Raw genomic sequence first — 128,837 nt, 5'->3', positions numbered from 1 at the left:
CGTCGTCTCTGGCATCACCGATTTGATCGCCCATTTACAATAGGAGATGATGTAAGCTTAGATATCCAACTATCTTTTTGTTGTTCTTCTAGAAAACAACAAGACGTGGCCTCGTTGGCGCTTACAATCCCCCGAAGTTTCGTAGGGAAGTGGCCGGTTGGGCGTTGATAGTCTTCTTTCGGGAGCTGCGAGGGTCGTCCTTGAGGTTCCTCCTTAGGTGTAGAAACGCCGGAGTTTGTCGCCGTTCCAGGCATGGACGAGGTTTTTCCCTTCCATGTTCTCGAGGTGGTATGCGCCATGGCCCAACACCGCGGCGATGCGGTATGGTCCTTCCCATTTAGGGTCGAGTTTGCGCTGGAGTTTTGGGTCGACGTTCTTTTTCAGCACGAGGTCTCCTTGGGAGAAAGCTCGTTCCCGCACCCTCATGTTGTAGAAGCGTGCGGCGCTCTGCTCGTAGATGGCATGCCTCATGAGGGCTTTGTCACGAGCTTCTTCCACAAGATCGACGGCCGTCTTGTGATGCTCTTCATTTTCGATGAAGGCGAGTGGAGTAGCTTCTTGGAGTCTTTCGACCTGAGGTGAGCGGAACTCTACCTCGGCGGGAATAACTACTTCGGTGCCATACACCAAAGAGAATGGTGTTCGGCCCTTGGAACGGCTTACGGAGGTGCGTATGCCCCAAACCATGCTGGCGAGTTCGTCCCCCCATGCTCCTCTTGCCTTGCTGGCCGTGTGTTCTACCCTTCGGCGGAGTCCTTGGGGGACTAGTCCATTGGCTCTCTCGCATGCGCCGTTGCTCTTGGGGTAGGCCACAGATGCGAAGTGCAGCTTGATCTCGAGGCATTCGCAGAATTTAATGAATTCCGCACAGTCGAACTGTTTGCCGTTGTCCACGGTTAGCTCTCGTGGGACACCATATCGACATATGATGTTTTCCTAGAAAAAATTCTGGATGGCCTATGACGTGATCTTGCCGAGTGGCGCAGTTTCTATCCATTTGGAGAAGTCATCAATCGTCACCACGAGGTATTTGCAGCCCCCGATGTGCGGGGAAAGGCCCGAGAAAGTCCATTCCTCAGCGTGCAAATGGCCAAGTTATTGGGATATTCTTCAGGGTCGTCACTGGCGCGTGGATTGACTTAGCCATTTTTTGGCAAGCTTCGCATCTTCGCAGTATTGCGATTGCGTCTTGCACCATGGTGGCCAATAGAATCCCTGTCGTAAAGCCTTCTCCGCGGTGGCTCTTGGCGCGAGATGATGGCCGCATACTCCGGAGTGGATCTCCTGGATGAGCTCAGCCCCCCTGTCGGGGGTTATGCACTTGAGTAGCACGACCGCACCCTTCTTGTAAAGGATGCCGTTGAGGAGTACGTACATCTTTGCTCTTGCAAGCAAAGTTTTAGCGCTTGGGCCTTCTGCCTCCTCATCCACCTCTCCTTTCAAGGCGCGGATGATTGGCGTCATCCAAGAGTGTGGATTGTCGATGACCATGCTTGTCTTTGAAATTTCGTCGGAGTCATCGGCTTCTTCTCCTATGGATGGGACACGGATCACCTCGAAGAATGCGCCGGGTGGTAGAGACTCCTTGGAACCGGCCGTTCGGGCCAATCTGTCGGCGAGGTGATTTTCTCCTCGTGGGATGCGTCGCGCCTCCATGCCCAGGAAGTACCGTTCCATCTTGCGAACTTCTTCAATATACTTCTTCATCCTTTCATCAAGGCATTGATATGACTTGTCCCTTTGGTTTATCACCAGCTGGGAGTCACCTTGGATGAGAAGGCGTCGAACACCCATGGCCTTAGTCAACCAGAGTCCGAGAAGGAGTGCTTCGTACTCCGCCATGTTGTTGGTTGCATTGAAGTCGAGGTGGGTGGCGTACTCCAAGATCCTCCCTTCGGGACTGACGAGTACGACTCCAGCCCCGGCACCGTTGAGGCACTTGGAGCCGTCAAACCTCATTATCCAATGCGGTTGGGGGGGGGGGGGGGGCTTGGGTGACGTCTCTTCGGGCGGGGCTTGTGGCGCCTGCCACTCGGCCACGAAGTCGGCGAGGACCTGGGATTTTATAGCCATTCTCGCGGTAAGCTCTAGCGAGAAGGGAGCCTGTTCCGTTGCCCATTTGGCGACCCTTCCGGTGGCTTCCTTGTTGCCGAAGACTTCTTTCAGGGGGAGCGTCGTCGGCACCATGATGGTGTGGCCCATGAAGTAATGACGGAGCTTTCGAGAGGCCATGAGGAGGGCGTACGCGATCTTTTCGATCTGGGTGTATCGATCCTTTGCTCCTCCCAAAGCTTCGCTTGCGTAATACACCGGGCGTTGTGACCCATCTTCCTTCACGAGGGCTGCACTCACGGCGACCGGAGTCGCGGTGAGGTACAGGAGCAAAGGTTCTCCCTACTTCGGGCTCGTGAGGAGTGGAGGAGTCGACAAATAAGTCTTGAGTTCCTTGAAAGCCTTTTGAGCTTCGTCGGTCCACTCAAAATTGTTGAGGCCCTTCAGGAGTTTGAAAAAAGGAAGACCCTTCTCGGCTGATCGGGCGACGAATCGTCCTAATGCCGCCATCCTCCCTGCTAGGCGTTGCACATCTTTGACGGAGCGAGGAGGCTCCATCTCTAGGATGGCCCGGATTTTTTCCGGGTTGGCCTCGATCCCTCGTTGGGAGACGAGGAAACCCAAGAGTTTTCCTCCTCGAACTCCGAACACGCACTTCTCGGGATTGAGCTTCACACCATATTTGCGGAGGTTGTTGAAGGTTTCTTGCAGGTCTTCGGGATGGGTACTCGCCGCTTGACTCTTGATGACGGCGTCATCAACATAGACTTCGGCGTTTCTCCCCAATTGCCCTTTGAGGATAAGGCTGACGAGGCGTTGGAAGGTCGCACCGGCGTTCCTCAAACCAAAGGCAGTCTGCGATAGCAGAAGGTGCCAATGGGAGTGATGAAGCTGGTCTTCTCCTTGTCTTCCTTGGCCATGTGGACTTGGTGATGCCCTGAATAGGCGTCCAAGAAGCTTAACCTCTCGCATCCCGCCGTGGAGTCGACTAGCTGGTCGATCCGCGGGAGAGGGTAGTCGTCCTTGGGGCATTCCTTGTTCAGGTCGGTGAAGTCGACACACATCCGCCACTTGCCGTTGGCTTTCTTCACCAAGACCGGATTGGCCAACCACTCGGGGTGCCAAACTTCTCGGATGAGTCCGGCCTCGGAGAGCTTTGCAATTTCTTGCTTGATGACCTCGCTTCGCTCCGTGGAGAGTTTCCAGAGTTTTTGCTTCACGGGCGCCTTGTCAGGTCTTACGGCGAGTCGATGCTCCATGAAGTCGCGTGAGACTCCTCCCATGTCGGAGGGAGACCAAGCGAAAAGGTCAGAGTTCTCCCGGAGTAGGTTGATGAGCTTCTTCTCGAGTTCGATCGAGAGGTCGGCTCCGATCTTCACGATGCGCGTGGCGTTGTTGTTGGTGACGCGTATCTCCTTAAGCTCTCCCTCAGGAAGGGGCTGAGGGATGTAGCGTTCCGGGTGATTGGTCTTGGACTCCCCTGTGCCAGAGAGCATGTGGATGCTTTTGGACGCTTCTCTCTTCTCGGCTCACTTAGTCTCGTGGCGGTATAGCGTCTTCCTATCGGAGGATTGCTCACCACGGACCGTGATCACGCCTTTTGGGCCCGGGATCTTCATGCATAGGAAGTTGTGGTGGACGGCAGCGCAGAGGCGGTTCAGGATCGTCCTGCCAAGGATGGCGTTGAAGGAGGCCTCCATGTCCACCACGTCGAAGCGCACGAGTTCGGTCCGATGATTAGTGGCATCTCCAAAGGTCGCGAGGAGCTCAATTTGGCCGAGCGGCTGGATGGACTTGCCTGGGACGAAGCTGGTTAGGGGGTAAAGCGACGGTTGCAAGGAACCGTTCTTGTATCCTCCTTGCGGTTCCATCAGCTTCTTTAGCGTGCTCAGGTACAAGATGTCGGCGGAGCTTCCACCATCCACAAGTATTTTCTTGAGCTCACAATTTGAGACGATGGCCGTTACGAAGAGGGCGTCGTCGTGTGGGAAGCGAATCCCCTTAGCGTCTTCTTCGGTGAAGGAAATGGGTACACTCACCCACTTGGGTGGTGGTGTTGGAGTGAAGGTTCCAACGACGTTGACTTCGTGCGCATACTCCTTGCGTTGCCTCTTTGACCCCTGGCCCGTGGTGGAGCCCCCGAGTATCACCCCGACATGGTGAGCGGGTTCTTGAAACGGGAGGTTCTCTTCTTTGGGTGTTGGGTCGGCAAGGATGACGTTGGCGGGGCGCGGGGCCTCGGGCGCCTTCTCGTCCTGCGTCGGGCCTGCATTCATGCTTGGAACTCTTCACGAGCTGCGATGAGGGTATTGCACTCTTCGGTGCTGTGGCTTGCCGAGTTGTGTATGAGGCATCTCCCGGCGCCTCCCTCGGCGGGTCGAGGAGGCTTCTTGGGCTGCCAAGTCTTTTGGGACGAGTTTTGCCCTTCGACGGCGAAGATCTTTTGACCTTGATCGCCGGGCACCTTCTTCCCTTGCCTCCTCTTCCTCTTGGAAGATGGTGCGGATGCCTGGGGCTGATCCGATGCAGGAGTCCCTTCGGGCATGCCGTGTGGCGTGTCCTTCTTGGCGATGTCTCCATCTTTGCCCCGAGCGTATTCTTGCAAGATCCGGTAGAGCTCTTCGGTCGTCTTTGGCGGGTTTCGACTTAAGAGCACGATTCACTTCTCCTTGGAGAAGCCTTGCATGCAAGCGTCGATCACGGTCGTTGACGGTGGGTTGGCGATTTGGCTTTGGACCTTTGCAAAGCGATGGAAGAAGCTTCAGAGAGACTCTCCCGGCCTTTGTTTCACGGCGTAAAGCTCGTGAGCTTGCACGGGTTCTTTGAAATTTCCCTCGAAGTTGGCGATGAAGACCTCCTGGAGGCGCTCCCACGAATGCAAGGAATTTTTTCGCAGGTTATAAAACGAAGTTTGCGCCATCCCGGTGAGCGCAAGCGGGAAAAGGTTGCACATCTCGGTGGGGCCTCCACCCGCCGTTCGTATGGCGGTGGAGTAAACGTCCAGGAATTGAAGAGGGTTGGACTCTCCGTCGTATGGCCGTATCATCGGTAGTTCGAACCTTGGCGGGAAAGCCGCGTCTTGGATCTCCCGCGTGAGCGGGTTACAAGACGGTCGGCCCTTCCAGTTTTTTCGGCGACGCGATCCTCCTTCGTCGGGGTCGCTCTCGTCGCTAGAAGGGTCACTCGGAGAGGGATCTCGGCGTCTTTTTGGAGGATCGAAGCGTCGGTGAGGGTTTCTTTCACCGGCGGCGAGGGCTCCGGACTCCGCTACTTGCTCGTTTCCGTGCATGCTGGGATCTCGATCTCCGCGGGGCACACCTTGAGGCGGAGCTTGGTTGCCACCTTGTTCGGCCCCGGCGGGGGGAACAAGGGGCGCTTGTTGGGCGCTCGCAAAGCGAGGTTGGTTCGGAGCGTGTGCGACTTGGAGAGCGCCATGTGGCGGAAGTCCCCAATATGGGTGGTACCAAGGAGCTCCATGGGTGATCGCGGCGAGCACTAATGGAGGTAGTCCTGGGTTGGAGGGGTCGTAAGCCGAGACTCCTTGGTTTTCCGGCGTGGATCCTCCTGATGCCACATTGTTTCCCCTTGTAGGTTCCGAAGGCAAGGTTACCACCGGTTGCAGGGGATGTGGCGCGAAGCCCATCGAACGAGGCATACCAAGTTCCGCGTCCCTTGCGGCGGCAGTAACCGCAGGTAGCTCGCCGATCCTTGCCACCACGTCGGTGAGGACCGAAGGACCGCCTATGACGGTTCGAGTGCTTCGGCTCCTTCGGGGACGGCCGGGAGCGGGGGTGCGGCCACGACTTCCGTCGTAGCACCCATGCTTATGGCAACGTCCGGATTGGTGAGAATTTCTCCTTCCTTGGGAGCCCCCGAGGCGCTTGCTTTCTTCGTTTGTAACCGTGTAGATATCGCGTCAAGTTGGACACCCGATGAAGTAGGCTTCGTCGGTGCCATCAAATCTTCAATCGCGGCGAGGGTTCCCCACGGTCGGCGCCACGGTTGTTGTTTTAGAAAACAACAGGAGTACGGGGTGCCAATGCACGATGGCACAAATGCGAGAATAATATGTACGGGGTGTACGCCGGCCTTATAGCGAAGGTCGCCGTACACTTGGGACAAGTTGACACGTCGATATTTTTTGAATAGGTTCGGTTGACCCTACGGGTACGACTTAGTCCTATGTTAGGAGAGGCTTCGAGGGGGTCGTTAGCCAAGTGCTTGGGCCGAACTCGTCTTCCCAAGTCACCTATTGCGAGAGATCTTTCGGGGCTGCCTCGAACTTGGGCCGAACTCGTCTTCCCAAGTAGCGAGGTTAGGATACCCTTGAGACTCTAACCCGATCCCTCTACTTCGAGTCGAGGCCGTACTAGACAATCCGGAACCTCGAAACTAGGCTTCCTAAGGTGCGTCCCCGAGGTCGAGTCGAGACTAGGCTCGACCCAGGCACTCGAGAGCGGGCTCCTTAGGTTGCTCTAGCCCTCTCCCCTTTGATCTTATTCCAATGGAGAGTGAATGATACATGCCCCATGGGGGGTATTTATAGCTTAAGGGTTCATGACAAAAGACCATGTCTACCCTTGAGGGAGAGGGAAAGTGAGGGTAAGATGGTAAATTCATCCCTAGAGCTTTCTTGGCCCCTACTCTAGCTCCTTTGACCATGCATGAGGGGCTTGACCCTTTGACTCCTTTGATCGGCGCTTAGTTGGCATGGCTATGCTTTGTTGGCGATTTGACCGGTCTTTAGGCTTTGTTGACTTGGTCGTCGTCACGTAGAATTATGGCCCGGCCCATGTAAGGAATGTATTATATTACAACACTTTTCTTTGTCTGTTGATTTCTTAAAATCTTTTTTGAGGTATTCGTATTTTTTTAATAGATTGCATGAGCAATTCTTTTGACTGCAGCCAATGCGGCATGTGCCTCATCTGGCACATTTAGTATTGAGATCAAGCCGTGCGAGACACGTAGTTGCGCTAGTTACGCGAGGTCTGTTGTATTCGTGTTCTTTAGCGTTGTAGCATTTTTCTTCGCATTCTTTCTAAACCTTAGTTCTTCGGCCTCGGTTGGACCTAAAGCAGCGGGAGCCGGAGCAGCATAATGTAATTAGATTTCCGTAATTGTTGATCAATTGGTGGTGAGCATTTATGATGGTTACCGAATCAAATTTTCTGGTTTAGAATTTTCATTTTCAAGGTTGGTCAAGACCCGACTACTGATATGTGTGCTTTCCTCATATGATATTAATAAGGTTAGTCATACATGATGCATTTTCTAACAAAAATGCTTTGAAGAGGAGGGGGCCCATGCCCCTACCTATAAGAGGAGGGGGCTCATGCCCTCTTACCTTCCTCGCCAATAAGAAATGAGAAATGATAAGACTCGCTGTAAGACCTGAGTGCCAAGGAAGGGAAATGGGATGATGGAGTGTGGTGCAAGCTAACGTCCAAAGGAATTAGTCCTAGATAGAAGACTAGGAAAAAAAAGAGCACGATATAAGGAAGAGGCTACACTTTACATAACAAATGTGACACACATGCCCTACTTAGAACTAACAACACTTCCATTTCCATAGTAACATGGAAGATGAAAATAACGATTGTACCTCATTAAAGCGATATATGCTCCTAATGCTTCTGTATATGGAGCAAATGCAAGTTTGAAGAATTGTGCGTATTGAAAATTAACCCCTAAAAATATATTTCCAATAGTAAAGAGAAAGTCAAAAGTAAAAGCATAAAGTTGGGTAAGCTTCCAAAGTTGTAATGAAACCATTTTGTTAGTCACATTGCTCAAGTTAATTCCAGTAACTTGCAAAGTTTTCTCCAAATATCATTTGGACGAGGTAACAAAAAGAAATTTGGAAACTTCTTGGGTAGAGCAGACATCACTATAAACAAAAATAAAAGAAGGAAACAATTTGTCACACATCGACGCTCCATCAGGAGGTGCATGAAAATGCACATAATTTAGAACTGAAAAACACGAATGGAATATCATGTTTTTTTATTCTTGACTAGTACAGCTTCCTATCATAAGGTTTGGTGCTTGATGCTGCATTTACTTTAGCTAATCATAAAAGAAGTATAATTAACATAATTTCAGAGTAAAACCATTAAAAATGGAATAAATGTAAAACCATATGGTCTAAAACATACCACAAAACAATCAATAAGCAGTCTAGTCTTGCTTCCTCTGCTGCAGTAAATTAGATCCAATCATTTCTGACCTTTTTTTTACTACATTTCTGAGCGTTTGATGTGGTTATAAATCTCGTGTTGGCTGACTTTTCTTGCAGGCCACTGTTACAGAAGAAAAATCCGAGCCCTGTGGTTGGTTGGGCCCGGTTCAACGGCCCATGCCGTCTGTGTGTGCATCCTGCCAGCCCATATAGATCTGCGCGTCACAAGCGAGCTAGGTGCGTTTAGCCAGCCGAAGGCTCTTCAATGATTCTAAAAAAAACATATACTTTATGTGTGATGGGAACTTCAGAGACTTCATCAATAACTATAAGTTCCTTAAACCTGTGAGTGTAATTATTATCCAACTTCACCACGGGAAAAAATATCCATTGGTAAGATATGCAATGAGTTCAGCAATGTCTAATGTAGTAACAACAGAAGACAAGTCAAGTTGTGATCTACAGCTCGTGCAATATCTTGGATCTATCTTCAAACCAGCATCAACATTTCTGAAAAACAATTTCCCAACCTTCTCCATATCCTCGTCAACCTTGGAAACATCCTGAACAGAAAGAATATCAGGTTGATGCCACCAAACAAACTACTTCCTCCGGCCGGAATTACTTGTCGAAATATTACATGTATCTAGACGTTTTTTAAACATATATACAGTCATATTTTGGCAAATTTGAGACAAATAATATGGGTCAGAGGGAGTAGTTAGAAAATTCGGTTGAAACCATTATGAGGGGAAATCGTCGTACAGGATGTCAAGTCATTTTCTCCTTAATTTGTTCTGATGCTACTGTTTAAATTTCAGCACATTTTGACAAAGGGTTAAGGAGAAAATGACTTGACAGTCAAAATACCAGCCCAAAAACCATCCAGAGCTGAACCGAGGAAGAGGGTTATGACAAGGAGACCCTATCTTCCTGTGACTCTTTCTGATTTGTGTCGAGGCCTTTTCAAGCTTATAAACAGTGTTGAACTGAGGGGAGAACTCTAAGAACAAGCACAACGCTGGTCAACACCGGTGCTAAGAAGCTTTAGAACCTGTTCTAAACATTAGAGCAGTGAGGTGCTAAGAATTTTTTCTTAGAATCGGTTCAAGAACATGCGCCCGCTCTAGCTATAGGTGGCCATCGGGCAGGGCTTTCTTGAAATCGGGCCCGGCATAGAGTTAATCAGGCCGGCCCGGCCCAGGTCTCAACCTCAGGCCTTGGTCTGGCCTGGCACGGCCCGACTATCTTCTTTATCTTTTAGATTTTCTTCATTTGGGCCATCAACTCTAAAAAAATATGGCCCAACCCCAACGTATTTTTACATTTGACCCATCATCTCAACTAGTTTTGGCCGATCAACTCAACCAATTTTGGCCCAAATCCAAATTTTTATTTTACTTTTTGGCACCTTCGGCTTTAGGGGCATTGCTGGCCCCATCGGCCTTAAAGGGCCCGAGCTGGCCATCCCGGGCTCGGTGCCACGCCTGGGCCTGTAGTAGGAGTTTTTTTTTGGGCCAACCCAAACCCTATATAGACGGGCTTGCGGGGGCCGGACGAGGCCCGTTTAGAAGGGGCCGGACTATACCTTGCTATCGGGAGAAAAGCCCGGTAGCCCGACAGGCTTGGCCCGGCTGTGCCTGGCCCGGCACCAAGTTACCCGAAGCACGGCCTGTGCCGCGCCGGATTACATGTATGGCGCATTTACCTTCTCAATTCTGACCCAGCCCACCGTGTTTTTTATTTTAGCCCACCATTTGTTCTGGTTTTGGCCCAGCCCACCTTATTTTTCCTTTAATTTGGCCCAGCCCAACATATTGTTTTTCAGGGATCTGGTCGGCCAGGCCCGTTTATCCTGAGCCGGGCCGGCCCGACAGCCACCTATAGGGCGGACCGGGCCGTTTGCCACCTGTAGCTCTAGCGATTGGCTGACCTCGTGGGTCCCGCCCGAGCGCACCTCCTCGCCCCGCTTATTCTCAAAAAAAAAAAAATCCTCCTCGCCCCACCGCTGCGCGTCGTCTGCTCACACTGGGTCGCTGGCCTTGCTCGAGCGAAGGAGTGAAGATCTGCCGGGGGCTCCGAGTTTTCCCCGATCTTGCTGAAGGTTTCCCCTGAACTCCTCGCGTTTCATTTTTCCGCGAACTCCTCGCGATTCCTCCCTACTCTCCTCATCTCCAGTGGCTTGCGATTAGGGTTCATCCCCCCGACGCCGCCGTGCGACCACCGTCGTCCCTGCTGGTTCGAGCCGCGCCCCCGTCCAAGCTGGTTCGTACCTCCGCCGTCCGACCTGCTTCGAGCCGCCGCCGTCCAAGCTGCTCCGACTGTCACCTCCTGCGACATAACAACAGCCGGATCCAGTACTCCGACCACTGAACCAAGGTCTGTACTGCAGATTTTCCACCATCCCCCGTTGCATCCTCTACTGCAGTTTGTTTATTTTGCATGGCAAATGTGTGTATTTTACAGTGGCTTGATCTGTGTGAATGCGTGGAAAATTTGTGCAATGACTGAAAATTATATGCCATGTTATAGGGTGAATACCTGAAATCTATGTATAGCATGACGCCAAAAATATGCAATGTTATAGTAAAAATATGATGCGCATGCTATGGCAGTGAGTAATTTCGTTTGAGTTTTAACATTTATTTTGTCACGGCTCGCGATGACGCCCCTAGCCACCTCTCCCGCCGCCTACTGCTACCTACCACTACCTATGACCTCTCTCTTTCATATGAATAACATCACAATAACTACTGCTACTAATTAACAGGCACTACAGCGGACCATGGCAACCTACATGTTCTGTTTGGCCAACTTCTTCCAAATGAAGCACTGATGTGATTCTAGAGTGGTTAATAAGTTGATTGATGTAACAAAATCCAAGTGCTTTTTTTGCTCACTTGTACGATTGAAGGCCATGAGCCTATTTTGGTTTCTTTTCCTCAAAGCATGATGTAAACTATGCAATCCAAGCATGATATAGTCGTCATGGGACTTAGTTTACTGTGATTTAGTTTCCTCAAAGCATTTCTATGTGATATTTGTTTATGTGACTACTATAAATAAAGTTTTCTGATATTCATAATACGAATTAGCTGAGGCCTATATCATGTTATTTGATATTGAAGTGTTTCTTTTGACTCTTATAAATAAAGCAAACCCAGGAAATGAGTCACGCGGCTATCTACGCGATGGAGGTGGAGGTGGAGGGGCCGGTGGCGGTTGCTGCTGCACCGCCGCAGGGGGTTAGGATGGACGACGTTCCAGGGAAGTCTGGAACGCCGTTTGGACTGGCCTTTCGAGCTGGCCAGTTTGTCTGCGCCATCATAGCAGTCGCTGTGATGTCCAGCAGCGACTTCGCTGATATCCCTGCGTTCAGGTAACCTCTTTTTATTTTGTAACCACAAAACTATTTAATTCTTTTCACCATAACTAATGATTACTTGTTTGGATAGCTTTCTTGTTGCAGCGTCTGCTCTGCTATGTCTCTGGAGCCTCTCGATGATGATTCTGGACGCTTATGCGTTGTTGGTGAAGCGTCTTCTACGACATTACCGGCTCTTTCGCGTAATTACCGTAGGAGATGCTGTAAGTTAACATATCAGCTCTTTTCTCCTTGTTTGCTGAATTCCTAGTATTTGTTTGAGTTACTCATGTTGTTTGTTTACAGATCATAGGAGCACTTCTTTTTACCGCAGCTAGTGCGTCAGGTGGCTCGTCTGGCACATATAGCCTGCAGATCGAGATGTGTGGGACAAATCCCTGCACTAGTTACGCGACTTCGACAGTATTCGCGTACTTTAGTCTCCTCGCCCTTTTTTTTACTTTCTTTCTCAACTGTAGCTCGGCGGCAGCCAGAGGAGCAGGAGCAGCAGGAGCAGCAGGAGGAGGAGCTGGAGCAGCAACGGGAGCAGGAGGAGCTGGTGCAGCGTAGTATTTAGGTTATTAGTTTAAGTCCTAGTCATATTGTATCGGTGAATTGAGTGATCACTATTCCTGTATGGTTGACTTTTGTTGGATGTTTTCATTCCATCACGTGGAAGGGTGGGCTCAGAAAAAAATGCTTTAGTGTCTGTTTTTCTTGTTGGTCGGTTAATTACAGCATATGATATACATATCTGCTTCTTATGAAGTGCTGCTGGTTCCTAAAGCCATGATCAGGTCGAGAGCGTAAGAATCAACCAACCATTAATTTCACGGTGATATAACTTTGGTTCTGGATCGACTGGTTCCTTGGGATCACGGATATGAGGATCTAGCTCCTCGCCCTCAATTGCAAGAAACTCAGGATCCTGCATCTCTCCTAAACCATGGTGAGCCCACCCATGTTTGATGTGCATTATATAATCACGGGAAACTAACAATGCTTATGTCTAGGGTGAAAGCTAACATAGTAGCTTGTTTCCTTTTCTGCAGGAATTACCAGAAGGGGAGTGGTTCTGTTGCAGACTTGTAGTAGCTGCTCTGAGATATGCTCCTCCTTCGAGAAGATAATTTTATGGAGTCCAGCCTTTGTCGGAGTCAGATATTGATATCATAAGAAAGAAACATGAGTCGAGAGGTTTAAGCATGGCCACTAGTACAGATTTCAGAAATGCCATTGAAGATGGCAGTCTATGGCTTTACTCTGCTGTCCCAATTATTCATGTACGTGTTGCATTATTTTGTATTGGATATAGTCTCTTTTATATGTACTGTAAAGTGTTTTCTTCTGTTCTGTTTTGCATCTGATATTCTTGCCAGTGGCTGATGACATTTTGTACTGGCTGTGGCAGTTCGCCTCCTAGCACACTTTTTGTCAATGTGTAATACTAATTGTCGCACTTGTGTGATTGTTCTATCTTTGCAGCAATCTTTTGAGCCAATCAGAACTTCATATTGGTGGGGATCTAATTCCTGATAATAGCTATTTCTTTCTCCTTTTGCATTAGCTGCTAGAATTCCCCAAGTGATGTGGATAAGTAATAAAAATCATATGATGATTCTTTTTCTCTGTAGAGAATACTTTGAAGATATCCATCATGGGAAACATTTTAGACTTCCAAAAGAGAGGTACTGATGTTTTGACTTTTGACTCTGCTGCATATGGAACCTTTGCAGAAAAATATGCTAACGTCATAATATTTAGCACATTTGTTCTTGTAATGCAAACACAGTTCTGGTTTGCAATGAAGTACAGAATGATATTTGACCTAAGGTCCTATGTTAAAAAAATGAGTGCAAATTCGCCTTGTCAAATGGATTTCATGTTGCAATAATTGCTGGTACCCCTTGGCGATGTTGTTTTGCTTGATGATTTATATGCATTACAAACGTATTACAAACTCTAATAATTAACTCTGCATCTAAAACAGAATTGAACCCAAAAGGACTTTATACTATACGAGGTATATTTAGCTACCAAAGAAAGTATACTGTGTTTTTATGCCTTTCAGACAATTCTAATATAATTTATGGTCTTTGGGTGTTTAATCTGTATGAAGGACATACCTCTTATTTTTCTGCTATTGCCTGTAAAACCTACTGGCCTCTTTCTATAGCTTAGTTGTGGCAAGCTGTTGACAAGGGTTTGCCTGTGGTCTCATTTGCTCCAGAAGCTTAGGAATTGTACTGAAATTCATAGTTGTGGGTTGTATGTGAGTGGCATGGCTAATGTCTTAGCATTTCATTTAGATCATTGCTTATGATGTATATTTGGCATGGAGATTTCAGCTTCTCTTCATAAATAGTGGCAGCTATTATGGATAAGATTTCACCATACTATGTTGAAATCATCAAACAAAATAGGACCCGGTTAATATGCATCTGTTTATAGGTTGTGTGGCATAATGTTGTGATCAACCGTTTTGTTACTGTAGGAAGCTATGAGTAAGAAGCAGCAAAAGAGCAAGAACAATCAGTAGAAAGTGCATTCATTCTGGAGCTGCTCAAGACAGGTATTGTTATTTAGCTGTCCGTTTTTAGCATATTTTATTTTGTACAGGAGGTTTATTGGGGAAGCAGCATGGCCATGTGATTTGTGTGTGTGAGAGAGAGACTACAAAACTAGGTTACATTACTTATCATTGGGTATCCTTCATTAAGTGGATGTTTGTTTCATGATTCCATTTGCCAGGCCAATAAAATGGACTGGAAATGGTTTGACAAAATCCGCAATGACTAATCTAGTAATCTTAGCTTTGTGGGATTTAATCATGTTGTGCATGGATGCCTATATAGTAAACCTCTATAGCGAATCTGATATAATAAATAATCTGCCTTTAGGAGCTTTGATGCTTATATAGAACACCTCTAGAGTGAAACAATAAACGATGGATCTACATGAGATAAAAAAGGTTCAGGAGCTTTATTGTCTTATATAATTGTACGTCGTTTGGTTGTTTCAGTAATAAAATTTATTTTCCTTCCTTTACTGTTGAATTTCCAAGTTTCCTTTATTTCCTTTCTTATGTGATATCTAACTGTTTGGCCACCTTTTCTACTCTTACAGTTACTCCTGTTTTCTAACCGATTGAGTAGTCAGAGAAATGTTCACATATGTATCAATAGAAGCACGGTGGTTGATTGTCTTATGACCTCTATATTTAATGCATGCGATACTTCAGCTCTGCTGAAGATTTCCCTTTCATCAGTTGTTTCAGATGGATACTTTCCTTTGATGGTATTGTCCACCTCATGTTGTTTCTCTGTTCATTATCAGCATTTTCCGTTTAATGGTGGCCTTTTCAGATCACAATACACTTTGGAGTGTTTCAAACCCTTCAATTTGTTTATTCGTTTTCAGTTTAAGAAAAAGGGAATTTGGGTTTAAAAATATGTGTTTAGAGTCTACCACAATTAGGTATCAATTTGGTGTCGTAAATCATTTTTCTACTGTCCACTCCAAATCATGTTTATTTTTGTTCCTTAATCTACTTGAACAGATGAGATTTTCTATCTGGGGCAATAATCGTATTCGATATTTTTTACTTCTGTGGTTGCTATGAAGCCTTTGTGAGAGGATGCTTTTGTCAAAGCGTTTCAAGTTCTACATGTGTGCTCGCCATATTTGAAGAGGTTGTGCTAGATCAGCTTTTGATGCTTATATCTGCCCATGCTAGCTCCAGATTCGGTAGCAAGCAAGTCATCTAGACAAAATACTGGATAGCCAATATTACATATTTTTCATATTTTCCAATTCCATCTTTTATTCTGGTGTGAAACATAGAATAACCAAGGACATTTATTTCACTGCTGCAGAGTGTTGATGGGTTGAGTTGTGATCAGTGAGCAAATTGGAACAGTTTGAGGAGAACACTAGGACTTGATTTTTCTCTCTCAACAAGTATGAGGTAGCAGTCATTTTGCCAAAGATTGATTGTCATTTCTATGTTTCCTAATGATTAAAAGGTTGTTGAGGATCCGTTTGTTTCAACTGTACTTGAATGCCATGTTTATAGTGTATTGGATAACTTGGTAGTGTAAGAATCATATCATAAAGCAACTCTTCTATGGGGCTGCTCCACCTGCTAATGCCCCCTCAGGTACTGTTGTGAGCTGTATTTTAACTTTCATTCTGAACTTAATGTTACCTTCAAGTTTTCCTGACGTTACTGTAAAAATGGAGAATCAATATGTTTCCATTTGTAAATAAAGTAGGACTAGCTCATGCAGTCTAAGTTGAAGTTTTATTATTTTTCATGGGCAATGGCAATTAATGGAAAACATTCCATGAGTTGTCTTAGGTTTGTTTGGATTGGGATTTGAAGGTGGTAAAGAAGAAGCACGATATATAGTTTTTTGTGCTTGTTTCTGCAGAAAAAATGGGAGAGATGGTACACTTTGAGGAATTACAGTTGATCAAAGCTAAAGGTGCTTCACAAGGTAAAATATGTCCCTGGTATCTTCTCTTCTCAGAGCTTCATGTGCTCATATCAGTTGGCTTTTTTCTTTTTTCAGCTACTAAATATGGCTACATGGATAAATAAAAGGGTTGTATAAAAAATTCTGAATTTTAAACAGACAACCTTCACTTGAGTTTTTGCTAGCTTGCAATTACCTCTATCTTTTTCTGCCATTCAACCTAGCAGGAAACTCGAGTGAAATCATGCCGGGTTTATCTTTTTTCTGTTTAAAATGGTGATGTAAGAATTTAGGAGAATCAGGTTGAAACATAGCCTGATTTCACATCTTTAGAATAACTAAATCATGTAGGATTGGAAAAAAGTCACCTAAATCCATTTTTACCCGGAGAATTGGGTACACATTTTTGTTTAAAATATTTGCTCATCTTAGTGTTAGTTGGGTTTAAAACAATTTAGGATAATTGGATTGAAGGTTAAACTCCATCAAGGATTGAGGGTTGGAAAAGTTAGTTTTGGTCTGAACACACTGAAAGAAATCTAGAGTTGCATCTTTTAGATGGTTCATATGGAAACTATTAGTATATCAACACAAATATTCTAGAATCTGATCAAATACAGGACCTTTTTTTTACTTGAAACTATTAATACCTTCGCATTTAATACTGAAACTTTGAATTTAATACTGAAGCTCTTAATACTGAAGCTCCATGGTCAGTGCTAGTACTCGGGCAGACCACTTGACTTAGCTCAAGGATATCGATCACTGGCAGAGGGTATCGATGATACTTTGCAATGGCAGCTGCACGATCTGCCTTTATTAGTTGCCAATCTGACAGCAGATGTGATTGCTTGTATTGATCCCTTGTCCCTCTTCAATCTGCCTTTCTCTGAGCAAGCTTTCAGTGAATGGGAGGATGTTTTCCTGATCATCAATTCTACACAAGTGGCCAACATGGAATCCGACATTTGGAGCTGTCTGGGCGGCTCTTCCCTTCATTCCTCCAGAAGTACTACTTGAATCGTTTTGGAGATCTTCAATCCGACTTGGTTCTTGGCTGGGTTTGGAAATGTAAATGTGTTCCAAAACTCAAGGTCTTCGACTGGCTCCTCAGAAGAAGCTCAACACTTTTGAGATGATGGACAAGAGACATTGTAGAAAATCCGGTTCTTCTTGTCGTCTACTGCTCTGGAAGACACTGATCATCCTTTTTTCGGTTGCCCTTTCAGCATGGCTTGCTGGCGTAAAATTGGGATCCACTGGGATTTATGTCTTGGCATCAAAGACAGAGTGCAGGCTGCCAAACATCCTTTTAATGGCCCCAGCTTTATTATGGTGTTTATATGTGTGGCCTGGCATATTTGGAAGCAAAGAAATGACATGGTCTTTGATAGGAAACCCCCCTCATGTACTAGGTGGTTTATTAGTTTTAGAGATGAGCTGGTCCTTTATTGTATTAGGATCAAGGAGTGTCAAAAGTAAGCTATTTTGGACTGGTTGGATACTATTGGCTAATTAGCTGTTGAGTGCTTCTTTGTCTTTGTGCCTTCCCCCTTATTTTGCAAATAACGTTCTCTTGTAATTAGTATCCTTTTACTTTAATATGAATCACTGTCGGAGCCTCTCGTACGGTTTCTTTTAAAAAGAAAACTGACGGCAGATAACTATGATTACACGTATATCTTGATTCTGATCTTCCATATTGTTTCCAGAACTAATCATTTTAGAGCTTCAATCTGTTTTACTATAAAATGCGCCTTGCTCTCGGATCTTGGACAGGATATTGAAAACTATTTTAATGTAACATTGCATCGACTTAAACTGATAGGAAGATGGTCACTCCCACGGTTACTCAGAGGTTGATGGCTGAGGCCTTCCGACGTTTACTCAGAGGTTGATGTTGTGAGCGGCTGGAAAATTGGCAATGCTGATATGGATGTTGTGGCGGTGATGAAACTACAAGTGTTGGGTCTATTTTTTTGGTTTTCTGTTGTATTGAAACCATGTGTAAAACAGTGTGTTCAGGCATTTGAATGTGGTGGCTTGTAGGGCTGGTGCTTTGAAGCCTATGAGTGTTCTTAAATTATGTAAAAGCCATTATGGTTTTCTTTATTGAAACCGGAAACCGGGGGCAGCTCCTTTTGATCCAAAAAAAAAATCCAGGTTGAAATAAACAACAAGATGACACTGAAAAGATCTAGCGCAATTTACTTGTTCACAACACAACTGTTCAACATAGAAAGCGAGTCTGTTACCGAGCTGCTCACAACCCTAGTTTTGAAAACCGGAGCGGACCGGCGGCCCGACCGGAAAAAATAGGAACCGGAGCCATGTGCGGTCTGTTAAGCGCATGGGACCGGACGGGCAAGCGGACCGGGGGAAACCCGGGTGAACCGGGCGGTTTTCTCAAAAACCGGTGAACCGGACGGTTTGGCCCGAACCGCCTGGTTCAGTTGCCGTTCCAAAATCGCAGGCTTCTGGCTGCATGCAGTCGGGCCGCCGATCGATTCCGCGGCCGCCTGCCGCCGGTGCCGCTCCCTTCCCGTCTCGCCAGCTTCCTGGCCGCGCTCCACCAGACCGCCGCTCGATTCCGCGGCCGCTCGCCGTCGGCGCTGCTCCCTTCCTGCCTCGCCCGAGCTCCGTCGGTCCTCGCTCGATTCCGCGGCCGCCGGTGCCGGCACTGCGCCCCGCTTGCTTCCCGCCTTCCCCGCCTCCTGTTCCCTTCCCGTGAAGAAAGAGGGAGGAGATTCCCCTGACCGCTCGAGCAAGAGGAGTGTCGTGGTGGTGTCACGGCAGATGCCATAAGATGACTTAACTTGGGGCCGATGGGCGAAGGAGGATCTGGAGGAGGGAGGACGTGAAGGAAAACACGCTCAGGTTACACAAACACGCACAGGTTTACCCAGGTTTGGAGCCCTTTTGTCGAGGTAAGACTCCTACTCCTATTTTGTTGTATTAGCCGAGATAGACAAACTCTACAATGGCGCTCCTTGAGCTGTATTCTTGAGGAAGAAGAAAAAGAAGGGGAAAACCCTAGATGCCTAAGTGCTCCGTCCCTTTCTGCAGAGGGGTAAGGTTTTATTTATAGGCCGTCCATGTCACACTGACATGTGGGCCGAGTCCTAACGTAACCTTCCTTGGGCCCTGCCGGGCACGCGGCTTGGTTCCCTCCTGGTGGCACCGTAGGGGACAAGACAACTTTACTTTTTCCTGGCACCCTGCAGAAAGTACCGCTATCCTCTGCCGGCTTCCGTCAGAGATTCTCTTTCGGTGCTTCTCTTGTGCAGTCGCCTGGCACCGGTACGTAAGCGGCGACCACCTTTTCCACGATAATGATGACGCTGCTTTATCCTCTGCCGCGTGGTGAGGATAAAACCGTTGAGAGATCTCTGCGTGGGCCGAGATCAAGATTGCTCGTCCTTATCCTGCAAGCTCATAAGACAATCATAGTAATGTCGGCATACGTCCACGATGCCGGCTTGATGTTAGTTTGACTTTACAATGCCGATATACATAACCATGTCGGCTTTGCCACCATCATCTCGGCTAGTGTTGTGTCGTCATGACCCTACTCGGGGTCATCCCCCCGACACTAGTCCCCGAATCTGTTGCGGTCCGGCAGGGAACAATGTTGGGCCACGACAGTTTCCCATAGACAAACCACCAAAATCCGCTAGGGCTTAGCCGAGAACGATGCCGAGACAGCCCCGAGTTCTCCTAGCCGAGATCAACTCATTCCGACATTCCGGGTCGGCGTGCTTAACCAGTCGCTAGCCGAGATTCTTTTTTTCTCCATGGCCGACTGTTGAAAACTTACTTCTGCCGATATAGAGGCCACCTGTGACTTGGACTCTGCACTCCTCTAAACTAACGGGAGGATAAGATCCGATTTACTGCCGGTGCGCTTTTTTAGGCGAGCATAGCGTTCCATCGGCCATCAAAGCCAACAGAGCCATGAAGAGGGGAATTTCGGTTCCCACGCGAACACTTATCCTCCCGGATCCGACAGGATTCTCTGTCCCTCGCCTTGCGGTAACCAAGCGTATGCGCTTTGATGGGAATAACTGCCCCCAAGTCGTGCGCATTCTTCCCGTTGGCCATGGAGATAGTGGGCGCGGGGGATCCGCGCCCCATTACTGCGCCGTGAGTATAAATAGAAGGGAGGGGCGAGGGTAAAAAACCCTTTGCACTCTTCGTCTTCCTCGTTCTCCTCTGCCCCTTTGCTTTCTGCGCACTCCGCCGTCGCTGCTAGCTTCAAGCTCCTCTGCCGCCACGGTTCCTAGTTCTCAGCCACCAAGCTTGCCGCCGCCAGCTCGCGCGCGCTCGCTTGGCTCTCCGCCGCTCTTCCTTGCTCATTCAAGCCTCGCACTAGGACCTTCTCCCCAAAAAGGCAAACCCTAGATCTACTCCTAAATCCATGGCTTCTTCTTCCCGCAACCCTGCCGTCGACCCTGCTGCTCAGCAGGCTGAGGAGAGGACTGGTTCGGAGCGAGCCGGCTGGGAGGGCTCCGATGTCACTCCGGCAGACATCGAGTGGCTCCGTCGCTCCCGGCGGATTCCGGAGGACGTCGAATGCCGGGTTCCCGGCGATGAGACCGTGCCGACTCCGGAGCTTGGTGAGCATGTCGTTTTCCTTGCTCACTTCAAACGCGGTTTCGCTCTTCCTGCTAGCGATTTTCTTAGAAATTTCCTAAAAATTTTCGGCCTCCAGCTGCACCACCTTTCGGCAAATGCCATCCTTACTCTTTCGGCATTCGTCACCTGTTGCGAGGGCTATCTCGGCCTCTGGCCCTCTATTGACCTGTGGGCTAGGTACTTTATGTTCCGGCCCCAAGTTCTTCCCGACAAGGAGAATCCCGATGCCGCTAAGCCGATGACCCAATGCGGCGCCGCCACCGTTATACCTCGCCGAGGTTCGGCCTTCCCTAAGATCGAGGGTCTTGAGTCCTGTAAAAATTGGCTCAAGACCTTCTTTTATGTCAAGAACACCTCCGACACCGACAGAATCAACCTACCGGGATTCGAAGTCGGCCCGCCGGAGGAGAAGAGGAACTGGACGTACGATCCGAAGGAAACCCTCCCGGAGGTCAATGAGATCCACGCCGGCATCCTTGAACTCAAGGACAACGGGATGACGGCTGACGACTTGTTGGCCACCTTCATATACCGGTGTCTATATCCACTCCAGCGCCGAGTACACAAGATGTGCTTCTATGGCAGCCAGTTTGATCCGGACAGAGTGTCAACCTTCAAGCTCACTCATGCTGAAGCCCGGCACCGGGTCAAGGCGATCGCCAAGACGAGCATGTCGGAGCGATGGACATGGGGCATGCCGGCATTCAGCCGGGATCGCCGCGCTCCTCCGGTAAGTTTTTGTTCTCATTTAATTCCTGTTCGCATCCGACATATGGTTATGCCGGCATTTACCTGACGAAGGCTTATCTCGGTTCAATCTGATCTTTTTATGCAGAGGTTCTCTCTTCAGCGCAACGAGGACGGGAATTCCCGGACAAACGCTTCGCGGCCCCGCGCAGGTCCATTGACGCCGAGGACCCGGACTCCGAGGATTTCATGCCGATTGCCCATGCCGGCCCTCGTCGCGTCGAATGTAAGGATCTCCAACACTTTCTCGCAGTCCTTATAGTATTCGTCGCCAAAATACTTATTCTTGCTCTATCCCGGAAATAGCCGACTCGGGTGAGCATGCTGCTGAGGCATCGGACCCGGTTGTCGCTGCAGCACTGGTCCGAGAGAAACGCGCAGTCGTGAAGCGCCCCGCCGAAAAAGATCTTCCGCAGAACATGAAGCAGAAGAAAACTGCAGCACGTGGACCCAAACCTAAGCCCCTGGTTGCTTGGTAAGGCCGATATTACCTCAACCATCGATGTCGGTTTCCTTCTTTATTATTATGATAGCGACTAACTTTTATTTCTGCAGGGCGGCTCTGACGGCCACGCAATCTCAGACGTGTATCGCGTCTGAGATTCTGGCGGCTCCATCTCCCCGTGCCGAGGCTGTGACCCAAGCCACGGGTGAGACCGAGACCGCCGTGGATCCGACATCGTCCGTCCAGGATGTCGGCCCGAGCATCGATGCGCCGAACGTCGCCTCAGCCGGGACCTCGGCTGCCGGGACTGCTCCTTCAGCGGCAACCGAGACGTTGACGGAGCCGCAGGCTATCGAGACTGCGCAGCAGCCGGCAACGGGGCCCCAAGAACCCCAACAGCCCCATCGCCGCCACCGCAGCTGCAAGCCACTCAGCTTACTACTGCAAAGGCCAAGAAAGCCAAGAGCTCCGCAACTCCGACGGGATCGGCGCCTCCGGGTTCGTCTGGCCCGCAGCCTTCCGGAAGGCACCAGGGTGTTCCCCTCCGAACAACCAGCGGGCACAGCTGGGGGTCGCTGGGCCAGTTCGTAACGGACTGGAACAGCGCCGACAATTACGAGGTGACCTCCGGCACCCTTCAGTCGGCTCGGCAAAGCCCCCTGGTGGGACCTCCAGCTGCAGCAACTCCAGAGTCGGTGGCTACTCGGATGTACCAAGCAAGGGTGGCCTTGTTTCAGGCCAACCGTTCTGCAGAGGTACGAATAATTCCTTAAAATATTTTACTTTTAATGCCAGTATAGTATCCATACTCCTAGTCCCCGAGGTTTAGGGCGAGTAAGAATTAGTCGGCCTGAAGCTTATCCCCTTAAAATTTCAAACACTCTGCAACACTTAGAAACGTCAAACACTTATTCCCCGAGACTCAGGCTGGGTTTAGAATAGTCGGCCTGAAGCTTTAGAAACTTCAAACACTTATTCCCCGAGATTCAGGCCGGGTTTAGAATAGTCGGCCTGAAGCTTTAGAAACCTCAAACACTTACTTCCCGAGATTCAGGCCGGGTTTAGAATAGTCGGCCTGAAGCTTTAGAAACCTCAAACATTTACTCCCCAAGATTCAGGCCGGGTTTAGAATAGTCGGCCTGAAGCTTTAGGAACTTCAAACACTTATTCCCCGAGATTCAGGCCGGGTTTAGAATAGTCGGCCTGAAGCTTTAGAAACCCCAAACACTTATTCCCCGAGATTCAGGCCGGGTTTAGAATAGTCGGCCTGAAGCTTTTAATTGTTGACTTCGTACTGCACTAAACTTACCGGTGAATCATCGTTTTGCAGTCCTGTATGAATAAATGCACCGCTACCTTCAAGACTTTGCTAGCAAAGTACAAGAAGTTAGAGGCGGAGCACGAGGTTTTGAAAGCCGATTGCGAGAGCCGGAGTAAGTATATCTTACTGTCATAAGATCTTTGCCCGAGTATCAATTTGCTGCGAAAGCTAATATGTGCTCTTGTTCATAGCCGGGAACAATGCCCAAGTGGCAGAGCTCCTGAAGCGCGTCACCGAAGTCCAAGGTATCATTTCCTCCCTGTTTCGGGTTTCGCCCAACTTAAACTCCAGCCTCTATAATGTATGTCTGCCAAAGAGATGAGAAGACTCGGCTAGCAGAACAGCACCGGGAGGACGTGGCTCGGCTGCAGGCGCAAATCGCGGCGCAAGCGGAGGCGCACAAGACCGAGGTGGGTGAACTCACCTCGACCCTCTCTACCCAGGCTGATGAGAGGATCCGTTTGGAAAACCAGGTTAGCTGTCCCTGCCTCTTCGCTCAAAAAAAAACTGTCCCCGCCTCTTTCGCTAAAAAAAAAACTGTCCCGATCGATTAGGCCGACCCTGAGTCCGTGCGGCCGCCTGCTGCTCGCCAACGACCCGCCATGGACAAGCAGCTCGCGCCGCCACCGCCGCTGCTCCCCTCGGTAGTATGCATGTTGTTACTCCAAGTGAACGATCGACCCTTAATTGGGAATTTCAGTCAAAAGTTGAGGTTGAATGATATCATTATTAAACAGTACTCCCTCCATTCCATAATTCTTGTCGAAATATTACATGTATCTAGACATTGTTTAGGAATAGATACATTTATTTTTGGGCAAATTTGAGACAAAAATTATGGAACGGAGGTAGTAGCATATCTCGACAATTTCCCCTAGGAAGATTTCTATTGTCCGGAGAACGAATGGAATTAAAATCCACCATCATCATCCACAGGCTATTCCGAGGAATATCCAAACTGTACAACCTGAACCAGGCAACGAAATTCTCACGCTCAGCTCCATAAATATTTTGCCAGAAAGAAAGAAAGAACCCCACACACACACCCCCGAGGCACCCGTAGAAGGAATCACGGCAGATTTATCTACTCTTTGGACTCTTGCGAATAAGCGGATGATCAAAAGATTGGTGCTTAGTTTCTTGCAAACAAACGATAGCACAATTTGAAGTTCGAGGAGCCATCTGCTTAGCATCCGAGTTGATACCACGATGTTCCAGTTCAGCACACCAATTCTTAGCCATGAAAATAAGCAAAACACGCACGCACCACGACAGCAGAAAGATACAGTAAAAGACTAAACGCTGGACGAAGCACCGCCGTCCATCTGATCCACCGGCTCTGACTGAACCGGCGCAGCTTCAGCTTGTCCACAGACACCTCGTTTTGCAGGCACACCACATGAGTTCACAGCAATGCTTTGGACTTTGGAGCAGCTGCACAGGGATAGGCGCCTGAAAGTTCTATCGAGGCTGAACATGAGACACACGGCCCTTACCAGCCCCGGTAGTATTTTGAGACCATCATATTTAGTGGACCGAGTGCTGCGCCTGAGAGAAGATGGATCCAGAGAAATGGTCGTCTTTGCTTTTCTTTCCCTTTTCTTAGTTGGAGTGGCAAGTAGAAGCAGCAGAAGTCCCATCATAACCGTTTAGCTCCAAACCACACAAGACGATGGCCTGATCATGGAAATAAAAAGAGTTAATAACACCCGTGGTACAACAACTTGTCTTTCACGAGCGGTTTTATACAACAACTTGACCAAGTTTCGGTATACTCATTTGATATTGTAGATATTAGTAGATTTTTCTAAACTTTGTCGAACTTAAATAAAAATTTCGGAATTTATATTGAGCGAACGTTCGCTTTTTAGTCTCTTGGAGCGCACGATCTGCTGGACATCCGATTGAGAAGACTAGTCTGAGATCGCGCCAGGTGTCTTATGTGGTGACAACTTTAGTTCTGTAGTTGTGGCAATTGTGGTCTGTGAGGTTGGCAACTTTACTTCTGTGCAGGTGGCAATTTTGCCCCGCCGCGCCAGTAGACTTGAGAACGAACGTTTAATTCCGTGGGGAGACGAATTTAGTTCTGTGGGGGTGGCGACTATAGTTTGTGGAGGTGGCAACTTTATGCGGATGTCAACTTTACCAGTCGTGCCGGTACACCACGAGCGAACGTTCGCTCTCTATTTCATCGTCCCAATAAAATTGACTTAAGACAAATTTAGTACTTTCTCCGTCCAACAAAAGATGTCTCAAGTGTATCAAAGTTTGGATGTATCTATTCATGACTTAGTGTATTGATGTATTCAAATTTGGTCAAAGTTGAGATATCCTTTGTGGACGGAGGGAGTACTTCTTATATTTATGAACGGGGTAATATAAGAAAATATTCATGACCAAATAACTTTGAAAAGAGATATTTATGACCAAATAACTTTAGAAAGAAATATTTATGACAATATAAGAAAATATTGACCAAATAACTTTGGAAAGAAATATTTATGACCCAATAACTTTGTCAAAAATACAATCAAGACCAATTCAAAGCGGTAATTAATTCCTGCAGCCTATAGCCTTCAATCTTCCCCCCCCCCCCCCCCCTCTCTCTCTCTGTGTGTCCTAACTTTGGAAGAAATAATAATCATATTCAAGGCGGTAATCAATTCCTGCAGCCTATAGCCTTCAGGCTTCCTCATATACACCTACCAATCTCAACACAAAACATCGATTGGGCCAAGCATATGCAAAACTAAGATATTCTCAAAGAGTGATACTGTAGTCATCATCGACCGCCTACATGGGGAAGTGCACGAACAGCGTCCAGCCACTACTGCTTATTCTTCTCTTCCTAAGCTTTGCTGCTATTCATGGGCAATGTAAGTGACATAGAACACAGTATATTTTCTTCTTTTATTCCCTCTTTCTTCCCTTGTTTTTCCCCACAATTCATTGCTTACCCCTACTAGCCAGATATGATATAATTTTATCGTGATGTGATCATGTGTACAAACAGTAACGACATTTTTTTTTTTATAATCCTGTAGGCAGAGACATAGAAGCGGGCACCGGCGAAAACAAGAATCATAAAGGTCAAGTTGGGTGTTTTTTTACTAGCAATATCCCAATCTGCGACCCAACGAAAACTAAGTGCTACTGTTGTTCAAAAGGTTGGGATTGCTATAAGACGTGGGATGAGTGCAAAGCCAATTGCATCCCTGGATCCTCCTCCTTTGCACTTCCATGAGACTGGCTTATTAGCATGAGCTAGAAAAACAGGGGCAAATAAGATAATAAATTATTCTTAAATATACAAATTTTAAGAAATCTTTCTTTGTTGTTTCGCTATTGAGGACCTGTATGTGTCACGGTCGTTGGGCCACATATCTAACATGACATGTATGCATCTCTTACTTGTCAAATCATTATTTTTCTTAAGAAATATGGTACAGAAATAAAATTTCACAAACACGCACGTACACTCACCCCTATAAACGCGCGCACGCAAACCCTACCCCTATGAGCATCTCTGAGAGACTGAACCGACCGTCAGCTCTTGTGATTGACGAAGTCTTCACGGATGCCTCGCAGTGGACAGCCATACATCACTACCGCTGAAACAACCAGGACGGTTAAAGACAGAGGCGAGGCACTGGGCTGAGTACTGGGTCGAATTCTTGGGGATTCACTGGGCGCCGTCTGCGCATGGACCGCAAATTTCATTCAGAGCTGCTGCCACGGAGCCTAGCCCGGTCCGAAGGCCGAACGAACCTCTTTAGGAGGCTCCGCTCGGGCAGTCGGGCTGGAGGATACGCGAACTTGGCCTGGCTCGCCAAAAGCTCGGTCCAGCTCGTTTGCCCAGCCTGCTACCCGTCTGCTTGAACACTTGGACCAGATTTTATTCGCTCAAAAAAAACATGACTGGACTTTTACTTCGGTGGATTGGGTCTCTGTTTTTCCAAACACTAGTTCTCAAAAATAAATAAATAAAATACTGCTTCCCCTAGCCAAACCAGTTTCAGATCATACGCCTGTCGTTACTCAGAAAGCAATAAAAAGAAGTCTGAATACCATGTCAAAACAATTGAATCCCGACGAATATTCCAATTTGCTCACGTGTGCTACTGGTAAAGCTATCTCCTCTGGACGCTGATTTTATGGACCTGTGATCTAGGGCTCACGGTATCCTTCAGCGTTCGATGGAAGCATCTGGGTTGGTGCTGGGGGCAAGCGGTGCCTTTTAATGCAAGATTAATAACTTAGTCTGCTGCTACCTATAAGTCTATGCCATGTCATTTTAAAGCCTTCATAAATAAGTGTCAGTATAATAGGTTGGCTATACGCTGGCTATTAGGTTGGCTAATAAGTATTGAGGTAATAATGTTGGCGGTGCATGAACTTGGCATGCATGTGCAAACTGATGCATCAAGTGAAAAATTGGTTCGTTTGGGTGCTTAAACTTGACAAGCGGGTGCATTTTGGTTCAAAAGGGTCAAATTGGGCCAGACCAAGGCCACGCCGAAGAGCACACGCCCCAAGCGCACGGGATTTTTCGTTTAACCCTTCAGTTATATGGAATTGGTACATCTACTCCGTACCGGTTTGATTGAATTAGGGAGGAGAAATGAATCGAAATACCTATAACAGAATCCCCATCCGTCCCATTGCACCCTCAATATCGCCGGCCGCCGTCCATCGCCATGGCAGCTTTGAGCACGTGTAGCTCCATACGCCACCCGAAGTACGGACCTCTCCCACTGATCAAGTGCACCAGCTGTGCGGTTCCGCGTGGTGGAGAGGTATACGTCTGGAACGCCGGTGAAGAAAATGCGTGATTTCATCAAGTGCGGCAATCACGATGTAAGATCTTTTTTTTTTCTCAGCAATTTCTGCTACTTCTCCTTCGGTTTTGTGGTCCGGTAGCCGCAGTGACGAAGGCGTCTACCTCCCTCCCTCGCCGTCCCCGTACATGATGTCGCCTCACCTCGAACACGAAGGAGAAAGGACTTTGTTATGTGTAGATAAAAAAATAGCAGGAACTAAATGCAAAGTTACCCTCCCGAGCGAACATCTTGTGCGCCTCGCGTGTGCTATTTGCCTACGTGGCACGTCACATGGCCTTGTGCTGACCCGGTTTGATCTTTTTGAACCAAAATGCACCTCCGTGTCAAGTTTGAATGGAAGGAACCATTTTTCCACCTGATGCACCAGTTTACCTCTTAAGTATTTAATACGTTTCTCCGACGTGGCTACGCCGGCTCTCTGGTGGACGAGCTCCCGCGGCTTGTCGACGCGATGCTTCGGCCGCTGAGGCGGGCCTCGCCTCCGCTCCCTTCAAGCTTGACTTGCCCTTAACCTTTTCCCGCTGAGACGCAGAAATCATTTGTGGTGTTCAGTATTGATATCTAGGTGTCTCGTGTTATTAACGAGTACTGCAACGGGCGTATTCCAGAACCTGATGTTCTCGCAACACAAGAACAAAGTTTGGTATGCATGTTCATAATCCTGTTATAGAAAATTTGAATGTACATTGAGCCATCTCAGTGTGCATTTCTCAGTTCTGGACAGGAATTTATGAAAGAACCTGATATTTGTTGTTTTCTCCTACCAATGGGCATGCAATGGTTATACGAGTAAGCATGTTTAGAGGACTATCAAGACTAAGTAGTTAAGTATTTAAAATCCTGAAGACTATATTTCATTGCCTGTTGTATCATGTATGGATCATTTTGGTTGTACCAAAAAACTAAGAAAAATTTGTTATTTCCTCTTGCTGATGGTTATATTTACAGGCCATTACAATAGGTTAACAAGGCTTTGTTAGAGTGATCTCCACCCGTGTGGGCCCAACGGCCCACCGGGCCCTTAGATCTATAGCGCCCTGATCGGGGGTGCCCAACCCATTATGGTTGGCGGCCCCCGTTACACTGCGCGATATAAAGAGGTGGGGGCCGGCGGCACACAACACAAGGTTCGTCGCTGTGCCGCACACCCCACCGAACAAACCCTCTACCGATCTAGGGTTCCGCGCAGGAGTAACGGGAAGCTCCGCCTCCCGCCGCCGCCGTCGATCCCCGACGTCGTCGCTCCCTCGCCGTCGCTCCCTCGCCGTTGTCGGGGGGATGACCCCGGGTAGGGTCATGGCGACACAACTCTAGCCGAGATGATGGTCTTATCCTGACCACGCGGTGCAAAGTAAAGTAAAGCCATCATTATCTCAGAAAAGCGGTCAGCGCCGGCGTACCGGTGTCAGGTAACCACGCTAGAGAAGCACCGAAAGACAATCTATGACGGAAGCCGGCAGAGGATAGCTGTACCCGTTGCAGACTGGCAGGGAAAAGTAAAGTCGTCTTGTCCCCTACGGTACTGCCTGGAGGGAACCAAGCCGCGTGCCCAGTAGGGCCCAAGGAAGATGACGTTAGACTCGGCCCGCATGTCAGTGTGACATGGACGGCCTATAAATAAACTCTTACCCCTCTGTAGAGAAGGGGGGCGCTTAGGAGGAGATCAATTAGGCATCTAGGGTTTTCCCTTCTTCTTTCTCAAGAATACAGCTCAAGGAGCGCCATTGTAGAGCTTGCCTATCTCGGCTAATACAACAAAGCAGGAGTAGGAGTCTTACCTCGACAAGAGGGCTCTGAACCTGGGTAAATTTGTGTGTGTTTGTGTATTTTGTGCGTGTTTCCCTTCACGTCCTCCCTCATCCGGATCCTCCTGTGTCCATCGGCCCCAAGTTAAGCTATCCTATGGCATCTGCCGTGACACCACCATGACAGTTGGCGCCCACCATGGGGCCAGCAGCGGCGCTGGCTGGAGTTTTCATCCGGACGAGAAGTTTCCTCGTCACCGGAGAGCGTGTGGTCTCCCGTTTGGTCTAGAGATTCGGCTCTCTGGGCTTCATCGACAACAACGCGGGCTGTTTCAATGGCACACCGCTTCCCTGTGCAGGCCGCTTCATCAATTTCGGCATGCACGAGGTCTATGTTGCTACTGACAGCTCTTGCAGGTACCCAGAGCAGGTGGTGATGGCTGAAGAACCCCCGCCATCTGCACGGCTCACGGCCGGCACGTCGACTGCCCCGCTGACCGTGTGGAGGTTATGGTGACTGCTCATGGCGCTGATGCGGGAAGGGACGCTACAGGAAGTGGCGTGGTCCCAACCAAGTCCGGCAGAACGGCGAAGCTCCCTTTGGAGAAGTAGGAGAACATCGCCGCTCAAGCCGGCACATCGGCTCTGCCGCGGAAGCCAACTCAGATCCAGGCCTCCATCGAGCGGCTGACCGCGCTGGTGGCGTCGAATGCTAACCCGGCTCAGCTGCAGGCAGAACTGGAGTTGGAGAGACAGAAGCTGTTGAAGGAAGCCGTCGACGTCGCCAACGCCCGACAACAGTTTGACATCTCACTACGTGAGTATAACAAAGCTCATGGTCTCAGTTCTACTGCGTTTACTAACCCTAACAGAGTTGGGGAGGTGCGTAACAGTGGCAAGAACTTGAATGCTGAGATGACAAGAGATGGCAGGGGCATGCCAGCTATGTCGGCAAGTTTTGCCTCGTCACTGAAGCCGAAATACAATACCCCTGTCAAAAATCTCAGGGCTGCCGAGGCTGCGGCTGAGGAGTTGCCGAATCTTACGGGAGAGGCACTTCGGCAGCAGCAGCTGCGCGTGAAAGAACTGCTCCAAATAGCTAATGAACAGAATGAAGCGTACATCAGAATGCACGGCAAACCCGGTGCATCTCAGGTCATACACTCAGCTGCAGATGCTGGTGGCCGGGTTGACAAGCAAGCATCCTCACCTGGTGGCAAACGGGACAAAAGCGTTAACTCTGGCCGGGATAAGCAGTTGGAACGCTATGACCCGGCCCTGGCCGAGAAACAAATAGGCAGAAGGGTTGATGACAGCCAAAGTGGTCTACGTCCCCTCGGTAACTGCCGAGATCAGCATGAGCAGTACTCGTTTGATCATGGGCACCGACCTCGGGGTCCGGCACCCAATACTGCTGCGGGACAGCAAGGTGTCGGGCGCAACCCCCTGTATCGAGGTGAAGATCGTCGTTATGACCGTTACGATGACGGATACTCGGCCATGGCTGACGAGGGTTGTATCAGGCGAGAGCGCGACAATCTCAGCCCACTCGGAGGCCGAATTGGGAACAGGCAGGTATTGCCCCTGGATGCTCGACATCGGCTTGACAGAATTTATCTGTCCGAGCTTCTGGAGGAGCAAGGTTCTCCGGGACCGCGCTGCTTCGCGCATCGGATCATGACGGAGAGACCAGCTCCGGGTTTCCAGCTGCCCAGGGGTACAAGAACGTATGACGGCAGTACTAAGACGGAAGATTAGCTGGAAGACTATGTCACAGCAGTAAGCGTGGCAGGCGGCAATCGCAGATGGGAAGTACGTTATGTACCCCAGATGCTCGTGGGACCGGCAAGGATATGGTTGCACAATTTGCCGGAAAGCAGCATCAATTGCTGGATAGACTTTGAGGAAGCATTTGTCAGCAATTTCACTAGCACTTACAACAGGCCGAATCGTCCTCACGTTGTCCATGTGCAAGCAAAGAGACAACGAGACTGACTGGGATTACCTGACTAGATGGAACAATCTCCGTAATTCCTGTGAAGGGATAGTGGAATCGCAAGCCATAGCATGGTTTGCCCAGGGATGTCGGCACGACAGCATGCTGTGGCACAAGTTGCAAAGAGAAATGCCGACCACTCTATCTGAAATGATCAGGATCGCCGACATGTACGCGCTTGGTGATCCGACGCAGCCATCGCTAATACCGGCAGAACCACAAAGAGAGCAGCCGACATACAATCCTGCTAGGGCATTCCGGAGGAATGATCATCAAGATCATCGCAACAAGAGAAGGGATGACAGGCCAGATTACCGGTATGGGCCAGCCCATGTCGCTGCAGTTCAGGACCAGCCTAACGCCGGCTCTAGCCAGCATCAGAAAAGAGGAAATCAGCAGTGGGTCAAGAAGGTAGAACAAAGAAGCCCTGGCAAGATAAGCCGAAGTATACTTTCGAGGTGATGTTGGATCAGCCTTGTCGTTTTCACACGACTAACCCCAACAAGCCGGCGAACCACACAACGCGGCAATACAGCTGGATGCAACGGGCTGAGAATGGCGAGGCAAGCCGGTTACCCCCACCTCCACCCCTCACATGCGCGAACGCACAGATCCAAGGACCCCCTCAGGCAAACAATGCAGTCAACCAGGTGGAGGGACAAGAAATCCCAGGGTATGCCGGGAGAAACAAGTACAAGGAGCATCACCGGAGCTACATGATTTTCATCACTGAGCCCACTGACAAGCAAAGTCAGCGCAGGCGAGAGATGGAGGTCAATGCTGTTATGCCGGCAGTTCCAAAGTTCATGTATTGGTCGGAGCAGGAGACCAACTGTAACCGGGCAGACCATCCCAAGGTTATGCCCAACCCTGGTGGATATGCCCTGGTGGTTGACCCGACGCTCATTGGGCCCGGCATTAATGTCAAGTGCACTCGGATTCTTATCGATAGTGGGAGCGGCATCAATATCCTGTACCGGGACACGATGCTTAAGCTCGGCATTACAGATAACATGCTTGAGCCCAGCCGGACTACATTTCACAGTATTGTGCCGGGAGTGTCTTGTGCCCTGGTAGGCAAGATCCGAGTGGACGTCTTATTCGGCACCAGGGAGAACTGTCGGACCGAAAATCTAGTGTTCGAAGTGGTGGACCTTAGCAGTCCGTACCATGCACTGCTTGGTAGTCCGACACTCGCCAAGTTCATGGCTACTACTCACATTGGTTATCTAAAGATGAAGATGCCGGGACCAAATGGTATCATAACTATCACTGGCAAATACAAACGCTCAATGGAATGTGCGGCGGCCGGGTCTGCTTTGGCCGAGTCACTGGTCATCGCTGGCGAGAAGAAGAAATTACAAGAAGCTGTTGCGATGGCTCAGTCGGCACAAATTGGTCTGTCGGCTATGACCAATCCCCATGGAAGTGTGGCTTTTCAGGCAGCCAAGGAGACAAAGAAGATACAGGTTGACAACGAGTTCCCGGACCGCACCGTCATCATTGGTGCCGGCCTGAGGGAGAAATAGGAAGGCGAGCTCAGCAGCTTACTCCGTGAGAATCGGGATATCTTCGCATGGTCAACTCAAGACCTGCCAGGTGTGCCGAGGGAGTTAGATGAGCACTCATTGCATGTCAGACCAGACGCAAGACCGGTGAAGCAGCCCCTTCGACGCTTCGCTGATGGCAGAAGGAAAGTCATATCGAAAGAGGTATCTCGGCTTCTAGCTGCCGGCTTTATCATGGAAGTGTTGCATCCCGACTGGCTGGCAAACCCGGTCATGGTCGAAAAGAAGAAAGACGACCCAACTGCTGACAGGGTGTGGCGCATGTGTATCGACTACACCAGCCTAAACAAGGCATGTCCCGAAGACCCATTTCCGTTACCTCGGATCGATCAAGTGATCGACTCCACTGCCGGGCGTGAGTTGTTGTCTTTTGAGGATGCGTACTCTGGTTTTCATCAGATATCACTGAACCCTAATGATCAAATAAAGACATCATTTATCACCCCGTTCGGGGCTTATTGCTATCGCACTATGCCATTTGGTTTGAGAAATGCAAGAGCTACCTATCAAAGGTGCATGCAGAAGTGCTTGCACGATCAACTTGGCAAAAATGTGCAGGTATATGTCGACGATGTCGTCATAAAAACCAAAAAAAGCGCCATGCTCCTGGATGATATCCAGGAAACATTCGCAAATTTGCGGAGATTCCGAATGAAACTGAACCCGGCCAAGTGCACATTCGATGTGCCGGCAGGAAATTTGCTCGGTTTCCTGGTATCAACCAAGGTATAGAAACGAACCATGTAAAAATTGCTGCTATAGAAAGAATGAAACTGCCAAAGTGCCTCAAAGATGTGCAGAAATTCACGGGATGCATAGCGTCGCTGAGTCGTTTCGTTAGTCGGCTAGGTGAAAAGGCTATGCCCTTATACCAGCTGATGAAGAAAACCGACAAATTTGTGTGGACGCCAGAGGCGGACCTAGCTTTTCAAGAGCTGAAAAAGATGATTGCTACGGCACCAATATTAGCTTCGCCGATGGAGAAGGAGCCGATGTTGTTATAGATTGCAGCAACAAATCGAGTTGTCAGTTCTATCATCGTAGTGGAAAGGGATGAAAACGGCAAATCGGTGCAGAGGCCGGTATATTACTTGAGCGAGGTGTTATCGTCGTCCAAACAAAACTATCCCCACTACCAAAAGATGGCGTATGGCGTATATATGGCGGCAAAGAAGCTAAAGCATTACTTTGAGACACATCAGATCCGAGTTATATGTGAGGCGCCCGTCTAGAAAATCATGAGTAACAAAGACGCGAGCGGCCGAGTCGCAAAATGGGCTGTCGAGTTGGCACCCTATGCGCTGCAGTACGACAGACGGGAGGCCGTGAAATCTCAGCCTTTGGCGGATTTCTTGGTGGATTGGGCCGAGATGGAGTATGAACCACCACCCCCGGAAACTAACTACTGGAAATTACATTTTGACGGCTCTAAGATGAAAAGTGGGGTTGGTGCCGGCATAGTTCTGACCTCGCCAAAGCGCGACCAACTTAAGTACGTATTGCAAATTCATTTCGCAGTATCCAACAACGTTGCCGAATATGAGGCACTTGTGCACGGATTGAAAATGGCGAAAGAAATTGGGGTCCGCCGGGTTCAGTGCTTTGGTGATTCCGACCTGGTCGTCCAACAAGATTCTGGTAATTGGGAAGCATTGGATGCCAACATGGTGCTATACCGGTTCCATGTTCAGAAGATCAATGGCCACTTCGAAGGGTGTGAATTTCACCACATACCTCGGGCGGAAAATGAGGCAGCCGACACATTGTCGAAACTCGGCTCAACACGACAGGCTATTCCAGCTGGGGTGGCATTAGAGCATTTACGCAAACCGTCCATCAAACCCTCGCCAGAATCGGAGTCGATATGTATCTCGGCAAGCTCACAAGCCGGCGTCATTCCCATGGACATTGACAGTGGCAACAGTTCCGGTAACTCGGGGACTGAGCGCCTTAACTCGACAGAAACAATGGCAGTTGAGCCAATGGAGATAGACGAGCCGGATGAGCCAATCTTCACCACTCGTCTTGTGCCGGTTTGGGCGCAACCGATAATGTCTTATCTCAAAGATGGGAATCTCCCGAAAGAGGAAGTGTCGGCAAGGCAAATCCAGACAAGAGCGAAGGCGTACACCATCATGAATGGTGAGCTCTACAAGAGGAGCGTCACTAACATCCTACAGCGGTGTGTCGAGCCAGAAGAAGGGCAAGAAATACTTCGGGATATTCATCAAGGAGAGTGTGGCCATCACGCGTCTTCAAGAACGCTAGTGGGCAAAGCTTTCTGGCATGGTTTCTATTGGCCGAGTGCACTGCAGGAAGCGGAAGACATAATCAGGAAGTGCAACGGCTGCCAGAGATATGCCAGCAAGATTCATATGCCGGCGTCTGAACTCAAAACTGTTCCAATTACTTGGCCGTTTGCTGTTTGCTGTTTGGATATGGTGGGACCATTCAAGCGGGCGCGAGAAGGCATGACGCATATACTAGTCATGGTCGACAAGTTCACCAAATGGATTGAGGTCAAGCCGATAAAAAAATGTGACGGCAAAACCGCGGTGTCATTTCGGAAGGATATCATCTTGAGATATGGGTACCCGCACAGTATCATCACGGATAATGGAACGAACTTCGCGGAGGGACCTTTCGCACGATTCTGTGCTAAAAAGAAAATCCGGCTGGATGTCGCTTCCGTAGCACATCCTCAATCTAATGGGCAAGTGGAAAGAGCAAACGGCATGGTTTTAGCCGGCATAAAACCTCGGCTAATCGAACCATTGGAGCGTACTCCGGGAAGCTGGCTGGATGAACTCCCGGCTGTGCTGTGGAGCCTCAGAACGACTCCCAATCGCTCTACGGGCTACACGCCATTCTTCCTTGTGTACGGGGCGGAAGCTGTCCTACCAGCCGACATTGAACATGACTCTCCACGAGTAACCATGTATACGGAGGCCGAGGTAAAAGAGGCCCGAGAAAATGATGTCGACCTGCTCGAAGAAGCACGGGAATTAGCTCTATCTCGGTCGGCCATCTATCAACAGCACCTAAGGCGTTATCATAGCCGAAAGGTCAGCCTGCGCGTGTTCCGGGAAGGAGATCTTATCCTCCGACTTGTGCAGCGCACAGCCGGCATGCACAAACTATCACCTCCGTGGGAAGGACCCTTCATTGTGAGCAAAGCGCTCCACAATGATTTCTACTATCTTATAGATGCACAAGACCCTAAGACGAACAGGATGGACCGGTCAGGCGAGAAGACCAAGAGGCCATGGAACGTAGCTTTGCTTTGTCCGTTCTATACTTGAGAGCTGAGTATTTGTATCGTTTTCTCCTTATGATTGAATGTTTTAAGACAATGAAATTATCCGCCGGGTTCTCAAAAGGAACTCAAGGACCTCCATATCGTTTAAGTGTTGTATTACAATTATCTTTTGTATATCGGCATGGCTTAGTTGCGTACTCTTATATCGGTTTAGTAATGTGCCAGTTTTGAACATCCCCTCTACGACTTTTCTGCTGTCCGCAACCCGGCTTCATGGCAAGCTAGAGACGAGTATAAAATAACCGAACACATGAAAAGCGATGGCGGAAATAGGCAATGAAGCGATCCGAGATACACGTTCTTTTAACTCGGCATTTCTTTCTTAACTCGGTTATTGCCAAGCGAGTTTATTGAGTTACTTTTTTCAAAAAGTGGTTTTATCACTTTGCGATTCATACGTCGAACGCCGACAAGGCAAACAAAAGAACCGAAGTCATAAAATTTCAATAAGAGAAAAAACGAACTCGGGGACTCGATCGGGAATTCAATAAGCAAAAGACTTAATTAAATTAAAAACATGGTGTCTTGCAAACAAAGTATGGTATTCCTAATAATTCTAAAGTTTTTTCCTAAGAAGAGACAGAAGGGTTGTTGGTGCCGAAACTAGGAGCATCCGTCGCGGTGGAGGCCGACTCGACGACAATCTCCTCATCCACTGCCTCTTCCTCGCCTCCGTCGGTCATCTCGGCCTCGGCTTCGGATGTCAGGCCTGCAACAAATGTATGCACGTCAGCATACTGGATGAAGGAATAGGCCTGCTCCTTGCGCTTGGTGAGCAGCTCCAGGTCCGAGAGGTAGGGGGAACCGGCACGCATCGACTGCAGCACGTCGAGGTTGATGGCGTCATACCAAGACAGTACGAACAACAAGGCCTCGTCGGGACCGACACGCGCGGCCTATTCCCGCCACTCGTTGAGGCGATCCTCCACCTCCAGCAGGCGCGTTGCCAATTCTGGGATGCCGGTCGGAGCCTCCTCTCCCGGCCACAGAGCCTGGAAGGCCCAGATGCCGGCGTTCAACATGTTGACCCCAAACAGTTTTAGAGGCTTTACCCGGCTAGCAATGCTAACCAGGTAATCCTCTATGTCGTATTCGAAGGGGGTTGTCCCAGCCGGATCCCTCCTCCTGCGCGCCTTGATCACGGCAGCTTGGGCGGTCTCGACCGACTGCGGAAAGAATTCTGACAAAAGCACAGAAGATAGTAATGAGTCTGTGGCATCCTCTTACTACTATTCGGACAGGTGATCAGATGGAGAAATTTGTGTCAGGGCAACTTACTGGTCAGCATGGTGTCAATCTTGACAAGCTCATGCTGGACAACCTTGAATAGGCGGGTCTTCTCGGCATCCTCTTTCTCGGCGGCAATGGCGCGGGTCTCAATCTTGGCGACCAGACCCTTGGACTTTTGCACCTCGTTTTCCAGACGGTCCCTTTCATCGGCCTGGGTAGAGAGGGCCGAGGTGAGTTCACCACCTCGGTCTTATGTGCCTCCGCTGGCGCCGCAATTTGCGCCTGCAGCCGAGCCACGTCCTCCCGGTGCTGATCTGCTAGCCGAGTCTTTTCATCTGTTTGGCAGAATACATTACAAAAGCTAGAGTCTAAGATAGACGAAACCCGAGAGAGGGAGGAAGTGATACCTTCGACCTCGGCGACGCGCTTCAGGAGCTCCGCCACTTGGGCATTGTCCCCGGCTGTGAACAAGAGCACATATTAGCTTTTGCAGCACATTGGTACTTGAACAGAGATTTTATCACAGTAAAATATACTTACTTCGACTCTCGCGGTCAGCCTTCAAAGCCTCGTGCTCCGCCTCCAGCTTCTTGAACTTTGCTAGCAAAGTCTTGAAGGTAGCGGTACGTTTGTTCATGCAGGACTGCAAAGCAATAATTCGCAGGTGAGTTTTCTACAGTAAAGAGGTCGGCAATCACAAGCTTCAGGCTGACTATTCTAAACCCGGCCTGAATCTCAGGGAATAAGTGTTTGAAGTTTCTAAAGCTTCAGGCCGACTATTCTAAACCCGGCCTAAATCTCGGGGAATAAGTGTTTGAAGTTTCTAAAGCTTCGGGCCGACTATTCTGAACCCGGCCTGAATCTCGGGGAATAAGTGTTTGAAGTTTCTAAAGCTTCAGGCTGACTATTCTAAACCCGGCCTGAATCTCAGGGAATAAGTGTTTGAAGTTTCTAAAGATTTAGGCTGACTATTCTAAACCCAGCCTGAATCTTGGGAATAAGTGTTTGAAGTTTCTAAAGCTTCAGGCCGACTATTCTAAACCCGGCCTGAATCTCGGGGAATAAGTGTTTAATGTTTCTAAGTGTTGCAGGGTGTTTGAAATTTTAAGGGGATAAGCTTCAGGCCGACTAATTCTTACTCGCCCTGAACCTCGGGGACTAGGAGTATGGATGCTATACTGAAGTTAAAATTAAAATCTTTTAAGGAATTCTTCGTACCTCGGCAGATCGGCTGGCCACAAACAAGGCCACCCTTGCTTGGTACATCCGAGTAGCCACTGACTCGGGAGTCGTTGCAGGTGGAGGTCCCACCAGCGGACTTCGCCGAGCTGACTGAAGGGTGCTGGAGGTCACCTCGTAATTGTCGGCGCTGTTCTAGTCCGTTACGAACTGGCCCAGCGACCCCCAGCTGTGCCCGCTCGCCATCGCTCCCTCGCCGTTGTGGGGGGGATGACCCCGGGTAGGGTCATGGCGACACAACTCCAGCCGAGATGACGGAGGCAAAGCCGGCATAGTTACGTATGCCGGCATCGTAAAGTTAAACTAACACTAAGCCGGTATCCCGAGCGTATGTCGGCATGGCTATCTTGTTTTATAAGTTTGCAGGATAAGGACGAGCGCCGAGATCTCTCAACGGTCTTATCCTGACCACGCGGTGCAAAGTAAAGTCAAGCCATCATTATCTCAGAAAAGCGGTCAGCGCCTGCGTACCGGTGTGAGGTAACCACACTAGAGAAGCACCGAAAGAGAATCTATGACGGAAGCCGGCAGAGGATAGCTGTGCCCGTTGCAGACTGGCAGGGAAAAGTAAAGTCGTCTTGTCCCCTACGGTACTGCCTGGAGGGAACCAAGCCGCGTGCCCAGTAGGACCCAAGGAAGATGACGTTAGACTCGGCCCGCATGTCAATGTGACATGGGCGGCCTATAAATAGAACCTTATCCCTCTGTAGAGAAGGGAGGCGCTTAGGACGAGAGCACTTAGGCATCTAGGGTTTTCCCTTCTTCTTGTTCCTCAAGAATACAACTCAAGGAGCGCCATTGTAGAGTTTGTCTATCTCGGCTAATACAACAAAGCAGGAGTAGAAGTCTTACCTCGACAAGAGGGCTCCGAACCTCGGTAAATTTGTGTGTGCTCGTGTGTTTTGTGCGTGTTTCCCTTCATGTCCTCCCTCATCCGGATCCTCCTGCGTCCATCGGCCCCAAGTTAAGCCATCCTATGGCATCTGCCGTGACACCACCACGACAGCCGCCGACCATGACGTCCACGCCGGCATCCTCGTCATCGTCCCGAGGAGAAGGTACCCCTCCTCCCCTTCCTCTCTTTCTCCCATACCTGAATCTCAAGTCAAACCACAGAAAGAACCTTCTACCGGCTAGATCTACACCTAGACGATTCTAGGTTTCTATCAATGGTATCAGAGCGATTTAGACGAGTAAATCGGCTTCGGTAGAAAGAGAAAGGAGAAAAGAAAAGAGAAATAAAAAGAAAAAGACAAAGAAACTTACCCGTGGGCGCCGCCGCCGGTCGTCGGATTTCGGTCGTCGGCCGCCGGTCACTTGACAGCGACGCGCGCACCGTTGGGTGCACGCGCACGCCGGCAAGGGGCCAGGGATGACGCCACGCCAGTCCGGCCGGTGAAGAGCCGGCCGCATCGCCTTCGCCGGGAAAGAATGGACAAAGAGGTGGGGGGAAGGAGGAAAAGCCGCCGGCACGGCTCGGCGGCTCGCTCCGGCCGAGACTTCCTCCCGCTGCCGCCGCCAGAGGAGAAAGAGAGAGCACGGGAGGGAGAACGTCAAGGGTTTCGGGAGCCGTCGGCCGGGGTGTCTTGACCCAGGCGAAAGACGCGCTCAGCTGTCCGAGCTGATCGGATGGCTGAGGACGAGCCTGGCGTGGCTGCCCCGACTGGCGGGCCGCGTGCGCGCTAGCTGGGCCGTGGGGCCGCGCCGCAAGAGCCTGCAGCCTGCGGGCTTTGGCTGCAAAGGAGAAAGAGGCCATGGACCACCAGCTGCTGGGCCGCGCGCGCTGCTCTCGGCTGCGCAAAGAAATTTCGGCCGTGGGCCGCGTGAGTGCGGTAGCAGTTTCTGGGCCTCGCGAGTGAGGCGGGCCGAAAGATGAAAGTTTTTTTTAACAGAAGCATTTCATTAACATTTTTGTCCAGTTTTTGCACATTATGGTATTTTTTTGTCCTATTCAGGCCGAATCAACGAGATGTTTGTTTTAGGAAATAGAAAAGTGCAAAATTTTGCTTCTGAAAAGTGTAAAGTTATAATTTTAGTTAATAGTTTCCGCTGCAAATAGTTTAAAAGTTTTTTATGTTAATTGTGATCCTGTTATTTTTTTTCTTGACCAACGTCATTAATAGCATGATCATGATTAATGTTTAAAATGTGCATTTAATTATATTTTCTGCCCAACGGTGATATAGATTAAATTGCACAAACAGTTGTATGAATTAATTTTGACCAACGTTGGATTAATGCATGCAATTGTTGTTATCTTCTCACGTCATTGTGGTTTCAGGAGGGTACTACTTGATGAGATGCCTCAAGGACGTAACAACCCTCAGGGGTGACAACTACACTGAGTGGAGAAAGAAAGTTGATCTGGTTTTTGTTTGTGCCGAGGTGGACTGGGTGGTTGACACTCCATAACCACCGATGCCTACAGAGCCAGTCAGGGATGTAAAAGATGATGATGCTGCTTGGGAGAAAAAGAAGAGGGAGTATGCTCCATTGGAGATGTCATACACACTCGAGAACAAAAAGTGGCTCACCGCCAACAAAACGTGCATGGCTTTTATAAAGAACACAATTGAGCACGCTATTGTGGGCTCAATTGCAGAGTGTGCTTTCGTAGGGGAGTATCTTGAAAAGATAAAGAGCTAGTTCACTGGTTTTTCAAAGATATATGCTACCCGGCTGCTGAAGCAGTTGGTGACAGAAAAGTACACAGGAGGAGGACATGGTGTAACAGCCTGAGAGCAACATCTTACATTTAAACCCTTGTTGGACCTGCTTGTAATTTAATTCTTGTTGCATGACATTTTACATTTGCATCCATGCCATGTCATCTCTTCTTTGTTTCACATAAATTTGAAAATTACATTTTAACTTGTGGTTTGAATCTTGTCGTTTGAATTTGCTAGAAGATTCAAATATGAATCATCCTTCTTTCTTTGAGTTTAAATTCATTTTCCTATATTTTACAAATGATATTCAAATGGGTTTTGTTTTTAAACCTTTAGTCCATTTGAATATTTCCCAAATAGTAGTACCATATTTGAATTCTCCTACTTCTCAGCTTTTCAAAATGGTATTTGAAATTTGAATCAAAAACTATTTGCAAAAGAGAAAACAGAAAAAGGAAAAAGGAAAAAGAAAAGAAAACGCTTACCTTTCTTACCTCAGGCCCGAGCCGGCCCAGCAGCCGCCTCGGCCCAGCTTCTTCCGCGCAGCCCAGCAGCGCCGCAGCCCATCTTCTCCCGGCACACCCCGCGCGGCCAAGCTACGCCCGCGCGCGCCCCGCGTTACGCCTCCCAGTAGTGAAGGCGTATTTCCCCGAAATACGCCATCTCTAACAGCATCGTCTTCCTCCTCTGTTTTCTTCTTCCTGCCCGGTGGAGCCCCGCGCCACGTCGACGTCGACAGCGACAGGGAGAGCTCCGCGCCCCTATTTAAGCAAGCCCCGCGCCTCCTCTCAACCCTAGAGCCAGGAAAACCTAGACGGGTCCTCCTCCCCCTTTTTCTGTGCGCCGTCGTCGCCTTCCTTTCCGAGCCGTGGGCGCCGCTGCGTCGAGCCGCCGTCTCCGTCGTCCTCAAGCCCAGTCGATCGCGTCAAAAGAACCGCGAGCTCGTCTACCAGGGAGGAATCGACCGGAGATCGCCTACGTCGTCACCTAGCTCCTCTTCTTCAACTCCAGCCGCCGACGACCCTTCTTCAAATTCCGGCGACGGCGAGCCTCCCCTTGGACCATCTCGTGCACGGTGAGCTCCGCCTCGCCATTGTGCATCTGTTGCTTCCTTCCGCTCCCTCTAGAACTCTCTGTAGCGCTAGGACGACGAGACCACGCCCTGGACGCCGCTGACAAGCTTCGGCTCCGTGACGTGCGCGCGTGCCACAGGGGTTTGTGTGGTGGCCGTCGAGCCACCTTGCCCTTTGTGGAATTCTCCGAAGAAAAGGCCACACCTTTACCTGTTGCACCGCTTGTTTGTGGTTGCCGGCGTCGTGCAATTCCATGGCTGCCGCGGGCAAGCGCAAGGTGAGCTTTTCGTTAGTTCTTAAGGAGTGGAGCGCATGGATCTACAAGATCCGTGCCTTATCCCGATCTGTTCAGATCCGTGCGTCCTGGGTTCGAGTCCTCTCCGTGCGGAATAAAACCCCAATTTTTGGGATTAACCGGTCACTGACAGGTGGGCCCTCGGACCCACATGTCAGCGGCATGGTTCACCGCCGCATCGGTAGACTCACTCCACATGCCATCCCTGTTTGGATCTGCGTCACCGCCACGTCATCGAGCCGGTCCTGCATGTCAATGACCGTGGCTAGGACCTGGTGCGTTTTGGTTTTGTTTTGTTTTACGTTTTGAAATTCCAAAAAATGGTTAGATCTTGTTTAATTCCTAATAAATGCATGCTAAGTCCAATTTGGGCAAACCATATATGTTTTGGAATCAGAAAAATGTAAGGAATTTAACTGTGCTATTAGTTTTCCATTTTGACATTTCGAATTTCAAATTTGTCCCAGATTTGAAATTCAAATGTATGAAGTTGTTTAGTCTCTAATTTAAGACTGGTAACTCTTCTGTAATTAGTGTAAACATCAAAGTTGATTGCTGTAACTTGTAGAACACAGTAGCATACTTGGTTAGGCCATTTGAGTCTTTTAAAGCTGCTGTTTACTTTAATTAAGTCACCTAATGGTTAACTTTGTTGCTAATGGAATCCATTCGTCTGCATATTGTTGCATCATGATGTCACATGCCATTTCATGTTGAATTGTGCATTGCACCTATTGATTGTTACCTTATTTGTGTATTTGGTGATTTGGTTCTTTACGATAGCGACTCCGACTTACTCTGTCGACGGTCCGAGTTCCCACACTTCTTCGGACCCCATCTCTCGGTGCCCAGCGACCGAGGATCCAGGCAAGCAGTCATTCCTTGACCATGTTGTTTATACTCAATGCCTCTCTCTCATTCTTGCATTAAGTTACGTTCTCAGTTCTTGTCACGATGCCTCTAGGATTGCATAGCTTTAGTCAGCTCTACTCAAATGCATGTTGTCTTGTTCCTTATCCTATTACCATATCACATGTTTGTTATTGCCCTAGTTGGTCATTAGAAGTTTTGCTTAGCTTGCTAGTCTAGTGTCCTTACTTGGGGTTATACAATTGCTACATCCACATGCTACTTTATGTATTTAATTGCAATTATTAAACTGTGACATGTTATATTACCTGCACAAGGCAACGATGGGAGGCCGTGCTAACGCATTGGTGTTTTGTTCCATTGGCGCCGACCTAAGGACCGAGTTCTCGTTTTCGCCGACCCAAGAAACTTCGCGCTAACCGCTCGTGGGACAAGATATGGCTTCCCCCTCGGCTTAGTACTCGTTTCATAGCTCTTCCAGGGGCCACATAGTTCGGGCGTTCCATTTGGCATATCACATATACACTGGTGTTGTGTTGGAGATTTGTTGGTACTTTGCATACATATAAGATTGCGGCACTAGTCTGGAGTGGCCTGCGGGCTCTAAACCGCTACCAGCTGTCCACACAACTCTTGAGTCCGTACGACGCTTCGGCCGGGCTCTCGTCTCGGATTAGACTCAGTTGGGTGGTTTCCTGAATTAGTTGTGGGGCTTAGAAACGTCGTGTCGCCCAATCCTGCCGACACACGCCTTTGTTTGTTCCTACTCGAGTGGCAATAAGGGTTGAACGAACGTGGGTAAATTGGCACACCCTGCAGGGATAAATCTTTCGGAAAGCCGTGTCCGCGGTTATGGACGACTTGGTTGGTCATTACTTGATCATAGAGAACTTAATCATTTTACTCAACTTAATCTCATAAACTGAGTAGTAATTAGCCTTAATCATGGATATGCTTAAAACTGCTTAAGTGTGAGTGTGGATCACTTCCTCACAAGGGGTTAAGGGGGTGATAAGAGGTTGTGTTTGTTTGGTGTTAGTTGTTAGAAGATCACCTCACTTAGTAGACGCTTCTCATCCTCTACTTAGACGATGTCATTAGTGAGTCTCTCCAGATATATTGCTGCTGCATAACCCCACCATGTTACCATCCTTTGAGACTTGTTGCATATCTAGTTTAGATCTCCCATAAGTCTTGCGAGTACCTTGTACTCAGTTGCTTTGCAACTTTGTTTTCTTTAGAGTTCTCAGAGGAGCAGGTGAGTGGTTACTTCGTGGAGTTCGACGACGACAGCTTTGACGTTTAGCCATAAGATTCCAGAGCAGGGTTCTGTGAACTTGTGGCAGGCTCTCCTTTCAGTTTCAGCCTCTTAGGCAACAATTGTAAACTTCCGTACTCGGGCCTAATTTGCTTCCGCTGGTGTAATGAAGATTGTGGACATGTGTCCCTGAGTTGTAATAACTTGGTATTTCGCTCCTTGTATGAGCTTGACTTAATCTTGTGTCTTAAAGTGATGTGACGATATCATTTTTGTTCCAATCTGCGGTGAACACATTGCGTGTATGTTGTGAAGTGTTCATCGTAGGGAGGCACTGTGACTTGATTTATGTGCGAGTTAGCATTTGGTGCTAAATTGCATAACTTCAGTCACGGAGTCTCACACATGGCATAAGAGAGCATATCCTCAAGATGAGCGACATGGCTTCTAAGTTGAAGCCCATGGATGCTGATCAAGAGATTAAGTCTGCAATGCTTGTTCATCTGGTTATGACTTCATTGCCAAAAGAGTTTGACACTTTTGTTGTCAACTACAATATGCAACCAGAGCGGTGGGATATTGAAAAGACTATAGCCATGGGTGTGCAAGAAGAGGACATAATTAAATCCTCATATGGTGGTTCTCTGAACTAAGTGAGGGATAATAAGGAAAAGAACTTCCAACAAGGCAATCAAAGTTCTCCTTCAAAGCCACATGGTAAAGCTCCAATGCAACATCAGCAACAGCAAAAGTCTTTTCCAATGGACAAAGATACATGCCTCCATTGCAAGAAGACCGGGCATTACAAGAAAATTTTCCCGGAATGGCTAAAGTCGATCATGGCAAAGAATGGTATAAACTCCATTTCCTTTGTAAATGAATCCTTGTATACACAGTTTTCGAAATCTAGTTGGTGGATTAACTCTGGTGCAAATGTTCATGTTGCAAATTCTTTACAGGGATTCCTTTCGACGCGGACTACGCATAGAAACGAAAGATGCATTGAAATTGCGAATGGAGTCCAAGCGGACATAGAAGCTGTCGGCGACATCTCCTTGAAGCTTCCCGATGGATTCACGATCTTGCTTAGAGATGTGTTTTATGTTCCTTCATTACACAGAAACTTGATTAGTGTATCACGTTTGGACAAAGTTGATTATGAATGTCATTTTGGACATAGCAAGTGTGCCATATGGTTTAATAATGATTGTGTGGGTGTTGCCTTCCTTCACAATGAGCTTTATTTATTTATCCATACCTGAAAAAGTATATTCTGTGTGCAAAGTGAATGAACATGTTGCCGCGTCGGAGAAAATACAAAAGAAAAGAAAGAGGACTAATGAATCATCGAAATTATGGCACTGTCATTTAGGCCATATTTCGAGGGAGAGAATAGAAAGACTTGTTAAAACAAAAATTCTTCCTCCATTAGATTTCTTAGAAATAGAGCAATGCATAAATTGCATTAAAGGAAAGTATGTAAAACAAATAAAAAAAGGGTGCAATACGTAGCACCAGCACACTAGAAATTATTCACACTGACATTTGTCGACCATTTCCTGTGAAAGTGTGGATGGTTATGATTCTTTCATAACATTCACAGACGATTACTCCCGTTATGGTTACATTTATCCAATAAAAGAAAGGTCAGAAGTTTTGGATAAATTTAAAATATTCAAGGCTGAAGTTGAAAATCAGCATGATAAAAAAGATAAAGATAATAAGATCCGACCATGGGGGGGAGTACTACGGTCGGCACACCCCATATGGCCAAGTCCCTGGACCTTTTGCAAGATTCCTACAGGAGACTGGAATAGTTGCCCAGTATTCAATGCCGAGCGAGCCTCAGCAAAATGGAGTAGCTGAAAAGCGAAACCGTACCCTTATGGATATGGTGCGCAGTATGATGAGTTATTTCACATTACCATTGGGATTGTGGATGGAGACATTAAAAACCGCCATTCACATTCTCAATAGAGTGCCAAGCAAGTCGGTGCCCAAAACACCATACGAGTTGTGGACAGGAAGAGTGCCCTCTCTACAACACCTGCGGGTGAGGGGGAGCCCAGCTGAGGCCAAAGTGTTTAACCCAAATATTGCTAAATTGGATACCAAGACAGTGAGTTGCCATTTGAAGCGACCGCCCCCGTAAAAGGGTTCGATCTCTGTGCTTTAGTGCTAGTCCCTGGATTGACTCACTAGCACACACAGTTTCAAGATGTAATATCATAGAACAAAGGTCTCAATATTACAACGTATCATCCAGAATATAAAAGGGTACTTACAACTCGCATAACCTCACGGGTTAGCTGGAAATAAAACAAGTGTTTAGCAGCGGAAAATGGAAGATACAAGGGCACATCAACACCACGGTGAGAGCGTGTTGGAATGTAAGCCCGTAACCCAAACATGCAGAACATACATCTTACTCGTCGTCGGAGCTTCCTACATCATTAAACGATGCAACCACTAGGGTCAATACAATAAATGTATTGGCAAGATTCACTAGGAGTTATACCAGAGCCTACCAAATATATGCATAATGTGGCAAAGTGGGGTTCAAGGCTATTTGCATCAAAGCTTAGTTATTGAGTCCTATCTTTTAATCAAATATAATTTTATCACTATTGGACACGGGGTAGACACACCCATACTCCTATTATCCTAGAGCACATTGATGTGGATTCATCAAGTGCCCCTACCCTGTTCAACCATCCATTTTATTTAAGAAGTTAGAATGAGTGAGACTTTCCTTACAGCTCCACATCTAGTTGCTCAAATTGTCCGTTGCCGGGGACACGGCTAAGTACTTAGTTTTGACGCTCTCGAGAGTTTGTACACATTCCCCACAAGAAACCGACGTGTTAATCCCTTGCTGTCCTCAGGGTAGAGTAGCAACGGCATCGATTACGAGATTTTCAGAGGTAATTCCCTAAACCACGAGAGAATCACGCTCCCCCTACACGGCTACCTCAGTACAATTCCTCGGGTCTAGGTTCATACAACTTACTCTTGTCTCGCTAGAGCCCATATAGCATTGTGGTTGTACTAGAAGCTTCTAAATAGGAAACTAGTCCAGTCTCGGTTACCCCAGGTGGCATTCCACATTTGCAACGTAGGCGCTCCCGAATCCACGGAAGAGACGTCCATGGACGATCCATTCCTGAATCCACAGGAACTCGACTCAGAGGGACCCATAGAAATGGACCTGACGCCGCTAATCCTCAAAATCTTCAAAGCTGCCCACCCAGGACAGTTCATTTAATTAATTGTTTTGCCTTACTTCTAACAAAACATTTCATATTGCCAAAGTCATAACAATATCATAATGTAGTTATTTCCCCCACGATACTACCATAGCCTAGCATTCAACTACAATCGATGGCAATTTGGTAGCAAGGTAATGGCGAGGGTAAACTAGACTACCTAGGATTTATAGCTAGCATAGAAGTACGAGTAATATTCCTGATGCAACTAATAAAACATCTAGTGCATAGTAAAAAAAATATTTAGGAGAATGATCAAAGTGAACTTGCCTTGTCCAAGGTTGTGGTAGTTCTCGCACTCTTCGCAACAACAATGATTACACTCCACACAATCTAAAATAAAATGAACACACACAATAAACACAACACTCAATACAAAATCATGCCATGATGCATATGCTATGATGATGCACAACGAAGGTTACTTCTAAAATAAAAAGTTTCATTTCCGTTTTGAAAAGTTTTTCAAATGATTTGGACAGATTATACACCAATAAGGAGTTAACAAATAGGCATGAAACATGGATAGGGTTTAAAATAAAAGATTGAGCGGCTTTTGTAACATAGAGCAAGATTTAAACTTGTAAGCCATTTTTATTCACAAAACAATTTCTTTTCTGGTCCTAATGGACAGAAAACAAGTTTAAATAATTTTACAGCAAGATAACATGCTCAAAACTATTTTGAAACAATTCATTTGAAATTTAAACCATAAACCACCATTCTGTAAATAGCTACTGTCTAAGTTGTTCAAAACTGAATTTAAATAGTGCCAAAATATTCTACACGTTGTGACGATTCCAGAAAGGTGCGGAACATAATTTTTGGAAAAACGGTTTGAAAGATATGAGGCTTTAAAGTTACAGGGGCTTTTCTGCAAAATTGCATTATCCAATTCGGCCGAATTAAAATAAAATAAATAAAACAAAATCTCGCCACGTGGCGAAACCTAACTGGCCCGGTTCTAGGGTTCCGGCCGGCGGGCGAGCTCGCCGGCGGCAGCGCAGGCAGGCGGCACGGGGCGGCGCGGCGCGGGTTGGCGGCGCGCGCTGGGCGGCTGCGGGCATCGCGGCGCGGCAGGTGGCAGGTACGCGGGCGGCGCGGGGCGCGGGAGCGCGCGGACGGCACGGGGCGGCGCAGCGCGAGCGGCGGGCCGGCGCCGGGGAAGACGGCGGACGGAACGGAGCGCGGCGGCGGCGGCCAAACACTAAGGCGAGCGCGTCACGGCGTTCGGGGTGGAGAGAGGAAGAAGAGGAGAGGGTCGGCGCGGGCGGAAGCTCACCGGAACGACGGCAAAACGCGAAGAACGGCGACGTCCGCGAAGAATTTCGGCGAGAAATTAAATCCTAACCGAAGAAAAATTGGGCGAGCGGTTTGAGGGAAGTGGAGGAGAAAAGCAAGGGCTTCGGGGTGACACGCAAGGATTTGGAGAAAACGACTCGAGCGCGGACAAATCGGAGGTGGAGTCGTGGGCAGTTCGCGGGCGTGTGTGGCCGGATTTCTCGGACGGAGGTTGAAGATGACGCGTGGGTCCCACCGGTCAGTGAGAGCGGGCGGCTCGGGCTGGGCTGAGCCGGTCCGGTTCGGTCCGGTCCGGTCCGGTTTGGCCGGGTCGGTCCGGTTCGGTCGGTTTTCCTCGGTTTTTCCTTTTCTTTTATCTATTTTCTGTTTTTGAACCTCAAAATTGATTCGAAGCTCCAAATCACTCCAAATAAAGTGCAACAAAATTTGTAAAATCATATTTTCATATGATATAACTTTTGGAACAAGAATTTTCTCAAAATAAAATATTTAAAAATACATTTGCCTATAAAATGGCTTTTAGGGCTCTTAGGCTATCGAAACAAATTATTTTTCAAAATACTTTCAAAAGCCAATTTATGGGATAGCTCTATATATGCATTAAATCCATTTTTACCACAATACCCTCATGAGTTAAAAATGCAAATACTCAAGAGCAAGATCAAAGCCCAAAATCAAATAAAGGCATCTATGCAAAAGGGTTTTCTGGGCAAATTTTAAGGTTTTGAAAGTGATCAAATGCAAGGGTGACATGATGCTCATGATATGCAATGCATATGAAGAATTTTGAAAATTGGGATGTTACACCATTTCATTGGCTACCCTGAAAGATCAAAAGGTCTTCGTTTCTACTATCCAGACAGACACACAAAGTTTGTGAAAACGAGACACGCCGTCTTCTTAGAGGACGAAATGATGAGGGGAGCACGGTAGCTCGGAAAGTTGATCTCGAGGAGAAGAGGATGTATGCACCTAATCCGATGACTCAGGAGCCATTCTTTTCACTACCTATTGTTGACACACCAACAATCCCTGAGATTGCGGTGCCGACACCTGTTGCAACTCCACACATGGCAACAATGAGTGAAGGTCCGGAACCTGTCCGTCAGGAGCCGACTCAACTCACTGTTGCACATGAAAGAGAGGTGCAGCAGCCTGAACATGCGCCACATGTAGAGACACAGAACGTGCCAGAAATTGAGGCCCCTAGAAAGTCTCAAAGAGTTAAAAAGTCAGCGATTCCAAAAGATTATAAAGTTTACAATACAGAAAGAGTTCATATGGAGAATTATCCCACTTCATATGAAGAAGCCATGAGTAGTTCTCACTCATCGAAGTGGCTGGAGGCCATGGAAGATGAGATGAGATCGATAAGTTCCAACAAAGTTTGGGACTTAGAGGAAATTTCTAAAGGAGCCAAAACGGTAGGTTGTAAATGGGTCTACAAAACCAAATATGACTCTAGATGGAATATAGAAAAGTACAAAGCACGACTCGTGGCAAAAGGATTTACACAAAGAGAAGGAATAGATTACAATGAGACATTTTCACCAGTCTCATGCAAAGATTCCTTCAGAATAATAATGGCACTAGTGACGCATTTTGATTTAGAGCTACATCAGATGGATGTAAAGATGGCATTTCTACATGAAGCAACCCAAGGGTTTTATCACAGAAGGCAAGGAAAACATGGGATGCCGCCTAAAGAAATCCATTTATGGATTAAAGCAAGCCTCTAGACAATGGTATCTAAAGTTTAATGAGACTATTAAGAAATTTGGGTTTAAAGAGAATGTTGAGGACAATTGCGTTTATGCAAAGTTTAAAAGTGGGAAATACATTTTCCTAATCCTGTACGTGGATGATATCCCGCTTGCTAGCAGCGATGTCAGTCTACTACTAGAAACAAAGAAGTTTTTTGTTCTCAAATTTTGATATGAAAGATCTTGGTGAAGCATCATATGTCTTGGGCATAGAAATTCACCGAGATAGGAAAAATGGGGTTCTAGGACTATCGCAAAAGGCATATTTAGAAAAGATTCTAAAGAAATACAATATGCATGCGAGCAATGCCACACCTCCTCCTATAGTCAAGGGCGACAGTTTCAAGAAATTTTAATGTCCCAAAAGTCAATATGAAATCGATCAAATGAAAGCGGTTCCATATGCTTCGGCCGTTGGAAGCCTACAGTACACAAGTGTGTACTCGCCCTAACTTAGCTTTTATCACCGGGGTACTCCGTAGATATCAAGAAAATCCAGGCATAGAGCACCGGAAAATGGTAAAGAAAGCATTGCGTTATGCGCAAGGCACAAAAGACCTCATGCTAACATATAGAAGATCTGATTCCCTAGAGATAAAATGGTATTCAGATACAGATTTTGCGGGAGACAGAGATGATAGAAAATCCACGTCAGGATATGTATTCACTCCCGCAGGCAGGGCTATTTCGTGGAGAAGCTCCAAACAGTCAATAGTTGCATCATCCACGATGTATGCATAATTTATAGCATGTTATGACACCACGGGGCAGGCGATATGGTTAAAGAAATTTATGCCCGACTTGAAAGTAGTGGATTGTATCGACAAACCACTAAAGATGTACTGCGATAATCAGCCCGCAGTATTTTATACTCACAACAACAAGTCAAGTAATGCTACCAAACCAATAGAGATGAAGTATTATGTTGTAAAAGATAAAATCCAAGATCACACTATAAGTCTCGAGCATATAAAGACAAAGGATATGCTTGCGGATCCGCTTACAAAAGGCCTACCACCCAGTGTGTTCAAGGAACACTTAGCCGGCATGGGTTTAAGGGAAAACCTATGATTCCTGGATAAAGAATGGTCCGAAAAGAACATAATTTGTTTCAACATGGAAAGGTATGTCGTAGCTGTCTGATTCTATCGGCAATTGAGCTGAGACGATGAAACATGCTCTACGTACTAATCGGTGGTGAAACGAGTAAAGTAAAAGGTATACAATTAAAAGAAAAGTTGAGATAAGGGGGAGAATGTTAGAGTGATCTCCACCCGTGTGGGCCCAACGGCACACCAGGCCCTTAGATCTACAGCGCCCTGATCGGGGGCGCCCAACCCATTATGGTTGGCGGGCCCCTGTTACACTGCGCGATATAAAGAGGTGGGGGCCGGCGGCACGCAACACAAGGTTCGTCGATGTGCCGCACACCCCACCGAACAAACCCCCTACCGATTTAGGGTTCCGCGCAGGAGTAACGGGAAGCTCCGCCTCCCGACGTCGTCGCTCCCTCGTTGTCGACCATGTCGTCCATGCCGGCGTCCTCGTCCTCGTCCCAAGGAGAAGGTACCCCTCCTCCCCTTCCTCTCTCTCTCCCATACCCGAATCTCAAGTCAAACCATAGAAAGAACCTCCTACCGGCTAGATCTACACCTAGAAGATTCTAGGTTTCTATCGCTTCCTAGCAAAATTTGTTATTTCCTCTTGCTGATGTTATTTCCTCTTGCTGAAGAAGACATTGCCTCACGCCTATGAATGGTAGGTTGCAAAATACGAGTATTTATCATGTCAATATATGCATGCCTTGGCTTGCATAGCCACCGAACGAGGAGACCTCATAGCTTCGTCATTCCGGACAGCATTACGAGCCTCCCAAAGATGCCAGATTACAGTCACCAACACCATACGCTGCCTGCGCGTAGACCTATATATTCAACAAGTCCAAGTCCCAAAACTTACAAGTGGTGAAGAGACGACGCTTCAAAAACTGAGCTCAAAATCCAACTTAATGACTCGAGATGTCTCGACGAGATGCTGTTTTGATTCCAATAAAATGAAGCTATAGCCCGGTTCAGTTCGTTGACCGTTGTGCGTAAATTTTTGTTTTCAGAGGTTCTCAAGCCAGGCCGGCGTCGACACCTAGCTGCGAAATCACGTTGATTAGGCACCTGACAGGCCCTTCCCATCTATTCAACGACACAAGTACACGGTCGGTCCAAGCGATGGTAGAATCGGGACCACGCACGGCTGAGCTGAATTCCTGGCTAAGAACTTGGACATCGTCAGTATTACTAGCAAGGAAGAGCCTCATGCTCCCACCATGTATTGGACCAAAGTGTTCTGTGCTTCGCTTCGTGCTCTGCCTCATCAAACCCCGTTGTAGACGTGCAGTGCACCATGTATTTGCCTGACGACGTGAACTCGTGATTTGCCATTCTTCCAAGAGCCTCTCACAGACTTTCAAGGGACTTAGGCAAGGTGACCCTTTGTCCCCTTTGCTTTTCAATCTGGTGGGCGATGCTTTGGGGACGATACTGCAGGCGGCTAAAGGGAAGGGCCACCTACAGGGGCTGGTTCCCCACCTTCTGCCCGGAGGAGTGTCCCATCTACAGTAGGCAGATGAGACAATACTCTTCATTCACAATGATCCTGCTTCTATCAGAAAGGTAAAGCTGCTGCTGTACTGCTACAAAGGAGATGTCAGGGCTGAGGATTAACTATCAAAAAAGTGAAGTTTTTGTGCTTGGTGTGGAGGAGGAGGAGAGGGGCAGTATTGCTAACCAATTTAATTGTGCTGTTGGATCCTTCCCGCTGAAGTATCTTGGAATCCCTGTGTCGCCTACGAAGATCCTTATGGAAGGATTTAATGGAATTGTGGAGAAGGTCGAGAAAAGACTTGAAGGATGGCGGAGTGGGAGTCTTTCCTTCGGGGGAGGAAGGTTCTGATCGATTCCTGCCTGGATAAATGCCCACTTACATGATGGGGTTTTACAAACTGAATGTAGGTATTCATTACAAATTGGATATAGTATTCTAGAAAAAAAATTACAAATTGGATATGGTGAGAGCACACTTCTTCTAGGAGGGAGTTAGTGCTCAAAGAAAATATCATATGGTGAGTTGGGACAAGCTTTGCAGACCTAAGGAATTTGGGGGTGTGGGCTTTGTAGAAATCAGATTGAGGAACATCACCCTACTAACAAAGTGGATTATGAAATTGGAGAGGGGGGATACTCATCTTAGTTGTGTGCTGCTGAGGAATAAGTACTTGGGGGACAAGGGTTTCTTCCAGTCTTCTATCTCCTTAGTTTTTCAGTTTTGGAAAGGGCTACACACTGTTAAAGATTGGTTCTCGGTCGGTAGCTCCTATCAGGTTCAGAATGGGAAAACTACACGCTTCTGGCATGATATCTGGCTGGGCCAGCCATTGAAGGTGATGTTCCATAGATTGTTTATCTGCTCTGAGCAGCAGCACGACACGGTGGCGGAGGTACTGCAGGATGGTCTGAATTTATCCTTCCGACGATCTTTTGGCCCAGGTGAAGAAAGTGAGTGGCACAACTTAAGAAGCAGCCTGCAGGAGCTGCAGCTCACCACCTTGCCAGACACAGGTCGATGGGAGCGTACCTCTCGCAAGGTGTTTTCCACCAAATCGATGTATGATATGATGTGTCATAGTGGTGTGCCGGACCTGGAGATTATGGATCTCTGGAACAACCATTCCTCTGAAACAAAAATCTTCACCTAGATGTGCATCATAGGGAAGATTCAAGTGACTGAGGAATTAAAGAAGGGCTGGCAGGGTGAAGAAGGGTGTCAACTTTGTGGTCGTAAGGAATCTGCTAATCACCTACTTTTCACCTGCCCGGTGGCTTTTTTCTGCTGTGTTTTCTGCGGGACTGCCTGGGCTGGCATAGGGCGCCTCGTTCGGGGGAGGAGTTTTGTGCTCTGGCTCTTAGGCAGGGCGCGCTTGTGGGAGATCATAGAATGTGGTCGCTGTTAGCTGCTGTTGCCTGGGCAATTTGGCTAACACACAATAATATGGTTTTCAATCATCAAGTTTGTCGCTCTCCGCTGCAGGTGATCTACAAAGCCTTGGCGATTCTGGCGCAATGGAAGATCCTGCTTCCAGCAAAGCGTAGGGAGGCGACAATGAAGCTAATTTCCAAGATTCAGGCTCAACTGTGTGAGGGGGAGGCGCGAGGAATAGGATGAGATGCGGATGTTCACAAGCTCTTGTAGCAGGAGGTTGAAGTTGTGCTCGTTTCTTTTTTTGACAGCTATGGTTGGAACTTCCTGTTGGTTGGTTTGCTCTGTAACGTTTTGGTGAGGTGGCGAAGGTGTGCTGGTCTGTTAGGCTACATTGTAAGCTGGTTTCGCCAGCAGACTCGTTGGCTTTCCAATAAAGCTGGGCCGGAAGGCTTATTTTCAAAAAATATCGAGCCCTATGATGCATGTATGTCTGGTGATAGCTTGTAAGCTCGTGAACGCTAGCAGGTATCATTAATATGTAATAGTGGTCTTACAACATAGTTCATGACCAGCAGGATCAGCAATCATCAAATGGCACACATGGTCCAGATCTTAGTTTTGCCATTATTTTACAACATAGTTCAAGATGAGCACTTGCCGGCTACAGCTACACCTACTAGGCTACTGGCCGATGAGCTCAAGTAGACGCTGGCCATGCGTCATCCTGGTCCATACTAGCACGGTGGCGTTAGCAACGCTAACGACACTGAGGAGAGCCGCAATCCCCGACGACACCACGTACCTGCGGCAGAATCTCCCGTGTGAGCCGGTGCAGCTGAAGCGAGGATCTGTGATCACGCCCCAGGCGGCGGACGCCGAGCCCCACTGGGCAACCGCGAGCACCTGCGTATTCGTGATACAGTAGTGTACGTTAGCTTGGCGTAATTTAACAAGCACTCCATCCGTTTTAATTCTTGTCTCAAATTTATCAAAATATGAATATATCTATTTCTAAATAATGTGTCTAGATATATCTAAGATTTCGGCAGGAATTATGGAACGGAGAAAGTAAACGACTTACCCACTCAACGACGACAAAAGGGTAGCCGAAGTAATCGCCCGGCCCCGCATCGTTCCAGTGCCGTAGGCTGGCGACGTGCATCATCAGCTTGAAAGGCCCCCAGAGAATCTCGAGAGACACCGTTGTTTTGACGGCCCTGGGAATTGTTGAAAGTATTTTATTTCTCATATGTTATTTGGAGTAGAAGAGAATAATAAATAAGCAGAACAGATTTTTGTGTGCGTGTACATGGGACAACTTGTTAGTTTCTGTGCGTGTACATGGGACAACTTGTTAGTTTCGGCGCACGATTTTTGAGAAAAGTAAAAAGAATCTGTCCTCAAATGCAACTAAGAGTAAGTTTGGCTCTTCTTCTTCCTTTCTCTGCACCTCTCTGTCTCTGCTCTTCTTTCCTCATCCATGGCGACCCTCCCGCGCCCTTGTATGATTGCATCCCACGACAACACAAACAAGGACGACCACGACGAAGATGGAACCGGTGATACTTGCAGCCGCGTGGAGGCAGGGCTCGACGGCGGACCAGGGCATGGCGCCTAGGCAGGAGATGGCCGGAGAATGCAGCACCGAGGTCGGGCGTGGGGAGGAGAACTAGATGCAAAGGAGGTAGCCCTCTTCGGCGGGAGCACAGGGGCCACCGTCGGGTTGAGGGCGGCGTTGATGTGGGAGCTCGGGAGATCTCGGGGTGGCGGCCATGGAGGTGCTCGGGAGATTGGGGAAGAACATCCGAAGAAGACGAGAGGAGAAGGGGAAAAGAACGAGACTGGAGTCTGCATGAGCTGGGCCAGGCCCAATCTCTGATGCAGGCCACAAAACAGCAACGAAGTTGTACAGTTGATGCGAGCCAGTTTTTCTTTTTTCTTTTTTCTTTTTTGAGAGGCTGATGCGAGCCAGGTCAGCTGCAAGGAACCCTTCCCTCAACAAAAAAAAGCTGCAAGGAACCAATCACAGGCTAAAGGGGTTGGGAACTTGGAATCGGCCCACACATGTTCTACCGGCGAGCTCCACGATGGGTCGCGTGCTGAATACCTGACGGCGCTAGCTTGCGGCAGGCAACAGCTTGCCAGGGGTGATTTGGGAAAGAAAAAAATTTAGATATTTGCCCTATGCAAATTGGCCACTTTAGAGGAATGCCATTATTACATTATCCAAGTGAGTTTTGAAAAACGGCCACTGTAACTTTCTCATACTTCTAAGATGTTATCCAACTGAGTTTTGAAAAACGGTCACCTGACGTCTCATGCTCTGCCGCTGCTCTTCCTACGCGCCACTCCTCTGCATCACCAACCCTCAAGAACTGCATGCCATGCCGCCACCAGGTTGCTAAGTAGATCCGCAAGTCACTCAACAATGTTCAATTAATTGCGTGAGGTTTAAGGGGTTGAGAACTCCATCATGGCAGTTTGGGAGTCTCCATGCCTTCTAGCTAGGGAGCATAATTGAGAAGAAGGCCGGGCGGGATCCATGTCCTCGAGACGGAGTGTTCACGGAAGCTTCTCCATGGCTGCGTACTTCCGCGCGCTACGCTCGGCGTGGAGCTAGCACGGCGGTGGTTCTGGCAGGTCCAGCAATTAAGGGGGTTGCAGTGCGTGGGCAAGGGACGCTGTGGAGTGCAGTTGCGGGGCAGAGAGCACAACCGGGGTAGCAATTAGAACAAACCAAGCTGGGATTTTTTAAACTTGACTCTTTTTGTAATGGGATTTATCGAAAGTAACAGTGACATATATGATATAGTACATATAATTTGTGCTTTAAAAAGAAGGAAGACACGTACACGAAGACTGCCAAAGTGCCGGTGGGTTCCTCCTCGGAACGCGGCGCGATCGCGAGGACCGCGACCGCCAGCGCCATGCAGAGCGTCCTTCCGAATAGGAGCCAGTAGTCGCGGCGCTCCATAGGGATAAAACCGCTGTTATACACAACAAGAAAAAAAAAAGCAGACGATTAGAACCAAAATAAAATGCTCTTAACCTGTACGTTCATGTGGTCCGTTTTGTCAACGTTGAAACTCATGCATGCATTGCTTATCTTACACTGCCGTACGTGAGGTGCATGTGGTTCGTTTGTAAACGTTGATCTGGTGGCAGAGGGAAAAGTCTTGATTTCGTGTTTTGTTAGTTAGAATCTTTCATTCGCTACATTACTGGTTGGTAATTTCTAAACCTGGCCGGGCTTGTAACGATGACACGATGTGGTTTCATTCTTAGTAAATGGAACGACGGGGGCAGTGTGGCGCCTCTCGATCTCACAAGGATAGCAGGTTCGGCACGATGAGGAGGCCGTGTGTGTACAGAGAGGCGGAGATACTTACCCGACTCGCTCTTGGAGTGGACGTGCGGCGGCTGGGCGACGCTCAGCTCCGTCGTTGGAAGGCGATCCGCTCTGCCCTCCGGCCTCCGGCGGCTGCTGACTCTGTGGGTTGTTTGGTTCGACGGTGTTGGTCCGTCTGATCAACAGCTATAGCTTGCCGCTCTCCTCTCATGGAACACCTTGTGCTTATAATCCGGCCATGCATGGGCACACGCAGCACACCGCGCGCACGCACCTTTTCCTTCTTCTGGCCACAGCATCGCAAAAGCCGACGCGAAAACACAGTTTCCGTTTCGGATTGATAGCATGATGCACTAGCCAGTAGCCAGTAGTACTACAGCATGCATGGTGTACTTGTGCATGACTTGTGATGAAAGCGACGTAAAGCTAGCTATAGCTTAATTAATTAGGCATATAAAAATGGCTGTGATGCAGAGACCGGGTATCGTTTTCCTTTTTCGAAAAAAAAACTTAATTAATTAGGGCATATAAATGGCATGATCTAGCAGTGTACGTGCCACAGCTCCTGCTGCTGCTGAAACCTCAACACAAAAACACACAACAACTTTTTTTCTTTGGCCCACATATATACACGCTAGCTTTCCCATGCACCAAACTCTTTGGCGGACCGTGAGATTCCAATCTTGCCCAAGTCAGCTCACCGCGCCCCCCCTAGGCCCTAGCTAGCTTCTCCAAATTTGGAAAAAGTGTGTGTTACCATTTTGCTCTCCTTGCTTCAAACTCTCTGCTTTATTAATCTTAATCGGGTTTCTTCCATGCTGATGTCTTAGTTCAATTACAAGGCGGAATTAATTAATACTTGTGTAACTATTTTATGACTTCAATTAAAAATATCCAAGGATCTAAATATTTTCGATGGTTGGATATATGGTGCTTCCTTTAAGAACCATGTGTTGGGCTTTGAGTATAGTTGCAGGATGAATTAGCGTATGTCCCCCTAGGTTTGACCGTAGCCACGTCAATAAGACAATAATCCACGATTGTAAACATTCTCAAAGACACCGATGATCGATCGGGAATAGTAAACTTAAGATGCTGATGTCTGTAGAAAATGTAAATTCAATTTCGGCCGGCTCTGCAAATTAACTCCAAGTTTGAAAGCAGATTTTACTCTAGTTTTTATTCATCGGAATCTGCGAGTCCTAGCTACGTCTGTCATATACTAACTTTTTTCGAAAGAGAAACAGTGGAGTGACAGGGGAGTGATCACTCGTGTGACGACATCCCGGGGAAAAAGTCAGGGAAAGGAAATTCATTTACCTTTGTCTTGTTTTAGCATGGCCGGACTTTCTACGTGCAGGCAAGTGGCCGTCTCTCCTTCTTTTTCCCCCACGCGGCTTGCCTGCTCCAGTCCTATTACTCCGTCCGAACGGTTCAGTTTTTTTTTTTACCCCGACACCCCGTCTCTTTTACAGTCCGTGCGTTACGTGTGTGCTATACGTACTACTTCGGAGAAGGGCTTATAACCTTCCTCTCTTCCTTATAGCATGTTTTGGAAATGGTCAATGTGGGTCAATATGGTTTAAGTGCTAGTATATGTTGATCTTCGAATTGTCGGAATAATATTGTATAGGGTTAGGGTTTAGCGCAAAAAAAAATTGCTCAGCTAATGTCAAACTCAATGCAAAACTCAGCTTTAGGCTAGGGTTATCAACAATGTCCAATATAGATGTATCAAGTAAGGTTTAGCCTTTTCGGCCTAGTGGTTGTGTGGCCGGTCAGCCAGGTGCTTGTGGCTGTGGCGAACGTGCGACGGTGACCCTATTCACGAGGCCCTATCATTATTGTACCAGATGGGCAAAAGCGCTTCGCTGCACGCGCGTCTAATCCTGGTCGATGGCAATGCACCAAAATAGCTTGTGATCAGAGATTTTAGTCGTGCTCGTTAAAGCACGTCTTGTTTAAGTAGTTTTTGCCCTTCCCACGTATTAAGCCGGTAGAAGGATCAAGTGTGGGACTTACTGGGGTGTATGGATCAGGACCAGGTCCAGGTAGCTGTCCCTCCAACACACCATGGTCGCGATGCCAAATCTCTCTGTTTCTCTGTCTGCACTACTCTCTGAATTGTGTGAGTTGTCGACTACTCGTAGTGCCCCGGTGGGCTGACATTGAAGCCCAGGGAACAAGCCGAGCTGATTAACTTTCTATCGGGCCTGGCACACCTCGGGTCTGGCCTGCCGGCCCCTGGGCTTTTTTTCTGGGCCGGTCTTCAACTACATCCTCCAATTCTCTGCGAAACTTTCACTTTCTAAATGAGCACTAGTTAATTCTCAAAAAAAAAAATGAGCACTAGTTGAGCTGCATATATATATGCTGTAATCGAAGACGACGAAGGCTTACATCTGTTACCAACACAACGAGTTGTACCGCCTCAGTGTCACATGGCCAAATTAGCGGGGTACAGACCTGACATTTATGTGCGAGCAACCATCACATACATTCATTCTTTAGGAGGATATTGCATCGTGCTGATGGCACTTTGTACACTAGCCGAGAATAGCTTATCTATCTTTTTGCCTTTCCTGAGCACTTGCGCCCTCGGGTCAGCAAATGGTCGTCTACTAGACTGACCATCGGCGCCTATAATAATCAACAAGGTTGGATTTATCTATTTTTTAATTAGTAGCAAAAAGATGACTTATATATACGGTACATTCTATAAATGTATATGGACATTTTGGGCTGACCAAGCTCATAATAAAATAGCAATGTGGAGTAATATATAGGTGCACGGTACATTCTATAAATGTAATATGTTAATTAGAGGGGTGTATATAGGAGTATTAGTTTGTGCTAGCTTATACATATAACACATGCCCTTCATGAAAAAAAATGGTTCCGCGCGCACGGCCAGAATATTTAGAAAAAGTCTCACATGCATGCCAATCAACTGATGCTAATTGGCTGGGTATTATACTATTATGTGCACGTTCTAATTAAGTTTGGTGCAAAACTAACTTCACATCTTTGCCAGCTGTGCGGTGAAATAAAGTCATAGAAATTTCAACTCAAGATGCTTTTTTTAGCTCATCACTCTTGTTATTTTTATGCAGATTATAAATAAAATTATTTTCTCTCGAATTGCAGATGCGCAGATCATTCTAATAACCACATGTGAAATATTATTTGGATTTTTTTTGAGCTTCTTAAGCCCATCTTTTGATATATTTTTAAAAAATAAAGAGAACACATATGCTCTCGAAAGCCACTCGATTGTCTGCTTCGGTATAAACTAACTAAACGTGCCGTGTGGAAGAAACGAAACAAAGTAGATTTTGTAATCACATCAGTTTTGCTTTTGCCACACTGTGTAGCCCTTCTCCAAAGGAAGAAACTCAGAAAGAAACAAAAGGAGTACTGGACACCATTTTTTTTAGGACGCAAACGGTCGATCCCCGCGATTCGATTAGAAGAGAGAGTTGGCCCCGTTTATAAGTAAAACCGGGCCTGAAAACCGATACAATGCACGGCTTATTGCAGAAAAGCCGTGCGAAAAACCCTGACAAAGAGCATACACAAGACGAAACCGAAAGAGCAAGCCGCTAACGCAAAGACGAGACCTCTTCCGCTCCAACGACACCGAACAGGAAGCAGTTCCTTGCGCCAGAATAAGGTAGGCAGAACTGGACTTCTTCGACGACCGGAGCAAGAAGAGGTTGCCCCGACGAGAACGACTCGCACAACGGCAAGCCCGCGCAGCACAAGGTCCTCCCTGGCCAGGATCCCAGCCAGTCCCCCTAGCGAAACATGCTCCGCCGCCAAACGAGTGCTCCGAAGGCAACTCCTCCAAGGAGGATACGACGTCCGAGGACGCCGCCGTTACCCGACCTGGACACCGAATTAGAGCTTTCGCTCGGAGGCACCTCGTTTGCGAAGGGGGGGGATGTGGTGGAGCTGCACAACGACGCCTTCAGGAAGGAAACGACGTCCAAGAACACCGCCGTCGCCGGCACCGACAACGTCGATGCAGAGTTTTCACCCGCAGCCGCCGCACCCATCATGGACAGGAGCGGACAGCTCCGCAGCAAGCCCGACGGCCAAGGACCTGGCCAGAGGCCACCACACCACAACGAGCGCTGGCGAAGCCCGCCGAACGCCATGCGCCAAACCACCAAACGGGCACCAGCAAGGGCGCCGCAACCGTCCCATGCACCGGATTTGGCCCACAACGCCACCTACAGCGGCCGAGTGTCCCCACGCCCCCCCCCCCCCCCCGCCGCCGCCACGACGCAGCATCGCACCACGCGCGCCGCCACCACGCCAACAGATTTGCGCCCCCACGCCGCAGCGCACCGTCCTGCACCGGCGGCCTTCACGCGCCACCCCACGGAGTCGTGACGGCCACCACCGCCGGGAAACTCCACAGGAAGCCGCGCCATGCCGGATCCAGCATCAGCAACCACGGATCCGGCACCACCACCGACGGAGCAAGCTGCTCCGGCCAAAGATCCGGCGCAGACACCGCCGAAGCGCACAAATCGGGCACTGTCAGCCCGACGCCCTGCCGCGCCGCCGCAGGAGAGGACTCGCACCGGATCCGGCCTCCCCCTCCATGGATCCGGCGCCGCCGGTCACCCCCGAGCTCGGAGGGGCCGGGCTGTGAAGGAGGACACAGAGGAGACGAGGACGCCTCGAACGAGGCCCCGCCGCCGCCGTCCCCGCGCGGGCTTTGCCCGGCGGCGAGGGGGTGGAGATGGGAGGTGGCGGCCAAGAGTTGGTGCAACGGGGTCGCCTCCCGAGTCACCCGACCCGAGCAACGCGGGGCCTGTTTTTTCCTTGTTCTTTCTGTTTTACAGTTGTGCTGGATACCATTAGTTAGCAGAGCTAATTCGTTTTTAATCAGTACGAGCACAAGATAGCACTACCGAACATCCCGGCGAATATACTACCTACTCAGTCCAGACCTGCTTTTCACATTTCCCACCCAAAAAAAGGCAAGATAAAAAAAATAGCCAGTAGTGTTTCTTTGTTTATAGAGAGAAAAAACAGAGAAAAAGATACGAAGAGCAATTAGCAATCTGCTTTGTCGTCATGCTGCTCGGGTGAGGGTTGGTCATGTCCGGTTTTCCCGACCACTTTTTAGGTCACTGCTTGCTTGCTATATTACCTACATTGTGGCCTTCGAATAGAGTTTCCACCCATATATCATGCACCATCCACACTCACAAAGTTGGAAGCTAATGTGCTTCACACCTATGCTTTTAATTTGGTTTGGTCGTCGTCGTCTCCGGGCGGTCTCCCTATATATACACAAGTAAACATGCAGCACGATCCCCACCAAAGGAACACACAGCAAATCGACTACGAGTCCACAACTCACACAAATAAGAACAACAGGCAGGTTCAGTTCAGAGAGTACAGTGCAGACAGAGACAGAGAAACAGAGAGAGATTGGCATTGGGACTACCATGGTGGCTTGGAGGGACAGCTACCTGGACCTGGTGCTGATCCCGGTCGGCCTCCTCTTCCCGATCCTCTACCACGTGTGGCTCTACCGCGCCGTGCGCCGCTGCCCGCTCCGCTCGACGGCGGGGATCGGCGCGGCGGCGCGCCGGCTGTGGGTGCTGGGCATGATGCGGGACAACGAGAAGAAGGCGGTCCTGGTCGTCCAGTCCCTCCGCAACGTCATTATGGGCTCCACGCTGGTGGCCACGACGTCGGTGCTCTTCTGCACGGGCGTGGCCGCCGTGCTCAGCAGCACCTACGCCGTCAAGAAGCCGCTCAGCGACGCCGTCTTCGGCGCCCACGGGGAGTACATGGTGGCGCTCAAGTATGCCACGCTGCTCCTGGCGTTCTTGCTCTCTTTCCTATGCCACTCGCTCGCCATCTGCAGCCTCAACCAGGCCGCTTTCCTCGTCAACGCCCTCTCGTCACAGTTCTTCGTCTCCGGCGCCGGCGGAGGAGCTGGAGGATTGTCCGTGGTGGATAAGGAGTACGTGGTGGAAGTGTTGGAGAGGGGTTTCGTGCTTAGTTTGGTTGGGAACAGGCTCTTCTTTGGTGGGGTGCCGCTGCTGCTCTGGATCTTTGGGCCCGTGTTGGCGTGCCTGGCGTCCATGCTCATGATCCCTGTGCTCTATAACATCGACATCGTGTATGTAGAGAAGAGGAAAGGAAGCGGGGAAGTGGCGGAGATGGCGACGACTGATGCCGACGACGAAGACAGCGACGACAACGACGACAATATGATGCCACAACAAGTCTGATCGATCGATCGTCTCTTCGGTTCTATCGAATATATTGGTTGGTTTGGTGACATGGAGAGACAGCACGGAGGAGCAAGGTTGCAAGAGAGATCGGTGCGTGCATGTAAGGCGTTCGTTGATTTAATTTGCAAGGACAACTGATTGCGACTCCGGCCTGGTGGTGTTTTCTTCGTGGTTGGATAATGGCATATCTTGACGGCTTGATCATTTAGTCCGGCCGGTCTGCACATTGGCTAATGCCTAATGCATGCATGTCGTCGGTAGCTTAGTGCACAACGACATGATGTATTTATATAGTTACATACTGATATATGAGTAAATTTCACAAAACCACGGTTCTTGAGGCTAGGGTTTTATCGGACCACCGTTATCACCGATAGTCTCAAAGAACCACAGTTTTTGGGGCAGACTGTCTCATAGAACCCAAATCATGTAGATTAGGTCGTTTAATGAATTTTCTGACAGGTGGGACGACCCGTTTCGTTGCCACGTCAGCTCCCGGACCCGACCCGAGATGGCGATACGGGTAGACAAATGACCATTAACGGGTCAGGACGGGTCCGAAAGCTGACGTGGCAACGAAACGGGTCTGACTTGACATATGACAAGTGGATCTCACCTGTCAAAACACGGCTAATCTACCCGATTTGGGTATTGTGAGACAGTTTGTCTCAAAAACTGTGAATCTGTGAAACTATTAGTGATAATTGTGCCCCGATGAAACTCTAACCCCAAGAAATGTGGTTTTGTGAAATTTACTCCTGATTATATATATAGACATATTCGGTGGCTTAGTGCCCAAGAAATGTGGTTTTGTGAAATTTACTCCTGATTATATATATAGACATGATAGGTGGCTTAGTGCCCAAGAAATGTGGTTTTGTGAAATTTACTCTTGATTATATATATAGACATGATCGGTGGCTTAGTACATACCGACATGATGTATTCAAGCTGCATCCATCTTTTTTCAAAAAACATGCAAGAGGGCTGTAAGTAGACGTAGAGTACATGGACGCGCCTTGGAATAAAGCCATAAAGATCAAGATTTTGCTCCTGACGTGGGGTCAAACATTGCAAAGGATGTTATTACTCCCTCCGTCCAACAAAAGATGTCCTAAGTTTTTTCAAAATTTGGATGTATCTAGACATGACTTAGTGTATAGATGCATTTAAATTTGGTCAAAGTTAAGACATCCTTCGTTAGACGGAAGGAATATTATTTTTCATCGGAACGTGCAACTCCTACGTGTTATACAACTTTTTTGAAAGAGAAAGCGAGAAACAATACTCTTTTTTAGAGTGAAAGGGATTCAGGGAAACATTTTAAATGTCAGGCCGCCAGGCAGGGGAGGTAGCCAAAGCGCGATTACATACCGCACACCAGAAAAAATGCATGTGCATGAGGAAATTGTCAAAATTTACGGTAATGCGCGCATGCATGCGTCGCGGCCGGGATCGTGCCGCTGGGTGCTGATCTTGTCACGATCAGTAATTCAGTAGGCGAAGGGAGCGGCGTGTGGGTGCATACGCTGCGTAGTCAATTGCTGGGTTTATATGGTGGATGTGGTAGGTATTTCGTCGTCGATTGGTTTTGGCATGCGTGTCGTTTGGGAGACAGGGGAGTCATCCGCGTCCCCATGATTCACAAGGCACGACTCAAAAGGACCCCTGGGGGAAGAAAAGGCAGGGAAAGGAAGTTGATTTGATTTGTTTTAGTTTGGGCTTGTGTGACCGTCTTTTTTGGTGAACAAAATCAGCGGATCCTAAAGATCAAGTCCACATTTTTTTGAATGACACGAACGCATGAATTTTAGTGCTACAGAAGAATTTAAATTGCACAATATTAGCGCGCGTGTTTTTTTTCCGGTCGAATAATATTCACAATCTTGTTTCCCCTTGTCCATGTGGGGAGTATCAAAACAGAGTTAGGACGTGTTCGGTAACCCTCCGGCTTCCTTCTTCTCGTAAATTCACCCCGGAGCGGCACCGAACACAAAAAATCCAAGAAACTAGATCCAGGAAGTTAGCCCAATTCTCTTCACAAAACGCGGAGCACCTCTTCTGGAGATTCCCGAAACTGAAAAACGCGGAGCAGTCCGAAATTACGGATGATATGCCACCGCCAAAGTCAAAAACGCTTCGCGTGCTTTTATTTCTCTCCCCGTCCTCCTCTTTCCCGATACCTTTCTATTCCCAGCGCCCAAGCCCCAACCTCCCCAACTCGTCACCGATGCTGGAGTGCGGGAGCCCTAGCCGCCGGATGGGCCGCCTCCGCCCCCGCCTCCGGTAGCCTCCCTGCCACCGTCCCTCCTCCTCCTCCTCCTCTTCCTCCCCCTCCCCGTTCTCCTCCGCACGAGAACCCCCACACCAAGGAGGCCAAATCCAGTTCCTGGCGAGCCGGCGGTCCGGCGGCGACCTCCTGCTCATCCCCGTTCTCCTCCGCCCCTGCCTCAACCCTCCCCGACAACGACCGGAGCCGCTCCGTTGCAAGCTGCGTCGACCCGGCCCTCTCCAGTCCTCCGTGAACCATTCCGCCACAAGCTCCGCCGCAAGCTGCAGTAGCAGCTCGCCCCTCGTCCGCCCCTGCACGTCGTCTTGCTTCAGTAGCAACTCAAGGCGAGGTCTGGAAAAACCGATTTTGCTCTGTGTATTTGCTATCTGTGAACCCTATTTGCAGTGTCTAGTTGCTGTTGTGTGTGGCTATCTCAAAATTGTTGTGTGTATTTGGTAACCTGAAATTGCAGTGTGTATTTGCTTAGAACAGTCCTACAATTGCTTTGTCAAATATGCATTTTAATTTTGGTGTGAGATGGGGAGAAATTTTGGTTGAAAATATGGTAGATAAAAGTGACACCGATTTTGTAGAGTTCTGTTCAGAATGGCCGCCGAATGGACTGATGATAACACTAGGATTATCACCGAGTTGTTTGTCGAACAAGTGCGGTTGGGAAATAGGCCAAACACTCACTTGACCCCCGCTGCATATGAGGAGGTTGCTCGTAAATTCAAAATGCTGACCGGTAAGGAGTACAAGCAGTCTCAACTGAAAAACAAATGGGACAAACTGAAAGGTGAGTATGGCATATTCAAGAGACTGAAAATACAGACTGGAGGGGGATGGAACTTAGAGAAAAACACTGTGACACAAGATGCTGAGTGGTGGAAGAAGGCCAAAAAGGTGAGAGAATATGCATTTGTTTTGCAAATTATAATTAATATACGGGCTGATTATTGACGGGTGTTATTTCTAATGTACACCAGGACAATCCTGGTTGCGGCAAGTTCAAGAAGCAGGGGCTTCGCAATGAAGAGAACCTCAAGATCATGTTTGAAGACATCACTAGTGATGGTACAGACCATTGGAATCCTACTTCGGGCGTACCACTGCCTTCCAGCGAAGCATTAGCACATGCTATGAATATTGATGACATCCAAGATCTTGATAATGAAGATACCGAAATGCAACCAAATCCATCTAGTAACTCAGTCAAGAGGCTTGGAAAGTTTGTTCATGAAGGAAGTAAGAAACCCAAGACTGCAATGGTGATGCAGGAGCAGATTACAAGGATCGGTGACGTTGCTGTGCAATCCCAATCCTCTTTTGAGTCTTTCATACGAGCTGATGGCGCTAGCTCTGTGAAGACTGTCATGGATGCAGTCATAGAATGTGGCGCTAATGAAGGTAGTGATGAGCACTACATTGCCACCGAGTTGTTCGCCAAAAGAGACCAAAGGGAGATTTTTATGCACATGAGTGTTGGGTCTCGTTTGGCTTGGCTCCGCACGAAGTATGACCACAAGTATCCGAAGTAGATGGTTCAATTTTATTTATGTGTAATGGTTGCTTATGTAGCATGCTATCGAGACTATTTGTGCACTTTGTTGAACCATTGTTTGGAATCTAGCTTGTAACGGCTACTTGGATAATATTTATCTCTATCTATGGATTGTAATGTCTACTTGAAGATTGTTCACAGCTGATGATGCTAACTATTTGGTTTATCTATGATGTCAACTATTTATAATTATATTTATCTCTATCTGGTTGCTAACTATTTGTGCACTTTTCTATGATGCCAACTATAACCAGATTGTATGTGCAGATATCATCTGACAGTGACAATGAAGCTGCTAATGCTTATGAAATGAAGAAACATGTTGTTTTTCATCATGCAAGGCAAATGTCTATCATGTCATCTAATGCAGCAAGCATAGCTGGGAAATATTGTGCAAGCTGGTTGCTGAAGGCTAAACCTAGGACATCTATTTTGAGTGGGTTTGGATGGCTGCAAGAGACTATTGACACACCAGGAGAGACCTATACAATGCTGAGAATGAGTGCAAGGGTATTCTTTGATCTTCATGACTTGTTGGTTGAACGGTATGGCCTCACACATTCCTCCTTTATTACCAGCTATGAGTCTCTTGCTATGTTTTTGTGGACCTTGGGTGGATGTGAATCAAATAGGAGGACACAAAACCGTTTCAAACATTCACCAGATACTATCCACCGCAAATTTCATGAGGTATTACACTGTGTGGTCAACATGTCAGCGCATTACATAAAGCCAAACGATCCAAATTTTCGCAATGTGCATCCTAGGATTAGAAATGACAGAAGGGCTTTACCCACATCTTAAAAATTGCATTGGTGCAATAGATGGGACTCATATTAGGGCAGTGATTCCAGTGGACCAGCAAGTGAGGTACATAGGAAGAACAGGAGCAGTTACTCAGAATGTGATGGCAATATGTGATTTCGATATGCATTTCACTTGTGCTTCAATTGGACAACCCGGTGCTATGCACGACACAAGTGTGCTATATCATGCAATCGACAAGGACAGGGCCACATTTCCCCATCCTCCAAAGGGTTAGCATTTCTACTTGTTGTTAATACAATGTAATTTTATCTTCTAGCTAAAATGAAATATTCTTTTTGGGTTTTTTTAAGCAAGTACTACCTTGTGGATGCTGGCTATCCAAACAGATTGGGCTATCTTGCACCATACAAAGGAGAAAGGTACCATGTTCCTGACTTCCATAGAGGTGCAGCGCCGAATACTCCTAAGGAGAAGTTCAATAGGATCCACTCGTCCAAGCGCAATTGCATTGAGAGAGCCTTTGGAGTATTGAAGAACAAATGGCAGATTCTTCTCAAGATGCCGAAGTACTCCGTTGATACCCAAAAGATGATTGTTGCTGTGACTATGACATTGCACAATTATGTTCGTGCCCATGACAGAGAAGATATCCATTTTGAGCGCTGCGATAGGGATCCAGATTATATGCCAGAAATTCCAGAACGATATGAGAGGTATGCTGTTCCTCCAGGTGCTTCCGATTCATCAACTCCGGAGGCAAACGGTGATAACATGGATGCGATTAGGGATCAACTTGCTAGTGCCATTGCTGTAGGTTGGTGATGCTTCGGGCATGCTATATGTGTGTGTGTGTTTGTCATTTCGAACTTGTCCGTGACTGTGATTGTGATGCTTTTGTCGTTTGGAACATTTGAGTTGTCATAATATATGTTGATTTCTATATATATCTTTAAATTCTGGTAAATACCTTCTATATGCACCTACAGAATTATTTTCTTTCAATTCCACTGAGAAACACCTGTGTATCTGAACCTGTTTCACTTTCTGAAAACAGCACCAAAGCACTGTTCGTTGCCTGAACTGTGTATCTGAAACTGTTGCCTGAACCTGTATATCTGAACCTGTTGCCTGAACTGTGCTGTTCGTTGCCGTGAATTAAATCTGCGTTCAATTATATAGCACGATGTGATGATTCTGCCTTCAGTGAACTGGAACCTGGTTATGATCCTTCCAGCGAGCTGCACCTCGCCAGTTATCTCCTCGTCCGGGGGCAGCAGCACCTCGCCGGATCGAGCGCTCAGTGCAGCCAGCAGGAATTGAGGAGCCAGCCCAGTAGGAATTGAGGAGCGAGCCAGCCCAGTATGGGCTTCCAACCCGGTAGGAATCGAGGAGCCAGCCGAACGTTCTCTGCTCCACCCCAGGCGCTGGAGCATCGATCGGAAGCCGGATCTGAGAAGTTTTACTGGAGCGGGAGACTTCAGAACACGCCCTTAGTACCAGTTTTTATTCTCAACTCACAGTCACAGTGCCCAATTTACAATTTCTGAACTGAGTTATGTCCAACTTATTTGTTATTTAATATATCTCGCTATTAAAAATAGGAACATAAGTAAAAACAATGATTAACCAAACATGATCACTAATATTTGGACGACTTGATTTTAGGATCCCTCATTTTGTTGTCCAGAAAAGTTAATTATAGGTTAATAAGGCTGCTGGAGAACTGAAATTAAGAAGATTAATTTAACCAAAAAAAGTTAGTGCTACCACTGAACATCAAATCAAAGGTAGAGTGTACAGATGATCGATCGAGTACTAGTTCCAAGCATGTTTAGGTTCGTTCCCGACATGCATACACACATGTTACATGAATTCGTTTCGATCTCGTCAACACGCATGAGACAACAAGTCGATCCCAACAATCTCGAAGTCGATCCGATCCAAACGTGCGCGCATGCAAAAGAGCATGATGGATGAACGGTTGATGCATGCATGGATGGATTGACGGATCGATCAGTGGATGCCGACATTGCCGAAGTCCTCGTCGCGGTCAGCGACGCCATCGCCGCTGACGGAGGAATAGAAGGAGTTGTCCTCGTTGCCAGGCCCTCGGCGGTCTTTCCCCTTGAGCTCCTCGATCCTCTCCACGGCGTTCTTGAGCTCCCACCTGCTCTCCACATTCCCCTCGCAGCACGCCATGCCGATCCTGATCAGCTTCACCACTTCCTCCCCTTCTTCCTCCTCATCATACTTCATGTCCCCGTCCACCACCGTCCTCAGCCACTCCTCCTCCGCCGTCGACGCCACAAGCCCAGCCAAATCAACAGCATTGGCACTACTCCCCGCCGACGACTTCTGCTTCTGCGGAGGCTGCTGGTCAGCGCCAGAGGAGTCCCCCGTTGTGGCTGCCGGCTTCGTGTCGTACGACGGCGGCTTCCCGGTGACGACCTCGAGGATGAGCAAGCCGAGGCACCAGACGTCGCTCTTCTTGGACGACTTCCCGAACTGCTTCCTCTCGGGGGACTTGAAGGCCACCATGAGCTGCGCGGCGTGGGACTGGTTCATCACGGGCACCAGCGCGTAGTCCGTCAGCAGCGGCTCGAACTCCTCGTTGAGGAGAATGTTTGACGACTTGAGGTGTCCATGGGGAACCGTCAGCATCGGCAGCTCGTCGTACATGTAACCCAGCGCCCTGGCCACGCCCTTGACGATCTTGAGCCGGGCATTCCAGTGCACCACGGCCTTCTTCACGCCCCGGCCTTCGCCGTGGAGGAGGTGCGCCAGGCTCCTCTTGGGCACGTAGTCGTGCATCAGGAGCTTCTCTTCTTTGCGGTAGTAGTAGGCCACTAAGGGGAGGAGGTTCCGGTGCGAGAGCCGGCCCAGCCGCCGCATGTGCTCCTCGAAGTCCTCCCGCCCCACGCGGTTCATCTCCTTGAACCGTTTTACCACGATCGAGACTTCCCCGCCGGAGAGCGTCGCCCGGTAGCACACGCCCAGGTTGCCGCTGCCGCCCAGGATCTCTGCTGTCGCCTTCAGGAGGTCTTGGAGCTCGAAGAACCTGCCCCTGTCCTCGCGCACGAATGTCAGCCGCCCTTGCTCTGCCCCAGCCTTCCGCGCCGCCCCGCCCGCGCGGCTGCTCCCGCCTGCGGCTGCGGCGGCCGCGGCGGTTTCTGGAGAAGGCGCGTCGGCGTGCGCGGAGGCGGTGTCCAGCTTGGCGGGCTCCGCGTTGATCTTCCTCATGGACGGCTTCTTCGACATGGCCGGGCCGAAGTTCTCCGTGTTGTACTCTCGCCGCCGCTGCAGCGCCAGGAGCGCGAAGCCCACGATGGCCAGCACGCCGACCAACGCCACCAAGACGCCCGCCGACAACGACCTCTCGGTGGGCTTCTCGGCGTCGTTTTGCGTGGGCTTCTCGTCGGGTTGGGGCACGGCCGGGGTTGGTGTTGCTGGCGTCGCGGGCGTCGAAGGCGTGCCGGCTTTCTCGGGCGCCGGTGGCGACGGAGACGTCGGCGGGGCAGAGCATTTCGTGCCAAGCGATCCGCCGCAGAGCTTCTTGTTCCCGGCGAACATGGCGGGGTTCATGGATTTGAGGCTGGGGGGAATCTCCCCCTCCAGGTCGTTATTCGCGACATCGACGACCTTGAGTTCCTTTTGTGGGAGGTCAGGGATTTTCCCCTGGAAGCCATTATCGTTGAGCCGCAGCTCGAGGAGCCTGGGCATGCCGGCGAGCGAGGCCGGGATGGGGCCGAAGAAGCTGTTATTGCCAAGGTACACCTTCTTGAGCGAGCCCATCCCGTCAAACGCGTCGGCGGGGATCTGGCCGGAGAAGCCGTTCCCGGAGAAGAAGACGGCGCGGAGGCCGTCGAGGTCCCTGATGTCAGGCATGGGCCCCGCGAAATGGTTGTCCATGAAGCTCAGCGTGCGGAGGCCGCGGAGCGTGGCGAGCGTGCCGAGGTCCAGCTTGCCGGAGAGACCCATGTTCTCGAGCTGCAGGCCCATGACGTCGCCCTTGTGGCACATGACGCCGGCCCAGTTGGACGCGTCGCCATCGCAGGGGCTGGTCCCGGCGGCCCAGCTCTGCAGCACGCCGCTGCCGCCGTCGTCGATGCCGGCCTTGAGCTTGAGGAGCGCGTCCGCGTCGCCCGGCGCGGCCAGCAGCAGGCGAGCGGCGCCGGCGGCGTGGAGGAGCGCGAGGAGGACGCAGGAGGTCGTCAGCAGGAGGAGGGGGGGCGGCGCTCCGGCCATGTCCTCCAGGGCGCGGTGGTGGCGGGAGCCGGCCCGCCGGCGCCAGCGCTTGACGACGGCGGGCGGATGTCTCCGCGGCCACGAAGCCTCGGTTGGTTCTCTTGGGCGCGCGCGCGACGGGGTCGGCGCCTGGTTGGCTGGTTACCGCGCGGTTTTCTCGAGAGGGGAAGGAAGGGGGGACGCGGGAAAGAGAGGAGGAGGAGGAGCGTGCGCGCGCGCGCGGCCGGCAGAGATCGAGGGAGAGAGGATTGAGGACCGCGCGCGCGCGTGGGTGAGGGCGAGAGAGAAGCAGAGAAATGGCGGGCTCTCGCTTCCTGGCTAAGAATAGAAGGCCCCTAGCTCCCCGCATGCGCCGGCGAGCTTGTCGTGTTGGTCCGTCGTCTCGGTGTCAAATTAAGCTGTCAGCAGTCAATGCCGCATTCGAAAATGGATGGCCTTGGATGGTTCCTGCCATGGCCGCCAAGTCAATCCTTCCGATATTAGCAAGCCAGCGACCCGTTCAGGAATTCATCAGAGAAGGGACAGAGTATGACAGAACTGAACCCAGAGTCCCAGAGACTGAGATTTTCTGAAACTTGTCTTGCTCCTCCAGCCGTCTCCTGAATTTTTCGTTACACTTGTTATCAACAGCCGAGGATGCTAAACTTAACACAATACATGGTTACTCCTACATACTGTATCAATCAATCACACAACTGAACCAATGCAAGGAACCAGTTATCTGAATTTTTTACATTTTCTATCAGACAGTTGAGAATGCTAGCTTAGCAGCACAGTACATGGTTTACTCAGCAAATATTCACGAGCGGCGCAGAGTGAATGGATTTGTACTGCTTAGGAGAGAACTACAGCTTTGCTGAGGATCCAGAGCACGAGCGTCATCTCGAAGGCGAAGATGGTGTGGAGCAGGCCCCTGTCGAGCGTGAAGCCGAACAGCGTGATCCCGCCGCTGTTGTGCCACAGGTACGTCACTGCGTACACACGCATGCTTACAACTGTCAGATCAAGAAATTTACAAACCAAGATTGCCTGATTCGGTTCCGTGGAATTACCCAGAGCCTGTCTGCTCTTGTACGCGCAGCAGGCGCCTGATGCCGCCGCGTCGTCGCTCGCCGACGTGCTGACCCCCGGCTCCGGCGCCGGCTTGCCGTGGTGCACCATGCCCATGTGCCACTGGCTGGCGATGGACACGATCCTTTGCGCCCGGTGCGTGATCCTCGCCGCGCCGAACAGGCACATGAAGAAGCCACTCAGCTGCACCGAAGACCCAACCTGCAGTCCAATGCAACGAAGTTCCCTCAGTTAAGAACTTAACATCAGCACTATAGAAACTCGATCCTGAGGATGGATGCAATGCAACTCGTGCATAACATACGAGGAGGTCGCCGGAGTTGGCGAAGCTCTTTCTGTCCTTGGAGGAGAGCGCGACGAGGAGGGCGCCGAGCTGGCTGACGGTGATGGTGACGAGGCAGCAGAGGATGAACACCCGGTACCGGTGGCTCGTGGCGAGCAGCTGCGTCCGGATCCGGCGGTGCTCCGCGAAGATCTCGTCCGCCCCGGCGCGCGGCGCCTGCTCGACGTCGAACATGTGGTAGATCCCCTCGAAGCGCAGGATCTGGAGCTCGCAGGTGAGCCGGAACAGCACGCACACCAGCAGGAACACCCCCGTCCTGTACACCCACGACGCCACCGTCAACACCAGCGCCACCGCTCGCCACGGCACTTGATGGAGGAAGGAAGAGGAGGAGAGTGGCGTTGTGGCCCGAGGCGGTGGCAGGGGGGGCTCGAGGCGGACGGTGGAGAAGAAGAAGACTGCCTTGTGGCCCGCCTCGACGCAGAGCGCTGGGAGGAGGATGAGCGCCAGGATGCGGAAGGCGCGGTCGAGCTCGCGCTCGTAGCCGCGGCGCACGGAGGCGGCGTCGTCGCGGAGCCCGCCGTCGAGGAACAGAAGCCCCCGGAGCCCGCCGCCGCTTGCGCCATTGCCGGCGCCGCGGCGGAAGAAGGAGGCGAGCGTGAGGAAGGAGACGGCGGCGAGCGCCGAGGACGTGAGCGTGGCGAGGCGGTTGAAGGTGACGGCGGACGCGGACGCCGGGGAGAGCGCGGGGTCGGCGCGGAGAGAGGCGGAGACGGCGGCGGGGACGGCGAGGGAGAGGGAGAGGAAGGCGGCGTAGGAGGCGGCGCGCGCGGGGGGTGACGAGTGGTCGAGGAAGCAGCAGCGGAGGAAGACGCGGAAGCTGCGCAGCTCGTCGTGGATCACCGACTTGCTCCGCGCGTACAGCGGGTCCAGCAGCAGCGCCTGCTGCGACGACGACGGCCACGACCGCGGCGTCCGAGGCTCCTCCAGCGAGCTCTGCTCCTCCGACTCCTCCTCCGAGTTCTCCATGGATGCAGTGCACGACCTCGTCCTCCATCCATGTGTGATGTGTGCACATATATATACTAGAAGCCAAGCAGCGAGATGCAGCCCTCGGCCGGAAAGACGGAGGGGAAAGGGGAGGCGCCGGGAGGGGTGCCCGTGACGGTTCACAAGGGCGGCGGGAAGATGTGACGGAGACGAAGGTGTAGGTGGACAAGGCCGGCTCGTGGGTTGCATGAATATGGAAAGGAGATGACCGCTGACCGGCCGGTCCCAAATTGTTGCCTCGATTGATGTACACCGCTACACGCACGGCCACGAAATTAAGGTTATGATTGCCGGTCAACTAGTTGGAAGCGGGAGAACAAATGGAGCAGCGGCAGAGTGGCACTGGAGACTGGTCAACTCGTTGCAAGCGGAAGAACAATTGGAGCGGTGCAGAGAGGCACTGGACTGGTCAACTAGCATGCATCAGTGGTTACCAACGGCACGCCTGTGGTATGAATCAATGCCGTGAGACTTGAGAACCACGCACAAAAGTTTATTTTTCTATATATATGTCGCTCGTTTGTTCGATATGAATAAAAACACAAGACAAAAGAAAATGTATGGACTAATTCGCATGTACTCCGTAGTAATCAGAAAACTAGACGATACTCCACGTGTTGCTGCGGAAACTCTTGTTTTGAACTTTTATTTTACTCCATAACTCTCCTATAAGGATTAGAAAAATGATAATATTATATATCATAAATTTTGATTGCTAAGAGGAAAACTGAATACTTTATGCACTTTGAATCAGGGAACATCTCTAAATTTCTGCTGCTTACAACCAGGAAAAGATATACTCCGTATATATTGTTTTGCTCTTCGTTACACATCGCGAAAAGGGGTTTACCTAGATTTTGGTGATATTACGGAATAAAACGTGTGAACTATTGTTCTATATGGACTAAAACAAATTCAACTTATATTTTCAAATCAGCATGTTCCATGAAACCTGAAACATGATGCAAAAAAACTAAAGAACAATAAAAATGGATCAGAGCCTACAAAGTAATTAATGAAATTATCAATCAAATGACATTTGAAATAGTCTGATTGTACAATCTGATGGAACTGACTATATATAATAACTGATAAGCTTCTAGAAAAATGGGAAAACTTAACATTTGGTAAGAAAAAGTTAGTAATATCATGGTAGTGGGAACACAAACTCACAGAATTAGTAGTACTTACGTTATAATAACCTGAATAGAGAAGATAAATAAGTCTAAGTGATCATTACATGTTCTGAATATTCAAATATGAATACACTGAAGGTGTTGAACAGAAGTGGTTTAGCGTCAACCAATGAACCGAAGGTGGACAACCTGTGAACCTGAAACGTTTATACAAAGCAGCTAATGGAGAAAAACGTGTTATTTGTATCCATCGCTTTGAAATTCTTGGGGAAAAACTACACAATTTAGAAATTCATGCAATTGAACTTCTTTCAAGGAGAACAGGGAGCGGATAAAATGTCTGGTTTTACTCCGAAATCAAACATTTGCTAGGAGATTGAAGAAAAATAAGAAAGCTTACATATGTTGTTGGCAATAGCTTGCAAGCATAATACCCAGCTTCTCCTGATCTGTCCAGTTCATTGATGTGCAAACACGCTGTAAATTTGAGCCTTATAGATTATTAAGTCTACAGAATACAAACGACATGGTATCAGGAGAGATGGCGCATACAAATGTTATTGAACCGACAACAAATCACGCATCGTCCAGCTAACTTGTTAATAGTAGGAAACATATGCAATTAAAAATCGGTTAGACCTTGCACCGGGAAAACAAATCTCTTTAATGCAGAGAACAGCAATATCAGATGCATTAGGGATTTCAGAGAATGGAAAATACCATTATATGAGCAGACACTTGATATGGTATTCAGTGATATCAGATGGAAATGAATTCTTCAGATTTGCTGGTGCAAACAGACAGATTGCATTGATGTTTGTAGTTGGACTCTGAAAGACAAATGCGAGATCATCGAATACTGCAGAAGTGCATCAGATTTTTTATGCACAACCAAGGCATTGATTAGTGAATAATATGTAGTGGGATCCAGTGAGCAAAGCTGCTTTAAACATCAAGAATATTAATCCTTCGATATCTCCTTAACTGCTAGATAGGTAGACTCATTCTACCGAGCATCTCACAGATGGACCTATAGCATGGATATCAAACTATAGCAGTCGCTGCAAGTGGAAATCATGCAAAAGTATGTATCAATAATACTTGAAGTTCTGTACCAAGGAAAAAGTATGCACAAACCAACACAGAAAGGTAATTTCAAGTGACCAGTTTTGGTTGATACACCTTACATCAGTCTCTGCATGCCTCCTTTGTTTCATCTCTATTTGTTAGACTGTGAGTGAACAGGGAAAGGAGAGAGGGAGTAGCGTCAACGGCATGCTCCGCAAGTTCCATGGATCCTTAGACATAGCTAAGGTCGCCTCCTCTAGTCGGCGGCCAGAAGATGCCACGATCTTAGGTGCTAATTGGTGAAAGCAGATGGACAATAGGAGAATAATAGATCGACGTGGTGGTATGGAACGGGAGGAAGATGGTGTAACGGTGAGAAAATGAAGCCGATGCATAGGTGAAGATCGTGGTGGGAGAGGAAGAGGATACGCCAATCGTTTGGTTATGTGAAAGAGTTCGGGACTGCGCCATTATGGAGATTAATTAATGGAGAAGACGAAGCAAACAACGGCACAGTCGCAGGGGAAACGGCAGCACGGGAGCAGGCAGGCGAAATGGGAGCACAGGCGGCCAAATCGATCGAGATTTTTTCTCGTGCACAGGCCACATCGGTGGAGCCTGGGCTGTTTTCCCTTTTCTGGTGGGCTGCAAAGGCCCAGGCGATGCCCATATCGGAGACGACAGAACAGAAAGGACGCCGAAATAGGGATGAATGTTGACGTGGATAGTCTGCATGTGCAGCTTGCTAAATTAACTACACTTAGTGGGCTTCAACTTTATAGAGTTTATACATCCGGCGTAAATTCCAAAGTTTGTGGACTTCTATTTATTTGATGCAAGATGTCCTTTGTGTCAGACTATAGTAAACAAGGCAATTCTATTTGATTCTCCTGTCATGCAAGCAAACAAATTATGTCAAGCCCTCGTTTCATTTATTTCATTTGGTACAAAAAAATGAAATAAATTTTTGACACGATTTAATATGATTGAATTCGAATTCTAAATTCAAAAATCATATTTGCCAGTCACATGAATTTGAAGGTAGAGAGACAAATCTAGAGAAAATGATGCCTTTTAGAGAGAAAAATTGGAGTTAGGTATAGGCGCGATTCCATTAAATTTCTTATCGAATTTTTGTATCTAATTATGTGCCAGCCAAAAAAGTCGATTTCTGAAATTCAAAATAAAGTTCAGTATTCCGAACACAAATGATGGGAGCCAAACAATCTATTCAAATTTTAACATTCCAAAACATCCAATACTGATTTACTCTTTTTATATTCATGCGTTTTCTTAATCTACTCCTACTTTCTAACTCGTGTCCTCTAACATTGCTATGCAAAGTCATGGCCTAACATTGCTTGATATAAATCATTTATTTCAAAATCAACGGCACTAAGTTACAAACCACACATTTATATGCTTCAATGGTTATTAGTCTCTATACTTTCATTGGTGAATCTTACAACTAGTATACGATTGATTTTGAAATAAATATTTTGAATTGAGCAATGTTAGACAGTGACATTACAGAGCACTATCAGAGAATACGAATCCGTCGAAGATGCCCTCGAATTTCAACGAGATAGAGTGACTGCAAAGTTGTAGGTCCAGTTTCAGTTTCTCGCGAAAAAAAGTACTCCGTAAGGTATATTGTTATTGTAAACTACTGATGGGCCGGATTACCAAAGAAATCTGCCACGTAAAGTAGAAAGGCCCAATAGCGGAGGTGGCCACTGGCCAGCGACCTCGGAGTCGTAGGCCTACTCCGTGATATACACCGGCCGACGCGGAGACCAGGGCCAGACCAATATCGACGAGAACAAAAGGGCCAAAGGGACCAACCACAAAACCCTAGACCGGCGCTCACCTCTCTCGCCGCCGGATTCCCCTCCTTCCCGGCCTCGTCCGCCCGCCCGTCCCCCCTCCGATTCCGCCGCCGGTTCAACACCAACCTTGTGTTCTCAGGTACGGCCTCCTCATCCTGTCACCACTGATCGAATTTGGTGCTCGGATTGCTTCCGAGGTCCACCCGTCACGGGGGAAGACCTTGACGCGGTTCCACTGTTCGCTGAGTTCATGTCTCCCTTCCGTGCGTCTTGTAGATGGACAGCCGCAGCCAGTCTGCTGGGAAGCGCGCGCGCACGGACGGTAGGTTGCTTCGCTGCTCCGTTCATCCGTTTCTAGAAACCCCCATCTTCATAAGCCGCGTCTGAGAGGGTTTGCTTGTTTCGCCGCTCAGGTAGCCGCCGCGACGACGACTGGGTTTGCCCCAGCTGCAAGAACGTCAACTTCGCCTTCCGCACCACCTGCAACATGCGCAATTGCGACCAGTCCAGGCCCGCGGATCACACGGTATACCACCTGACTGCTTACTGTTGTTGCCACTGATTGCTGGCTTGCTTGTGCTATTAGCTCCCCTTGGTGGATGCTTGCATTTACCTAGTGATGCTGTTTGCCTTGCTTTCCAGAATGCTATGCAGACTCCGCCCCACTACTCGGTGCAAGGGCGATTTATGGGCCCTGGGACGCCTCCGTCCATGTACCTCACTGGGGCTCCTCCCCAGTATGCCTCCTCCCCCTATAATGGGCATGCCATGCCACGTTATGGTATGCCCCCTTTCCCAGCGGGTTCTGGATACCCATATGGCTATGGCGGTCGTGTACCCATGGGGAGCCCCTATGGGCCGCCGATGCATATGACTGGGCCACCTCCGTATTCTGGTGGATCTATGATTGGTTCAGGTATGATGGCTACGATATGTCTGTTATATTTCTCCTTTCTGTGTTGCTACTATACTATGTTAAGTATGTTTATATCAAATTTATCAAATGTAATAAGCAGAACCTGATATATCGTTCATGTCCCCTACAGGTGGCATCTACAGCATCAGCATGCCCATGGACAGATATGGTTTGGGCTTACCTGCTGGTCCTGGTGCAATGGTAAGCTATATGGGATTAATTTCCTCCTGTTTAATTGTTGTTGCCTCATATGGCACTTGTGTGTTGCTGTTTTGTTATACGGAGTTTTTATTTTCGTTGGGTTCTAGGGGAGGCTTTATTTGATTCTGATGGTTTATTTTATTTCATGAAGGGTACAAGGGCTGGTTCCTATTCTGATGAAGGTTTGCAGAATAAATCCACAGGTATAATATTGTAATGCCTGTCGTACCAGATTTTTAAGCACCTGGTTAATCTCCACCTCTTCTCTTCAACCTTTCTTTGCAGGAGCTAGGCGTGATAAAGATTGGGAGTGCCCTAATTGCAATAACATGAACTTTTCCTTCCGTACAGTCTGTAACATGAGAAAATGCAACACACCAAGACCTGATAACCAGGTTCATGATGTCTCTTTCTATAGCTTTAGTTTATATGCTTTATCACTACTCAGGCCAGGAGTATATCTGTTTATATCTTTTTTAAATAAGTCTCCTCTATTTGCAAATATCGATAATCTATACTTTAGTAGATTCTTACATGAGGACTTTTTGTATTGTAATATGACTTAATAATTTTGCTGGGAAGTTGACATTTCTGCACAAGATTAGGCATCTGCTTGGATATATATCAGTATATCTGATGTCTTTAGCTGTTCTAAAATTTACATTGAAACGATGTGCTATGTATCTGTTAATCAATGTATGGTTTATTTATTTGTATTAGGACTTGAGTACTGGTGATGATAACCATCTTTCTGGGAGTCATCATTCTTTCTGCTAAAGGGATTTACTAAAACTATATTCGTCCGTTTCATAATTCTTGTCGAAATATTACATGTATCTAGATGCATTTTAGGAATAGATACATCCAATTTTGATCAAATTTGAGACAAGAATTATGGAACTGAGGAAGTATAAGTTTGTCTGTTCAGCCAATTTGAATAATCTATGCACTGCATTGCAACTTACCTGCTGCCAGCCATGAACCAAACTAACAACAGTTGCTCTTCTTGACTGTTAGGCCTTAGGTGTCAACTGAATTTTATGCAGTTGCTGCTGTTAGATATGCACATTACTACTTGTGGGACGCGATAGTTGTTTTCAAACTTTTTGTGGGGAAACTTTTAATATATCAGTTTTTCCTTATTTTATTGCCCTCATTGAGTTACTTTACACTGGATCTTTATTTCTCATGCTTTGGCTCCTGTACTGATAATTTGCATATTAACTCTTTCTACAGGGATCCAATCCTGACAGCTCAAGAGGTCCAAGTAAGTTTTCGATTTGTAACATTATGTACAAGCCACGCAATATCTTCACATATACATTTATTAAACTCTATTCAGTCTTACCAACTTTTCACATGACAGAACCAAAGACACCAGAGGGTAGTTGGAAGTGTGAGAAGTGCAATAACATAAACTATCCTTTCCGGACAAAATGCAACCGCCCCAGTTGTGGCGAAGAAAAGCCGCCACAGATAGATAATCCTGATGATTTGGTTACAGATCAGGACAATCAGGTATGCGATTTAGAATTCAGAACCTCTTGTATGGTCCTTCATACTTGCTGTGCCTTTTTTCTTAGAAAACTATTAGTTGTGTGCCTTAAGTTTTCTATGCAATAGTTTCTTTTAATATTTGCTTGTATCCATGTTCTCTTGTGCATGGCTTATATATCATGTCCTTACTATTACAGTGAGTCGTAGAACAGTTATGAGGGTCAAGAAGGTTCAGCATGGTCGTCCAAGTTTCAGTCTCAATGTCTGGGGTCAATCTGTGTCAGTAGTTGCTGCTGTCGTTTCAAGTTTCTTCCCCTTGGGACATAGTTGAGTCACCGCCCTAATGGTAAACGTTTTGAAGTTGGCAACTGGAGTCTTGGCTTTTGCTATCAGCCTATCACTACAGATATTGATCAAGAACATCCATTTGTTAATATCCTACCGAAGCTTTGTTAGTTGTCCTGGATACTGTTATCTCAGGGGAAATTGCTATTTCTGATTATGGATTCTAGCTACTTTTGTGTCTTAGGTGCCTTTCATCTCCAATGAAGTATTACTACAATGTCCATGATTTGATATTGATTAGTGAGTTTTGTCTGTGGTCTTCTATTTGCTGTTCGTGTTTGAATGGCTGCATAATTGGTCCTGCTACATTAAAAGAAAGTTTAAGAGATGTTTGTCTGGTAGATTCTCTCAATGTGGAAATCTTCCCTTTGCAGTTTGTCCACACACTCCCTCCGTGACATACCGAAGTGTTTAGAAATCTTAGGAAACGTTCCCTCTGGCACTTTTGCTTGTACCAACAGCTACCTCCACGAAACTACTAAATAATGGTGGTAGCCAAGGATCATCAGAGTGACACTTGTTTATAAGACATCCATCAGTGTTTTTTTGTTGGGTTTCCGGAACATAAATAAGGATCTTTTTATGTTACGTTTTCTATAACCTTAAGTTCCGTCGAAAAATTGTGTTAGTTTGGTAAGCAGACCTAGCTAAACATTTTGAAGACAATCCTATTCCTATTTAGTTGGGACCACAGGCTGAGCTTTTTCTTGATTTCCATCACCATAAATATATTCATTTTTCTGATGAAAGAGTGCTCTGTGTTGAAACGTTATTCTTAATTAGGAACTTGATTTGCCCTGTTGTCAAATTTCCAGTCATGTTGATAGTTTGTCGCAGTATGTATGTGTTGGTAGTAAATAAAATGTCATCAATTACTGCCTGCCTGCCTGCCTGCCTGCATCAAGAGCTCATCTGCATGCTGTTATGTGCATGTTACTGTTGTTCTCTGGTGCGTAGTGTTTACAAGTTTGACAATTCTGACGTGTTGGGTTCAAAGAGAAGATCCGTGACCATTCTGACGTGCATCATCATCATCATCATCACATTGTGGGATGGTAGACTCGTCACCTTGCATACTTGGTTCCATCACTTCTGCTTGACTGACTGGGTGTCATTGAAATTAGTTTTTGTCATGTAATATTGGGAAGCTTTTGTCAAAGATGCAACTTTCACATGACTTTGAAGACAACAATGATGTAACCGAGATGGATCCTCCTGGTCATGCTGCTGGACCACCGCTGCCAACAAGTTCGCATACCCTGCGAATGGCAGCTCTCAATGAGTTGCAGAAAGGTTTAATGACCTAATGCGCTACCATATCACTGTCTTGAAACAAGGTGAAAAGTACCGGACAACAGGTGGTGTTGCTCGCAGTGATTTCAGTGAGGGAGATTTGAGATCGAAAGCAATTATCTCATGGTTAGCCCCATGATGTAACAGCCCGTTTGGTAGCCCTCATTTCATTTGGTAGAAATGAAATGACAATTCTTTTTATATAATAATTTCATTTGGTTGAATTTCATGGAATCTCACTTTTTGTATTCAATTCCGTACCAACCAAACAAGTTATTAGTTCTTGGGATCTAAAATGAATTGTAGGATTCCAGACTCAAATGCTGTGAGCCAAACGAGATGCAAGAGATTTTGTTCAGATCGTGTATTTCTTTTGTTCAATTTCACTATGGCTTTTCCGGTAACAGGCAACTGGAAGTACTGTTTTGCTTTGCAAATCGGTTGATATCATGTCCATCAAAATTTGTTGCAAGTTATGTGCAACCCTTCTGTCACCTCGGACAGAAAGAGATTATGCCGGGTATAACGAAATGTAAAGAGTGAACTGCACGTCTGAGATTATCCGTTCATCTTGGTCATAAAATAAAACTTTCAAATACGACTCAGTTCGGTTCTGTCGTTGTTTTGCTTATGCGCTTTGCAGTGTTCACTTCATCGCTCTCGCCTGTTACGTGGAAATATACTGTAGCCAGCACCACGCGAAGGTGAACGAGATAGTACTATATTATAGCCAGCACCACAAGAAGCTGAACGTACACAAATACTCGTACCAAACAGGTAATCCTTTTGATTACTGGAAACAAAGAAACCACATTTGCGTAGTAGAAAAATTCTTACAGAATGCATGCGTAGCGTAACGGGTGACTCATGCAGTACGTCCGAGAGCATTCCGGAACTTGACTTTATTAGCACGCTCCTAATCGCATCTTTGTCGGGTACTTAGCCGCGTACGGAGGCGGCACTACGTACGCAGGGAGACTGAAGAGTGAGAGTGTGAGAGAGGAAGCGTTTGACCTACGCGCCGCTAGGACAAGCGCCAAGCGACCACCGCTCGTCGGGGTCGCGATCTGTATATCCTCCCCGGATATCTGACGCGCACGGGGAGCGACCTGTATATCCTTCCTCGTCGGGGGTCGCTAGATTCCACGCGCACGTGCCGCCGCTCGGCGGTGGAACGCCGCGACACGCGCGCACACGTACGCTCCACATCCGTTACATGTAACGTGCGTCAGTCAGTCAGTCCCTTCTCTTGCATACCTGTCCCTGCAATGCGGTGTGTGTATCCTGCTTCTCCCTCTGCCTACTGCTACCCGGACCGGACACGCCCACGTATTCACAGATTTAACCTTGACCGTTAGATCAGCATTTAACAAAGTGTTGCTTACGAATACACATATCGGTTCATGTTTGATGGAGACTTTGATCAAGCTTTTGAGCAAAAAGCAGCTGGCGTGGAATTTATCTTTTTGTTTGCATCTTACACTTTGTTTCGTATGGTTGGTAAAAAATATATATTCCATTCATGTTTGTTTGAAACAGTTTGTAGTTTGATATTCAATTGGTTGGCTTGTTTTGAATTTCGTTTTGCTGACAGCCCGACTTAATTAAACAGGATTCTCAAATCTAAGAATAGGAAAAAAAAATGCAGAATCAAAGCAGCATGTAATCTTGAGTACTGCAAGGTTTAAGTGATGTTTGATTGTGTAAGTGAAAAATGTAGGAATTTTTTTCAAGAGGTTGGAGTGGATGAAAACTTTCCTAAGAAATCTAGTGCAGATGAACCCTAACAGCCCGTTTGGCACCCCTCATTTCATTTCATTTGGTCCAAATGAAATGAAATCTAATTTTTGGTAGGATTTCATTTGGTTGAATTTGAATTCCGGATTCAAAAATCATGTTTGTCTACCACATGGATTTGTAGAGTTAGAGACAATTCCAGAGAAATGAGTCCTTCCCGCTCCGACCCCATCCGTCAGAAGAGGGTCCATCAGATCTCGTCATCCGTCGAGGCATACTGGAGTCGTGTGCCGTCAATTTTGCTGACGTCCTTTTTGGAACGGTCAATGTCTCTACCATTTTTGTCGTGGCTGTGTCTTCAACCCTTATGACAACAACCTGGAATAAACCCCTAAAGGACAGTGGGGCCTAATTGCCATGCAACCACATGCATATCGGCGCGCCAGTCAGCCCTTAGGGTGATAGCATAGAGAATACCTCACATGTAAGCAGAACCCCAAAAAATACTCCATATGTCGACATTTCAAATCATCCTTTAAGCCGGGAAAAATAACCAAAATGGTGCAGAACCTCGCTGCCCCACACTTTCTTGGATGCATGTTGGCGTGCCAGTTAGCCTGCCTTATAGCAATAACCTAGAGAATATCTCAAATGTTAGCGTAACACGGAAAATACTCTCTACATGTCGATGTGCCTAATCAGCCTTTACCATAAAGGCTGTAAAATATGCCTCATGTATATTTAGATAAATTGATAGAGGCGATAATAATGTCTCAAATTAAAGGAACTCATGGAAAATACTAGTGCTAAAGCCGTCCTTTTCTTTTTCATGATGAATAATACGTACTCTAGTGAATAAAACGGGGAAAAAATATCTAAGAGACACCTTGTGACGTTTGAAACATCGGTATGGTCGACTAGAGGGGGGGGGGGGTGAATAGAAGACTAACAAATTTTATCTTTTCTTTTTCAATTCTTGAATAATACAAACACTTAATCCTAGGGTTATCTAAATTCTCTAAAGTGAATGCAACCCTAAAATGAAATGCAATAGCCGAAGCAACAATACATATAACAAGAATGTAAAGGGGAAATGATACCACACGTGGAGACGAAGATTTCACCGGAGTTCCACCTATTGGGATCGGTCTACGTCTCCGTTTGGAGGAGTGCTCTACCACAAAGGTAGAGACGCCACGAAGGCTCACTCTATTCTCCAACTCACCACACCACAAAGGTGGGATGAACTCTCATAACACCACAAAGGTGAGGTGAGTTCCACTAATGGCTTCCTTGAGGGCGAACGCCGAATCCTTACAAACTTGACCGGTGCAAACTCCACAATTCAATAGGAGGCTCCCAATCCAAGGCTCAAGCTCCTCACACCAAGGGAGAGCTCGAGGTGATCGCTTCCGTCTAGGATTCCCAACAACCCAAGAGAAATGAAATCCACAAAGAAAACAAGGGGAATCAACTTTTTGACTTGGTGAAACCCTAGGGCAAGATCTTCTCCTCCAGTCCTCAAAGAATCAAGAGTTGGGAGTGGTTAGGGAGGGAGATCTTGAAGATTTAAGCTTGAGGTGTTTTTGAATGGTGTTGGGGTGTTCTTGGCTGTGGAAACGATCAGTTGGCTTGTTGGGGACGAAGGGGTACTTATATGGGATCCCAAAAATCGAGCCGTTATGCACTGCGCTGGGACAGGCCGGAACTTCCGCTAAATAGCCGGAACTTCCGGTCAGCCAGAAGTTCCACATATTCCTTCGGGACTAACAGAGAGCACCTGGAGGTTCGGACGGAAGTTCACCCGGAACTTCCGCCGCTTGGAATCCAAAACAGCCTGGAACACAACTTGAAACATGTTTTCGACAAACATCTTTTTGGGTAGGCTTTTTAGTGGGTGCAATATGGTGTACATGTGTACGTGAAATTGATTCACCCATTACCTTTCCTTGTGGATCCCCTCTTAATAGTACGGATGTCCTACGACTCAAATCAACCGAAAAAACCGCTAAACATCGCTACGCTTCTTTCCTTTCTAGGGGTCCACAACTTATCTTGTGTCAAGTTCTTTATAAAACCTGAAATACTTAGCACAAGATAAAATAACCACACATGTTGTCTTCACCACCAAAACTACTTAGGGAGAAATGCCCTTTCAACGTTGTGTAGAGAAATTGTCCAAAAAATCATAGTATAATTTAAATTAGTGGGATTTGTTTGCAATTAATTGAAGATTTTCATAATGAGTTAAAATATTTCCACATTAGTTGAAAAATAATTGTGAAAATGTTGCGACGAATTCGGAAATCTTGGTTTATTTGGTGAGATCTAGAGAAGTTGCAATTAATTGGATTTCCATCGTTTATTTGGTCATCATTGCTGGTTATACCTGTGGCATTTAATGGGGGTAATAAAAATATGATTTATATTAATTGGTATGAACGAGATCTTTTAGATTCGTCATTACTGGCGCTTTTAATGGTACTATCTATAGAGATTACAATAAGGAGACCATCTTAACAAAACAAGAAAGTAAGTTGAGTCGAAAGTACATCACGCAAAGAGGCAAAAAAAAGGTCAAATAAGAGGATATTCGACCTTAGGTATTATATGATTTTGAAAAAAGAATTGCTATAGCTAGGGGAAGAGAGAAGAAGTCTTACTCCATGAGATTAACCCTATTAATTACTCGTACATATGTCAGCGTGTGGCAAGGGCAACATCTACAAATATTTATTTTCCTAGATAGATATCAAGGGCAACATCTACAAATGTTTATTTTCCTAGATAGATTTCAAGGGCAACATCTTTATCATTTCCTGGATAGATATCAATTAATGTGGTAGCACTCATTTAATCAGGATTACAGAAGGGCTTTAATTAATTAATTAACGCACAAAATCTTTTTCAGAATCGGACTAGTACTGTCAACCGTGGTGCCTCGTACTAGTAACTTGCTGCGCCGCGGAGCCCGATCGTACGTGGATCCATGGTATGCATGCACACAGGGCACTCTGCATGCCGGCCACGTCGCCACCGGTCTCCTCCTCTCCCCCCTTTAAAACCCCCATCCATCCCACTGTCCTCCCCACACAAACACAACACACATCTTCCTAATTTCCTTTGGTTGTGAAGTTTTTAACCTCTTTGCAGCTCACATGGATGCGAAGATGGGCCAGGCCGCCGGAAGAGCTACTGTGCGGCGCCGAGGGGGCGGGCCGAGCTCGCTGGCGCCTAGGAAGAACCTGGGCCTCCGCGGCGTGCGGCAGCGGCAGTGGAGCCGCTGGGCCGCGGAGATCCGGCTGCCGCGCACCCGCGACAGGCTGTGGATCGGCACGTTCCAGCACCCGGAGCAGGCCGCCCTGGCCTACGACGCCACGCTCTACTGCTTCTACGGCGACGAGAAGCAGCTGCCGCCGCAGCGCGTCTACAACTTCCCCGCCGCCCCGCTCCCTTACGTCCCGCCAGGGAAGCACGGCAACCTGTCCAACGAGAACATCAAGGCCATCGCCGAGAAGCACGCCGTAGATCTCTACAACCTCGTCTTTGCGAAGAATCAGACCCCGCCGCCGCCTCCCGCTCCCGTAAAAAAAGAAGCAGCTCCTGCAGCTGCTCCTCCGGCGGCGGCTTATCTGCCGCCGCCGCCACCGCCGACGCCGATCATGGCGGAGCACGCCGTGGACTATGGCGCCGCTCCTCCTCCAGATGTTGGCGGCTACTTCGACATGGATGATGACATCGTGTACTCCTACAATGTCGAGGAAATCGGGGAAGTGTTCGTGGACGACGACGAGCCATGGATGTTGTAGTAGTATGTAGCATCGATCTGGCTATCTATCTATATGCTGGATACTAGCTAGATCGATATATATATACATCTATCTATAGTAGTACTATATGTGTGTGAGAGCATGCATGGCACTGGCACCGTGCTGTGTTCTAGAGTGCTATAAGAGCGCAAGCAGCACGCGCTAGCGAATAAGCAGCAGCCATGCATGCATGGATCCGATGTGCAGGTCGTCTCGGTCTCAGGAAGACTAGATCTGACTGATCTGATCATATACTCATATGTAATCCTTCCTAGCTCCTGCCTCTGTTGTGTGTAAACTGTCAAATTAAAGATGTTTATTATGTACTATATGTGGAATGTGGTGCATGGAAGTGTTGTGATGAATAATTGGCAATTGCATCGAGAATTTCTTCGGTCATCGATCCGATTCTGAAACAGATTTTATCCAACAATTTACACTATGCATACACCGAAGTTCTGAACAAGATCGAGGAGTATATATCGAGACTAGAGGGATCTCTTGGTATTGACATCAAAGTTGGGGGTCGATGGTGAACTGGTGAAGTACTGGAGTCCTCTCTCGATCTCTCCTTTCTATACCACACTGAAATAAATGTACCAAACCGAGGCAGATATCCATGGTTTTAAGTTGCCGGGAGTTACTAGTAACAGATGAGTCCAAGATTAGTACTACGCTTGGGGATATGATGAGACCATGGAACGGTGGCATCTATTTGCAGATGTCAAATGTGCATACATATGTATGCACTATTCCAGTACTATAGAATATATATATTGATGATGAGTTGCAACTTGCAAGCACTTTTGGTTCATGCGAAGTGTCAACTCTATCTTCCTTCTGTAACCCACGTCATATATGGTTCAACTTATGCACTAACGTACGTACGTGTCTTCGCGAAGGAAAAGAAACTTAAGTACCTAGCGAAAAAACCTTATATTCTCCACACATAAAAAAATGCATTAAGGTTTCTTTCTCTGTAATCGAACCTTTCTCAACTTGAATGGTGAGGGTTTTTAGAGCATTCTCTACCTAAATATTCCCTAGTTCTAACTTCTCTCGGCTTGCACTCTCAAAAATCCGTCGTAGTCTAGGTGGTTAGGATACTCGGCTCTCACCCGAGAGACCCGGGTTCAAGTCCCGGCGACGGAATTTTTTCAATTTATAATTGAATTTTTTTGGTGTCGTTTATTGTTTCTCTTTCTCTAATTGATAGACGTGATGTCGTTATTTTCCCAATATGTTTCCAATTCTTTTTAAACATCCAATAGTGTTTTGTTTAACTCCTTTTCCTGTTGAGTTCTGGGCTGATTCTCGGCAAAAAGAACTGAAATATCTTGATCCCTGAAGTTGGACGAGTCATTCTTTTGTATTGATACAATAGAATAATATATACTATCAAGCATCCGGATTCTCATAGATTTGCATCATATATGAACATCGTCACAATCCCTGATCATCTGTACTGTATCGTTTAAACATCAATTTGATGAAGCCACCCGGGCACGAAATGGTCAGCAACTCATGAGCTTGGTCTGCCGGGTGAATTAGGATGATTGCTCCTCCTGCTGTTGCTGTTGCTGAACCCAGGTATGGTAGTCTCTCAGTAGCTGTTCACCCAGCATGGGGACAAGCCTGTCAAGCAGGCCTTGCATCAGCCTGCCAAACATAGTGCATACCAATGTTACTTACTTGCTAGAAATCAATCTGGTAGTGATAACAAAGTAAGCATAGGTTCAGTTTCGTAATTTGTAGAAATGGCGTAAACTGAGGCTTATTGTGCGTACTTAAAAGTACTGATGGTGCACAGTGCACCGGTCTATTCGAAAGCTAGTAGTTCTTATAAGCGGCTAGGTGTGCACTTGTGCTAAATTTTCAGAAACTTTTGAAGAGTGCAAGGCCTTACAGGTTGCCAGGTTTCTCCACTGCTGACAACGGGAGCAAGCTGAAAGGCTTTGTGTACACCTAAAAAGAATCAAGAGAACTTCAGGGTTCACATTATTTAGTTTAAATTCGACCAAAACAACAAAAATATCCAAGGAAACACCATCTAAACATCTCTCGGAACCATGCATCAGGGTCGAAATTTTCCAACAGAAAATTGGTGTGATCTTACATCTCCTGAGGTAATGTACTGTATTTCTGAACTGAATTCATACATACCTCGAGAGTGACCTCCAAATTGACATCAATGTCCAAGCATGGCTCCTCCTCATCATCACCATTGCCTCCCCATGTTATATGGTTCCTCATGAACGCTGCCAACATCCAACCACTGCAACCTCAGGCACATTTTATTTGCAATGCAGATGTTCAGAGGGCTAAGCTTGGAAGAAAAAAATGGCAGAACAGCTAACTGATCGTCGCGATGACACTAATGCGCAAGACATCAGATGGCAGGGGAGTTTAAAGAGTATCACTGAATAACTGACGAAAACTAATGCTTGAAGAACATTAAGCACAGAGAAATTAGTTAAGCATGGAGAGGACCTGAAGAGTACCTGAAAAGAGTTCGTTCTGCTGCTCAATGGAGTCTGAACCCTCAAACTGTCGCCACACACACAGACAACCAAATCAAATTACCACAAATCAACGATCGCAAGGAGGAACAACGATCCATGAATGAATCTAGAGCATCAATGGATGGATGGCAGAGTAGTGCTACCTTGCAGGAAAGCATCTCGACGGTGCAGTCGGCGCAGGTCGGGGCGACGCGAAGGTCGAGCACGGGGGCGACCTGGAACCCTAGGAACCCCATCCGCTGCAGCGTGCACCGGAACGTGCTGCCGCCGGACTCCGCCGACTCCACCGGCGCGAAGCTCTCCAGCGCCCTGGTGTTGAGCAGCGACTCCACCCCGGCGGGGTGCCGCAGGAACTCGCCGATGTCCATCCCGCCGCCGCCGCCGCCACCGTGCTCCGGCAGCACGTCCAGGAGCCTGATGCGCTCCCGCCGCCTCGCCGACAGCCGGGCCCGCCGCCTCCTTCCCGGTGCCGCTTCCGTTGTCGATACGGACTGGCCGCTGTACTCATCCCCGCCGCCGCCGTTGCTACCTGCCGCTGCCGCTCGCCATGACCGGCGGCCAGAGCACCTCTTGGTCTTCTCCTCCTTGGATGCCTTACGTGGATCCGCCGCCGCTGCTGATGGTGCCGGGACAACTGATTGGTGTTTCGCGAGGAAGAAGGAAGCAGACTTGGTTGCTGCTGCCGTGGGCCTCATCCCATCGTCAGCAGCTTCTTCTTCTTGGCTGCGGCAGCAGCAGCAGCAGCTTCAGCCGTGCATGGACATGGATGGAGTGGCAAGAGAGAGCTCCGAAGGAGAAAGCGGAGCCAGCCACTGGGCTTATCGTTTCTGCTGCCTAATCATCCACGGCCGCGTGTTGTTTCCTGACATGCTTTGCTGTTTCTCTGTCATCTCTGAAGACTTGACGCCTTGACGGGTGTTTCAGGATTTTATAAACTGTTTGTTTCTACTCAATTTTTTGTAGAATTTGGCGAGCTCCCTGCATTTAACACCAACTGAACCATCACTTTTTTCGTAATTTCTTTGTAAGTTTCAAGTGCATCGAAACAACATGAGAGGACGGGCCGGCATTTTGATGGATTATTATCCCGTTATTATAATCCCGTTTGTCTGACAAGGTTTCCTTTGTCTGACCGTTTGTTTAATTATTTTTTTTACACTTTCGTGAATTTTCCCCCGCAACAGATTGTAAAATAAACTCGATGCTTTTAGTTTTATTCAGCCGTTTGTTAGTCCAAACGAGCATGTTCTGTTTTCTGAAGATTCATATAAGTTCCCATTACCAAACGAGCCACTTCATCAGTAAATAATGCGCAAACACCAAGGTGTGGACAATTTTTTTTGACCGAATCTTATACAAACATGGTAAATCTGATTAAGCTGTTCTCCAGGAGGCTCCGCTATTTACAAGCTTGGTGTATGCATCTTGGAAATCGGCGAAAAATTTAGCCTGGTCCTCTGCATATATATTGATCCATCTGCAAGCAGTTTGGTATCTCCAATGTCAGTAAGCTGAACACTGATGTAATTTAATATGCAAATAAAAAGGCTAAAAGTCCATTTGGCCTAGATTTTTAAACGTCACTATGGGCAATCGAATGTTATGAAAAGCTGATCGTCTGCTTCTAGAGAATACCTTAAGCACTCATCGTCTTCAGTGAGTGCCCAATCTGTGGGCAGCCCTATCGGCATGCCGGCTTCACAAAGAAAAAGAGCACAGTGCATTACATCAAGATATGATTTACAGGGATTTAAAGGGCGTGATGATAATATCACAATCACTTACATGAAGTGGGCCGTGGCTTCTCAAGGAGTACTTTGAAATAGGAGTTGTCAAAAACATTTGGATTCCCGAATCCTTTACCTCCAATTGTGTGTGCTCCAGATAAAACGACCATCTCCTGTGTTCTGCCATGTATCAATTTTAATTTCAGTCTTGGGTGGACACTAGGTGCTTTTGGCCAACCATAAACACCGATACAAATTTACAATTTTGGTTAACCATTGCTAAACTTGGTACTCCCTCCGTCCCATATTAAGTGATTCAAATTTGCCTAAATATGGATGTATCTATACTCAAAAAAATGTCTAGATATATGTTATATTTCGTCACTTAATATGGGACGGAGGGAGTATATCAATTCCAGAATGGACAGCGATAAAGAAAGTTAATAAATAAAAGGACTCACGAAAAACCCTTGTTTCTGAATGATGTTTTCAAGGCAACAGCATCCAATGTTTCTTCAGGAAGTTTGCCAACAGGATCAGCAATGCTACGCGGCAAAAGCATTCTTTCAGAAGAATTCAGGCAGATAGGTAGAGTAAATAGAAACAACTCATGGAATAGCTTAAAGTTTGAGTAATACTCTGTGGACATTGTAAAATGAAGAAACTACTATGTTGCACCTGGAATCTAATCGGCCTAGTCTTACTGGAATTTCAGGCCCTCCACAGAGTGCAACTGCCTCGGCACCAGCCACCGCAATCAAGTCTGCCCATGATACTATAGCGGAACAATAATAGATTGACTTCAGGATACAGAAAGCTTTGTTCAATAAAGACAACACACGTGTAAAGAACATACCTTTCTGAATTTGATCGATTCCTTCTTTTGCTTTTTGCAGTATCTATTCAGTTTTAAAGCGATCAAACAGACATGTCAAGTCAGGTGTTCCTCAGTAGGAAATCGCACTATACATGACAACAAGCAAAGAAGAAAGATGTGCTGTAAAGGTACTTTCAGAAAAATAAAAAACCTTTAAAGATTTACTTAGTCCAGCATTTTCAGGTCTGTCAACTTCATAAATTATAGAGCCATTCATGCCACCTGCAACATAGTGCAACCAATTACCGATGTTTGCCTATTTTTTTCTGCTTTGCAAAAAATCCACTGTTCGATATCTTCGAACCATACTTTAGCATATTTGATTTCCCAATTTTAAATCATTAGGCTTTTAAACACCTGCAATCCTTGCTCAGAAACTATTACTCCCTCCCATCCGAATTGTCGCTGGTTTAGGGAAAACTTTGGTAGCTGAAGACAAACATGACTAAACCTGATTTTTCAGCAACATCAAAAGTCCCTGCATCATGGAAAACCAAACGAAGCACGCCAGCAGCTTTGACCTTGGATAAAACATTCCTCGCACCATTTTGAATAATTGATGCATCATATGACTCAGCCCTATAAAGTTAATCGTAATCAGGGAACTTCTCTAAAGTTTCAATACTGGTGTTTAATAGCAAGAAACAACTTTGATCAGGTCACTCTTCTCTGCAAATCTCTATCATAGGCCCACTTCATTTTTTAATAGTTCATGCTTGCACAGTCGAACAAATCGATCATGAGTCATGACAAAAATGCTCATGTAAATGCAGGTCAATAATGTTAGGAACTCATAGCTATTATAACTAAGTGCAAAGTAGGAAAGTGATAGTGGTCGAATAGTGTACTTACGCACTTGCCATATCAACACGAGGAAGTAGAAAAGGGATCAGAGCAGCAGCAGCAAAGTCTCTCCTTCTGTAACAGCGGGAATTTTTAGAACCTGAGGCCATTGTACACAAAGCAAATTCAACTCGCCAGCAATATACTAGCACAAACTTGAAGAAACTTCTTAATTCTTACTCCCTCGGCTCCAAATTATAAGATGTTCTAGCTTTGTCTTATTTCAATTTTCGTAAAGTTCGACCAAGTTTATGGAAAAAATGTCCAATTGTAGTTACTAGCCTTAATTCTGGAAATCCTGGTGGGAAGTATACTATTTATCAGCAATAATTTTCAAGGTGCAGACTTCCCTAAGAGTTGTTCTAACTGCTCTTGACACTACAGAATGATTTACTAGGAAATTAGCCGGGAAACATTTCATGTTCTAACTGAAGCACAAAACATATCTACTGCGCCGTACCTGGAAGGGAATCTAGATTTTGCTGCTCAGTGATTTCTGAACATGCAGAATCAGCACCGCACCTAATTCCAGCAACAGACACTGCTATCACCGCCTTCTCGGTTCTTCTGCCCCTGTAGCATCACAATTTTCACAGGTGATTTGCATCCCATGTACTCATGACTGCATGGCTGGAATTAGAGCCTGATAATGGACGAAAACATTACCTGCAGGAACAGCGACTGCAGCTGGAGAAGAAGAAGTTGGAGGAGGAGGCGAGATGGGGGATGTTGGTGAGCTCCATCCTTCTTCCTACTTGCCTTGTTTGAATGCAGTAATGGCTTCTACTGCACTGAAACGAAATAGGAAAAAAGACACAACTCACTAGTCAGCCAATCTGTACCTTGCTATCCATGCCCTTGTGTGGTTCCCAGCTGATGGTCCCCAAGAGGCACTTGGATAAGCTGCTTCAGTGGTAAATATACGTCCATTTATATTTCTACAAGAATATGCCTCTGAACTCCCACGCTTATTTTGGTAATTTCTCCCACGATTGTTATCTCTGTAAAGTGAAAATAGATTTATTTTTTTAGTTCTGGACTGTCATGTTCTTTGCAGATGTCTATTTTTCACAAGCATATGCTCCATGCTCGTTTCTTCTTATATATAACAAAGTGTTATTTGAATTTTTTTTGTGCCTAAAGTAATTTCACAAAATTACACCAAAACAGAAGGAAAAGAGAGAGCCAAAAACACCTGCGACTGACAGAATTAAAAACAATGCAAGGCAATATCCCAACACAAGTGATTAAAGCCTTAAAGGTTATTGCTGCCTAGCAAGGTAGCAGTCATGTTCACAGAACAAAATGTCAGAGGTTGTTACTGAAACCATATCCACGGGAGTAGCGAAGCAATAGTTGGTTTCTTAAAGCAAAGTGAAATGAATAGTCAAGTATTAAATACTTCAGTAACAAGCACGACAAAATTTATAACAAAATCATCATATTTTCATGTGTAAATTCTCCGCTTCAGTACGTATGACAAAATCCCATAAAGAAGACAGACCCTTACATAAATAGATTACAAACTTCCCAGATACAATAGATTCACTAACAGGATTTCTATAGTTTAGAAGCAAGGGCCACGACTCCAATGTACAGGGAAACATACGTGGATCCGAGTCATCTGACATGCAGGTTGCTTACGAGTAAGGACTCTTTGACGACGGATTGAATACCACTTGGTCACCACAATCCAAGTTATCTCCAGAGTGCTCGTGACCAACTTCCATCAAATCAAGATAATGTTGATAGTGGGATATAATGACATTCATACTATCAGTGGACCCATGACCACAGATGAAATCACCATACAAGATGTTCATTGTAGCACCGAAGCCAGGATACCTCTTGGACAAAGTGTCTTTCTTGGTTGGTTTCCAGTTTCCAACAAAGACATCATGGGCTGATGGCTGCCTCCTCTTCATTGGAGTCATCCATCTCCAGATTGCTGCTTCAAATGCTAGGGTGGCATTCTGTTCCAATAGCTCAGGGTGGCTCAACAAATCCTGCTTGATACCCTTACCTACAATACCATAGTTGTAGTTCCTGCAGAAGCAGATCAAAATCGTCAACAGTTTGAACCAGCCAATTGCCCAATTCCTAACTAACAACAATTGAGAGAAGGATGTATAGGGCTGACCAGTAAACAGGAAGGGCGCCTCGACCATAATACTCAACTCCTTCAACACAACGATATAATTCGTTGCTGTTGTCACAGTAGCTCTGGCCTGGGCTCATTTCATGGTTGTAGCAAAGACCCCAAGCCAATGAATCACCATCCGAATCCAAATGTCCACCTGTAGGAGTAACCATGCTAGATTTATCAGATGCTACTATCGACTATCATCTTTAGGCTTTTCATACATGTAACGTTGAGTTAACTCCCAGGGAACATACAATACGATTATAATAATCTGCTGAAGATTTTGGATCACTTGTACAAAATTAATACTACTCCCTGACGGACATGAAATCAAACAAAAATGCATAGTTTCTTTCCTTACATGGCCCATATTCAGATTTGTTTTTTATCAAAGGGGAACTCCCCCAGCTTCATTAACAAAGCCATAGATAAGTTCTACAAATATGTCATACTGCTGTTAAAACGCCCATATTCAGATGCAGAATTGCAGATTCCGAGTTTAAAATCTGGACAAGGAACTATTCAGATGAAACACAAACACTAGGCGGATGGAAACTAAGTATTCTTATCGACATCTCACTGCATTCGGAATCCCGCACATGGTTCCACCCCGGCTTAGGATTCATGGAGCCTACGGCTAAAAGTGTAACTAACAGATCCCTATTTCTTTTAGATCCCAGCACATCAAGCTGAACTAGAGTGAGGAAGACTGAAGAGCATAGAGAAGCGTACACGATGTCTTTGCGCCTATGTGGCCAAGGAAGGCGGCGACCTCCTTGACGCCCATCTCCCTGCCGCCGGTTGTGCCGAACCCGCGGGGCTCGAAGAGGGCGGCGGCGGTGATGAAGGCCCGGTAGTCCCAGAAGCCGGCGGCGTGGGCGAGGGAGTCGTTGCGCTTGGGGAAGAGCTCCTCGAAGTGTTCGGCCTTGAAGTAGTCGCTGATGGTCCCGTTGCAGCACAACCTGCCGCCGCGGCCGCTGCAATCCCACCCCTCGCCGCACGCACCCTCGCCGTCCTTCTGCCTCCTCGCGTCGGCCTCCACCGCGAGAAGCGCCGCCAGGAGAAATAGCAGCAGCAGAAACGGCGCCTCCCGCGCCGCCATCACCGCCGTCTCGGGCCTCTCCGACCGTCGAGGGTGCTCCTCTCTCTGAATGTGCGATGTGCGCGCGAGACGCAGAGATATAGGGAAATTTGGGAATGGATGAGGAACCAAATGACCGGCGTGATGTCTGCGAGGTGGAGGAGGGTGGCGATGGTGGTATCCTCGACGCGGTGATTTGCTCGGCTGGGGAGGGGAGAGGAGGGGAGGAGGCGGCTGGTTGGTGATGGTGGCCGTCGACTGGCCGGTGGGCTGTTGCTGTTCAGGGGCGTCCTCGTCATTTGCTGCATTTCCGGATTTCCCTTTTAGGAAGCAATTTGGATTTCAAAAGGAGCAAAAATCAACTACGGTCGAATTTGAAAATGTATTGGTCCAAGCACCAAGACGACATAAAAAAAATACTCCCTCCGATCCTAAATTTTTGTCAAAATATTACATGTATCTAAACGCTTTTTAAGAATAAATATATCCATATTTGGACAAATTTGAATCAAAAATTTAGGTTGAGAGGGAGTAACAAGAATTCAGGAATCAGGAGGAGAAGAAAAGGGTAAATTCCATACAGAAACGAGAAGAAGAAAAACACATTTGTCCATATAATAATTTCAAGTTTCTCCCTCATATACAAATTTAATTTAAAATCTTTTGAAACTATTTGATGCACTAAGAACTACTCCATATCTTGCATTACTCATTAAACTTCGTGTTGACTTTGTACTCAAACCCTTTTTTAATAGCACATCACAATTCACTATTGGTTTTCCAATTCATGCATAAACTCTAAGAAAAAACAAATGATTTCACCTTGAAACATGTCTTCCTTGTGAGGTAATATTCGACGCAACGCTCTCTTTTGTGTGCACAAATGCATCTATGCGAAAAGACACATTGTATATGCCGAATGAAAAGCATTTTGTGGGTTTCTCTCTCTCTCTTCATGAATAGATTGGAAAATGCACAAAATCAACTAAGACGTGTTATGCACCTAGGCAACCACTCTTTGTGATCTCATGTTTAATTGTGTAAGCCTTTTCATTTGATACAATTACTACCGAACGCCAATCTTTATGGACACTAGCTAAATACCCATGCGTTGCTATGGATGAAAAAATTAGACTACTCGCTAAATTAGATTAAGATCACTATTAGTACATGTTAGCGGCACTGCCCATCTTATTCCAATTTTGGTGACAAACATTATCCACATGTCAATCTTTTGCAAGAGGTTTAATTTTTTCTTTCTTTTTTCATTCGACCAAAATATGATCGGTTCCGCAATCACTGATAACGGAACAAATATGTTTAATTGTTTGCATTAGAAAGAGAGGGGCAATTTTTTTTGACAATAGAAAAATATGAGAGGTTATTTTTTCACAACAAAAGGAGGTGACGGACCGCTGCCACCAATTGGCTCTTTTATAAGAGTAAAGATTATAGTTCCCGCATCTCCCGCTAAGCAAACGATGTAATAACACACTTCGCACCAATATGTTGCGGGATAGTCGCGAGACAAAATGAACATTAAACAGAAAGACCAGGCTCTACCCGCTAAAACCTTTATAGGAGCAAAGATTACGAAGTTCACATTCGAAACAGCCACGACAATCTTGCGTGCTTCATCCGTTTCTAAATGTTTGTACACTTGAGCTCTGACGGCTACCAAATAGAAGTATATGTATTTATATTCTACTCCGTATTTGTTTGATCTTGTACTCCGTGTATGTTTCGTGTCTCTGTCTAAGCCGACGAACTTTGGCTCGAAGCAATCCTAGATGACGGAGCAACGAAGAACAGGAACAAACGCTGTCTGAGTATGACCAGTGGCGTAGCCACGGGGGTGCCAGGGTGGTCCATGGACCACCTTGAGATTTTGGCCCAGCCCAATATACTACTGCCATCAGTCCAAAATACAAAAAATCAAACCAATTCACTATGTGTATCCGATGGGCTAAAACAATAGCCGGGCAGCCGGCCCATATAACTAATTGATCGATCAGAGTAAGAGAAGATCGATCAACTCGCCGATTCCGCCGTGCGGCGTGCGCCTTTCCAGTTTCCCCTCCTCCCAAACTGTGGCTCTCTCAATTCCCAAATTCCCGTCTAAAACTCCCAAGTCAGGAAGCCCTAGCTAGCAACAAAAGGAGAATCGGAGTTCGGAGACCGGCATCGCGGGCAGCCTGACTTCAAGCCAGTACTGCTGTACTGCTTCAAGCTTCGGATCAGAGAGGAAAACGAGGGTTTGACGGACGAGGTTTTGTCAGAACTTCATACTTAGATTCCAATGCTTGTACTAATTAATTATTGACTTGCTTCAATTGATAATTGATAAATTGACCATTTTGATTGTAGAATTGTTGCAAAAATGAAGAGGGCAGGAGGAGACATTGCGTCTCTTTTTTTGAGACATGCAGCAAAGAAGAAGGTTGCTCCACCTTTTTCAGCTCCTTCCTCGGTACAGTTAGACAATGTGGTGCGAGAGCAAACTCCAGAACCGCCGCCGCCGCCGCCGCCGTCGCCCCCACAGCCGCCTGTTTTTGACACTAATCGTCTTCCGCATGATCCGGGGGATAGACTGCCCATTGCATCTTATCCGATCAATGATCAAGATGCAGTTCGAAGAGCATATATTCTAAAAGGTCCGTACCAACCTTATGCACACAAATTTGAAAGCAAGAAAAATGGGGGCAGAGAACGGTACTTCAATCCTTTTTGGTTTCATCAACATCATTGGCTTGAATATAGTATCAGCAAGAAATCTGCATTTTGCTTTGTATGCTACTTGTTCAAAGAAAAGAAAACTAGTGGCAACAAAACTAATACATTTACTGATGGTGGTTGGACAACTTGGAATAAAAATCTGGCACTTGATAAGCATGAAGGTGGTGTAGCAAGTGTGCACCAGGCAGCTCAAGAGAGATATAATTTGTTTGTGACTCCACGTGCTTCCCAAATTGATAATCTTATTGTGAAGGTGAATAATGAGGATCTACGTCTTTACAAGATCAGGTTGGCTTATTCACTTAGATGTTTGAAGTTTCTTTTGCATCAAGGATTGGCATTCCGTGGACACAGGGAAATGAAGAGTCCAACAATAGATGAAATTTCACTGAGCTTTTGAAATGGCTTGCAGCAAATAACGAAGAGGTGAATAAGTATGTTTTGAAGAATGCCCCAGGTAATTGCACATTGACTTCTCCTGATATACAACATCAAATTATTCAATGTTGTGCGCTAGAAACTAGAAAGCAAATTCTTGATGAACTTGGTGATGATCACTATACTATTCTAGCGGACGAGTCTAGTGATGTAGTACACAAAGAACAATTGGCATTATGCTTGCGTTTTGTTGATAAACTAGGAAGGCCATGTGAGCACTTTCTTGGAGTTGTTCATGTAAGTGACACTACATCATTGTCACTTAAAAATGCAATTGAAGATTTTCTTGTGCATCACCATTTGACTATGACTCAAATCCGTGGGCAAGGTTATGATGGGGCTAGCAACGTGAAAGGGGAGATTAAAGGACTAAAAACATTAATCATGAAAGAGTCACCTTCTGCTTATTATGTCCATTGTTTTGCACATCAACTCCAGCTAGTTCTTGTTGCTGTTGCTAAGGGAAATGATGATTGCGTATGGTTTTTTGATCGAGTTTCCCTATTGCTGAACATCGTTGGAGTTTCTTGTAAGCGCCATGATATGCTTCGGAATGCTAGACTTCAGAATATCATGAAAGCACTTGAATGTGGTGAACTAGAAACTAGGACTGGATTAAATCAAGAGATGGGATTACCCAAGCCCGGTGAAACTCGTTGGGGCTCTCATTACAGAACCGTTGTCAACATTATTAATATGTATGCTGAAATCCGTGAAGTACTTATATCTCTTGGAAAAGATACTTCACAAAGAGGAGATTGGCCTAAAATACATAGTATTGTTGGAGTGTTTGAGTCATTTGACTTCATTTTCAATGCACACTTTGATGCGTCTCATTCTTGGATATACAAATGATTTGTCTGAGTGTTTGCAAAGAAGAGACCAAGATATTCTCAATGCAATGAGACTTGTTAAATTGGCAAAGAGCAGAATGCAACAATTAAGGGCCGATGGTTAGGTTTCATTTCTTCAAAGGGTCACTTCATTTTGCAATAAACATGGCATTGATGTTCCTGCAATGGAGAGTAATTATGTGCCTTATGGAAGATCAACACGGTTTGTTCAACCCCAAACAAACGAGGACCACTTTAGAAGAGAAGTTTATATTGGAATCATTGATAAAATTAGTCAAGAGCTTGATAATCGATTTGATGAGATCAATATGGAGTTGCTTTCTTGTATGTCAGCTCTGCATCCTTCGAACTCCTTTGCTGCTTTTGATGCGCAAAAGGTACGCAGACTTGCTGACTTCTAACTTGATAACTATATTGATGACATGAGAAAAGATGATAATTTCAATGGTATAGAAAATCTTGTTGATCTCTCAGTTAAGCTTGTTCAAACAAGGAGGCACATAGTTTATAATTTGGTGTGCTTGCTTCTCAAATTGGTATTATTGCTTCCAGTGGCGACGGCAAGTGTTGAAAGAGCATTTTCTTCAATGAGTTTAGTCAAGAGCAGGTTGAGAAATAAGATGGGTGATAGTCTTTTGGATGACTGTCTGGTCACATATATTGAACGTGATGATTTCTCCAAAGTGAGTGAAGATGATATAATCAAGACTTTTATGGTCATGAGAAATCGGTATCCGGACAAATAAGATGTGCATCGCTTCCTTTTATGTATATTCCATCATAACATATAAATTATATGTGTTTTTGTTGAATTCTATAATAGTACGTTGATATGTTATATTGTGAAAAAAAATTATTCATTGGATCACCCTTCCTTGAAAAGCTGGCTACGCCACTGAGTATGACCTGTTGTTCTTAAAACTACTGGTCAAACAAAGACATGAGATAGCCAACTCGAACCTTTGACACGCAACTCTGACGGGGCAGCTATATACATAGGACCCGTCGACGACTGGACCCGCACTCCACCGACCGACCGACCGGACCCAAATCCAACTTGGCTGGCTGGCTGGCTGGCGAAAATACTTGAGAAGTTTCGCCACACGCGGTTTCTTCCGGGTGCCAGGAGAAATCCAAAAGCCCGACCACCTACTGTCCTGCCGCAGTACCCCCCCCCCCCCCCCCCCCCATCGCCGGCGAATCCGCCTCCGTTCACCAGCGGTCGCGCAGCGAGCGAGCGGGGAGACAGTCGGGCGGCGGATCCGCGCCCACCCCACCCGGAACCGAACCGGGGAGGGGAGATCGAGGCTTCTGCCTCTGCTCGAGGAGAGGCGGCGACCATGGTGGTGGACACGGCCTACTACGACGTGCTCGGGGTGAGCCCGTCCGCTACCGAGTCCGAGATCAAGAAAGCCTATTACATCAAGGTGCCCACTGTTGGTCCTCCTTCGGATTCTATTTCTCCTCCTCCGCTTGCTTTGCTGCGGTTTTTTCAAATCTGATTCAATGGTTGTGGCGTTGCAGGCGAGGCAGGTCCATCCAGACAAGAACCCCAATGACCCGGAGGCTGCAGGGAAGTTCCAGGTGAAGCGCTTTACTCCTCTTGTATTGTGTGTACCTACTCTTCGCTCAGCTAGTCAGCTCACAGGTCAACATCTGTTGTAGCTGTACCCAACCACCAAGCAACTCAGCGGATAGTGTAGAACCCTCGATACAATTCAGTTAGAAACCAAAGAAGCAATGTTGAACAACACTTTCGGTTTACTTCCTGACATTTTTTTGGAGAAAGGAGCAAGCTCCCAATTTCATTACTCCCTCTGGCCGGAATTACTTGTCACTGATTTAGTAAAACTTTGTACTAAATCCGGGACAAGTAATATGGGTCGGAGGGAGTATTGAAATCAGCTGTTCAAACAGGGTCATAGAGGTTCAACAGTAAAAGAAAGACGAACCCCTTGGACAGCAGACTGCTGAAGTACCAATACTACAGACCAATTCTATACCAAACAAAGGCTACAAATAACAGCTTTCCTTTTCAGAAATGAGCTCTGCACTCTTCATGCTGCCTCCAGGCGCTTCGATAGACTCCAGCCATAAGCTTTGTTATAAGAATGTCTATCATCACCTTCCTCAGCAAAGAAGAGCCAGCAATCATCTTCTTCTTATGATCAGACTTCTGTAGCACGGACCAGAAATCCAACCAGTGACACATGGAGAAAACTAGATTAGTAGAGAGTCCCCAGGAGCTACACCTTGAAAACAGAAAGAGTTTCTTGCTTTCCAATTGTCCAGCATAGTGCAGAAATACCAGTAATCGAAAGTCTACTAACAGATCTAGGGAAACTCCCAACCCAACTACCCAAGTATGTACTTGCTGCATGGAGTCAGGCACTTTATTGATACCCAAAGTACATAAACTTGTGGCTGGCCGAGTCTTTCCACTGGAATCGCTGCTTGCATCTTCATTACTTAATTGTACAGCTCTCATCATTAAATGAGAGTCTGGATGTTAGTAATCAATATGCGCAGCTCCTCCCTTTGGGCAGCTACTGGAGCAGCCTCCTCGCTTTTAAGGAAATCACATGCTTATAGCAACTCTAGATGCAGTATTGATATGCATTTCATACTGAAATCATATATTCTAGACCAGATTCGGATGCAGCCATGAAGATTTGAATGCTTACACTAGTATTGCTTTGTTCAGCTGGAAGAGCTAGCTAGGCCATTGAACTTAAATATAAAGAATAACCATTGTAAGAAGTAAGAACCAAATTGGTGTAAGCATGCGATCAGGACCAATTGTGATCTCATGTTAATTAGTGGTGGCGAGGCTATGATGTGATACACTAGTAACATGCCACATGATTTGTACATCTTCAAATGATTTTTTTTCTCTATTGACTCCTTAGCCGTAAATACATACTTACAGAAAAAGTTGGTACATCATTGTTAATATATTCAACATTTTTACTCCATAGCTGATGTAGTATTATATTATTTATTGTCCATGGCCAGTTTTAAGATGAGAATTGATTTTGTTGACTTTATGAGAAAGAAATGTTTGTGCATAACTTTCTTTTGTACAAGACCTAGTGTTTACTCATAGAAATTCTTACTGCAGGAATTGGGGGAGGCATACCAAGTGCTAAGTGACCCTTCACAGCGCAAAGATTATGACTCCAAAGGGAAAGCTGGCATCTCAACGTATGTATGATTTTCATAGGAAAAATTTGTGCGGTGTTGCCGTGTTGGTTTTATGGAGCATACTCAAAATGAGGGTTGTGGGTTGTCACTTGTGGCAAAACAGCATGAGTACTGTTAGTTGCCAAAATTCCAACCAAAGATACAGGTCTCACCTCATATTCTGAAGAATCTTATGGGAATCATATTCTAACTAGCTTGCTTGCCAACATTCTACAGGGATGGAATAATTGATCCAGCAGCCATTTTCGCGATGTTATTTGGTAGTGAACTTTTTGAGGAATACATTGGTCAATTGGCAATGGCATCAATGGCTTCACTTGATAATTTTGGTGAAGATGAACATATCGACACAAAAAAGTTGCAAGAGAAAATGCAGGTGTGCTCTTTAGCAGGAGATAGCTTGCATGATCATTGATTAATATGCGCACACTCCATGACCATTAGAATGGTGGTTGACCACCTTTCCATGATTATACATTGATACATATTTATTGCGTTTTATACACTTTCTACCACTATTCTGCTGAATGATAAACTACAACTGCAGGCTGTTCAAAAGGAAAGAGAAGAGAAACTTGCAGAGATACTGAAAAATAGGCTGCACCTTTATGTTCAAGGAAATAAACAGGAGTTTGTCCGACTTGCTGAAGCTGAGGTGTCCAAACTTAGCGATGCAGGTTTGGTCTCTTCCTCCTTCAACTCTGGATCTGTTTCCTTTACTCCCATTCCTGTCCTGTCTAGTGCGCAGCTGCCCATCACTGTAAGAATTTAGCCGATGATATGTTTGAAGGAGCTGTAATTTGTTTATTCTATGGTTCAGTATATAATTTATTATTCGATGCCTTCATGAGCATAATACATGTGGTGGTATTCTTAGAATCAGTTCTCTTAGGAAAAAAACAATACTGAGATATGCGGGGCAAGAGGACAGGGTTAACAACTGATTCTCGCTGAGCTTCGGAAGCCCATCAACTTTAATCAATGATGTACAGAAGATCGTTGCTGGCCTATACTCCTTAACCCATAATTAGATTAAATTGTATTTACCAAACCTGTCGTAACTCGTAAGTATTCACTGTTTTGGAATTAAAAGTATTTTGTTGCTTCTGTTCTGCTGTATACTCTCCGTTGGGTAGGCCTTTTGATACCTTCTGTCTGAAGTTTCTAGCTCTTTTGGTTATGTTTTTGTTATCCTGCAGCATATGGACTTGTTATGTTGAACACTATTGGTTATGTATATTCAAGACAAGCTGCAAAAGAACTTGGAAAGAAAGCAATATATTTGGGGGTTCCATTTGTAGCTGAATGGTTCAGAGACAAAGGCCATTTTATCAAATCCCAAGTAACAGCTGCAGCAGGTAAAAAATATCTCCATCAATACATTGTGAGTTCTTTTCAATACGTATATCTTGAAACCATATGGTGCTTTATTTTCAAGAAGGCATATGATGCAGTTTGAGCATCATCCTTTCTCTTGCTAGTATTTTTTTCCTTACGATCATATGATTGGATTCCACTATAAGAGATAACGGAAAAACAGCAGTTCACACACACGTAGTTTATCATGTATTTGCCACCCTCAGCGTACACGAACTCACCCAAGACCTACGAGTAGAGGTTCACAGAAAGCAAAGATTGGTCTTAGTTACAGACGCACAGGTCGCCAAATATGTGACTCTCAAAAGCCAAAACCATCAAAGTCTAGCATAACCAAACAGTAAGCAATCTTCCCCAGTCAGATCTTTCCTTCGAGACGTCGAACATCCACAGCTGCTTGGGCGTGATGGTGCTTCATAGCTTCCTCCTTTAGAACACGATCTCCTTCCAGCAAAGCATCCCCATCAGCACCAGCTTGTAAACCTGCCCAGTATTTTAAGAATGAACATGCGTAGCAAATTAGCTCCGCGGTGATCTAATCAGTCTCTTCTCAAAACAAGCTCGATTGTGTAACTTCCAAATGGCCCAACATATAGCAGCTACATCAACAATCTGAACATTCCTATTGATCTTAATATGGTTAGAAATCCACCAGAAGTATTGCATAAAAGATGATGGCCTGCTATTGGCCCCAATGGCCAAACCAACCACACTCCAGGTATAATGTGCCGCAGCACAAGTAAAGAAAAGATGGTGAATAGTTTCAAATTCAGGACAGAAACGATAAGTAGTATCCCATTCCCCATTTTTTCTAACCATGTTATCTCTAGTTGTAATTGCATTATGCCATATCAACCACAACCAAAATCTTAATTTTCAGTGGAATTTTAACTTTCCGCAGATGTCTGAAGGATCTATTAGGATCATTACTAGTCAGCATCGTATACATGGATTTTACAGTATATTTCCCACTTTTATACGCTTTCAAACCCACCCCAATCATTTTGGGCCTCCTTGTCTAACCATCTCTAAAGGACAGCTGCCAGCGCCTAGTAGCAAGTTCAGCTACAGAACATCCAATATCATTCGAGATTTCATAAGATTCGATTATCTCATGGTTCTGCAGGTGCAATAGCTCTTATGCAACTGCAAGAAGATTTGAAAAAGCAGCTGGGTGCTGAGGGCCAGACCACGGAGGAAGAACTCGAGATGTACATGCAGAACCACAAAAAAGTTATGGTTGATTCCTTGTGGAAGCTTAATGTTGCTGACATAGAAGCCACCATATCACATGTCTGCCAGATGGTCTGTCCCAGCTTTACCTGACACCTTTCATGCATGTTATGCGCACTGTATTCTTGAATACTGAAAATAACATAACCGTTGAAGCATACTAGCAGTGATTTTTAACTGTACCATTATCAGGTGCTTCAAGATGGTACTGCCAAGAAGGAAGACCTGCGTCTTCGTGCCAAAGGATTGAAAACTTTAGGCAAAATTTTCCAGGTATTGCTCGTTCATTTGTTCGATTCATGTGCTAATAATGTTTTATTGAGTTTATTTTCTCCTCCACATAGGGGGTTAAGCTCAACAACGGTGAGGGGGAAGTGTCGCAAATGAGGAATATAGATAACACCGATGACAATGACGGTAGCTCCCCTGACTCGTCACCCAGAAGGGAGCCATCATACAATCCTGCCATCCCTAACCCTCCTCTTACCCAGGTAGTTGCCCTATAACCTTTTGAGCTTCTATGAAATTTTCGAAAATTGTTCGCCTTTTTTTTGCCATTGACATTATCATTTTTACTCGTGGCGTTGGTTTGGTTTTCTGCCAGAGTTAATAACTGGGGAACTGTTATCTGACCGTTCTTTTCTTTTTTAACTTTAAACACGAGACATTGAAAATTGCTTGTCTTCTGTTATGCCAGAGTCCATATGTGGAGGCCCCTCAGTTCGGTGGAACCTATTGTTCATTCAACTTCCCAATGCCGACGGCTCCACCTGGCGCGCAAAGGGATCCGATGCCTTGATAGTTAAAACCAGATGTAAACTTGCGTACCATCATTTCATGTAATATCGCTTGTGCGGTACCAGATCGTTTGCACAGTGCATCATTTGTACCTGTGGTAGGAGAGGAAAACGGGGGAGCCAGTCGGATATCCTTACTATTCCTTCGGTTGTGTAGCAGCCATGTATTGTGTACAGTTGTGTTAACTGTGCTGTTGCAGCAGCAGTAGGTCAGCATTGTTGTACATGATTCCGTGTTGTTTTTCTGAGCCAAGGTGAGTTCATGGAAGCTGAAGCTCTGACGGTGACTGGTTTAACAACAGGTATGTACTCCTGTTGCTGCTGGCTGGTATTTCCTGGCGATGAAACACGTTGCAGGATGCAGTCCTAGTAGATAAAGAATTTGAGGTCCTGCTTAGAAAGTTAGAATGCAGGAATTGGGATACCTGCTTAGAATTTGAAATCGCAGGAACATGCCTTCTTTAATCTTATAGGATGTGAAGCTAGAGGAATTTGCATAAAATGGTGTTTGGTTACACCATAGGAACTCATTTTTTCTTCAAGAGAGTCATAGGTAAATATTTCCAATTATATTTGATTAAATGGACGTTCTCACTTGGTTGAGTGCAAACTGGATCCTACAGAAAATCCTTTGAATCAAAGAGGTCATTGCTTTGAGAGGTACATTGTCCACCATTCTCTGAATCAAGTTTTTGGTAACTGATAAGTCCGTGGAAATCTATGCCCTTGAAAGGGATGAATTCCAAGTGAATTAGATAACCACACACGCTACAAAATTTCCCCAAGTTCTTGCAAAATTCTCAGGACAAATGCACCCTGAATTCAATGTATGAGTAAATGTTTTTTTGTCTGACACTTGTATGAGTAAATGTTAGCAATGCAATCCAGCTCTGAATTCCGGTGGCTCCTCCGGAATCTGGATAACGATGACGACGACGCAGTTTGCTAAAGCTTCGATTCAACCCACCCATGGATTTGCTCTTCCCGGAACAAACTCTCCATCCGTGTGGAACAAGAAAGAAACAGAAAGCAAACAGATCGTCACGCAAACGCAATCCGTTGTCCTCTTCGTCGTCTAATCCTCTAAGCAGGCGACAAAAATCCGCAAACAAAACCCCAAATCCTCTCGCATCGAACCCCAAATCATTCATTACTGCTCCAGTATGATGATCTGAGCAACTTTCCAGATCACTCAGCTCCACCCTCTTCTTCCTTCTCGCGCGACCCGCCAGCCGCAGATTCGTGGACATCTCGCCGCCGATGGCGTCGCAGGACGGCGGGTGGGGCGACGGCGGAGACTCGCTCTTCGAGGGCATGGTCCTCTTCGCCCCCGCCGACCCCGCCGCCGAGGCTGCGCCGGAACCCTCCAAGCCGCCTTCCCCTCGCGCTGACCCCGCCGCCGCTGCTGCCGACGGTGACTCCGGCGCGGCCTCCCAGCCTCTCGATGAGGACCTCTTCTCCGATCTCACCCTTCTCGACCCGCAGCCTCCACTAGACCATGACCAGGACCAGCACCCCCAGGGCCAAGATCAGAACCACCGGCCCGCCTCGCCCGCCGCGCCGGCCTCGCCTGCCCCCGCTGCCGCGCTCTCCAGGCAGCCGTCCTCCTCGTCGCTCCGGAAGAAGAAGAGAGCCGTGCGCATCGGGTACGGCCGCTCGCCTCAATCCGCCCCTGCTTTGCCGCCTACTGATGCAATCGCTTCCACCACCACCGCTGCTGCGGCTACTGTAATCCCTACTATTAGCGGTAGCTTTTCTGATGCTTCGCTACATGACGCCGCTCATCCTACCCCCGGCCAGTACCTTGATCAGCTGAGTAACGGCAGCGAGGAAGATGTAGCTGTGGTGGATCCGGATGACAATTCTTTCGATGTGAAAGAGGAGGTGAAAGAAGATGCGGAGAAGGAGGTTGGAGGGACTGGGGTTGCAGTCCTAGGGATCGAGGAGAGGTTAGCTCTTCTTAGATCCCAAATCTCTGGTAAGCTCGATTCGATCCAGCAGAGAGCTGCCTCTGTGGCAGCCAAGAGGAGGCAGCTGGCGGGTAAGCAGAGGAAGGTTGCGGAGGATGTGGGTTCTGCGGCGTCCAAGCACAAGGATTTGGAGAGGGAGCTCGAGGAGGCGTGCGAGGCCGAGGACTTTGAGAGGGCTGAGAGGATCAGCGACTCCCTTGCGGCCCTGGAGAAGGAGAAAGATCGCCTGCTGATGACACTACGTGATGCGGAGCTCGTTTATGACTCAGTTGATTTGGAGTTGCAGGATGTGCTCGAGTCCCGCATTACCGTGGAGGAGGAAGCTGCTGCCCTTCTGGAGCAGTTTGCAAAGGTAAACCGGCCGTGCATTTTCACACTTCACCTTGCATAGAACTGTAATGTCGATGAATGATGTACTTGCTTGAATTCAGGCATGCTTTTAAATAACCATTGCTTTGAAATAGATAGGCTTGCAAAGTTCCATTGCTCCAACCCCAGTATTTCTTAAGAGCTACTCAGGCATGTATTCGCACTAAGTTCAGTTGTGGCAAATTGTAGATATATGCCAAAGATGTAGTGATACTTATGTTTTTTTATTGATTGCATAAGCTAGGGCTACTAATTTGCTACATGAAAATGACTTTAGGGGGACGATGTAGGAAGGGTCTTATTTTTCAGATATGATACGAAGTATAAACATTTCATTTTGACATTTTATGATATCATAATATATGAATATTGTCGATGCCACTGTCACTGTGTCATAGCGTCCATTGGGTCCATTGTCATGATCTGAAAACATTTAGCAATCCACCATGATAATAATCACTAAGTATCTAAAAGGTACTGAAAGGTTTGAACAACAGAATTGTCGGGAAAGAAAAAGAAAAAAAAACATTTGAGGTTGTATGCTACGCTCACTAATAAATTTGAGCACTTCTATATCACCTGGGTTGAGGAGTAGATTGTCTGTTAGAGTCCTTCATTCGCTTCTGAAACTTGCTGGCAAGTATGAGATGTCCACCTGAATACAGTGATAATTGAATCTAATTATGTACTTCTAAAGGGGTCACTGAATTTCAGTGTATGTTCTTCTAGTTGTTCATTAACATTCAAGCTCTGCCTTTCTTAGGATGCCACTGATCATGCTGATTTGGCAAGCATGCAAGCAGAAGAAATGTCCTCGAAAGAAATAGAAGGGTGGCAAACATCAATGGAGTTGCTAGAAACAAAGAAGTTAGAGATGGAGGTTGAAACAGAGTTGGTTTTAGCTGCACGCTCAGGGTTGGAAGGTTCTGTAGAGCATTTGATTAAAGACGACAAGAGAGAAAAGGACATGCTAAGTAAGAAAGGAGATATTCTCGCAGAGGAATTAGCTGAGCTCCTGGAGATGGTGAGGTTGAAAGAAGCAGAGATAGCTGAAAACAATGCTCGGATCCAGGAGGTTCAGGAAAAGATCAGTGCCGTGGTCTCCAGATTTCATGGCTCCCAGTCAGATATTGACACGAAGATCAATTCCTTGCAGGAAGCCCAAAGTAAAATCAATCAAGATACTGAAGAACTTGTCTTAAAAAGGAAAGAAATTGATAGCTTCATCTCTTCAACAGAACAGAAAGACTCTGACTTACGGGAAATTATCAATGCTTGTTCTTTGGAAGCAAAAGCTTGCCAGCAATCAGTTGAAATCAGAAGAAAACTTGCATCATCGATCTTGAAGTCAAGACAGGATAGAATTGGGTTACTAAAAATGGAGGAGGAAATTTCGCAAGACATCCAAATGCTCAGACAGCAAACAACTGATGCAAGAACTAGTCTTCAGGTACAATACCTAGACTTTTAAGGATTTCTTTTTGCTGATGATACTTGATTGTCATTGTTATTTTTATATACCGAGGTAGTATTTTGGTGTCAAAGATGCTTGTTCTAAATATTTCTTAAATTGATGGCCTGCAGGAGATATCTTCAAGGAGAGCAGGCATACAACAAGAGATATCTACTTTTAAGCAGAAGCTGAGCTTTATTGATAAAAGGGGTCCTGAACTAGAGGCTGAAAAGAAGGTTGCTGCTGCTGCAAGGAACTTTAAAGAAGCCGGAAGAATAGCTGCAGAGGCGAAAGCACTTAATTCTGAAAAGGAAGAACTACATGCTAAATTGGAGAAAGCTGGCAGTGATCTGGAGATAATTGAAAAGGATATCATTGCAACCACTGAGAAGATACATGAATGCGAAGGGCTTATTGTGATCAAAGAACAAGAGTCAGCCATGACAAGTTACAAAAGGCTCCGTTTGGACTCCTCTGCTGCTAGAGCAGAGTTGACTGCTGCAACTGAAACAGATGATAGTGAAGAAGTGGAGATTTTACGGAAAGAAGCTGAAGCCGCAGAATCTAAAGCATTGGAATTGAAAACATCGTATAACCTCCAACTGGATGACGACGAATCTATGTTTCAGCCTGTTGTTCCTATAGCATTCATAACGAATTCAACGTGGCAGCACTTGGCTGAAATCGCATCTTCTTTTGGACTCTGTCCTTAGAAGTGAACTGGATAGTGGACTTGCAGACTCCAATGGTTGCTTGATACACCCTGAAGTTTTGCCCGACAGTTGTACTTGTACTTGCTTCTTGGATATGCCTTCCTCATTGTTCCTCTGACCTATTGTCATCTGGGATCTACTCCAAACAGGAGTAGAGGACATCGAGTGTATAACATCTGTTTTGCATACTCTCAACTCTTTGGGGATTTTTTCTCTCCCCTCATTTTTGTGTACATTAAGACTGTAATTCTTTTTATTGTTGCTGGTTTTGATTATATCACAGTGACAGATTATCAATCAGAATGTAATCGGAATAAGATATCCATGAATAAAGCCCTTTCTGCTTTGCCATCAGTACATCTTATAATTATTTAAGGGAGCAAATCGTCACGAATGAATCAGTGGATGGAATTTGTTTTTGGCGAGACTTTTGATAAAACTTTTTCTCAGTAGGTTGATTTTCCAGGTCTTCTAAGGTGATGAACTTTTGCAATGTACTAGTTTGATCAAGCGCTGGAGCGTGGAAGCTGTGAACCTCCCAAGCTGTTGTGAAGTCTACCCTACTCTCTACCTGCCGAACAGAATCACCAAAAGGGGGTGACATACCAGTATGCCTTTCTGCTTTTCCTGCTTCTACAACATACTCCATGTTGCATATATAAGTAGATGAATCAATTTTCAGGAGCACTTCCAGCTTGAGAGAATGTCGAACACTTCCAAGTGCAAGGTTTGTGTCACCGGGGCCTCTGGCTTTGTTGCCTCTTGGCTTGTCAAACGACTTCTCGAGTCTGGGTATCATGTTCTGGGGACAGTCAGAGACCCAGGTCCTCCTCCCACTCTAATGATTTCTCATTTATTCCTTTTGTTCTTGCTTCTACCGATGATGTAATCCATTCTTATTACTTGTTAATGTACAATTGTCAGAAGTTGATAGTGCGGTAACCTGTGTGCTAATTTGACAGGCAATCACAAGAAGGTAGCACACCTCTGGAACTTAGCAGGTGCCAAGGAAAGACTGGAGCTTGTGAGAGCTGACCTCTTGGAAGAAGGGAGCTTTGATGATGCTGTGATGGCCTGTGAGGGTGTCTTCCACACTGCATCACCTATCATCACCAAATCTGATTCCAAGGCATGCTGTACTAACGTTGACCACTCATTGCCTATATTTTTTCTATGTTGGAACTTGGAAGATAAAGATGGCCTGTCGAGATTTATCTTGATTGAATGTGATGCCACTTCAAATGCAGGAAGAAATGCTCAATTCAGCAGTAAACGGCACTCTGAACGTGCTGAGATCCTGCAAGAAGAATCCACTGCTCAAAAGGGTTGTTCTCACATCTTCATCGTCAACTGTGAGGCTGAGGGATGAATCGGAATTCCCCCCTAACGTGTCGCTGGATGAAACATCATGGAGCTCTGTGGAGTTCTGCGAAAGTATCCAGGTGATTCGGGGTGATCCAGATAGCATGTCCATGCACCATTTTTATGCCAATCTATCTTTCCAAACATTGCTCTGAAGTCTGAAGAGTGGGCTGGTTCCTTTCGACGTCCCTGGTAGGTATGGTACGGCGTCGCCAAGATCCTGGCTGAAAAATCAGCCTGGGAGTTTGCCAAGGAAAACAACATCGACCTTGTGGCCGTTCTTCCAACCTTTGTTGTTGGACCTAATCTATCCCCTGAATTAGGTCCCACTACTAAAGATGTCCTTGGCTTATTTAAAGGTACAGTATGTCGGTATTTCTGCGAGTCTCACCTTTGATGTTTTGGAGATATCCCCTGAATACTTCTACCCCCACCCCACTCTGCATATATATACCCCCAAAATGTGAACAAAATCATATCAAATTGCAGGAGAGACAGAGAAGTTCACCATGTTTGGGAGGATGGGGTACGTACACATCGACGACGTCGCGAGCTGCCACATCCTGGTGTACGAAACCGCCGGTGCCAGAGGAAGGTACATATGCAACTCGGCGGTCCTGGACAACAACGAGCTGGTCGCCTTGCTCGCAAAGCGATACCCATCGTTTCCCATCCCAAAGAGGTCAGCCACCACACTGAAAACATATAGCTGACCACAGTCAGCCTTAGTTCTTCTTTTCCCTGGCTGAATTGATCGAGAGGATGCTACATTGTGTTGGAAATTTTATGTGCAGTTTACCAAACATTTACGGGGATCAGTCATATGGTTACAACACGTCCAAGATCCGGGAGCTGGGACTGGAGTTCAAAGGAGTCGAGGAAATGTTTGATGCCTCGGTGGAGTCGCTCAAAGCTCATGGCCATCTGCTTGAAAGGACGCCATGATACGATGAACAGGTCAATCCCATCCCTGGAGGAAGACAATGATGCCGCAGAGTCTAGAAGCATTTCGATCAGTGACATGAGAAATATGTATTCTCTTGCCCTTTTTTTGTTTTTGCATTCTCTTGCATACGTGCAGAACTATGACTGTCTGCATCAGCACTCAACAAGTAGTACATGAAGCTATGTAGCCACATGAAGCAAACAGGAAAAGGAACCAAGTGTATTCCATCTTGCATCTTCTCACGGTTAGAATCAAAACACAAACTTGTTAATTAGGCTTCCAGATTACAATCAGTTTGCCTCATTGTATTTCTCGTAGAAAAATCTTCATAATTAGACCCACTGGAATATGTTTCTCATAGCTAATCCTTACCTCGTAAGGAACATCAATCTAAGGAAAAGAAGAAGGTTGTGATTAGGTTGCTCAGAATTTAGCTACTAAATTGCCAACGTAAGCGAGATACGAGCATATATCTATTGATACTAGCGAGAACATTTGCATTGCCGAGTATTTTTATGCAACCTTCCAATTTCTTCCACACGCGCCTTTTTTTTTAGAGAGAACGCGGCCCATTTGTGCCTTTTTTTTAGAGAGAACGTGGCCCACTTGTGCATGATGGACTGATGGCCTCGGTTCCAGCCAGCCCATAGAGAGTCTTCTCGAGGTCCCGGCATTTTAGCGCACCCCCTCTCCAGGCGGAGTTTCTCATCTTCTCTTATCCTCCCCTTCCTCCTCCCCCCCCCCCCCCCCCCCGCGGACATCTCTGGTTACTTCTCCAGCCCGCCTCGATCTGTGTCAACAAGGTGGGTTATCTCTGCCATGCCATCTTGTTGAGTGAGAAAGGAAGGTAAACGTGGGGGTGGGTTGGGGGCAACAACAATGTCATGGTCTTACGAATTCGATGCTCTTCATTTGTGTTGATTGTTTTCTTTACCACTTGGTACGGATTGCGCCTTTTTTTACTACCATCGGATCATCTACTGAACCTTCTTCGATTTGATGATGATGATGCGTTTGCCTCACTCGTGACCTGCGCTGTTGGTGTTCGACGAATTGTCTTGCCCTTCGTGACTGAATGAGTGCGCTAGGATTCTAAACTGATAAATAATCTGAGACATTGGCGAAGGACAGACAAATTTTGAGGTAGGGTGAATTCCTACCATAACACCATGAGTTAATATAGATATCACATTTAATATTTTTTAAGTTTGCAAAATATATTTCAATTAATTTGGTTTTTTCAGACTTTTTAGGATGTATTTTTTTTATTGTTACATCTTATGATATTTCGCCTAGTGATATTTATGTTAATTATTAATTTTCATTATTATATGTGAAATCAACCATAAACGAAAGATCGTAATACAAATATCTATAACAGAGAATATACGACAATTATTATGATTTACAAACAGTTCTTCGGTGGTGTGAGCAGATGATCAACAACTCAAATCTTTATAAGAGTAAAACTATAGTTATATTTTGATTCCAAAGACATCTTCATACATGCCGAGTTAAAAATATCAACTAGATATTTGGATAATAAACGACGCCCTTTCTCCATACTTCGAGAGATATGCTATCTTATGAGAAATAGCTACACAATCTGAAACATAGTTTGTGAGTCTGTCAAAATCAAAACTCATCTATACCAATATATTAAATTGGAGTTAGTGGTGATGGTATGGGCATTGCGGTCGCGGTACGTCACTTTACCGAAATTATGTCCAACATGCCACCTAATACCTCAGGTCCTGAAGCCGTCCGTCTTCGTCCATCCTCAACGCAAGCCCCCTCCTCTCGATCTCCCGCACGACACGAGTGCAAGCTCCCGTCCTCCTCAGTCCCCACACGAAATGGATCTCCCACACGAGAAAAATTATTCCGTACCAACGCACGAACACTCTGCTAGTAAAGCAATACACAACGTGGGCATGGTTATCATATCTACTGTCATTAAGTAAGATGCTTTCTCTATCAACTTTCATTAAGCAAGAAATACGAGTAAAGGTACGACAGTTAATACATCAATGAACAATCATGCATGGACATCAACAGTAGATAGCCAAAATAATTAAGAGTGCAGAAATTGCGTCTCTCGGGGAACCCGTCTTTGCAGGCTATATTGTCGTCGATCGCGCAAAATCACGTTGGAACGCCACACACACCACCTCACACAGGCATTGAAGACAGGCCACCGATGTAGGCGACAATTGATCCGTCGTCACAACCTCCTACGACGTATTTCTCAAACCCTGTCCAAATGCATAACTTGTCAAATCATCGCCATCGCTGTCTCTAATGATTCAGAGTTAAATTAGTTGAAATTTTGCATATTCATTTTATATAGAAACGAAAATGCAAAATCTAAATGACCAAACAGATGTACATCTAACAACAATTTAATAATTTGTCTTAAAATTAATCCGAATAGCCAGTAACTTGATGCAATGGTTACGTCATGTGTTCCTTTCTTCATCTTAAACATTGTAGTAATCATGTTATTCTCGTTTGCTCCCTGCAGTTTGGACTTGGATTCAGTGACGTAACGTCACCTGATTTTGGATGGCTGACATGTGGACCAACAGGTCATGGGACCCATATGACAGCCGTCCAAAGTCAGGTGACTAACTTCGCTAAATCCTTCTCCCTGCAGTTTGCCCAGCCTCTTATCTCCTTGCCGAGCGACCCAGCCCTCTCGCTCCGCGGATCTTCTTCCTCCTCGCGCGAGCGCCGCCACTCTCACGCTTGCCGAGTGCCGAGCGCCCGAGCCCCCTGGCTCGTCTTCCTCCTCGCTCGAGCGCCTCCACCGCAGGTTAATCTCCCCTTCGATTCTCTCGCTCCCGACCGTTTCTCCTCCCATCACTCCACGAACGGATTCCGCCCTTTAGATCCCCGTTTCATAATCTTCCCCAATTCGTAACTGAGGCAAAAATCATCCTCCGCCCGTGATCTGAGATATATTTTTATGATGCCTCATTGCGTTTCAGTTGTCGAGCACAAGACAGCCCAGCAATGGCCGGTGTTGGCAGCGGCGATGCCAAGAGCCTGACGCAGTGGCTGAGGGAGAAAGGGTTTGACGAGGAGACCATTGGGCGCATGTCAAGGCGGTGCAGGAACCTGCCCAAGCTTGACGCCGGCGAGGCCTCTGCCGTCTGGGACTACCTCTTGTACGATGTCAACATCGAGCGGCGGAAGCTGCGGCACTTGGTCACCAAGTGCCCCAAGGTGCTCACGGTGTCTGTTGGCGACAAGCTCGTCCCCACGGTCCAGTGCCTCAACACGCTGCAGGCTAAGCCCGGGGAGGTCGCGCAGGCCATCGTCAAGTTCCCGCCGATACTGTTCCACAGCGTGGAGGAGAAGCTCTGCCCTCTCCTTGCCTTCTTCGAGACGCTGGCCATCTCTGAGAAGCAACTCGCTAAGCTGCTCATGGTCAACCCACGCCTCATCAGCTACAGCATCGAGGCCAAGTTCTCCCAGACGATTGACTTCTTTGTTGGCCTTGGAATTGACAAGGAGGGCATGATCGGCAAGATCCTGGCGAAGGAGCCTTACATCATGGGTTATAGCGTCGACAAACGTCTGCGTCCTACTGCCGAGTTCCTCAAGTCGGCAGTCGGGTTGCAGGGGTCAAATCTCCAGAGGGTCATCATGAATTTCCCTGGTATACTGTCACGAGACGTCGACAAGACTCTGCAGCCCAATTTGGAGTTCCTACAGAGCTCAGGATTCAGTAAGGACCAGATAATGGAATTGGTAGCTGGATACCCTCCTGTTCTCATCAAGAGTATCAAGCACTGCTTGGAACCCAGGGTAAAGTTCCTGGTTGAAGAAATGGGGCGGGACAAGGGCGAGGTGGTAGATTACCCCCAGTTTTTTCGTCATGGTCTCAAGAGGAGCCTCGAGTACCGTCACAAGATTCTCAAGAAGATGAACTCGAGGTGCAGTCTTAGTGAGATGCTCGACTGTAATCAGAAGAAGTTTGCCATGAAGTTTGGTTTGGTCGCAGCAGCAGTTTAGGCACTGATAGTCTCTTCAGTTCCCATGTAGCATGGTTAATCTTCAGGTGAATGTTTTCTTTGTACCATTGGCTGTGTTGCTTCTTGAACATTTTGGTCATTGAGAATTCAAATTATTTTGTGTTAACTGAATGTTTTTCTGGAACGTTAAGTGGAATCCCTCTTTCAACATCTGTCTCCAGTATATATTCTCATATTCCTTTCAACAGGAGCAAGCAAATGCAAAACATATGAGTTTCCTTTTGTCATGCTCGATGGAAATACACAACTGAGTCACAATCATGCACCTTGGAAACTGTGCCAATCATCTATTTACAAGTATACATGCACACCAATCAAATATTTCCAGTTCTTTACTTACAAACACAATTTTGAAAAGGAAAAAAGGAAAGCAGTGCCTACTCAGCCAAATTCTTGTGTACAGTGTATCTGAAAGAAGATTTGTAGGGCAACCACTCAACACACTTGTCTATCCTCCTCCTAAGACATTGCCTGATTTCCTTTTGTTGGGCTTCAGACATACTATTGCACACCATCTCAACAAGATCAGGCAACTCCAGACTAGCATCCTTTGCATAGTAGTGGAGAACTTTGGGAAGAAAGATGATCTGTTTCCTGACCATAACATTGGCTCGAGTGAACTCAGTCCTGGCTTGATCCAATTGATGAAATATTTTCTTGGTTGTGTACAACCTTACCTGCAGAGACTTTCAGTAAGAATAGTGTGATCATGTAAATATTAGCATCAGCCGTAGAACTTACAGGTGGATCTGAAAATGCTCCAGTGGAAAGAGCAAAGTGAGCAAGCGGCTCTGGCTGACGAAGAGCATATATATGTGTGAAGCTCCCTGATGCTGATTTTTTTGTGGGCGTAAATAGCGTTCGAACCCACTGTATAACAATAGTTTGTTAGTGCCTTTTCCTTCTAAAATTTGATTGTGTTTGTGTTGTTGCTGGAAACTGCTATGTAGGTGCAAACCATACCGGTGAAGGACGATGTGATTGACATCCAAGAATCGAGTTTTGAATAATTTGGGAGTTCACTGAATGCCCACCCACGTCATATGCAGCCTAACGACATATTGTTCAAGATAAGTTGTAACTTGTAACTGAAGATCAAAGATGATAAGTGTATGACAGTTAAAAGCATGGTAACTTTATACCTTCAGAATCATGTCTGAGCTTTTCATGCGTCTGTCCTGAAGTCCATAAGCCATAAAAGCCTGTTATATTTCAGAAGGAACTGTGGGTTAGACATGCATACACTCTGAAGTTAACAGTAAACATTACTAAGGTGACAACTATTATTGATGCTGAGCATACGTGCATCACTAAAGCATTGTGGATGTTGATCCAGAAACAGAGCTGCTCCTCATGTGCCATCTTTGTAGGATTGATTTTCTCTAGTCGTTTTATCAGTGCTCTGAGACATGAAATAAACATATATAAATCAAAAGTTATTTTGTGTTCTCTAATTTTCTGCAGAGTTGCTTACCTGATAGTTTCTAGCATTTTAGAAGCATAGTCAAACTTGTCTGCATCTATATGTATCGTTGGACAAATTATCATCCCACTGTATTGTTCATTGTTCTCATTCAATGAACCATATTTGTCAGAGCTTGTTTCGACATTGTAATGAAATCGGGGGCTCCAACTATCGACACGGTGCTTTAGAGAAAATGTACTTGATGCAGAGGAGAAAGAAGGGGTTGACAAAGTCTCAGAGTCTGCATCTTGTGATGGGCGGCCCGCAAGTTTGAAGTAAACTGCAGAAATGCATCTTAGAATGTCCTCCGAAAGCTTACATGAAATCCTTGGCACATATTCAGCGATGGAAGCACTCAAGAAATTTGCAAGACTAGAATGCCCTGAAGATGATCTTGACAACCCCTGTGAATACTTCAATCGTATGAAAGCTGCATCAGATATTCTCCCTTTGGAATATTTTGTTATCAAAAGCGAAAGCTTTTATTCTTCAAGGAAAAAATGGAGCTAAAACTAGCATGGGTTTGGAGGATTAATCTGACTAGCTTGATACTGAAAACTGAAATAGATGAAGAAGAAAGATTGTTCATACACGTTTTGAATTTGAAATTGTTGGCAAGTTGTAGGATGCCGACTCCTTGATATCTCTCAATCGGAGAGCACCCTCATCAGCTTTCTTTCTAGTGCCTTGACGGCGTGTTTCTTGATCCACCTGACATAACTTTAGCCTCAGTGTCTGCTCTCTGAATTTCTGTGCAGTATAAAGTCTTAACATTCATATCCATCCAAGGTAGCAGGGTGTGTACCTGACCAGAAACACGAGGGGAGATACCCAGGTATTGATCAAATGTTGCTCTGTACAGGGAAAGCAAATGCAATTCCCTCCGAACAACTTCCTCCTCAAGGGCTGCTATCTCCCAAACCAAGTCTGCGACAGGCTGCGTTTGCCATAAAGATCAATCATAACTTGATGGTTAAAGGTGAAACACTGTTCCTGATTATAGCAAGTATTATTTTTTACTCTGCACTATTTGAAGTTTAAAGCTGAAACAATGTTCCTGATTATAGCAGATACACAGTTAAAAAAAAGCAGGAGCATAATCATGGCTCATGGCCTTAGTTACAACTCCCTAGATATGACAAACATCATTTTGTTGACAAAAGTGATAAACTTCAGCTCGTGAGAAAAGGTAAGATGATGAGAGCATTATAAAGTATGGATACAGACCTGCATTGAACAGCTTTACTTCAGCTTTCGGAAACAAATAGGCCGTTGATATCATAAAATAATTCATTAGTATCTGGAACAAACCTTTGAAATAGCCTTTTCATTTTGTTCTGCTGAAGCAATCATGTGATGGTCAGGCAAATGCTCTGGTAAGTTAAGCGAGTATCTTCTACGAGGCATCTTTTCCTGATTGGTTGTCTGCACAATCATGAATAGCATGGTAAGAGAAAAAAAAACTCAGTAAGAAAGTGGAATCTGAATTCTGAAGAGTAGCCGTGTTGCTAAGTTTATGAGCAAAACAGGATAGAAAATGTATTACTCCGTACTAGTATTAAGAGCGAAAGCGAACTAGAAATTTAGATTACCCACAGGTTTGTGATAAGAAAATCGCGGTGATATCTCCAATGAATTTCCATGTGTGCATGTAACACTGAAAATACAAGAAATGGAGTTAGAACAATACTTAATAATCAGATAAGACATGCAAAGTAGCTGAACACTAGGTAGCTCACAATACAGAAACTGAATATTTTTTTAGTCAAAAGTAAAAATGCTTTTTTTTGTCAGAGACCAGACAGAGTTGGAAACAGATACGGTACTGGAAAATGATTTGCAATTACAACTGTCTACATCTGTATCCTCTTCATATTCAGAAAAGAAGGGGAAAACTTCAGCGGTTGCTACAACAGTCATTTACAGTAATACGATGCTGCTAATGAACTAACCTGATGATAAGATTGACAAAAAAGAATGTATACATTGATAAAAAAAAAAGGTTAGAGTTGTCCTGCATGCTCATCGCAGTTCCTTCTGCCTTTTTAGCAGCTAGAAGAACACATTTTTTATCGACATTAGGCTGGAAAGATTGCTCCATTTGCATGCTAACCTTCGTGAGTGACGGTGTTGTAGGCGAGAAGACGAGTGGCCAGCCTTTGGTGTTTGAGCACAGCAGAAGGTTGTTTCCAAGAAGACTTGTGATGGTGAGTTCTCCATGGCTTCTTAGTCTGTTCTTCAGTCACCAAGAACCTACCAACCATGAAAACCAAGCATGTACTGCAATCAGTAGCCTGTTCTCCATAGCTAGCTGAAACAAAAGGAGAAAGCCAACTAATATGGACTTGCCAATCTCATGCATAATGAGGAATTACTTCTGTGTACTGCAGTTAATCTTGCAATTAATAAGGAACAGAGAAGAAGAAGGCCATGATTGATCCAGCTAGGTGATGAGAGGTCTTCTTGCCCAGGGAAAGATCGATGAAGGCAAGAAAAGATGGAGAGCAGTACTACTAGCTAGAGACAAGCAAGAACAGCAAATGGAGCTTAGCAGAGAAACATAAACGATGATAGATGCACTAATGCCCGCAGCAGTAGTACACAATAGCTGGTATTTAAGATTGGATGAGAGGAGTAGCTAGGACTAGCAAGCGAAAGGAGGAGGAGGAGGAGGTGACCCACAAATAAGGCCAAAAGCAGAGGAAAGCAAATGCAGGCTGCAGGAAGATACGACCAGTTAAAACGATAATAAAAAGCAGAGCAGGGGAGCAGAGAAAGGAAAGCTGAATGGAGCTAAGCAGTGGCATCTATCAAGTGTGTCCTTGTGTTCGTGCTGCCGCTGCCAATTCCTCCATTAAAAGAAGAGAGAAAGATGCATGAGCGGCTTGCAATGCAACAAAGAGTGGTCAGTAGTAATGGGCGCAATGATAGAGATTAAGAGATATTTGGAGGTTAATTTAAGTGGCGATCGACACTGCTCCAATATGGAGGAGAGTGACCGTTACCAAATCTCAGTAATGAGTCATGATTCCTTTCTCTTTCTTTCTTATTTTTGTTCAAGTTCAGCAATCGGCTCTTTTTTATATATACAGGAAAAGGTTGAGACAATAACTGAACAAGTTTCCTGCCAAAAAAGAATGCGAGAGGATGAAGAACAAGTAGCTGCAGAAAGAAAGGGTATGCACGATTAGGTGGGCGAGGGCAGGGATTAGGTCGCTGGGGCGTTGCTACCAGCTTGGTCCATTTGGAGTAAAATAATTTAAGCCACACAACCACCCATTGTCCGAGTCTCCAACCACCGTTGCAAGATGCCTTCATTCATCGGGCGTCTCCTCCATCGTTCGATGTGTTCCGTTTGCAGTTCTTCTTCAGACATCACCAGGGAACGTACGTGAAGCGTGAGCTCAACCTGATTGACATCTTCATCGCCTCATCGGAAACATACATCACATGGAAACTACTTCTTCTTGCGTGACGAAACGAGAGTGGAAAAGAAAGTAAATGGATTAATTCGAGCGGGGCTACAGTGGTTGCATGTAGGACACAAGTGAGATGGGCACGCCCAAAATTGAAGATGCATGGGGAGAGTGACGGGGATGGATGCCAGAGATGGGGTCGTCTCTTGTAGACGATCGAAGAGATCGGAAAGAGACCGTGACTACTCCCTCCCATTCTAAATTGTTGTTAAAATATTACATATATCTAGACGTATTTTAAGAATTCATGTTTGGACAAATTTAAATCAAAAATTTAGTACCAGTTAATAGCTAGTCAAAGTGGCCGGGGCATGCATGCATGCATGCACCCGATGGAGTTGGCCAGCGTGTTCTATCCGCCCTGCCGCCGACACTTTACAGCCAGTAGCTCGCTTGCTTGCCTGCCTGTTGCTATTGCTATTGCTGGCCGACGACGACAGAAGCGCCTGGGATAGCTGTGCGTATGCATGTCAAACTCAAAAGCTGCCTGGAGGACTACTTGGCCTAGCCAGTTGCCATGCACGTACGCGCGTACGTGTCCTGATTTACAGTTACATACGATTTTGCTATTTTTCGTTTTTAGTTAGAGATTAATCAACATATTAGCATATTAAGTGAGAGACGACAGTATAGGAATGATCCTCAGATGTTAATCCAACGGTTCTGAAACGTCAACTGATACTTAAGACTCATTTCTTAAAAAACAGGCGACTTAAAAATAGCCATTTGTTTTGCTGCTCCATTTGTTTAATAAGCTTCTTTAAAACAATACTTTAACTAAAAAAATATTTCACCAATACTTGGTCTACATCCTAGATTATTTTGAAAACTACTCCCCAATAATTGTGGTTTCATATACCATATAAACTATTTATTATAATTGTATGGTTTACCAAAACCTAATGTCTCATTATTATGTGATGGAACGGAGAGAGGCAAGGTTTATGTGCAAGTTATTTCGTCACCATACCATTTCAACGGCCGCTTGGCATATGTCGTAGGACGACACATCAAGTCGACGTATGTGTGTGTATGCATTTGACAAAACCAATCTTCTATATCTAAGTAGAAGCAAGCCGCTACTTGATTTTTTTAAACATGCAAGCATGCCACATCATCATAAAATTAATTTCTTCACGTCTGTTTAGCGAAAATCTCATATTTGCATGTTATTTCCATCAAGCTATCCCCACTAAGTGAAAAATGTACAATTTCATTATATTTTTCAATTTTGAATATTTTTTGTGCTAACTAAAAAATTTCGCAACAACGTGTGGGCGTCATCATCTAGTTAAATTAAAATCCTCTACCGTGTATGCATATATGGTAGGTACACTAGCTAAGGCGTAAAATGCGTATACTATAGAACTGTACGCACTACTTTCGTTAAGTACGTAGGCACTCGATTTTATACATAGAGTACGTATAAGTTGTCGGCGAGACGACTCGATCACGGGGGCGCGCAGGAACATTTTAAACAGCGAGATAGGCAGTACGCGTCACCGACCCTAGATGCGCCCCGTCCGTCGGTTTCTATGGTATTGATCTCCAAGTGGTTACGGGTGGGCAAACCATCGATTCTACAAGGCTAATATCCCAATATGCATGGAAACTCTTTTCCTACTGTTTCACCTAGAAGAGAAGCTGCTAGTCGGTGATAGCGTCGCCGACCGTCTCATGGTTTTATGTCGTCTCCTCTCTCTCGTCTTTCTCTTCGGCCGGCCCCTCCCATCTCTTTCCCCTCCTTTCCATCAAACTTTGAAGCTCTTCCGCGGTACTTCCGCCATAGGAATATGAACATAATGTTAATGGGCAGGGGGCAGTGCGCCCCTCCCTCTTCCCGAATGAAAGTAGCACCCAACTTTTGTTTTGGCCTATTAGAATTGAAAACAAATACATATTTAAGCTCTAGACAATGAACAGTCAAATAATATCTCTAGACATGAACAGTCAAACAAACACGGAAGAAATGGAAACCTGATATGTTTGTCCACCGGATGATACCCGGTCGACAATGGTTTCCTCTCTCTCTTCGGGCTGTTTCGTCTCTCTCTCCGAGCTCCGGCTCTCTCCTGTATAACTTTCCCCCGGCCCGCACTCCATCGACACTCGAGAGCTGCGTCATCATTCCATGCCTAGATCTCCCTGTCACAGGCACCGGCAGAGGGTCTAGCTGATTTGGTGGCCGACGGGCGACGGCCAGGTTCGCACGCACAATTTTGTAAGATTTCGGTCAAACTCCCCTCTTCTCGAAACATAGCCCATAGGAATATGAACAGAATGTTAATGGGCACAGGGCAGTGTCCCCCTCTTCCCGAACCATACGTAGTTCCACCGATAATAATCCGGTTTCATGGAAATACAGAGGAAGAGGTGGAGGAGGAGAGGATTGCCGGCGCAGGCCTGCATTCGATATGACACTCGTCTATAGTCCGATAGCAACTCCAATTGCCTGTGCAATAGTAGCACCCATATTCTTTGGGGTTGCATATTGGAATAGTTGCACTAAAGTAGCACCCAACTTCGTAGTCGCACTCCACAACGCCGGTGTCACAGCCGACCGGCGCGGGAAAAAACTTAAGAGGGGGCAAACAGATACGTCCATAAAGGCATGAAGCATCCATAAAAAAAATTATATGCATTATCCATATGAAAAAATGATTTATATCAATATGAAAAATACCTTTTTCCAAAGTTGCAGAAAATTGGAACATAAAATGAATTGCTACACTACCTTACTCTGAAGACTCAAGTAGAAGTTAGAAGTTACATACTGATATTTTACTGACAAATTGTCAAGTAGTATGTCTTAATCATCCAATTTATATCTTACAAAAATTTATGTGAAGAATAAACCTAAATCCTAATCATCCAAATTGATAA

At 46.6% G+C, this 128,837-nt stretch overlaps 15 protein-coding genes, 3 long non-coding RNA genes and 1 other non-coding gene across 55 annotated transcripts; 12 read left to right on the top strand and 7 right to left on the bottom strand.

Moving 5' to 3' along the window:
• The first annotated feature begins 10,207 nt into the window (after positions 1–10,207).
• Positions 10,208–17,700, top strand: LOC100844477. 21 transcript variants are annotated; one of them, XR_001407162.2, is made up of 9 exons: positions 10,208–10,337; positions 10,426–10,612; positions 11,389–11,612; positions 11,689–11,821; positions 11,904–12,546; positions 12,650–13,285; positions 14,092–15,564; positions 16,031–16,096; positions 16,981–17,700. It is a non-coding gene; the product is annotated as a CASP-like protein 16 (long non-coding RNA). The 21 variants fall into 21 exon arrangements; XR_001407163.2 differs by having other exon boundaries at positions 16,974–17,700; XR_001407155.2 differs by having other exon boundaries at positions 16,766–17,700.
• A 38,508-nt stretch (positions 17,701–56,208) lies between these two features.
• Positions 56,209–59,148, bottom strand: LOC104583734. Its single transcript, XM_010237008.2, has 4 exons — positions 59,019–59,148; positions 58,482–58,616; positions 56,711–56,846; positions 56,209–56,532 (listed from the first exon to the last, which is right to left on the bottom strand). The coding sequence occupies exons 2-4, from the start codon at positions 58,601–58,603 to the stop codon at positions 56,311–56,313; spliced, it is 480 nt and encodes a 159-aa protein (XP_010235310.1). The 5' UTR covers positions 58,604–58,616; positions 59,019–59,148; the 3' UTR covers positions 56,209–56,310.
• Positions 59,149–64,309: 5,161 nt separating this feature from the next.
• On the top strand, positions 64,310–65,571 carry LOC100829514. Its single transcript, XM_003574727.4, has one exon. It carries the CDS (start codon positions 64,447–64,449, stop codon positions 65,239–65,241), a length of 795 nt encoding a protein of 264 aa, XP_003574775.1. The 5' UTR covers positions 64,310–64,446; the 3' UTR covers positions 65,242–65,571.
• A 1,838-nt stretch (positions 65,572–67,409) lies between these two features.
• Positions 67,410–69,246, top strand: LOC100843676 (L10-interacting MYB domain-containing protein). Of its 2 annotated transcripts, none has more exons than XM_014901758.2 (3): positions 67,410–67,865; positions 68,122–68,422; positions 68,506–69,246. In XM_014901758.2, the coding sequence occupies exons 2-3, from the start codon at positions 68,123–68,125 to the stop codon at positions 69,055–69,057; spliced, it is 852 nt and encodes a 283-aa protein (XP_014757244.1). In that variant the 5' UTR covers positions 67,410–67,865; position 68,122; the 3' UTR covers positions 69,058–69,246. The 2 variants fall into 2 exon arrangements, with proteins under 2 accessions (XP_014757244.1, XP_014757243.1); XM_014901757.2 differs by having other exon boundaries at positions 67,411–67,865; positions 68,110–68,422.
• A 2,322-nt stretch (positions 69,247–71,568) lies between these two features.
• Positions 71,569–74,487, bottom strand: LOC100829214 (pollen receptor-like kinase 4). Its single transcript, XM_003574726.4, has one exon. It carries the CDS (start codon positions 74,091–74,093, stop codon positions 71,862–71,864), a length of 2,232 nt encoding a protein of 743 aa, XP_003574774.1. The 5' UTR covers positions 74,094–74,487; the 3' UTR covers positions 71,569–71,861.
• A 170-nt stretch (positions 74,488–74,657) lies between these two features.
• On the bottom strand, positions 74,658–76,519 carry LOC100843069. Its single transcript, XM_003572338.4, has 3 exons — positions 75,469–76,519; positions 75,146–75,365; positions 74,658–75,064 (listed from the first exon to the last, which is right to left on the bottom strand). Exons 1-3 carry the CDS (start codon positions 76,474–76,476, stop codon positions 74,928–74,930), a joined length of 1,365 nt encoding a protein of 454 aa, XP_003572386.1. The 5' UTR covers positions 76,477–76,519; the 3' UTR covers positions 74,658–74,927.
• A 3,985-nt stretch (positions 76,520–80,504) lies between these two features.
• Positions 80,505–85,149, top strand: LOC100828915 (ranBP2-type zinc finger protein At1g67325). 5 transcript variants are annotated; one of them, XM_014901385.2, is made up of 10 exons: positions 80,505–80,669; positions 80,807–80,852; positions 80,944–81,056; positions 81,173–81,446; positions 81,577–81,647; positions 81,799–81,850; positions 81,933–82,042; positions 82,884–82,914; positions 82,990–83,165; positions 84,614–85,149. In XM_014901385.2, exons 2-10 carry the CDS (start codon positions 80,807–80,809, stop codon positions 84,794–84,796), a joined length of 1,056 nt encoding a protein of 351 aa, XP_014756871.1. In that variant the 5' UTR covers positions 80,505–80,669; the 3' UTR covers positions 84,797–85,149. The 5 variants fall into 5 exon arrangements, with proteins under 5 accessions (XP_014756871.1, XP_014756875.1, XP_014756874.1 ...); XM_014901389.2 differs by having other exon boundaries at positions 80,522–80,669; positions 83,014–83,165; positions 83,342–85,149; XM_014901388.2 differs by having other exon boundaries at positions 80,522–80,669; positions 83,342–85,149.
• Positions 85,150–89,689: 4,540 nt separating this feature from the next.
• LOC104584244 (ethylene-responsive transcription factor ERF015) lies at positions 89,690–91,550 on the top strand. The gene is made up of 2 exons (XM_010238450.1): positions 89,690–90,061; positions 91,545–91,550. The coding sequence occupies exons 1-2, from the start codon at positions 89,690–89,692 to the stop codon at positions 91,548–91,550; spliced, it is 378 nt and encodes a 125-aa protein (XP_010236752.1).
• On the top strand, positions 91,408–91,480 carry TRNAE-CUC. Its single transcript has one exon. It is a non-coding gene; the product is annotated as a tRNA-Glu (tRNA).
• Positions 91,551–91,647: 97 nt separating the features above from the next.
• On the bottom strand, positions 91,648–93,840 carry LOC100842768. 5 transcript variants are annotated; one of them, XM_003572337.4, is made up of 5 exons: positions 92,994–93,752; positions 92,830–92,875; positions 92,492–92,586; positions 92,235–92,293; positions 91,648–91,987 (listed from the first exon to the last, which is right to left on the bottom strand). In XM_003572337.4, the coding sequence occupies exons 1-5, from the start codon at positions 93,543–93,545 to the stop codon at positions 91,876–91,878; spliced, it is 864 nt and encodes a 287-aa protein (XP_003572385.1). In that variant the 5' UTR covers positions 93,546–93,752; the 3' UTR covers positions 91,648–91,875. The 5 variants fall into 5 exon arrangements, 4 of the variants coding, with proteins under 4 accessions (XP_003572385.1, XP_014756606.1, XP_024316665.1 ...); XM_014901120.2 differs by lacking the exon at positions 92,235–92,293 and having other exon boundaries at positions 92,994–93,769; XM_024460897.1 differs by lacking the exon at positions 91,648–91,987 and having other exon boundaries at positions 92,231–92,293; positions 92,994–93,762.
• Positions 93,841–94,096: 256 nt separating this feature from the next.
• On the bottom strand, positions 94,097–97,193 carry LOC100828614 (putative L-ascorbate peroxidase 6). 2 transcript variants are annotated; one of them, XM_003574724.4, is made up of 11 exons: positions 96,964–97,193; positions 96,758–96,870; positions 96,307–96,397; positions 95,906–96,033; positions 95,606–95,676; positions 95,434–95,476; positions 95,256–95,352; positions 95,039–95,122; positions 94,636–94,757; positions 94,486–94,546; positions 94,097–94,327 (listed from the first exon to the last, which is right to left on the bottom strand). In XM_003574724.4, the coding sequence occupies exons 1-11, from the start codon at positions 97,038–97,040 to the stop codon at positions 94,225–94,227; spliced, it is 990 nt and encodes a 329-aa protein (XP_003574772.1). In that variant the 5' UTR covers positions 97,041–97,193; the 3' UTR covers positions 94,097–94,224. The 2 variants fall into 2 exon arrangements, with proteins under 2 accessions (XP_003574772.1, XP_010235306.1); XM_010237004.3 differs by lacking the exon at positions 95,906–96,033 and having other exon boundaries at positions 96,311–96,397.
• Positions 97,194–97,718: 525 nt separating this feature from the next.
• LOC100842460 (chitinase-like protein 1) lies at positions 97,719–99,804 on the bottom strand. Its single transcript, XM_003572336.4, has 3 exons — positions 99,173–99,804; positions 98,438–98,594; positions 97,719–98,343 (listed from the first exon to the last, which is right to left on the bottom strand). The coding sequence occupies exons 1-3, from the start codon at positions 99,540–99,542 to the stop codon at positions 97,938–97,940; spliced, it is 933 nt and encodes a 310-aa protein (XP_003572384.1). The 5' UTR covers positions 99,543–99,804; the 3' UTR covers positions 97,719–97,937.
• A 1,769-nt stretch (positions 99,805–101,573) lies between these two features.
• On the top strand, positions 101,574–104,361 carry LOC112271505. Of its 2 annotated transcripts, XR_002964589.1 has the most exons (3): positions 101,574–101,790; positions 101,889–103,926; positions 104,102–104,361. It is a non-coding gene; the product is annotated as an uncharacterized LOC112271505 (long non-coding RNA). The 2 variants fall into 2 exon arrangements; XR_002964588.1 differs by having other exon boundaries at positions 101,889–104,361.
• A 367-nt stretch (positions 104,362–104,728) lies between these two features.
• Positions 104,729–110,702, top strand: LOC100828309 (chaperone protein dnaJ 10). Its single transcript, XM_003574723.4, has 10 exons — positions 104,729–104,976; positions 105,074–105,133; positions 106,671–106,753; positions 106,970–107,129; positions 107,301–107,430; positions 107,953–108,111; positions 109,257–109,435; positions 109,556–109,636; positions 109,708–109,854; positions 110,061–110,702. Exons 1-10 carry the CDS (start codon positions 104,890–104,892, stop codon positions 110,160–110,162), a joined length of 1,188 nt encoding a protein of 395 aa, XP_003574771.1. The 5' UTR covers positions 104,729–104,889; the 3' UTR covers positions 110,163–110,702.
• Positions 110,703–111,060: 358 nt separating this feature from the next.
• LOC100828006 (myosin heavy chain, non-muscle) lies at positions 111,061–115,016 on the top strand. The gene is made up of 3 exons (XM_003574722.4): positions 111,061–112,482; positions 113,263–113,949; positions 114,084–115,016. Exons 1-3 carry the CDS (start codon positions 111,421–111,423, stop codon positions 114,663–114,665), a joined length of 2,331 nt encoding a protein of 776 aa, XP_003574770.1. The 5' UTR covers positions 111,061–111,420; the 3' UTR covers positions 114,666–115,016.
• Positions 115,017–115,130: 114 nt separating this feature from the next.
• On the top strand, positions 115,131–117,263 carry LOC100841550 (tetraketide alpha-pyrone reductase 1-like). Its single transcript, XM_024460700.1, has 7 exons — positions 115,131–115,273; positions 115,348–115,489; positions 115,628–115,794; positions 115,913–116,107; positions 116,224–116,386; positions 116,517–116,709; positions 116,822–117,263. The coding sequence occupies exons 2-7, from the start codon at positions 115,369–115,371 to the stop codon at positions 116,970–116,972; spliced, it is 990 nt and encodes a 329-aa protein (XP_024316468.1). The 5' UTR covers positions 115,131–115,273; positions 115,348–115,368; the 3' UTR covers positions 116,973–117,263.
• Positions 117,264–119,622: 2,359 nt separating this feature from the next.
• LOC100827502 (transcription termination factor MTERF6, chloroplastic/mitochondrial) lies at positions 119,623–122,166 on the top strand. Of its 2 annotated transcripts, XM_010237001.2 has the most exons (3): positions 119,623–119,788; positions 119,964–121,039; positions 121,964–122,166. In XM_010237001.2, exon 2 carries the CDS (start codon positions 119,989–119,991, stop codon positions 120,991–120,993), a length of 1,005 nt encoding a protein of 334 aa, XP_010235303.1. In that variant the 5' UTR covers positions 119,623–119,788; positions 119,964–119,988; the 3' UTR covers positions 120,994–121,039; positions 121,964–122,166. The 2 variants fall into 2 exon arrangements, with proteins under 2 accessions (XP_010235303.1, XP_003574768.1); XM_003574720.3 differs by lacking the exon at positions 121,964–122,166 and having other exon boundaries at positions 119,964–121,137.
• LOC100827189 lies at positions 121,254–124,996 on the bottom strand. 5 transcript variants are annotated; one of them, XM_024461257.1, is made up of 12 exons: positions 124,854–124,996; positions 124,592–124,731; positions 124,075–124,135; positions 123,790–123,903; positions 123,284–123,415; positions 123,070–123,189; positions 122,488–122,891; positions 122,316–122,415; positions 122,156–122,215; positions 121,977–122,063; positions 121,755–121,883; positions 121,254–121,699 (listed from the first exon to the last, which is right to left on the bottom strand). In XM_024461257.1, the coding sequence occupies exons 2-12, from the start codon at positions 124,696–124,698 to the stop codon at positions 121,391–121,393; spliced, it is 1,623 nt and encodes a 540-aa protein (XP_024317025.1). In that variant the 5' UTR covers positions 124,699–124,731; positions 124,854–124,996; the 3' UTR covers positions 121,254–121,390. The 5 variants fall into 5 exon arrangements, with proteins under 5 accessions (XP_024317025.1, XP_010235304.1, XP_024317027.1 ...); XM_010237002.3 differs by having other exon boundaries at positions 121,254–121,690; XM_024461259.1 differs by having other exon boundaries at positions 122,488–122,882.
• LOC106866509 lies at positions 124,412–125,520 on the top strand. Its single transcript, XR_002964907.1, has 2 exons — positions 124,412–124,685; positions 124,869–125,520. It is a non-coding gene; the product is annotated as an uncharacterized LOC106866509 (long non-coding RNA).
• Positions 125,521–128,837: the final 3,317 nt, after the last annotated feature.

The sequence above is a fragment of the Brachypodium distachyon genome, chromosome 3, assembly GCF_000005505.3.
Source record: "Brachypodium distachyon strain Bd21 chromosome 3, Brachypodium_distachyon_v3.0, whole genome shotgun sequence".
In the NCBI taxonomy this organism is placed as follows: Eukaryota; Viridiplantae; Streptophyta; class Magnoliopsida; order Poales; family Poaceae; genus Brachypodium; species Brachypodium distachyon.
This window is presented reverse-complemented; position numbering and strand designations above follow the sequence as displayed.

What these genes read in the sequence shown, in the direction of transcription:
- LOC100828309 (XM_003574723.4), top strand. Translation starts at nt 104,890, where the DNA reads ATGGTGGTGGACACGGCCTACTACGACGTGCTCGGGGTGAGCCCGTCC. An exon ending in AGTTGCAAGAGAAAATGCAG is followed by an intron (nt 107,130 to 107,300) that starts GTGTGCTCTTTA and finishes CTACAACTGCAG; the next exon opens with GCTGTTCAAAAGGAAAGAGA. An exon ending in CTTTAGGCAAAATTTTCCAG is followed by an intron (nt 109,637 to 109,707) that starts GTATTGCTCGTT and finishes TCCTCCACATAG; the next exon opens with GGGGTTAAGCTCAACAACGG.
- LOC100827502 (XM_010237001.2), top strand. Translation starts at nt 119,989, where the DNA reads ATGGCCGGTGTTGGCAGCGGCGATGCCAAGAGCCTGACGCAGTGGCTG.
- LOC100843069 (XM_003572338.4), bottom strand. Translation starts at nt 76,476, where the DNA reads ATGGAGAACTCGGAGGAGGAGTCGGAGGAGCAGAGCTCGCTGGAGGAG. An exon ending in CCAACTCCGGCGACCTCCTC is followed by an intron (nt 75,366 to 75,468) that starts GTATGTTATGCA and finishes ATTGGACTGCAG; the next exon opens with GTTGGGTCTTCGGTGCAGCT. An exon ending in CAAGAGCAGACAGGCTCTGG is followed by an intron (nt 75,065 to 75,145) that starts GTAATTCCACGG and finishes GTGTGTACGCAG; the next exon opens with TGACGTACCTGTGGCACAAC.
- LOC104583734 (XM_010237008.2), bottom strand. Translation starts at nt 58,603, where the DNA reads ATGGAGCGCCGCGACTACTGGCTCCTATTCGGAAGGACGCTCTGCATG. An exon ending in GGCACTTTGGCAGTCTTCGT is followed by an intron (nt 56,847 to 58,481) that starts GTACGTGTCTTC and finishes AACAATTCCCAG; the next exon opens with GGCCGTCAAAACAACGGTGT. An exon ending in CTTTTGTCGTCGTTGAGTGG is followed by an intron (nt 56,533 to 56,710) that starts GTAAGTCGTTTA and finishes ACGAATACGCAG; the next exon opens with GTGCTCGCGGTTGCCCAGTG.
- LOC100828915 (XM_014901385.2), top strand. Translation starts at nt 80,807, where the DNA reads ATGGACAGCCGCAGCCAGTCTGCTGGGAAGCGCGCGCGCACGGACG. An exon ending in CCAGGCCCGCGGATCACACG is followed by an intron (nt 81,057 to 81,172) that starts GTATACCACCTG and finishes CTTGCTTTCCAG; the next exon opens with AATGCTATGCAGACTCCGCC. An exon ending in TGACAGCTCAAGAGGTCCAA is followed by an intron (nt 82,915 to 82,989) that starts GTAAGTTTTCGA and finishes AACTCTATTCAG; the next exon opens with TCTTACCAACTTTTCACATG.
- LOC100829514 (XM_003574727.4), top strand. Translation starts at nt 64,447, where the DNA reads ATGGTGGCTTGGAGGGACAGCTACCTGGACCTGGTGCTGATCCCGGTC.
- LOC100842768 (XM_003572337.4), bottom strand. Translation starts at nt 93,545, where the DNA reads ATGAGGCCCACGGCAGCAGCAACCAAGTCTGCTTCCTTCTTCCTCGCG. An exon ending in TCGAGATGCTTTCCTGCAAG is followed by an intron (nt 92,876 to 92,993) that starts GTAGCACTACTC and finishes GTGTGGCGACAG; the next exon opens with TTTGAGGGTTCAGACTCCAT. An exon ending in ATTTGGAGGTCACTCTCGAG is followed by an intron (nt 92,294 to 92,491) that starts GTATGTATGAAT and finishes GATTCTTTTTAG; the next exon opens with GTGTACACAAAGCCTTTCAG.
- LOC100829214 (XM_003574726.4), bottom strand. Translation starts at nt 74,093, where the DNA reads ATGGCCGGAGCGCCGCCCCCCCTCCTCCTGCTGACGACCTCCTGCGTC.
- LOC100842460 (XM_003572336.4), bottom strand. Translation starts at nt 99,542, where the DNA reads ATGGCGGCGCGGGAGGCGCCGTTTCTGCTGCTGCTATTTCTCCTGGCG. An exon ending in CATAGGCGCAAAGACATCGT is followed by an intron (nt 98,595 to 99,172) that starts GTACGCTTCTCT and finishes TTACTCCTACAG; the next exon opens with GTGGACATTTGGATTCGGAT. An exon ending in GGCGCCCTTCCTGTTTACTG is followed by an intron (nt 98,344 to 98,437) that starts GTCAGCCCTATA and finishes CTGCTTCTGCAG; the next exon opens with GAACTACAACTATGGTATTG.
- LOC100841550 (XM_024460700.1), top strand. Translation starts at nt 115,369, where the DNA reads ATGTCGAACACTTCCAAGTGCAAGGTTTGTGTCACCGGGGCCTCTGGC. An exon ending in GGGGACAGTCAGAGACCCAG is followed by an intron (nt 115,490 to 115,627) that starts GTCCTCCTCCCA and finishes CTAATTTGACAG; the next exon opens with GCAATCACAAGAAGGTAGCA. An exon ending in AGTTCTGCGAAAGTATCCAG is followed by an intron (nt 116,108 to 116,223) that starts GTGATTCGGGGT and finishes CGTCCCTGGTAG; the next exon opens with GTATGGTACGGCGTCGCCAA.
- LOC100827189 (XM_024461257.1), bottom strand. Translation starts at nt 124,698, where the DNA reads ATGGAGAACTCACCATCACAAGTCTTCTTGGAAACAACCTTCTGCTGT. An exon ending in CAATTTCAAATTCAAAACGT is followed by an intron (nt 122,892 to 123,069) that starts GTATGAACAATC and finishes ATACGATTGAAG; the next exon opens with TATTCACAGGGGTTGTCAAG. An exon ending in ACAATGCTTTAGTGATGCAC is followed by an intron (nt 122,216 to 122,315) that starts GTATGCTCAGCA and finishes GAAATATAACAG; the next exon opens with GCTTTTATGGCTTATGGACT.
- LOC100828006 (XM_003574722.4), top strand. Translation starts at nt 111,421, where the DNA reads ATGGCGTCGCAGGACGGCGGGTGGGGCGACGGCGGAGACTCGCTCTTC. An exon ending in TTCTGGAGCAGTTTGCAAAG is followed by an intron (nt 112,483 to 113,262) that starts GTAAACCGGCCG and finishes TGCCTTTCTTAG; the next exon opens with GATGCCACTGATCATGCTGA. An exon ending in ATGCAAGAACTAGTCTTCAG is followed by an intron (nt 113,950 to 114,083) that starts GTACAATACCTA and finishes GATGGCCTGCAG; the next exon opens with GAGATATCTTCAAGGAGAGC.
- LOC100843676 (XM_014901758.2), top strand. Translation starts at nt 68,123, where the DNA reads ATGGCCGCCGAATGGACTGATGATAACACTAGGATTATCACCGAGTTG. An exon ending in GGTGGAAGAAGGCCAAAAAG is followed by an intron (nt 68,423 to 68,505) that starts GTGAGAGAATAT and finishes AATGTACACCAG; the next exon opens with GACAATCCTGGTTGCGGCAA.
- LOC100828614 (XM_003574724.4), bottom strand. Translation starts at nt 97,040, where the DNA reads ATGGAGCTCACCAACATCCCCCATCTCGCCTCCTCCTCCAACTTCTTC. An exon ending in CTAGGCCGATTAGATTCCAG is followed by an intron (nt 95,123 to 95,255) that starts GTGCAACATAGT and finishes TTTGCCGCGTAG; the next exon opens with CATTGCTGATCCTGTTGGCA. An exon ending in GAAGCCACGGCCCACTTCAT is followed by an intron (nt 94,547 to 94,635) that starts GTAAGTGATTGT and finishes TTCTTTGTGAAG; the next exon opens with CCGGCATGCCGATAGGGCTG.
- LOC104584244 (XM_010238450.1), top strand. Translation starts at nt 89,690, where the DNA reads ATGGGCCAGGCCGCCGGAAGAGCTACTGTGCGGCGCCGAGGGGGCGGG.